The sequence below is a fragment of the Onychomys torridus genome, chromosome 4 (assembly GCF_903995425.1).
Source record: "Onychomys torridus chromosome 4, mOncTor1.1, whole genome shotgun sequence".
Classification (NCBI taxonomy): Eukaryota; Metazoa; Chordata; class Mammalia; order Rodentia; family Cricetidae; genus Onychomys; species Onychomys torridus.
Genome location: NC_050446.1, coordinates 125,335,727 through 125,441,930, shown reverse-complemented (window position 1 = coordinate 125,441,930; position 106,204 = coordinate 125,335,727). Strand labels below are relative to the sequence as shown.

At 48.2% G+C, this 106,204-nt stretch overlaps 4 protein-coding genes, 3 non-coding genes and 1 pseudogene across 10 annotated transcripts in view; 3 read left to right on the top strand and 5 right to left on the bottom strand.

Annotated features, from left to right (window-relative positions):
- Positions 1–12,342, top strand: part of Kcnb1 (potassium voltage-gated channel subfamily B member 1) — an 89,002-nt gene extending 76,660 nt beyond the window's left edge. Inside the window, exons 3-4 of one of the 2 annotated variants that reach the window (XR_004944790.1) lie at positions 4,178–8,882; positions 9,097–12,342. Coding sequence is in view for 1 of the 2 variants with exons in the window: in XM_036185796.1 (XP_036041689.1) it covers positions 4,178–6,184 (2,007 nt within the window). In the remaining variant the exon portion in view is untranslated. Of the gene's footprint in view, positions 1–4,177; positions 8,952–9,096 lie in introns of those variants that run through there. The other variant, XM_036185796.1, reaches the window with a different exon arrangement.
- Positions 12,343–24,234: 11,892 nt separating this feature from the next.
- On the top strand, positions 24,235–24,496 carry LOC118581933 (annotated as a pseudogene).
- Positions 24,497–45,507: 21,011 nt separating this feature from the next.
- Positions 45,508–49,199, bottom strand: LOC118581413 (translation initiation factor IF-2-like). Of its 2 annotated transcripts, none has more exons than XR_004944687.1 (5): positions 48,091–48,370; positions 47,668–47,759; positions 46,378–46,431; positions 46,065–46,129; positions 45,508–45,742 (listed from the first exon to the last, which is right to left on the bottom strand). XR_004944687.1 is itself a non-coding variant. In XM_036183510.1 (5 exons), the coding sequence occupies exons 1-2, from the start codon at positions 48,836–48,838 to the stop codon at positions 47,700–47,702; spliced, it is 522 nt and encodes a 173-aa protein (XP_036039403.1). In that variant the 5' UTR covers positions 48,839–49,199; the 3' UTR covers positions 45,508–45,742; positions 46,065–46,129; positions 46,378–46,431; positions 47,668–47,699. The 2 variants fall into 2 exon arrangements, 1 of the variants encoding a protein (XP_036039403.1); XM_036183510.1 differs by lacking the exon at positions 48,091–48,370 and adding an exon at positions 48,377–49,199.
- LOC118583305 lies at positions 46,205–46,294 on the bottom strand. Its single transcript, XR_004944889.1, has one exon. It is a non-coding gene; the product is annotated as a small nucleolar SNORD12/SNORD106 (small nucleolar RNA).
- On the bottom strand, positions 46,500–46,588 carry LOC118583307. Its single transcript, XR_004944891.1, has one exon. It is a non-coding gene; the product is annotated as a small nucleolar SNORD12/SNORD106 (small nucleolar RNA).
- On the bottom strand, positions 47,827–47,918 carry LOC118583306. Its single transcript, XR_004944890.1, has one exon. It is a non-coding gene; the product is annotated as a small nucleolar SNORD12/SNORD106 (small nucleolar RNA).
- Znfx1 (zinc finger NFX1-type containing 1) lies at positions 48,316–84,744 on the top strand. Of its 2 annotated transcripts, none has more exons than XM_036183509.1 (14): positions 48,316–48,818; positions 51,439–51,544; positions 54,714–56,519; positions 64,457–64,588; positions 66,247–66,395; positions 67,165–67,314; positions 69,538–69,652; positions 75,319–75,566; positions 76,870–77,009; positions 77,552–77,706; positions 78,181–78,326; positions 79,673–79,783; positions 80,058–80,153; positions 81,360–84,744. In XM_036183509.1, the coding sequence occupies exons 2-14, from the start codon at positions 51,484–51,486 to the stop codon at positions 83,799–83,801; spliced, it is 5,751 nt and encodes a 1,916-aa protein (XP_036039402.1). In that variant the 5' UTR covers positions 48,316–48,818; positions 51,439–51,483; the 3' UTR covers positions 83,802–84,744. The 2 variants fall into 2 exon arrangements, with proteins under 2 accessions (XP_036039402.1, XP_036039400.1); XM_036183507.1 differs by having other exon boundaries at positions 51,433–51,544.
- A 1,481-nt stretch (positions 84,745–86,225) lies between these two features.
- Ddx27 (DEAD-box helicase 27) lies at positions 86,226–105,917 on the bottom strand. Its single transcript, XM_036186368.1, has 21 exons — positions 105,767–105,917; positions 103,430–103,576; positions 101,403–101,462; positions 101,052–101,211; positions 99,428–99,471; positions 99,235–99,321; positions 98,160–98,265; positions 96,188–96,361; positions 94,610–94,760; positions 93,236–93,335; positions 92,992–93,133; positions 92,568–92,721; positions 91,044–91,125; positions 90,787–90,964; positions 89,593–89,699; positions 89,383–89,485; positions 87,428–87,522; positions 87,229–87,352; positions 86,974–87,061; positions 86,480–86,551; positions 86,226–86,359 (listed from the first exon to the last, which is right to left on the bottom strand). The coding sequence occupies exons 1-21, from the start codon at positions 105,857–105,859 to the stop codon at positions 86,341–86,343; spliced, it is 2,286 nt and encodes a 761-aa protein (XP_036042261.1). The 5' UTR covers positions 105,860–105,917; the 3' UTR covers positions 86,226–86,340.
- Positions 105,918–106,204: the final 287 nt, after the last annotated feature.

The following is a 106,204-nucleotide window of genomic DNA, read 5'->3' as shown; positions in this document are numbered from 1 at the left end:
GTCCCTCTCTCTTCCCCAAGATCTGGCACTAGGGCTCAGAGGCCTTGTCTCTGGTGCACAGAGATACAGCCTTGGAGCAACAAACTATGGGTGCTCCACAGCCAGGCCTGTAAGTCACTCCTGTCACAGACTACTCTCTATGCAGGACTGCCCAGAGTTCTCTGGGGCTGGAAATGGGAGCAGGTTTCCCCTGCCAGCCTCGGAGAAAACAGAATCTCCCAGCTCTTAAAGGGACAGACCCCAATATCCGTTCCAGAGATGGGAGCCCATACCAGCAGGATTCAGCCTAAGGCCATGCCTGTACTACCTCAAGATCACTGTGTGCCCAGCCTAAGCTAACGATGACACAGGTCCCTGCTCCAGGGCCCAGAGTTTCACCATCTCAGCACTGTTGACTTTGGGGCCTGGATAATGATCTTTTTCTAGGGGCTGCCTGGTGCATTATGGGATGCTGGCCTTGGCTTCTGTCTGCCTGATGTCAGTTACACCTCTCTCATGGGCTGTAGCATCCAAATACTTCTGAGAAATTGCTAAAGTGTCTCCTAGGGCAAGACCGCTTAGGACATAGCTTCATTGTACAAACAAGGACACTGAGGCAGGGAAAGGGCCAGGGCTCAAGGCTAAGGGCAGCAGAGCTGGACACAACTGTTCTTGGACAGTGATGACATATTTATCTTGGCTGTCTAATGCATCTGTCACTAGGCAGGCATAACAGGCAGGTTTGCATGTCACTTCCTAGAAGGCGACTGAAGTAAAGTTGTTGCGTGTGGATTTTCCCAGAGAAGTGTAGGTAACGGGAACACACCCAGTTTGGTGTCAGGCTGACAGAAGCAGGCTTTGTTTGGGAGTCCTGATGTTTTGTGCTGACAGTTGCAGAAAAGCCAAGTCATGGGAAGAGGGTGACACCCCGTCTGTGTCCTGTCATTCAGGTTCACAGCGCAGCGGGAGGGGGTGGTGCCAGGGTGAGCTCTCGCTCCTCAGTGGGCCATTGTGTGCTGATCCTCTGCCAGTCACAGGCACTTGGCTTGTCGTGTTTGATGCCTTCCCTGAGCTGGAGCAGGGTACACAGAGAAGACTGGGCTCAGCTCTTCCTTGGCGCTTACAGATTATGGGCACCAATGGGCACATCTGCACATGTGTGTGTAGGCACACACACACATACACACATATACACACACATACACATATACCCACATATACACACACGTATATACACTCACACATACACATATACAAACACATACACACACATATATACACTCACACACACATACACATACATAAACTTACACACATACATGCACACACTTACACACACACATACACACACTCACACATGACTGGAATAAGATGTCAGTATCCCCGAGGTTCAGCAGTGCAATGCAGGGCTCTGAAGAGGGAGTGGCCTTCATATCTAGGGAAAAAGAGATGATGTCAGAGAAGAGGAGGGGCCACACAGGCCTGTTTTCTATTTGCTCTTTTGCTTCAGGAGAGTGAGGGGTTGGTTGGTAGGTTAGTTTCATTTACTGGGGTGTGTGTGGGGGGGAGTCTCACATAACCCAGGCTGACGTCAAATTCACTGTGTGGCCAAGGATGACCTTGAACTCCTGATCCTCCTGCCCCAGCCTCCAGTGTGCTGGGATTCCAGGTGTTCATCGCCACATCTGGTTCACTCAGTGCTGGAGCTGGAACCCACAGCCTCCCCCATGCTAGGCCAACACTCTGACAACTGAGTCCTGTCTGACCTTTTGTGGCCTCTCATCTACAGCTCGGGAGGCACCTGTCATGCTTGCAATTACCATGTGACCGTTTAGTTCCCACCCTCCCACAAGCCGTTTGCTTCCTGGATCCCTGAGCAGATTCTCCAGGATGAGTTGACTGAGCCTGAATTTCCTGTCCACCTCAAATCCAGTCAGCCACAGGAAAGAACGTGAGCCTGTGAGCCACCCCAGCCCCAGGCAGAAGGACAGCGGTCAACGAGGAGGTGCAGGCATTTTGACAGACAGGCGAAGGGTTTCAGTTTTGCGCTGAGAAGTCTGGGAAATGTATTAAGCAGAAACTAATGTCTCTGGACTTATATTTTACAGAAAGAGTACCAAAGCCGTTCATTATATCTACTCTCAGATGGATTCATTAATCACAACAAATATCTATCGAGCCCCTTCTCTTGGCCAATCCTCTTCTATAATCTGTGTGTGTGTGTGTGTGTGTGTGTGTGTGTGTGTGTGTGTGTGTGTGTGTGTGTGAAGGTCAGAGGATAACTTTACGGAGTCAGTTCTCTCCTTCTACCTTTATGTGGGTGCCAGGGATCAAACAGAGGTCACCAGACTTGCAGGACCTTTACCCACTGGGCCCTTTCACCAGCTCTCAAGCTCTCTTCTTGACCCGGGGGACTAGATGGTAAAGCAGAGACCCTTGGGCCCAAAAGTTCATATTCCCTTTCACTTAAGACCTATCCAGGACATCTGTGCCCATCATGGAAAAGTGACCTGCAAGATCTGGTACTGGGCTTTCTGTTGTTACCAAATATAAGGATCATGTTACCAAATGATCCTTAGCATTTCGTCTGACATTTGTATTTGTCATTTTTAGTCGTGTGTAGGTGAGTGTGTGTGTATGTGGGTATACATACACAATGAGGCCATTGCTAAGAGGTGTATTGTAGGGTATGTGCACATGAGGACATCATTGCTATCAGAAGGGTGTGTGTGTGTGTGTGTGTGTGTGTGTGTGTGTGTGTGTGTGTATGTGTACATGAACCCATTGCTATCAGAGGGTGGGTGGTATATGCACATGAAGCCATTGCTATAGAGGCCGTGGCATCGGATCTCCTGGAACTAGAGTTCCAGATGGTTAGGACTCTGGGGCGCAAACTCCGGTCCTCTGGGAAAACAGCAAGTATGCTAAACCACTAAGCTGCCCTCTTACCCCTCCATGTGACTGTTAACACACTTAAGATCTCATGCTGAGGAATCTGGGTCCAAATCCTGGCTCTGCTGTATCCTATTTTTTATAATTTTATTCATTTATTTTATGTGTTTAGGTGTGTTGTCTACATGTGTGTCCATGCACCACATATGTGCAGTATTCACAGAGCCCAGAAGAGGTTTCCCTGAAAAAGGAGTTACAGACAGTTATGAGCACTGGGAATTGAACCCAGGTCCTCTAGAAGAGCAGTCAATACTCTTAACCACTGAGCCATCTCTCCAGCCCCTCATGTGCTGAGTTTCACTGTTCAGCAGAGCTAATGATACTTCCTTTGGTGTATGGGGCTAGAAGGTGGTGTCTCATAAAGCCCAGGCTGGCCTTGAATTCCTGATCCTCCTGTCTCAGCTTGACAAGTGCTGGGTTTACAAGAGTGTGTCTCCACATCTGTCTTCAGTGGAGTGAATAACACTTAATAAGATTGACACAGCAGTGAGATATGGGCTGTGCTTGTTGGTATCACCCATCACCCCAGGACTTGGGTGGTAGAGACAGGAACGTTGGAAGGAAAAGGCCTCAGCCTGGGTAAGAAGTGAGTCCCTGTCTGCAAAAGTAAATGAGATAAGCCATAAAAAGTGCTTGGCTCACCATTCAGCCCTGGGCACCAGCACTGCACCCCAGAATTATGTCCACAGTCACTCTTGGCCCCTGACATTTTTGTAGGTAACACTTTATTGAGAGACAGCCAATGCATCCATTCTTGTTTTTCTCCAGGCTGCTACTACTGCAAAGTTGCATGGCTGCAACACAGTGCACCAGCCAATACTTTTCTCTCTGGGTTTTTGTAGAGAAAGTTTGCTTGCTGACAAGCTTGAAATTGTTCTCATTTTCTAGCCTTGATTTTCACATCTGTGTCATGAATGGGTTTGCAGAAATTATCTTTTCAAACTGTCGAGATGTGAAAATGCACTCAAATGCTGCAATGACCATGTATGAAGGTCATGCTTTTCTGGGTGCTGACTGAGCCCACTCTTCTCCTCACAGAGTTGCTGGGTGCTGACTGAGCCCTCTCCCCTCCTCACAGGGAGTTGCTGGGTGCTGACTGAGCCCTCTCCCCTCCTCACAGGGAGTTGCTGGGTGCTGACTGAGCCCTCTCCCCTCCTCACAGGGAGTTGCTGGGTGCTGACTGAGCCCTCTCCCCTCCTCACAGGGAGTTGCTGGGTGCTGACTGAGCCCTCTCTTCTCCCTGCAGATCCTGGCCATCATCTCCATCATGTTCATTGTCCTTTCTACCATCGCCCTGTCACTCAACACACTGCCTGAGCTGCAGAGCCTGGATGAGTTTGGCCAGAGCACGGACAACCCACAGCTGGCGCATGTGGAAGCAGTATGCATTGCGTGGTTCACCATGGAGTACTTGCTGAGGTTCCTGTCCTCGCCCAAGAAATGGAAGTTTTTTAAGGGCCCTCTCAATGCCATTGACTTACTGGCCATCCTGCCCTACTACGTCACCATCTTCCTCACAGAATCCAACAAGAGTGTGCTGCAGTTCCAGAATGTACGCCGTGTGGTCCAGATCTTCCGAATTATGCGCATCCTTCGCATCCTGAAGCTGGCTCGCCATTCCACTGGCCTGCAGTCCCTGGGTTTCACACTGCGCAGAAGCTACAACGAGCTGGGCTTGCTCATCCTCTTTCTCGCCATGGGCATCATGATCTTCTCCAGCTTGGTCTTCTTTGCCGAGAAGGATGAGGATGACACCAAGTTCAAAAGCATCCCTGCCTCTTTCTGGTGGGCCACCATCACCATGACAACTGTTGGGTATGGAGACATCTACCCTAAGACTCTCCTGGGGAAGATTGTGGGGGGCCTCTGCTGCATTGCTGGGGTCCTAGTGATTGCTCTTCCCATTCCCATTATCGTTAACAACTTCTCGGAGTTCTACAAGGAGCAGAAGCGGCAGGAGAAAGCCATCAAGCGGAGAGAAGCTCTGGAAAGAGCCAAGAGAAATGGCAGCATCGTGTCTATGAACATGAAGGATGCCTTCGCCCGGAGCATTGAGATGATGGACATCGTGGTAGAGAAAAATGGAGAGAACATGTCTAAGAAAGATAAAGTGCAAGATAACCACCTGTCTCCCAACAAGTGGAAATGGACCAAGAGGGCACTATCCGAGACCAGCTCAAGCAAGTCCTTTGAAACCAAGGAGCAGGGGTCCCCTGAGAAGGCCAGATCATCTTCCAGTCCTCAGCATCTGAATGTCCAGCAGTTGGAAGACATGTACAATAAGATGGCCAAGACACAGTCCCAACCCATCCTCAATACCAAGGAGATGGCACCACAGAGCAAGCCGACGGAAGAACTGGAGATGGGAAGCATGCCCAGCCCCGTGGCCCCTCTGCCCACACGCACAGAAGGCGTCATCGACATGCGAAGCATGTCCAGCATTGACAGCTTCATCAGCTGTGCCACAGACTTCCCTGAAGCTACCCGATTCTCCCACAGTCCTCTGGCATCCCTCTCCAGCAAGGCTGGGGGCAGCACAGCTCCAGAGGTAGGCTGGCGGGGGGCTCTGGGTGCCAGTGGTGGGAGACTCATTGAGGCCCACACCACTCCTGAAGCCAGCCGCTCTGGTTTCTTCGTTGAGAGCCCCAGGAGTTCCATGAAGACCAACAACCCCATGAAGCTCCGGGCACTCAAGGTCAACTTCATGGAGGGTGAGCCCAGCCCGCTACTTCCCTCTCTGGGCATGTACCACGATCCTCTTAGGAACAGAGGAGGTGCAGCAGCTGCGGTTGCAGGACTGGAGTGCGCCTCACTTTTAGACAAGCCTGTGCTGAGCCCAGAGTCCTCTATCTACACCACAGCAAGTGCCAGGACACCCCCTCGCTCCCCTGAGAAACACACAGCAATAGCATTCAACTTTGAGGCGGGCGTCCACCAGTACATAGACACGGACACAGATGATGAAGGTCAGCCGCTCTACAGCGTGGACTCCAGTCCTCCCAAGAGTCTCCATGGGAGCACTAGCCCCAAGTTCAGCATTGGAACTAGAACGGAGAAGAACCATTTTGAAAGCTCCCCCTTGCCCACCTCCCCTAAGTTCTTAAGGCCGAACTGTGTCTACTCCTCAGAAGGGTTGACTGGGAAAGGCCCCGGAGCTCAAGAGAAGTGTAAGCTGGAGAACCACACCTCTCCCGATGTGCACCTGCTGCCTGGGGGAGGAGCGCATGGGAGCACGCGGGATCAGAGCATCTGAGCTGCCCACGGCAGAGGGGAATTTACAGGAGAAATCAAGGAGCGGGGGGATGCTCGGATAACTGCTGCTGAGTTCTATCTGACCTCGGAGACACAAGGCCCCTGCAGAGCCCCAACAACAGGAAAGACCCTGAGAGCCATGACAGACCTGTGGACACGTAACCAGCCAAGCCACAGGGACCATACCTCCTAGCAGCACCTTCCTGAGATGATGTAAGCGGAGCTCACAGCCACTAAGACCTAGCCTCGGCCACCCACTCCCCTTGAGGTTCTCCCAGGCCCAGCGTGCGCCATCTCCATCTCTTGTGGCTTCAGCTGGAGGATGGCGTTGGAACCAGGGGCTGCCAGTGAAAGAATGGGCTGACTGTACTGACTGTCGCCCAGCCACCTCCAAGAACACTGCCCTCTGTGGCAAGGGACAGGGGACACTTTGATCCTGAGGGATTCTCCGCTCCATCAGCAGTGGTCCCAGCGCATCACCCTTAATGAAGCAAGGGGCTTGACTGATTCAGTGTTCTGTGGTGCCCAGGGCTTTATTCTGGGATGCTGTAAGGGTTAGCTGACAATTTGGACTCAATTCTTTCTGTCCTCCTGGCAATCAAGGAAGGGTTCAAGACAGTTGGGACACAGCCAGGGGATAAACCAGACCACCACTTATAGGGCTGTCACAGGAATGAGCGTTCGAAACAGCACTAGCCTGAACTCAGAAGATACGTGAGCGTCAAATATGCAAACAAGATGTATTATTCAAAGAGACTGTGTGACTGAAGAACAGCATTAAAAAATAATAAATATCATTTTCTACATGAAAAAAGGAAAAAAACAGCCCTCACTGAACTGCCCTGTGCAGGCTTCTGACTACTTTTTGTTGTGGGAGGACATGGGAACATATCGACTATGAGGGAAGTTCTTTTTTTTTTCCCTGTGGTATTCAAGCTAAAAAATAATAATAAGTTAATAAAAAGCACTTTATGTTTTTCTAATCTAGGCTCTACCAGGGACAGTGTCAAGATCTCACACTTTAAAACAAGCACTATTTCCCATGGGCCGTATGGTGGCCCTGCACTTGGGGTGTTACTTGTGCCCATTTCTGGCCACAGTGGGTCTCACTGTCACCACATAAGAATCTGGGGCTCCTCCATAGCCCCTCAGGATCACCCCTCATCCCTCATGGGTCAGGAGGGGTCCTTAGCCCTCGGGGCAGAGCTCTCTTAAAGTCCCGTGTGCAAGAGACACACATATCTCAGAAGGGCGCAGCAAGTGGGGGTCGGGAATCATACTGTTCTTTCTTGTCAACCAGCCATTGTGTGTCCTGTGTCACTGTCCTGAAAGCCCGATGCTCTTTCCTGCAGCCATCTAGGCAGACGGCACAGCCAAAAGCAATAAGTACCCATGTGTGTTCCTACAGGTTCTGATGTACTTCCTGGTGTCGGTCTTCCTGTCCTCACGTGTTGACCTGGCGTTGTCCTGCCTGCTTGTAACCCAGTGGCACAGTGTTGTTGGCCCTTCCTCAGTGACACCAGTCCGCACGATGCTATAGATAATGGCTTGTGTATCAGTAGAGATGGTGTTATTGGTCAGCCTGTCTGTAGTACAATGGGGCAATGTGGTTTTCTTACTATAGTGTTAGTGGATAATGTCCCAAATGCTGTAGTGTCCTCCCTGTCCTCAGAACAGTGACAGGCATGTGTCTTCCTGATGGAGCAATGACATGATATTGAACACCTGTCCTCAGTATAATTTATGGCTGGTCTGCCCAATAGTTCAATGGCATGATCCACCCATCAGCACACTTACATCACAATCTTTCTGCCTCCTGTTTCCATGGCTGAGGTCAGGCCACCTGTAGGTAGAATGCTAAAGGGTTATACACTAACCTTAAGCAAAGTGTTTTCTACAGTTCATGACACTTCTCAGCATTTCTGGGGACCAGGGTCCCCTCCCTCCAGAGGGTGCACCTTGGTATTGGCTGTGAATGAAGAAAACTGAGAAGTCAACTGTCTGACCAGCCTCAGAGCTTTCTCAAAACAGACACAGAGGGGCTGAGACAGTGGAGGTCACCCTGAACAGCAGCACCCTGGAGGCAGGAAGCAAGGGGGGGACTCCAGGGCCCCCGATGAGCTCAGCCTGGTGCTGGGGGGCTGTTGATGTGACTGTGGGACCGTTCTGCTGACCATCTTTTGTGTCTCTTTGTTTCTTCATCACCATAGATGTTACCCAGCAGCACAAACGTGAAACTTCAGGGAAAAAACAAACCAACGCTTTTTGATAAAAAGTCAATAGTTGTGATTTCCGATTCAGATATTTTTAGAGCTCTCTGTAAAAACTCCTACTGATAATATAGTCTATTTTACATATCAGGAAGTAAACATGTCCTAACATAGCCATATATAGCCAGAAGGAAGTTACTGTCCCCTTCTTCAAATCAAGGCATTTCATTTGTCGGTTAAGCCGATGGCCAGTGTACAGAGTAGAAGTGATTTCTTTCTTTTCTAAGAACCACTTGGTGCGACTCTCCTTGTAACCAAAGGCCCCTCTGCCTTGTGTCATGTAGGACCTGGCTGCCCCTTCCTCCTGTGTTTTGTGTGACCGTAAAGTAGCATTTTATAGAGTAAATGGAAGACGAATTCAGAATCCCCCTTCCTAACTGAAGAAACAGAGTCTGCAGAATTCTACAGAAACAACCATCAAAACTCAATGTAAAGTATGAGTAAAAGTTTTCCGTTTTATTTTGGGTTTTGCTGGTTTGTTGTTTTTGTTGTTGCTGTTGTTTTTGTTCCCCCTCCCCCACGTGTGTGTGTGTGTGTGTGTGTGTGTGTGTGTGTGTGTGTGTGTGTGTGTTTGTGTACTGTGGGAATATAGCTTTTCCTTCGTGTGTGACTCAAGTTAGAATACTGTAAATTTTCCTACCAGCCCTCCACCTGCTGACAAGGAACGCTGAGTTTCATTCCACACATACCTGTCCTGGGTTCCTGTGTTTACGTGCTCTGGGAAAGGTGGAGAAGAGTCACCAAGATGAAGCAGTGTCTGAAAGAAGGGTCTCAGTAGTGAAGAGGGAAGCCAGGGTGTGGAGGCAGAGGCTACCTGAGCTTGGTGGTCCATTTCCGCCTGTCCTAAACCAACCACAGCAAAAAGGAGTGAGGTTCCGTCAATAACACCAAGGTTATTGTCCAGTTATGAAATCAACAAGACCGTCAAGAACCCAGCAGAACTTGAGTTCCAGCATCCATCCCATCATCAGAAAAGCCAGGCATAGGGCGGTTGTGTGTGCCCATCACACTGGGAAAACCTGACCCATGGGAGAGGTGAGGACAGGTCAGTCTTCTCACCTTTTTATCATTGGATGTCCCCAAAACAGCAGGTCTGAGGCAGCAGACTTCTGTCTGGGATTCCATCTTAAGCACATTTAGAGGAGAAAGGAAAAAGAAGAGAGAACATTGGTCATCAAAGAGAGAGGAAATACCCAAATCATGAGGAAGCCATCGTTAACCCCCTCTGCTCACCCTCAACGGTTGCTTTTTCCAATGGAGTCCTTCTTGTCTACCTCCTCTGTGTTCCAGAACTGCAGCCTCGTCTTGGCCCCTTCTCCTGAGGAGATCCATGTTTCTAAGGAGAAGGAAAAAACAACAAGACGCAACAGCATCCTCTTCTATACAACTGTAATGTATTGTCGATATTTGTAATTATTATATATTTGTCTGACTCTGGTCATGGCTGGAATGTCTAGTCCATGAACAAGGGAATATTTAAAATTCATCACAGATAAGGGTCCCTAAAGCCAGGTCTCTCTATATAGAGAGATAGATATAGATATATAAATATCTCTCCTTTCCTTATTTCTCTGCCAACTTGTCTCAAGTAAAGTAACCACAGGCCACCCTGAATCAAAAGAGGACGTACAGAAAAGCTTCTAGAAAATGCTGCTTCAAAGATGTACTTGGCATGTGTGTAGCCGAGAAGTTGGCAGAAGAAAGAAGGGGCTCTCAGGTCTCCAGCAGGACAACAGAACACTCCAGCCCCAGGCATTTCCTAACCTAGTTATTGTTTGTAGAACAACACTCAAATGTTTTCATGTCACCAGGCCAGGGCCATCTAAACCAGCCCTGGCCACACCTGGAAATAAGAGTTACCTCTGCATTTTCTGTTGCCATTTCTTCTGGCTCTAGAAGCATCTATATCCTAGGACATCCACATATCTCAGAGTAGTCTATTTTTTTGTTCACATAAATATATATATATATGTATTTTTAGTATATTTATAATAGGACAACTTAGTCTAATTTCTTTTGTAACAATAATATCTCGGGGGTTTTACTGTTGCTCATTTGCATAGCTGGTCTTTTCTGCTCTTCATCATTCCTTCCCACTGTCCCTTGGGCTGTTTTTCTTTTTCTTTTCTTTTCTTCTGTTGGATTTTGGTTGTCTGGAGGTGAGGAAAGACGGGGGTTTGACATCTTGGAAGACTGTGTTCCTGGCCCCTCGGGGGCAGTGCAGTGAGGGGGGTGAGGATTCTGTGTCTTTCCTCATCATGTCTGTGATCAGGTCTGGCTATCACTCTTAAGAATCCAGGTGTGCAGAAACAAGCCAGGTGAAGCAGAGGTGTAGTTGGGACCTGGGCTGCCCGGAGCTTAGGCTTTACCCTCCCAGGATCTTAAAGGACCGAGCTTTCTGGTTCCTAAAAATACTGGAACCAAGACCCTCCTGCAAGCAAACTTGTCTCTGATCGCTAAGCTCAGGAACAGTCCTGAGTTCCTCTTGGCCAGACTGTCCCCATGTCCAGCATCCTGCTTCCCAGGGCCATCAACTGGATCCAGGGACCAGAGCATGTGCAGGCTCTGGCAAACTTCAGAGGAATGTGCTGCATCTCCGACCCCTTTCTCACAGTCTCACCAAAAACCAGTGGCCAGACAGCCTTTTAGCCAAAAGCTGAGGAGTCCAAGGCTGTGATCTTCCTGCCCAGTCCTTCTCAGCTGCGCCAAGAGTGAAATTTGGGGCAAGGGCAGCAGTATTTTTCCAGCTTCCACTTTTCCAAGCCTCCAGTCCTTGATCAGTCCTGAACATTCATCTGTGAGGCAATTTTGAGTCTAGGGGCAGGTGATGGACAGACATGGAGTGAAAGGGGTTCTCCATCAGTCACTTACACGGAACAGCAAAGAAAGCCAATCAGATTGCCTCTCATGCTCAACTGGTCACCTGCCTGCCTCAGCTCTGGGCTCTGAGCTCCATCAGCATCTGATATTCAGGTGGAGCCAGGACCATTTCCATCTCAGACAGGGATGATGTCCCCCACCGAAAGACCCCCAAGAGGATGCTAACCCAAATGCAAATTCATTATTCTGGTGGTTGGATTTCCTTTTCTTCCCTTTGGTTTTGTTCTGTTTTGTGGTGTTGGGAAATCTAGCTAGGGCCTTGGCTGTGTCAGACTAGTGCTTGACCCCTAAGCTACATCTCCAGCCCCTGAATGTGTTATTTTGGAATGTAATCCTTATCGGTTTCCCCAGCCCTAAAATTCCTGGTAATCTGGTTTGTTCCAAATAAAACAGGCAAGAGTGTGTGTGTGTGTGTGTGTGTGTGTGTGTGTGTGTGTGTGTGTAACTTTTGCATAGAACAAAATTTAAAAGTGCTGTCCTGATATTTCCCAGGTTTCCTACCCAGATAAGTAAACACTGGCTGTCTTCCCAAGAAAGAGGGGGTACGCTCTGACCCCTCTGCTTGCCTTAGAATTCCTCTCAAAATTTCCAAGTGGCAATTTGAACTAAATTTGGAAGGGGCTGTTAGTCAAGTGAGCCCTCTTCTTCACGTCTAGCCCTACCTCTTTCCCTGCCTCTTTCTCTCTCGGCCAAGATCCTGAAGAACTCTAAAAGCTTGTAGGAGAGCATGGGCAGGGAGCTGGCCCACAGACATAGGCACCTAATGTGAGTTGGTCAGTTCTGCTCAAAGCAAGTAAGCCCTTTCTCATCAGTTAGGTGATGTGCTCATGGAATGCCATGCCTGGTGGGTAAGGAGCTCCAGACTACCTGCTGTATTACAGGAATTCACAGGGAGGCTGGATAATGCACAAATGGGCCCTGGCATTACTACAAAATTAGACTGGAAACTCCAAGTAATTCTTTGTGTGAGTGTGTGTGTGTGTGTGTGCGCGTGCGCGTGTGCGTGTGCGTGCGCGTGCGCGTGCGCGTGTGTGTGTGTGTGTGTGTGTGTGTGTGTGTGTGTGTGTGTGTGTTCTGTCCATGGCCTTGTGTGCGCATGTGGGTATCTGCATGGGTGTCTTGAACATTCTGGGCCCAGGCTCAGGCCATGTAGACAAGGACTTGGAGCACAACTAAAAGGACCTCAGGTTATAGGGTAGGGCCGTCCTGGGAGGCACCAGAGCAAGAGGCTGCAGCAGGGGACTCAATTTTACAAACCTGCTGCTCCTTGAGGACTTTTCTGACCCTGCCTATCATTCACCCAACCCATTCCCAGTGGCCTAACAAGGACCACTTGGAGATGAGGTGCATGTTGCCCTTTCCCCGGCCAGCAAAGGGCCAACTCGCAAAGTCCCCCCTGTGGTTGGCCACCGCATGGTGCTTCAGCCCTTTCCCCTAGACCCTGTGCCCTCAAAGAGATGCAGTGATAGCCCACAAGCCAGCCACCCACTGCCCAGGCAGTCCCAAAAGGCGCCATTCCAAAAGGGCTCTTTTTTCCTGTTAAATAAAATGTGAACCTAGTCAAGATTTTTCGAAGGTCTCTGCCCAAGAAATAAATCCAGAAAAATAAAAAAGGCCGAGGTAGCTGTAATTCTGCTTTACGAGAAACAAAGCTCCATCTGTTTCTAAGAAGAGAGCCTGCTCCCCATATCCATTCCCAAAGGGTATGCCTCCTGCTGTCCACCTCCACTCTCCCTCACTGGGCATGATGGGTGTGGAGAAGGTGGCATGTGAACTTCTGAGTGAGCCCAAGTCCAGGTGGTCTCAGTGTTTTTGAAAGGCAGCATAGACCAGTAGGGCCAGGGTTGGCTGAACCATTTCTTCTAAAACTAAACTAAACAAACCACTTTTCAACCACAGAGGTGTTGCCCAAGACACTCAGCTGCAGTTACAGTGCAGCTGGGGAAAATGTGGGAGATCCCCAATTCTGCCTCATTTAGATGTGCTCCAAGCCACACACAGAGCTCAGGCATTTCCTGCCTCCCTAGGCAAAGCTCAGTCTGGACAAGCAGGGTTGCACGTTAGAGGTTCCAGCTTCTGGGCTTCCCCAAGGTTTGAGACATCCAAGGGTAGTGGGCATCCAAGAGCCAGATGTGGTTCCAGGTAGTGGAGGGCAGCTGGCCTCTTTCTCTCTAGGCCCTTTTGGCTTAGTGTAAGCTAGAGGGCAGGGAGCCCCCTTTTTCTACACCAGAAGCCCATGGCCATCTGCCAGTAAGCTGTTGGCACACAGTGATCATCCAGCCTGTGATTTGGGGAAAGTGAATGTGTGGATGGGTGTGTAGTGAAAAGGGAATAGCTGGGGATTTTGCCAACTGGGAAGGGAAGAGTGGGGGTCCCTTTCTCTCTGAACTGCCCCCACTAATACCATGTCTTCTATGATCATGTTTGGAGTCACAGTAATGCCCACATTTGATGTTGGTAGCCTCAAACTGTTAGGGGCCCTGGCCTACTCGGAGCCTCCTGCCCTGAGACTGGCCAGCACCTGCTTGTCTTCCTGCTTGTTCTACTTCAGTTCACAGGGAGGTCACACGGAGACCACAGTAGCTATTGAGTAGTTCAAGCCAAAGGTCCAAAGTAGAGGGGGGTTGGGACTTGACTAGGGCGAGAGCATGGGAGCCAGTGTCTGGAACTGGATCTGGTTTCCTGAGCTGTAAGAACCAATGGTCTCTCCTTTTAACTGAGCCCCAAAGGCCCCCTTACAATGACAAGCACGCCAATCCCATCAGCTCAGACCCTCTGCCCCTCCCAGGACCCCACAGCATAAGGTGGGTGTTCCCTGCCAGAAAGCCATTCCGATTGCCCCACACTTCAAGGGGGCCAAGCCAGTCATATTAGCCATAATCCACCAGGGTCCTCAGCCACTTTTTTTTAGGTTGTGTTTATGGGTCCTGTTCAACCTTCATCAGTGGAAGGCTCTAGTCCTTCCTGTACATGTGACAGTGCACATTGGTGTACATGTGCTCATACATGCACACGAGTATACACACAAGGAAACCAACCAAACCCCAGTGTTGTCTTCTGCATGTGATGAGATGGACTTGTGACCCTTGTGTGACCTCCGGCTGCTGTCCTGTCTTGTAAAAAACGTTCACATGTTTAAGAATTTCCAAGCAAATGGTCCCTTAATGAAGTCTGCAGCGTTCAATAAAAGATCCGGAGAAAACAAGCCTGGTAGTGTTTGACTTATTTCTGGGAGAAAGGGGGAGGCTTGGGTGTCTGTAAGAAAGGCTGAATTCTGAGAGTCTGAGGACCTGGAAGGTCCATGCTGGTAACTTCACTTTCCTTGGAAGAGTGAGTGCATGAAAATCACCCCCAATACGCAAGCCATCTGGGAGTGTGTCCATGACTCGAAACCCAGAGCTGGCCATGTGGCTCTCGTGTCCACTCTACCTAGGTACTCCTTTCCCATAAAAATGTTTCCCCGTAGATGAGGTGAAGTGGTACACCCTGTCACCCCAGCACTCCTGAGAGTGGAAGTAAGAGCATCAGAGCTCCCAGCAACTCAGTCTCCCACAGCCCAAAACAAAGCAAAAGCCAAAGAAGGTGGCACCTTTGACCCACAGGGCTGACAGATGTGCAAAGCAACCTGGATTCCAGGGATAAGGGAAGTGGTGGGCGTGGCCATCTGGAGGACACACCCACCATGCGCTGGCCTCCAGCTAGTTCTTATCTCCTAGGGGCCTAGGATAGCAATGCCACATCTTACAAGAACCAGAAATCCGGAGCTGGCCAACGGCTCAACAAGTGAATCGAGCACTAGGACCCACGCGGTGGAAGGTCCACAAGTGCTCTTCTGACCTCCACAGGCATACTGTAGCACACCCCTCCCTCTCCCTCCCCCTCCCTCTCTCACACATAGATAATTGTAAATAATAATGATGAAAAAGAATCAGAGCCGGGCGGTGGTGGCGCACGCCTGTAATCCCAGCACTCGGGAGGCAGAGGCAGGTGGATCTCTGTGAGTTCGAGACCAGCCTGGTCTACAGAGCTAGTCCAGTAAAGGCGCAAAGCTACAGAGAAACCCTGTCTCAAAAAAACCAAAAAAAAAAAGAATCAGAAATCTGTATATTTTACAAGATTTCTGCCAGCTTTTAAATGTTGGTGATGAATTCTAGTTCTTTTCCATGTACTGGCCAATGGAGGTACATGTGCAGGCCAATGACACCAAGGCTGACCACAGCCACAGAAGCCACAGGCCAACCCCAGCCACAGGCTGACCACAACCATAGGCCAGACACAGCTAAAGGCTGACCAGAACTATGGACCAGAAACAGCCACCAGTGTTGGCCTCTCTGCCCTGAGCACCAAGGTCAAGAATATCTATTTGTTTCTGACTGCTATGAGCCAGATTTCCCCAGTGCCTAGCAACTTGAAGCACCTGCTTTCCTGTGGTTGTTATGGTACTGAAAGTCGAGAGCAGCTGTACCTGGATGACTCTAAGGTCACAACACATCAACTGCAATAATCCACTCCACTGAGACTGGAAGTGGAGCTCAGAAGCCTCCACTCTTAGCTGGTGATGTGGGTCCATTGGTAGAGCACTTGCCTAGCATGTAGATTCTATTCTCCAACATTACATAGACTAGGCATGATGGTATACACGGTATTCCCAGCATTCAGGAGGGGAAGGCAGGAAGGTCAGGAGCTCCAGGTCATTCTCCACTATATCATAAACCCAAGGCCAGCCTGGGCTGAATATCACAGGCCAGGCCGTTTTCCATTTGGTTTGAAAAAGTGTAGGGCTGGAGAGATGGCTCAGTGGTTAAGAGCATCGACTGCTCTTCCAGAGGTCCTGAGTTCAATTCCCAGCAACCACATGGTGGCTCACAACCACTTGTAATGAGATCTTGTGCCCTCTTCTGGCCTGCAGAGACACATGCAGGCAGAATACTGTGTACATAATAAATAAATAAATTTAAAAAAGAAAGAAAGAAAGAAAGAAAGAAAGAAAGAAAGAAAGAAAGAAAGAAAGAAAGAAAGAAAAAGAAAAAGTGTGTAAGCCTGGCTAGTGGTTTATTTCCTAAGTCAAGATGTTGAAGACGTGAGCACTGTATACTATGGCCCATCACCGGTGCCTGTAGGACAAAGGATGTTTCAAACACTCAACATAGAGGCTATCTTAGAAATCAGACTCAACTAACCTTGATGTAGATCAGAGCATGGCAGCCACGGTCTCCCTCTCAGCGGATGTGGTCCTGAAGGCTGCAGGGTGCCTAACAACCCTCACCCCCACCCTGGAGGCTAGGAGCACCCTCCTGCAGTTTCCCCAGCTGTCCCTGGTGGGGGTGGGGTGAAGAATGGGAACGAAGGCAAAGTTACCCCCAGTTGAGGTCCACTAGAACAGGATGGAACATCAAGGTCAAAATCTCCCTCCTACCTCAGCCCTCCATTTCCGGAGGCAATCCTGTCTACAGCTCTGGTCCTTCTGGGAGAGGATCTTGATGTGTACATGTGCTTGTGCACACACAAACACGCTGGGTGTTTCATTTTGCCTTCCTATGATCAGCCCGCCCTGCCCCCACATCTCATCGGGTGCATCTAAGACCTCATCCCAGATGAGATTTACGAGGCCTTCAGTGAGGCTGCCTGCGGTGTCCTGTCTGTGGCAATGGCTAGTTTCTGGTTGCCCCACCTCCCCTATAACAAGCGGTACTGAAGTAAATGGCCAGTGGGCCCTGCCTCTGGGCTCAACTTTCCACAGAGCTGGGATCTGCCTTTCCACTCCAATGCCAGCTCTCCAGCCACCACTGCCCACCACTTGGTAATTGCCATAGCCCCCAGCCCGGCTCCTCAGTTCTGCCCTTCATCTCTTCCAAGCTCTCCTTAACACAGTAGCCAGGGGAGTCCTGTCAAGCTGTCAGTCTGGGCATGTCACTGTGTCCTCAGAAAGCTTCCCAGAGGCTCCCATCACATGCTGCACAAAGCCCAGTCCTCGGTGAGTGCTGCCAGACGCTCATCTTCTGCCCCTGTGCTCACTGAGAGCACTGTTCTGTCATAGTCTCCTTCCTGCTTCTCACACATGCCCACCTCACTCACCAAATGATGCCACCCTGTCCCCCCCCCCCCACAGGGCACCTCTGCCCTCTGTGTCTCCTGTCTTCTTCCTCATTCACCACCAAATACACTAGCCCTCTGTCAATTTTCTGGTACATGAAGCACATATCTAGCACAGGGTCTTTGCTCTGGTTGTCCCTTCTGCATGGAAGAATGTTTACAGGCTAGCCATATGGCTCCCTGCCTCACTCACCTCTTTCAGGTGTCAACTTGTCAATAACCCTTTGATCTACACACCCACCATGCCCTTCTCAGTATAGCAGCCATCACCTCCTAACACATTCAATTTTTCCCCAAGGATTTCTTTTATTTTGTAATTGCATGTGTATCTGTATGTGGGTATGTGCACATAAATCCGATCCTCTGGAGCTGACGTTTACAGATGTTTGTGGACTACCCTATGATGAACATGGGGCTGGGAACCAAATCAGGTCCTTGTCGCTGTCAGCCACTACAGTCCCTGATTACTCCTTTTTAAGAATGAAGTACAGTATAACATAAAGAATAAAACAGAATGGAATGGAGAGTAGTCAAAGTCAGCATACATTACTCAGAATTAGGGAGCGAGACTCATGAAATCCTCACTGATGTGCATATGTGTGTATGTTCGTGTGTGTGTGTGTGTGTGTGTGTGTGTGTGTGTGTGTGTGTGTCACAATTGTGGTGGAAACTATCCCTCTTCCTGCAACTCAAGGTCAAAAGTATCTGAGAAATGTAACCCTGCATGGTGACACACATCTTCAGTCCCAGCATTCGGGAGGCAGAGGTAGGTGGAAGAGGCAGGTGGGTCTCTGAGGCCAGCCTGGTCTACAGAGTGAGTTCCAGGACAACCAAGGCTACACAAAGAAACCCTGTCTCAGAAATAAAATAAAACAAAATCTAAGAAATGACAGTGTGGGACAAGGGACCCAGCTCAGCCCTAATCAGGCCACAGACATCTGGAAGCATCTCTGGTTCCCCACTAGGCTGGGTCTGGCCCCTGTGCCCCCTCCTGCATTTGCCCAAGTACACACTTAAGATCTGCTTAATAAAGGCCATGTCATGACTGCCTAGCCTCCCTACTCTGCCCAGGAGTGGGTTGCCCATGCCCACGGCCTAAACTCAGGGCCTGTTTAGAGACCTGGTTCTGCTGACAGCCACGTGGCCTCCAGCAGCTGACTGTTTGTGCAGTCACCTTACTGATTCTGGAGGTGCCTGGAGCTGATTAGGAGCCCCCAGTGAAACAGCAGAGGAAGCAGGTTCTGGCAGACATGCTGACACTCTGTGTGCACCTGCATGCCATTTTCTCATTCCAGGTCCAGCTGCTGACAGACTGGGGGAGAAACCCCAGGATGGCAAAAGGTAGGCTCCCCAGACTGTTCTCCTATTGCCCATGGGGGAAGACTTGGGCTATCTAGATGCGGGTGAAGGAACTAATGATCCCGTTCTCTGACTCTCGGGCAACGAGCCCTGTGCCAGGCAGCAAGGAGCTGTTGAAGGAGAAAGGTGGGCTTTGGGGAGATTGCCAGCCTCTGTTCAGATAATTGGGGGTTTGAAGCAACTGGATTCAAGTTCTACCTATACCACATCTTTTGTTTATTTGTTTGTTTGTTTGTTTTGTTTTGTTTTTTGAGACAGAGTTTCTCTGTGTAGCTTTAGAGCCTGTCTTGGATTTCTGTCTATAGACCAGGCTGGCCTCAAACTCACAAAGATCTGCCTGCCTCTGCCTCCTGAGTACTGGGACTGAAGGCATGTGCCACCACTGCCCAGCCCTATACTACATTTTTGCTGTGTCTTAGGGCTGAAATTTTCCCTGTCTGGACCTCTTTAGATTTCCAGTCTATCAAATGAGGAAATGACATTCACTATGTGGAATGCTGCTGGGGGCTTCAGTGAAAGGCTGTTTATCCCAAGAACAGGCATATAATAGGTGCTCAATCGTGGCAGACCTCATTTGTGTCGTCTTTGGGTTTTTGTTTGTTTTCTTTGTTGTTGGTGGTGGTGGTGTGTCTGTATGAGTATATGTATGTGTGTGAGTGTAGTACCCACAGAGGCCAGAAGAGGGCATTGGATCCCCTGGCGCTGGAATTACACATGGTTATGTGCCTCCTCATGTGGTTGCTAGGAGCCAAATTCCAGATTTTTTGAAACAACAGCACACAATCTTGATCACTGAGCCATTTCTCCAGCCTCTATCATAAATGTCATCTTTTCTTTCGTTGTTTATTGTTGCTGTTTTAATTTTGTTTGTTTGCTTGCTTTTAGGGTCTCTCTGTGCAGTCCTGGCTATCCTGGACTGTCCTATGTGGACCAGTCTGGCCTAGAAATCACAATGATCCACGTGCTTCTACCTCTCAAGCATTGAGACTAAAGCATGCGTCACAATGCCTGGTGTCTTAGTTAGGGTTTCTATTATTGTGAAGAGACACCATAACCACAGCAACTCTTATAAAGGAAAACATTTAACGGGGCTTAGTTTCAGAGGTTTAGTCCATTATCATCATGGTGGGACATGGCGGCATGCAGGCAGACATGGTGCTGGAGAAGGAGCTACATCTTCATCCCTCAGGCAACAGGAAGTGAAGTGAGACTGGACATGCCTTGAGCATATATGAAACCTCAAAGCCCACCTCCACAGTAATGCACTTCCTCCAACAAGGCCATACCTACCTCCTAATAGTGCCACTCCCTATGAACCTATGGGGACAACAACAACTACATTCAAATTACCAAACCTGGCTTTTTTTTTTTTTTTTTTTTAGACAGGGTTTCTCTGTATAAGTCTTAGCTGTCCTGGAACTCGATTTGTAGACCAAGCTGGCCTCAAATTCACAGAGATCTGCCTGCCTCTGCCTCCCAGGTGCTGGGATTAAAGGTGTGTGCCACCACCACCGGCCTGTTTTGTTTTTTAAGAAGGGGTTTCACCATCTGTTATTCTCACTGCAGCCTGTGTGTAGAATTGTTCCTTAGTGAGACTCTATGACCCAGGCCAAGCACTTCACAATGTCAGAAGTCACAGAAAATACAAAATCATTCCAGGAAGCATTTATTGAACATCTACCACATGCTAGGCACTGCTCCAAGTATGCCATACACACTTACTAATTCAGAGCAACAGCCCCATGAGATACCATAGAGGGATTCATCACGATCAACAACCCATGAAATCATCATCTTTCCTTCACAGATGAGCCACCGTGTCTGTCACTATAAAACAAGTGACTCTGGCCCTCAGCAGCTTGAACAATAGTAAACATTTACTATCTCACTGTTTCTGGAGATCCAAGATCTAGGAATGTCTTCATCGGTAGAGACATTCATCCAAAAAGGGTCTTGGTGATGTGCAGCCAAGGGGTGGCCAGGCCTGGAGTCACAGGAAGCTGGGAGAGCAGAGGTGCCCCTAAGATGATCCTCAGTCTGGGGACTGGAGACCTCAGAACCTCATCTAATTCTCTGCTGGGAGAGTGTCCCTGTAGCTGATGTTCCCCAGAGCGAATGAACCAAGGAGAGTTCTGGTGTCTTTCTCTAACCTTTCTATTATGGTGAAATAAATGTAGAATCAAATTTGTCATCCATAACCTCTTTCTTTTTTAAGAGAGGGTAGCCTTGTCTTTTAGCTCATGTAGCCCAGGCTGGACTCCAACTTCTGATCCTTCTGTCATCTTCTGTCACCCCCTTCTGAGTGGTGGAATGATAGGCATTAACCACCAGCCTGACCGTTTGAAGTGCACAGTGCCAGTCTGTCACCACCTTCCACCTCCCAAATTCTGGGTGGCCACCCTTGGGCTGGTGGTCCTGGGTGATATAAGAAAACAGACTGAGCAAGCCATGGGGAGCAAACCAGTAAGCAGCACCCCTCCATGCCCTCTGTATCATCAGCTCCTGCCTTCAGGTTCCTGCCCTGACTTCCCTCAGTGGTGGAGTGGAGTGTGATCTACAAGGTGAGGTGGGCCCTTCCCTCTCAAGCTGCTCTTGCTCATAGTGTTTATTGCAGTGCAGAAACCCATCTGGGACACACAGCTAGGGTGCCTCATTATCAGGAAGGCTTTTCTCATCTCTTTCTCCATCAAAGCCTGACTTCCTCTGGCCTCCTGCTACCTCTGATGCCTCTCCAGTCATGGCTCTTAGGCCACCAGATTCTAACCTCCGTCTCTCGCACAGCTGATTGTCCTGAGGAGGTGGGAGCCAGGTGCCTTGGACTCCAACCCCGGATGCTTTCTTTTCTAGCTGTGCGACCTCAGGTAAACGACTTCACTTCTCTATGCTTCGTGAACTGGTAGAAGTTACAGCTGGCTCCAGGGCCTGAGTTTGGGGTTAAATGTGTTGTCTTTTATAAAAACCCTTGTCACGCTCAGTTGATGTCAGTTGCCAGTTTCTCTCTTGCTCCCTCCAATCTGGTGCCCATCTTGTCTTGTTCCAAGAGCCCAACACAGAGCCTCACCTAGGACAGATGCTCAGAAGGGCTCTGTTGAGTGAATGATCCTCCATGAATGTGTGTGAGATGTGCTTTCTGAGCTAGGCCCAAGAGAGTCAAAGGATGCTCTTCCCTGGAGTTTGTATTCTCGTGAGGGAAGACGAGAGAACAGATTGCCCCTCGGCACAGCGGAGAAAGTGAGATGGATGGTGGGACACCCTATAACTGGAAATTGTGGCCCTAGAGGGACAAAGCTTCTTGGAGGTGGTGAAGGGGAGATGTGGCTCAGTTGCCACGAGGGAGCTTGTCACTAGATGAGCAGAGAGCACAGCAAACGCAAAGGACCTGGGCCAGGAATGCTCTGAGGAGCCTGTGTGGTTGGAGGGATGGATGGGGGAAAGGCTAAGAGCAGAAGACAGGAGAGGCCAGGGAACCCATCATGCCACCTCTAGACAAGGTGAAGTGCCTATAGCCCTGTCCAAACAGTCAGCAGCAATGGCTGGAATCTAGGCCAGGCAAGGAGTCCCTCCTCCTGAGTCACAGTCTCAAGCCAGAGGCGGTGCTCCCCTGCCAGCACGAGAATACCGCCTGGGTGGCTCAGAGGGCAATTGCCACCATCCATCCTTGTCTGGGCTCCCCTGGAGTCAGACTCTAGGCCCCATTAATATAAATGAGGGCCTTTGCTGACTCAATTCCGAACGAGTGCGGACTGTCAAGATCCCTATTCCAGGAAATGTGGAATTTACATAATGAAAATTAAAAGAGAAACTTGGGAGTGACTCTGTAAGTGCTGCCTGGGTAGGAGCGCCAGGGCCTGGCGTCTGCCGGAAGATGGATGAAGGTGCTGCCAAGGGCTGCTGGGAGCCCCAGACCCCCTCCTTCCCTCAAAAGCAGAGCCATGATAACACCTCACATTCATCAGCACTTGCCAGGCCTGTTCCGAACCTTACTTCTATCCATCACCTCATTTCACTGTGGCAGGCAGCACCATGTCCATCATTTATACGTGGGGAAACTGAGGCTTGTATTGGAGGAGCACCTGCTGAGGTCACAAGCAAGACCATGGAGACACACACACACACACACACACACACACACACACACACACACACACACAGATAGAAACAGCAGCTATCTCCCCCTGGAATGGCTATAAGGAAAACATGAAATAAGAGACGGGCAGAGTCCTGGCATGCGGCTAGCCTGGACCTTGTCTCTTTATTGCTCGTGGTACTAGAGCTGGAACACAGGGCTTCATGTGTGTTGGCAAGTGTGCTGCCCAGCCCTGGGATATGTTGCGTTTGGGTTGGTTTAGTTTGGGTTCCGATTTCTGGTTTTGTTTTGAGGCAGGGTCCCATGTGGTCCAGGCAGACCTCAAACTTATGATGTAGCTGGATTTGAATCTTGATCCTCCTGCCTCTACTTCCAAGTGTGATGATTCCAGGCAGGAGCAACAACACCTTTCTTGAAGTCTTGTCTTTGTGTGTGTGTGTGTGTGTGTGTGTGTGTGCGCGCTTTGTTGTTGTTTTTTGTTTAATTTTGTTTCTTGAAACATGATTTCTCTGTGTATCCCTGGCTATACTGGAACTAGTTTTATAGACTAGGCTGACCTCGAAATCACAAGGGTCTGCCTGCCTCTGCCTCCCAAGTGCTGGGATTAAAGGCATGCACCAACACTGCTGGGCAAAATCTTGTCTTAAAGCAACAAAGTGTGCTCAGACATGTTTGGATTCTGGTCACATGCTGATGAGCTAAGTCAGTGGAAGCAGCCAGGCCTCCCTCCCAGGACTCCGCCAGTGTGACAAGAGTGATGTGTCGTCCTCAGATTCATGCAACAAACACACCACAGACCCAGGGAATCCAGATCACTGATGCCAATGCTGCTTCCAGAATCATCAGTACTAGCACAAAGACCTCCGGGCACAAGATACCCACACCAACAGAGTGATGCTTGGTGTGCACGGAGCTCTGGCTTGTATCTCGTGCACGCCTGGAATCCCAGCACTGGGATGGTGCAAACAGGAAAATCAGAAGTTCGGAGTCATCCTCAGTTACATAGAAAGTTCAAGGCCAGCCTGGGCTACATAAGACCCTATCTTTGGAGCTGGAGAGATGGATCAGCAGTTCGAAACATTGATTGCTCTTCTAGAGGACCAGGGTTTGATTCTCAGCCCCCACATCAAGTGGCTTAAACCTGCTTGTAACTCCAGTTCCAGGGCATCTGATGCTCTCTGACTTGAGAGGGCACCTGCACACATGTGGAGCACATAAACTCATACAAGCACACAAGCACACACACACACACACACACACACACACACACACACACACACACAAATAAAAATGGATACTTTAAAGACCCTATTTTAAAAAAATTCATTTTACTCTCTGAGTTTGGGCATAGGTTCTGGTAACATGGCTAAAGGCACCAAGATGAGAATCATTGGGAAATATGGGACCCACTATGGTGCCTTCCTCTGGAAAATGGTGAAGAAAATTGAGATCAGTCAGCACACCAAGTACCCTTGCTCCTTCTGTAGCAAGACCGAGATGACGAGGTGAGCTGTTGGCATCTGGTGTTACGGTTCCTACATGAAAGCTGCCTGGTGGAGCCTGAACCTACAACATCACTTCTGCTGTCACAGTGAAGTCGGCCATCAGAAGGCTGAGGAACTGAAAAACCCGTAGAAGTGCTACCATTTGAGACTTGCCTGGCCTGCAATAAACGGGTTAATTAATATAAAATTTTTTTTTAATTTTTTGGTTTCTTGAGACAGGGTTTCTCTGTGTAATTTTGGTGCCTATCCTGGATCTCACTCTGTAGACCAGGCCTCGAACTCACAGAAATCTGCCTGCCTCTGCCTCCCAAGTGCTGGGATCAAAGGCATGTGCCACCACTGCCTGGCTTATTGTTTGTGCTTTTTTTGTTGATTTGTGACAGGGTCTCAAGTTGCCCAGGCTGGCTTCAGACTCAATAGGTAGCAAATAATGACCTTGAATTCCTAATCCCCCAGCCTCTGCCACTCAGATGATTAGACAACATGCTCCATGTTCAACAATTTAAATAATGATATCCGTATATGTGCATTTGCACATCAGTAACATCAAAAAGATCCTGAATACACATAAGTGGGGGGTCACAAGAGTGTCTGACTCGCAGATGCACTCAGGCCACTGTGTTGTCTGGATCCAGGAAGTCCCCTTGCATTGCAAACTGTGGGACACGCCTAAGTTACAAGTATAGACATATGCATTTTACCACCCATGTGTCAATAGCCACCATGTGCCGTATGATGTCACACATGCAGACAAAGAAATAGACCAGCTGAGAGATGGCTCAACAGTTAACAGTATATGCTGATTTTGTAAAGGATCCACATTGAATAAATCATGGTCACCTGTAACCCCAAGGCAACTTTATTAATATACAAATAAAATCACATTTCAGTACAAATAAAATATCACCATATTTCCCCTTTTCAATTTTAATAAAAAGAAAAATGGAAAAAAGTTATAACTAATATAAGAAAAACTATATAAAAAAGCCCTCCTCTGGTCTCTATGAGCACTGCACTCAGACACACATATATACATACAAATTAAAAATAAGATAAATCTTCTTTAAACTGGGCATGGTACTATTTGCCTTTAATCCCAGCATTCGGGAGTCAGAGGCAGCTAGATCTCTGTAAATTCAAGGCCAGCCTGGTCTACATAGCCAGTTCCAGGGCAGCCAGGACTACATAGAGAGTCTCTGCCTAAAAAAAAAGATAAATCTTCTTTATCTTTAAAGGGAAAAAAACAAGCCCGGCAGTGGTGGCACACACCTGTAATCCCAGCACCCGGGAGGCAGAGGCAGGTGGATCTCTGTGAGTTCGAAGCCAGCCTGGTCTACAAAGCGAATTCCAGGACAGCCTCCAAAGCTACAGAGAAACCCTGTCTCGAATAATAATAAAAAAAAATAAAGGAAAAAACACAGATTCAAGCTCACATTCCTGCCTCCAGCCCCTCACACTTACTGTTTCCTCCACCTGGAAGGAGGTGGGAACCTCTTGCCTCAAATAACCAGTAACTTCCTCCTCCACCTCCTGCAAACCGGGCTCAGTGTTCACTTGCTCAGTGAAACCTTCCCTCACACACTTGCATCCCTCCCACTGTCTAAAATCTCAGCACCCATCAGCACTCATCAGCACAGCTGTCAGCCCAGCCCGCCCCACCCCTCTTTCTTCACTGGTACTTAGTGCTGTTCAACACGCTCTAGTACCAATTCTCCCTTGGTCACTTTTCACGTCTGCCTCCCTGGGCAGGGGTGTCTGTCTACTCTACCCACTGTATGCCAGCCTCTCGGACCCTGCCAGGCACACAGTCGGTGTTCAGTGGATAATTTTTAAAAGAATGAGAGAAAACAGAAGAAGAGCACCCCACTGCCCCTAGCAGGAAGACAGCCTTAGGCCAAATGTGAGTCCATCTCAAGAAGTAAAGAACAAGGCTGGAGGAGATGTCTCAGCTAGGAAGCACCTGCTGCACAAGCGTGAAGACCCAAGTTTGAATCCCCAGCACCCACATCAGAAAGCCACATGTAAGTCCAATGCTAGGTAGGCAGAGAGGATCCCAAGGGAGCTGCAATGCCATCAGTGAGCCCAGTGAGAGGTCCTATCTCAAAAACTAAGGTGGAAGCCTGGAGAGATGGCTCTGTGGTTAAGAGCACTGGCTGCTCTTGCACACACATGGTGGCTCACAACCATCTGTAACTCATTTCATGGGATGATGCCCTCTTCTGGCCTCTGTGGGCACCAGGCATGTGGTGCACACATACATGTAGGCAAAAACATTCATAAAATAGATAAACCTAATTATATATATGCATACACACACACACACACACACACACACACACACACACACACGCCCACCCCTACACAAAGAACTGAAGAGTCAAACATGGTGAAACACACCTGCAACATCAGCACTCCAGAGGCTGAGAGCAGGGGGTGGAGAATTTGAGGCCAGCCGGAGTTGCTTAGTGAAATTCTGTCTCCAGAAATAAAAATAAAATAAATACAGGAGACACAATGCAAGCTACATTCCAGTGCCATGGTGTCCCTACATGAGCCCTAGGGTGCCATTACTGGCCATCCCTGCCTTATATGGAATGGAACTAAGGCACAGAGAAGTTAAGCCACCTGCTCAACATGTCAGAGCACAGGAGTAGCCAATCAAGCACCCAAGCTTCACATAGACCTCACACACCAAAGTAGACACCCAAGCACCCTGGCTTCACATACACCTCACACACACACACACACACACACACACACACACACACACACACCCCGTGTGGCAACACCAGGCTCTTCTAGCTCTAGGGTGACTCTGAAGAATGAGAATATCTTGCATCACAATGGGTGTTTGGGGTCCCCTCCCTCATGCCAGCACCCCACCTGGCTACTGTAGTCACGTCCCAGTCTTGCAGCAAACCTGAGTCCTTGGTGACGCAGGAAGCTGTGGGCTGGCTGGTTGTCATGGCGATGGCCAGCAGCCCCTGTAAACAGTCTCGCTCCCTGACTGCCTGCCTAGCTCATTTTGTGACCCTCTAAAGTTGACCCTTTCTGGGTGGCCTGTGGGCTGGCAGCCCTCTTGTCTACTCTGTTGCTACCTGTGGGGGTATAGGGGCACGGGAGGTGTAGAAACAGAAAATCTGGGTTCCTCCCTCCCTTCTTCCCTTCCTGTCCCCTTTTTGGCTGGTGATCTTCCCTTCTCCAGGTATCTATCCTTGCTTCACAGAATGGCCATAGGAGCTTAAAAAGCTCCCTCCCTCCTTCCTTCTCTCCCTCCCTCCTTCCCTCTCTCCCTCCCTCCTTCCCTCCCCTTCAGCATGTGCCAGGCAATGGTCTAGATTCTGCAGACATAGCAGTGGCCAGGATAGACCAGCCCTCTAAAATAAGACAACAGCATCTGGGAAGAATGTGTACGCAGGCTGGGGTCGCCCTTCCTGGGAGGCCTCCCTCAGCAATTCAAGCTGGATCAGAATGAGAAGGTCAAGATGCATGAAAAAAAGCAGTGGTCTAAAAAGCAAGCGTGACGTGCAAAGGCCCTGAGGCAGGCATGACTTGGCCTAGACAGAAGGGCTTTCCTTCAGAATCAAGTATTTAACTCTCAGTGTGAATCCTGCCATAGCAGATAAAGGGATAGAGAGCAGAGACGTGGGGGCATTGCTTGAGACGGCAGGAGATACCTCACCACCACCTGCTGCAGGCACAGCTTCCTGCCTCTGGCATGGCCGTCCTCAGCCTCAGTGTCTGATCTGCTGTGCCAAGAGACAGTCAAGGAACAAGCAGAGCAAGAGCAGACTCCAGTGTGACCTCATGACCCTAAGAAACAGGAAGAGCCTTATTAAAGGGCCGACAAGATGGCTCAGGAGGTAAAGGGGCTTGCTGCCAACCCTCACAGTCTGAGTTTGGTCCCCAGGACTCACATGGGAGAAGAAAAGAACAACTTCTGAATGGTGCTTTCTGCCCATAATACTTGCACCACAACACATGCACGTGCTCTCGCTCTCTCTCTCTCTCTCTCTCTCTCTCTCTCTCTCTCTTTCTCTCTCTCTCTCTCTCATGTGTGTGTGTGTCTGACTGTCTCTCTATCACACACACACAAAAAAAATTTTTTATGTAATTTTAGAATATTTTAAAGGAAGAAGGGCCTTTGTCCGAAGTCACATGACTTTGCCTGGCCTGAATTCATCCTTTGGCCCCAGCCACCAGGTGAGATGCTTTGATGGCAGAGAAACTTGGCCCAGACCCCCGGGAATGGGGACAGTGGTGGGTTGGGTCCCTCCTTATGGGCTGTGTGAAAATGCAAACTGGCCACAGCAAGGTGTTTAGATTTTTCAGAACAAGCCACACCTTTTCCACGAACTGATTTTAAAATAGTGACCCAGCCAGGTATGATCCCAGCACCCAGGAGGTGAGGCAGGTGAATTGCCATGAGGGGATTACCAGCCTAGGCTACAGTGAGTTCCAGGCTGGCTTGGGCTACAGAGCAAGACTTTGCACACACACACACACAAATAAATAAATAAACAGATAAATAAACATAATAAATAAGTTCAACTAGTTAGTTAAAATGTTTATTCTAGGGTCATTTGGCTCTGTGGCAGTCAAATAGGGAAGGCATTAGACCGTCTGAGCTGGGCTCTACAAACACAGGGAGGGCCTGTGCACACAGCCAGCTCTGCTCTTACTGGGGTCACTTCCTCAGTACTTGTTGAGTCTGGTAGAAGGAGAGGAAAATGAACGTAAGCCTGGTACCCACAGCTTTATAAAACAGCTAGCCCAGCCGGGCGGTGGTGGCACACGCCTTTAATCCCAGCACTCAGGAGGCAGAGCCAGGCAGATCTCTGTGAGTTCCAGGCCAGCCTGGTCTACAGAGCGAGATCCAGGAAAGGCGCAAAGCTACACAGAGAAACCCTGTCTTGAAAAACCAAATAATAATAATAATAATAATAATAATAATAATAATAATAATAATAAATTGATAAATAAATAAATAAATGACTAAATAAATGACTAAATAAATGACTAAATAAATAAATAAAACAGCTAGCCCTTGTCACTTACTCATCATAGGCCTGGGAGCCAGGCCTCTAAAATCTCACCCATCACCCTCAGGCATCGCTCTGAGGAATCTTGTGTTCCAGGAGCTGGATGACCCTTACTGTTAGCTGGAGAAACCAAGGCCCCGTTCTCCCTTGCTCATTTAGAAAACATCTAGGCCGGTGGTCCGGGTCATGGAAATCGGAACTAGTGGATCAAGGTCAGTTGGTTGTTGCCAATACTGGAGAGAGCAACCAGGGATGTACCTAGAGAAGAACAGGAGAAAATGGAGACAAAGACTGCCTGGAATCTGGGGAGGCCACACCCCAGAGAGAAGCCTGTGGCATCTTTGAATCATGGTGCCAAATGCCCGGGCCTGGCTCCTCTCCGGCGATCCAATTACTAAATGCAGCAGCGTTCTTGAAAAAATGTCTTTCCTCTTATGTAACGTGGCCATGACAAACGCTTGGCAGATGGTGCTGGGACAGGCTTCCCGCAAGCCCAGCTTCCCAAATTAATGTATGGGCATTTAAATGAGCCCAGGGATCCAGAAGGGACGGCCACTTGAGGGGCTGGCCAGGCTTCCACCTCAACATTTGGAGGATGTTAATGGCCGGCGTTGGGTTGAGTTCACTGTAAGCATTGGTCAGGACAGACCTGGTTTGGACCTCCTGGGGAGACGCTATGGGCTTCCCTAAAGCTAGAAAAGGAGGCACCTCTTCTACCCTTTACGTCAACATTTCCCCCAAACTTTTACATCGTCTTTGAAAACGTGGACATGTCTCTCCCTGCCTCCCAGGGGGAAGTGGTTTAGTCACAAACTGTGTCAGCTGCTGGCAGCCAGCTCGTCCACCCCCCACCCCACCCCCCAGCCTTCCTTGCTCAGGGATGAGATCATGCCATTTGGAGGCGATCATAGCTGAAGAATGCTAGGGATGTGGGAAGCCCTCCTCAGAGACCTCCTTCCTCATCACAGGCTGTCCCTGTGGGACGGGCAGGGGCTGGAGGCCAGGTGCAGGCCCTATAGGCTCATCCCCATGGTCCCATGGTCCCCTAAAAGCCACATGTTCCCAGCCCCCAGCTCAGATCTGACACAGTGGGATTCTGGACTGCTGGATGGCACGGTAAGCTGGTCTTACCTTGTTTAGAGCTGGAGAGCTCTGACTTGTCTCTGTTCTGATGGAGAAACTGAGGCTCAAAGAAAGGAAGCTGTCTGCTCAGGCTCATATGAATCCATGTGCTAGGGCAGGATGGGTGGCAGCCCCTCTGCTGTCCATGAAGACACTACTGCCTGGAACCTGTCCACCCATCCACCATCCCCTCCATTTCTGGTCTTGAGTCCCTTTTGGGAACCAAACTTTCTCCACCCTCAGATCATGTGGTTCAAATAAAACTGCCCCCTCCTGCACATCCAAGGGCACACACATGGCTCTATCCTAACCAGTCAGAGCAGTGCATCCCTCCCTCCTACCCCACTGATTCAGATGGCTGGAGCGCGGGGATAGTCAAACCAGGTTGGTCAGTGATAACCCCACTTTCACTTTCCACTTAAATGAAGTGATTAGAATGAGGCCCTATTCCTGTGCTCTCAGCTGGAACAAGACCTGGGGCTGCTGGTAGCCACCTCTGCCACATCAGGATGTGACCACCTAAGAACAGAAGCCATGGCCAAAGGAAGGTGATACAGCAGACTTTGACTCATGAATCCCTGGAGTCAGCCGCACCTGAAAGCAGATTCACCTAGGGATGCTTAACGACGCGGGTTAGTGCATCCCTTCTGCTAAAGTTGGCTGAGTTCTGTCACTCATCCACTAAAAGGTTTCAGCTATGGAGCAAGGCTCCAAAACAGGGTGCTGAGTGACCCTCTCACTGTCCCCAGAAACCCCCAACTCCCTTGTCACACACAACACAGCTGAGGCTGTACCCGTGGGGATGGCTCCCAACTGATGGCCCATGACCATTCTGTGTGCCCCACAGTCTCTGCCTCCTGCTTGGTCAGGAGTAAGCACAAGTCATTTTCAAACCCCAGCTCCACCCAGCATTCCCTGCCCCAAGGCCTCAACACACCCTGTCGGTTTCCTGGGCCTGGCTTGCTTGTTTACTTGCTTTTTTTCCCTCCCTCCTTCCCTCCCTCCCTCCCTCCCTCTTTCCCTCCTTCCTTCCTTTTTTTTAATACTTACTTTATTTTATTTTTTATGTTATTTATTTATTTATTTTTGATTTTTCAAGACAAGATTTCTCTGTGTAGCCCTTGCTGTCCTGGAACTCGCTCTGTAGACCAGGCTGGCCTCAAACTCACAGAGACCCACCTGCCTCTGCCTCCTGAGTGCTGGGATTAAAGGGGTGCACCACCGCCTGTCTCTCTCTCTCTCTCTCTCTCTCTCTCTCTCTCTCTCTCTCATTCTTTCTCTCTTTTCTTCTTTCTTGTTTGTACTGTGATTTTCTTTTCTTTAAACAATCAATTCTTTTTTTTAATTTTATTTATTTTTATTTTATGTGCATTGGTGTTTTGCCTGTATGTATGTCTGTGTGAGGGTGTCAGATCTTGGAGTTACAGACAGTTGTGAGCTGTCATGTGGGTGCTGGGAATTGAACCTGAGTCCTATGCAAGAGCAATCAATGCTCTTAACCACTGAGCCATCTCTTCAGCCCCTGTACTGTGATTTTCTTTTCCTTTGTGGCATAACTCCATATAGCCAAGGTTAACCTTGAACTCGTGATTCTCCAGCCGCCAGTGGAGATCACAGACATGCCCCACTACTCCTTGCTTCATGTCTCTACAGTCACATAGGGGAAAGATCACCTATCCTGCAGGCTGCTTAAAGGAACTGAATAGGGCCGCCACTGCTAGGACCACAGTGGCCCTTAGCAAGTGCTCTGGGGGACTCTGCATGCTCAGAGCCTGGGCCCCAGCCAGGCACTTAGAGTCCACTTGAGAAAACAGAACCTTCACGGAAACTTCAACGACCAATGGAGACAGGGTGAGTGGGACAATCCCCTGCTGGCCCCTGGTGGTGCATCCCTCTGTCCCTCCACCCCAGCCCCTGACCCCAGACTGGCACACAGGTGCACAGGAGATGCCCATCCGGTGACTCACTGCCAGAGTGGGAACAGCCATGAGTTCTGACTCAGACAGGAGAATCAGGTAACAGCAGCTCAAGCCACTTCCTGACCAGGCCAAGGACAGCTGGGTGTGCCCCTCACTAGCATCTCAGGCTTCCTGACCGAACCCTGACCCCCTCACCCCACGACCGCCAGAGCCCCTGAACCGGGACTGTGAAAGGGTTCAACAGAGGCCCAGGACTGGGTATTCAGTAGGTGACCCCCAGAGTTCAGTAGGTGACCCCCAGAGTGGACCTGACAAACATCTCACCAAGTCATAGAAGGCCACATATCATAGGGTTCCATTCATTTGTTGGGTTTCTTTGATTGTTTATTTCTTGAGACAAGATTTCTCTGTGCAACTCTGGCTGTTCTAGAACTCACAGAGATTTGCCTGCCTCTGCCTCCCGAATGGTAGGATTAAAGGTGTGCACCACCACCACCAGCATATGGTTCCACTTCCACAAAATGGCAAGACTTGGCAAATCTGTCATTTAGGGATGACGGGGTCAGAGGACTGAGGGAAAGGTGACCCCAACAGGGAGCAAAGCTGCTGTTCCAAAATTATGTTCTTGTGGTTTGAATAAGATGCTCCCCAAAGAGCCCACAATGGTGGCACACCCATTTAATCCCAGCACTTGGAGACAAAGGCAGGTCGATCTCTGAGTTTGAGGCCAGCAGGTCTACAGAGCGAGTTTCAGGATAGCTAGAGCTACATGGAGAAACCCTGTCTTAACAAAAAAGAAACAAACAAACAAAACAAACAAACAAAAACCCCAAAGATTCATATAATTGAATGTTTGGTTCTTAGTTGGTGAACGTGTTTAGGAAGGATTAGGAGGTATGTCCTTGTTGGGGAAGGTGTGTCACTGGGGGTCAGCTTTGAGATTTCAAAAGCCCATGCAGAGCCGTGTGTGTGTGTGTGTGTGTGTGTGTGTGTGTGTGTGTGTGTGTCCATCCTCCTCTCTCTCTCCCCCCTCTTTTCTGCCTAAACATAATATGTAAGCTTTCAATTATTGCTCCATTGCTGCCCTGCTCCCTGCCTTGGTGGGCATGGACTCACCCTCTGAAACTGTAAGCAAGCCTCCATTCAATGCTTTCTTTTATAATTGCCCTGGGCACGGTGTCTCCTCACAGCAACAGTGACTAAGGTAGTTCTAGTGATGGTTACAGAGTTGGTTGGTATGGAGGGCCGGGAGGTGCTGGTTCATGCCACGGGTGAGCAGTGTGGTGCATGCCTGCGTGGGATCTCCATGAGGCTGACACAGAGCAGCTGACTCCCCAAGAACAGAGCTGTCTCACTGCCAGCAGCCTCTTATGGCTTTGCAGTCCTCTGGGGGCAAAGCCTCCCCAGTGTTTGGTGGATCCTGGTCATCTAACACTCGCTAGCTTTCTGCTAGACCAAGAAAAGGCTTCATACTCAGCATCTTGAGAAGACAAAATGTCTGGCTGTACTTGTATGGAATTTTTGTTTTGTCTTGTTTGGAGGCGGGGTCTCAGGTAACCCAAACTGACCTCGGATTTGCTGAGGATAACCTTTGTGAAAAATCTCAATTGTCAACTTGATGATACCTACAGTCACCAGGGAGATGGGCCTCTGGGCATGCCTGGGAAAAGCTGTCTTGATTAGGTTGATGGGTTAATTGAGCAGGAAAGATCTGCTCGCTGTGGGCGGTAGGTACCATGCCCTGAGCTGGGAGACTGGACTGAATAAAAAAGTGACCTAAGCAGCAATATTCACTCATTCTTTCATTACCGTCTGCTTCCTGGACGCGAATGCCACATGATCAACTGCCGCAGGCTCCTCCGCTCTGCAGTCCCGCCGTGGCGGCCTGCACCTTGACCTGGGAGCTGGAACAAACCCTCCTCCCTTCAGTTGCTCTTGTCTGAGTATGTTCTCACAGCAGCAGCAGAAGTGAAACAACCTGGAACTCCCGACACCGACCCCCACAGTCTGAGTGCTAGGGTCGGCGTGGGACACCACACCTGGCCGCTCCTGGCCTTTTATGGATTTCTTGTTGTTGAGACGGGCTGGCCTCAACCTTGCTCTGGAGTTAAGGACGACCTTGAATTTCTGATCCTCCTGAGTGCTAGGATTCTAGGTGTGGGCCACCATACCCGGTTTGTCTGATGGGACCCCTACTTCCTGCACTCTAGGCAAGCACTCTACAACTGAGTCACGTCCTGGACTATGTTTATTGTCATTTATACCTTGAACAAACATTTCCTCTTGACAGGGCTGAAGAGTTTTCTCTTATATGGAGTCCTTTCTTAGTTTCTGTCACCAAACCCTTATGAATAAGACTTCATATAGTTAGGGCAATGTCTCATTGACTTGTTTTTGTTTTGTTTTTCAAGACAGGTCTCTGTAACAGTTCTGGCTGTCCGAGGACTCCCTTTGTAAACCAAGCTGGCATCGAACTCACAGAGACCCACTGGCCTCTGTCTCCCAAATGCTGGGATTAAAAGCGTGTGCCACCACCATCTGTGGAGGACAATGTCTTACCCTTGTACAAACCAGGAACAAGATCCTAAAACAATGTCCATGGTTCTAGGCCAATGTGGTCGTCAACTTCTGTTCCATGCCAACTCTGCACAAAAAACTGAGAGACTTTTTCCAAAGTTGACTCACAGCTAACATTTCTAAAAATCCATACTATTACACAGGCATCTATATTTCCATTTATATAAAAAAGCCAATAATCAAAGTATGTCAGGCAGCCAGTAGCAAACAGCCTTTCTAGGCTCTGCAGTCATTTGGATAAAGTATACAGTCCGTCATGAAATGTAAGTTTCCTTCTAAAAGAAATGGATGTGGGGCTGACAAGGTGGTTCAGCAAGTAAAGGACTTGCAGCTCAAGTCTGATGATCTGGGTTTGATCCCCGGAAGTCACAGGGGAAGGAGCAAACTGACTCCTGAAAATTGTCTTCTGACCTCCAGGTGTGCACACCTGTGCATGCACGTGTACACTAGCACAGGCAAAAGCATGCACATGCAGATGCTAACACACACACACACACACACACGCACACGCACGCACGCACGCACGCACGCACGCACGCACGCCTGGCCAACTTCATGGAAGCAAAAGGAACAGTATGCCCAAGGACACATTCTGCTTTATCTGTTTTATCAAACAACAAAGTCCCCGAGTTTAGGAACTGATGAAGGAGGCTGAGCCATAGACCAAGGAAGGCAGACTGACCTCTGTGTAGAGGGGGAGATGGCAAGACCACTTAGGGCTGGCCAGGCTCCGATCTCCAGGGGGGCTAAGTACTCAGGTGTGTCTCCTTCGCAAACACTTGCTCACTTACATTTTGGCCAATATCCTATGAATACCACCCACATCTTCAGAGGTAAGATGGGCATGGAATCCTAGCACTGGGAAGGTGGAAACAGGAGGATCAAGAATTCGACTAGACTGGGCTACATAGTAAGACTGTGTCTCAAAAAACAAAAGCCTGTCTGGCATGGTAGCACAAGCCTTTAATCTTAGCACTTGGAAAGCAGAGGTCTGCATAGTCTGGTGTATATATTGAGTTCTAGGCCAGCCATGTCTACATAGTCCCTATTTCAAAAAAAGCGGGGCGGGGAGCTGGAGAGATTGCCCAGTGGTTACGAGTACTCACTGCTCTTGCAAATGAACTGGGTTAAAATCCCAGCACCTACAAGGCCGTTCACAACAATCTCTAACCAGCTCCAGGAGGTCCAACATCCTTTTCTAGCCTCCAAGGGCACCAGGCACACACATGGTACATAGACATACATGCAAGTAAAACACCCATATAATGAAAATGAAAAAAACTTTAAATATGAGCATGGGGGCACACACCTATGATCCCAGGACTCAGGAGATAGAGACACGAGGATCAGGTCAAGAGTTCAAGGTCATACTCAGTTACATAGCCAGTTAGGAGCCCGCCTGGGTTCCATGAGACACTGTCTTAAATAATAAAAATGTAATGAGTAGCTCTGGTCTCACAAGGCCTGAGTGGGGAGGGCTGTGACATACCTACTAGGCACCAGCACGCACTATGAGTGGCTTGGGCAGATGCCTTTTCTGTTTGTCCCAAACTCAAGTGCCCCTGCTGGCACAGCAAGCAAGCACTTGACCAACACAGCCATTCCCCAGCCTCTGTTTCTTAGCTTCTGTCTTCAACCCTCAGACAGCACCTGACTCTGTAAGATTTACTGAATAAATCATCTCATCAGATGGGGTGGGGAAAGCCTGCATGGCAGGTGTCGTCCCAGCCTACAGGAAACCAAGAAGCCAGTCACACTGCTTCTAAAAGTGGGGCCCACTGTAGACCCAGATGGAAAAGGGAGGTTGGAAAGCTCGTGCTCGCCATTGCATTTTGCAGAGGATACTAATTTACAGAAAAGAAGTGCCACAACCATCATTAAAGGCGAATCTCCCAATGCTTGCCCAGCATGCATGACGCAGAGGCAGGAGGATCCTAAGTTCAAAGCCAAGCTTGCCCAGCTGGTGAATTGAAACTAGCCTTGGCTAGGTGAGACCCTGTCTCAAAAAGAAAATTTCCAAAAATAAATAAATAAATAAAAATAATAATAATAAAAAATAAAAATAAAAAAAAAGGGTTGGGGATTTAGCTCAGTGGTAGAGCGCTTGCCTAGCAAGCGCAAGGCTCTGGGTTCAATCCTCAGCTCAAAAAAATAAAATAAAAATAAAATAAAATAAAATAAATAGAAAATTTCAGGCCGGGCGGTGGTGGCGCAGGCCTTTAATCCCAGCAGTCGGAAGGCAGAGTCGGGCGGATCTCTGTGAGTTCGAGGCCAGTCTGAGCTACCAAATGAGTTCCAGGAAAGGTGCAAAGCTACACAGAGAAACCCTGTCTCAAAAAAAAAAAAAAAAAAAAAAAGAATAAGAGAAAAGAAAAGAAAATTTCAAAGCCTTAGAAGAAGTTCCTCATTCCAAGGTATTCGAAATAAGACCCTACCTGCTCCTCATCTCACTTCTCCCTCCCCCAAATCTGTCCCAGAGAACAAGGCGATGAGCAGTGCCCTCTGCTGGAGAGCCTCTTGCTTGCGGAGACAGCGGTGACCACAAGGGGATGCTGCCCCCTGGTGGCCGCACCGCTCGACAGCCCGAAAGCGCAGATAGGCTTCTTCCAGAGATGGCTCAAAGCTGGCTGGCCCCCCCTACTCTGCCCCTCCGCTCCTGCTAGCAGCCCGCGTTGCTGGAAGAATTGTCTTCTGAGGGCTCCGCCTATTAGAGATGATTAGGAGGAGACTCCAGGTTCTTGCCTGAAGCCTCAAAGGCAAACCGCCAAAGGTGCCTGGTCCAGTAGCCACGCCCATCGCCAGAGCGGACCAATCAGGGCTCCCTGTCTTCCTGGCCTCGGTGATTGGCTTAGGGATGAATCTACGCTCCCAGCAAGGGCTCCCTAGAAATTATTCTCAGGGACTGGAGAAAAGGATCTGTAGGATGTGTGCGTGTGCGTGTGTGTCTGTCGAAAAGGATTTGTGAGATGGTGTGTGTGTGTGTGTACGTGTGTGTGTATACATCCCGAGAAAAGGATTTGTGGGATGTGTGTGTGTGCGCGCGCGCGCGCGCGCGCGCACGCGTGTGTGTGTGTGTGTGTGTGTGTGTGTGTGTGTGTGTACGTCCCTAAGGCGTTCCCATTAAGGGCATTCTGGCTACTTCAAGGATAGCTGCTTAGGATAAGGCCAAAAACAGACTCGAGAGCAGAGAGGCACATCTCCCAACAACCTGGTAGGGTTCTCATTTTCAAACATCTATCACAGCAGTGTATTAGTGACGTGTATCTTTGTTGTGAAAAGAACTGAAGCGTTTCTTTTGGCCCACGGCTCGAGGGTGCAGCCCACCACGGCCAGAGAAGTCTTAGCAGCAAGGCTGTGATGCAGCTGGTCCTTACCGCATCTCAAGTCAGGAAACAAAGAGCATGTTCAGCTACCTTTGTCCTTTTTACCCAGTCGGCAACCCCTCCCCATGGGACGGGTCTTCCTATCAGGTCAGCTTAATCTAGACAAGTCCTCACAGGCATGCAGGAGGCTTGCCTCCTTGGAGAATCTAGATCCTGTCAACTTGACAATAATAGCTGTCACAGCCAATAGCCCCTTCAGTGATGTAGTGCTCTCAAGGTGCCCATGTTTCCTCCTGTGAACAGACCTAGTGAAACGCATTTGGGTCATGCCTAAAAGACACACAAGTAGAAGACAGACTAGTTTAGATGAGGAGAAGGGTTAGTGGGAGAGGGGCAAGAGGGGGTAACAGGTGGGGAGAGTGAATGTGATCTAAATACACTATAGGCACATTAGGTTGTGTGCAACTGTTATGCCCAGATTGCAGGGACCCCCAAAAGACCACCATGGAGACTGGAGACTGAATCCCATATGTAAAAGCAAAGAGCCTTTATTTTCAAGCTCTGAGCTTTGTCTCTCCGTCTGTCAGACGCAGCAGCGAGAGCAGAGGGCCCTGAGCCCAGGCAGGGTGGAGCTTTTATCATAGCAGTGGTTGGGGTGAGGGGTTTTCCAGAGCTCAGGACCCTGATTAGCTGACATTTGTCTAGGGGTATCTGTAAAACAAAGTAAGTGTGTGCTAGACTCAGGGACATCTGGCTACCTTATCTAATGGTTGGAATGTTTGGAGTGTCAGGTACTTCCCCTTAGATGTAGGTCCTCCCTGAGTGGGGTCAGCTTATGGCTTTTCCTGGGTCTGGGTGCTGCCTGCCAGTAAGCCTGTCACAGCAGCTGTGTCTGGGCCTCTAAGCCTGTCATGGCAGCTGTGTGGTCAAGCTGTTTTGGGGCCCCTCTACACAACAAACTATTTTTTTCCTACGATTAAATTTCATTATTTATTTGAAGTGATGCCACTGCACACATGTGGATAACTTATGGAGATTGATGTCTCCTTGCATCATGTGGATCCTGAGGATTGAACTCAGGTTGTCAGGCTTAGCCGAGCGCAGCCCTTAACCACTGAACTGTCTGATGTGCCTAAGAAGCACGTTTTACTTAGTGTTTATACAGTTTCTGTCCCCAGGCTTCAGTCTGAGGAATCCTGTCACATCAGCAACCTGACCAGGTCATTCTGTCAAGCAAAATCCCCTCCTGGACTGAAGCCAATGGTCTCCAGAAGTGGCTTTTCATCTTGACATAATGGCAAATGTACTCCCTTGGAACAAGGGCCTCTGGATACCTTGTGTCTGTACTCCAGGCCAGCCTGGATGCTTGCCGAGAAGGGAATTGAGCTGTTGATCTCTGCCCGAGCAGGGCTCTCCCCTGTCAGCTTCCATCTGGGTAATTAACCTGCTGGCAGCTGAGGGTCTGTCTCTATCCATGTCCGTGGGTGGAGTATAGCCATCTCTGGATGCATGCCTGGCTGCTCTGAGAGGTGGCTCCTCGGTGACTTCAGGACAAGCCAACTGAGGTCCTGCTCCGACACAGGAGGTTCAAAGCTCAGGTAAACAGTCCTCTCAAGTATGTCATGGAGCTGGGGACAGATGGAGCTTCTGTTGTGTGTTGGCCACCTGTGCCCTTCTGTTTTTACTGTGTCCGAAATCTCAGTTCTCTGAATGTGATGGAGCTACCTACTTCAGTCAGTCCCCCATGACTATTTCCTCCATCCTCACTAACAGCACCAAGAACTTTCAAGGGTAACCTGGTTTGGCCATTATTATGCAGACAGCATCACACCCACCCCAGAGTGTTAGAAATATAGCATCAAGGTGAGGGTGAGGTTCAATTGGTAGAGTACTTGCTTAGTATGCAGGAAGTCCTGGGTTCTCTAGCACCACATAAGCCAGGTGTGTTGACACAGGCCTTGGGAGGTAGAAGCAGAAAAAAAAAAAAAAAATCATAAGTTCAAGGTCATCCTCAGCACTACGTAGTGATCTGGAGGTCAGCCTGGGCTATGTGAGACCTTATCTCCAAAACAACAGCAATAACAACCAAAAAAAAAAAAAAAAAAAACCCAAACAAACAACCAAAACAACAAGAAGAAACCTTTGTCTAACTCAGTGTCCCCATGACTTTGAGTGCCTGGCACAAGGGACATTTCCTCAGCTGTTTGGGCTGACTATACAACCCAGAATGCATATGGTGCCTTGGACACACTGGCAATTCCTGCCACATGTCTGGCTGACTCAACCAGCACCAGTGAATGGTGAAGTTCAGCAAGAAGCCTGGTGTTTCACTTTCTCTGCGGACGCCAACATTCCAGCTCAGCACCCCTCCCTGAGAGAATGAAGATGGGTGGGTCAGTGCCCTGTAAGGTAGACGTGAGAAAAGTTCTCAAACCAATGAAACATGCTGAATATCTGTTAAAAATGTCTTGGGCGGCCAGGCGGTGGTGGCGCATGCCTGTAATCCCAGCACTCGGGAGGCAGAGCCAGGTGGATCTCTGAGTTCCAGGCCAGCCTGGTCTACAGAGCGAGTTCCAGGCCAGGCTCCAAAGCTACAGAGAAACCCTGTCTCAAAAAAACCAAAAAAAAAAAAAAAACCAAAAAGTCTTGGGCTTGGAGCTGGGGAGAAGGCTCAGTGGTTAAGAGCACTGGCTGCTCTTCCTAAAGGACCCTCACTCAATTCCCAGCACTCACATGGCAGTTCATAACTGTAACTCCAGTTTCAGATCTGACACCTTCTTACAGACATGCATGCAGGCAAAACATGAATGCACATGAAATAAAAATAAATTACTTTTTTAAATGTCTTGAGCCTGGTGTGGTGATGTATGCATTCAATCACGGCACTGTAACATGAATATCAAAGAGTCTTATTAATAAAATCAAACCTGAGGCCAGTTATTGGGGTGAATGCTGGAAGATCAGAGAAGCAGAACAAGCCGCAGCTAGCTACCTCACCTCACCATTTCCTCAGCTGATCCTGTTCCTCAGACTGGATGCCTCTGAGTCCTCATCCAGAATGGATCTCAGCTGAACTGTAGTGCTCCAAAACCAAAAAGCTTAACCAGCCAAATGCTTCTAGTTTCTGGTCCTCACGCCTTATATATCTTTCTACTTTCTGCCATTACTCCCTGGGATTAAAGGCTGGATTTCTGGGACTAAAGGCGTGTGTCACCGTGCCTGGCTGTTTCTAATGTGGCCTTGAACTCAGAGATCCAGAGGTATTTCTGTCTCTGAAATGCCAGGATTAAAGGCGTGTGCTACCAGTGCCAATCCTCATGTTTAATATTGTGGCCGTCCTGTTCTCTGACCCCAGATAAGTTTATTAGCCTGCACAATATTTTTGGGAACACGATACCACACGGCACTCAAGAGGCAGAGGCAGGTGGATCTCTGTGAGTTTGAGGCCAGCCTCATCTACAGAGTGAGTTCCAGGTCAACTTGGGCTACACAGAAACCCTGTCTCAAAAAAATGAAAGAAGCATAAAAACAAGGTACTACTACCCAAATTAAAGATTAGCTGGAGATGGGTAAATGCACCAAGTTTTCCTCAGATATCAGCAGACGGATGACAAGATTTGAATAAAGGACACTGGAGAGATGGCTCAGTGGTTAAGAGCACCATCTGTTCTTGCAGGGGACCCAGGTTTGGTTCCCAGCACCCACATGCAGCTCTAAACTGTAACTCCAGTTCTCAAAAAGCAAGAGTAGACAAGAACGCTACAGAACTGTCTCCAATCTGAAGGGCTGTTAGATGCAGTGAGGCCACTGTTAAGCTGCTAGCACTCTCTCTTCCATGGGCATTAGGTTTGGTGCCTCTGGCTCCAATGAATGCTTTGCCCACGGGCTTGTGCTCTAACTACTCAAGTGAGACCTAGTGGAGCAGCACTGCCCAGAAGCTGGCTGACACCAGCAGCACTTGCCGGCTTTTCTTGTCAGTCGTGTTGGGCTCTATCCTAGGTCCCTACAACACCCATCTTCCAGATCCTGGCCATCCAGGCAATGTTGGGCATGGGCTTCCTGTGTCTTTGGACCTAGTTACACTAGTCATTGGTTGGCCATCCCCACAAGCTCCGAGCCATTACCCCAGCACTTATTGTAGGAAGGACAGGTTGTGGATAGGTTTTATGGCTGGGTTGGTGTCCCAGGCCCACCACTAGGAGCCTTGCTTACAGATGGCCAGTTTAAGCTCCACAACTCCATTGCTAGGAGTCCTCACTATGGGCACGTGACCCTCCTAGGTTCCAGAAGTTTCCATTGTACTGTTTGTGGAAACCTAAGTGTACATTTTCTAAGGTCTGTGGCCAGGCAAGCATAGGAAATGAATTTGGCAACACTCACTGCACTGTGGGAAAACAATGGAAATCAGGAGCAGGATGGAGACAGTGAGCAAGCAGAAGCAACCAACCAGCAAGCTGCCTCAGGAGGTGGCTGGCAGAGGCTGGGATTCAAATCTTAGGCCTTTATACTATACAGTGAATGGCTCAGGCAATTGCAGAATGACACAACTCAGGGCTAGCACAAAGCTTGGAACTGGAAAAGCAAGGGACTCCTGTATCTGCAGGGCCACACAGGGAGCCATAAATAAGCGGAGCCCACTAATCAGATGCAGGGGCCATGAAGATAGCTCAGTGGTTAAGACCATGCACTCAAGCTGGACAGTGGTGGTACATGCCTTAAATCCCCAAACTCAGTGAGGCCGAGGCAGGTGGATCTGAGTTCAAGGCCAGCCACAGCTATACATAGAAACCAAACACTATCTTAAAAAAGAGAGCATGCGCTCTGGCAGAAGACTCAAGTTCTGTTCCCAGCATCCACATTAGACATTACAACCACCTGTTACTCCAGTTCCAGGGGTCCAACAGCAACTGTGGGCATCTGCATTCACACGAGCATACCTATATACACACAGGCATACTCATTCAAAACACTGTCAGGTGTGACGGAGCACGCCTTTAATTCCAGCACTCTGGAGACAGAGGCAGGCAGATCAGATCAGAGTTCCAAGACAGCCTGGTCTACAGAGAAACTATGTCTTGGAACACAGCACGACCCCCACCTCCCCACAAACGAGGAAAACACACACCCCAAAAAAGGGAAAGAAAAGCCAGCTGTGGTAGCACATGCCTTTAACCCCAGGAGGCAGAGGCAGGATCCAGAGTTCAAGGCTAGCCTAGTCTACAGAGATCCTACACAAAAGGATAAATCTGTGGGTGTCTGTAGAGCAGCTCTGGATGAAGAGCAGCCTGAGGCTGTTGGATCTCAGCCTTGTACCTGAACCCTCTCCCACTCCCTCTGAAGCCCTAGTTGGGAACCCCTCCCCCAAAAAAAGCCATGTTATTTTCCTGGGAGCACCCAACCAAGAGGACCAGGGAGAAAGAAGGGGTCTGCCCAAGACACGGCAGAGCCATGCTGCCTGTAAAACTGGAGTGAGGAGACAGTCTCCCTGCCACAGCTGAGGCAGGGCCTACATCGTATAACAGATGCTAGGCACTGGCATGGAGCCTGGCATGTAACTCTTAAAAAGCACAGTGGTTATTCTTAGAATAAGTGGGGGGAAACTGGGCTGAGGCAGCCAGGAACCCTGGAATAACCACATTCAAAGGGCGACTTGCCTGAGTCAACATGACTTCCAACTCCAGACTGCCTTGACTATACTTTAGAATTCATACAAAAAAAAAAAAAAAAAAATCACACCCAACCCTTCCCACCAACAGAGCAGCTTTCAGATGTATTGTCACACAACACCATTTGCTTAAAGCACACTGAGGATCGATCCATTTTTTTTTTAAAAATAAGCCAGTTAAAAATTCAGCCCAGGGCTGGAGGGATGGCTCAGAGGTTAAGAACACTGGCTATTCTTCCAGAGGTCCTGAGTTCAATTCCCAGCACCCACATGGTGGCTCACAACCATCGGTAATGAGACCTGGCTCCCTCTTCTGGCCTGCAGGGATAGATACATGCAAACAGAACACTGTATATGTAATAAATATTAAAAAAAAATCACCCATGGGGCCAGTCATGACTCAGGCAGCAGGTGGATCTAGCTCTGTAGGTTTGAGACTAATCTAAGCACCAGGCAATGCCAATCGGTACATATACACACATGCAAAACATCCGCACTCAGATAAATGTAAAAAAACTGAGAATGTGCTCAGCCAGCAAAAAGGATAAGCCACCACACAAGCCCAAGTGTGGTCCTGACCCCTGGACCCCATTAACAGAACTCAGCATCAACTAGGGTTGTCTTCTGACCTTTAGATGCATGTCATCAATGTCAGCCTGGGCTACATAGGTTACCTAGCTTGTTTAGACCCTGGATGTGGTACCCTGAATGCAACTGTCCTGTAGATCCCAAAGCCAATCTTAATTAGACAATTTGAGGGCTGTTAAGGTTATTGTGGTTTTCCTTACTGAACAACTAAGCATCAAGGACGACCCTAGAACCACAGGGGAGGTGCTCCTGTGCCAAATAACAAAAGTAACTTATAAGAGTTTACTTCAGATCACTTTAGCTGGTCAGTGCAGCCAAAGGTCTCTTTCCCTCTTGGGGCCCAGCCTATAAACTGCCCTCCAGTGAAGCATATTATGACAAACCCAGACCAACCCACCCTAGAGACAGTGGTTCCCTCAGCCTGCTTTGTGGGTCTATCAGACCAGGGCTGAGATAGCACTGCTCTGAGCCATTTTCCTAATTAATACCTGTCCCAAGTGGAGATGCCAGCATGCTCTACTTCTATGAGCTAGTAGCAAGGGCTCAACACCGCCCTGCCTTTAATTCAAGATGTTTGATCCTAGGTAGAAATGAAAATGGGCCAAGTGAAAAACTCTGAAAGTTATATACCACCAGCCTTCAAGGCAAGCAAACTAAAGAGAAATCAATCACTAATCTGGTACTAGGCATGGATCCAGCCCACTCCAGGCAATTGCCTTCCAGTTCCAGAAGCCAGGAATAGCATGAAAGGTTAGCCACAACCAGGCTGACCTGGCAACTATTGGACCCAACTTCATGGGACCACTTTAGACAGCTAGTCACAACCTGGGAAGCATTGTGGAATGTTCAGCAGCTGCTGATCCCACCCAGGAACAGCAAATAAATGCAAACAGATACCTGATCAGACTTTTATTTCTACAGATTAAGAGGCCAAATGTTTCTGCTATTCAGTATTTCCAGTAGCAGTGCACACCACACCACACCCCAGTCTTTAAAAAAAAAAAAAAAAAAGAACAAAAAAACCTCCTGAAAAGATCATGCAAAGTCCTTGGGCCAAATATATAAAAGCCTTGTGGGATGGGGCCAGCAGGAGACAGTGCTGATCTGTGGTCTGTGTCCAGAGAAGTGCCTAAAAAGAAAAACCAAAAGGTTGATAGTCTTGTCTGATACAAATTGCATCTGGTTGAAATTCATTCTTATTTAACAGATACCAGGACAGAATTCCCAGAAACTGATTGTACACCCCACTTCAATCTCATTTACTTGAGAGCACGGTGAATTTCAGTGTCTCCAACAACTGACTGAATGCATCTTAAATGAGAATTCAAAAGGCCAAAGGAGAACTCCACTGGGAACCTTAGCAGCATGCAGAACAGCAAGATGTCCTAAGAACTGTCCACACTAGTACTAACACCTTCACAACTGGGTCAAAACCAACAACAGAATCTCACCCGTTTCAGGACACTGGAATCTCTTCAAGAGATCAGACACACTGGCATCCATGGCTCCCTCAGGCCTGTGCAAAGTAAACAGATGAAACCATTATCATAAACTAAACAGACCAAGGCCAAAACAATGAATTATTCCTGGGGCCAATGCATCAGACAAAACTGGCTATTAGTTATGAGATCAACAGGGTCGATCTGATGGGGAAAAAAGTCACGTCATCAGCTGCATCAGCCAAATAGCAACAATTCTATCTGAAAGATAAGAGCTTAGGGGCTCTATGTCCAGCAAAGGGACACATACATGGGAACCACTTACCAATCCTTTCTTACTCCGGAATTTACCCTCCATTTAATTCGGTTGTCAGCAAACCTGAGACAAAATGCAGAAAAGCATCAGCTACCTGGACCAACGTACAGAGCAGCAGCTTGTGCTGGCAAGCAGGCATGTCAGACAAACTGGCTTAGTAGAGTTGAGCTCAACATGGCCGATCTGATGGGGAAAAAATTCTGTCATCATACATGCCTGGACACTGCTGAGCCCAGTCCTAGTAGGCAGTGCTAGATCCCTCCTTTATAAAAGCCAAGTTTGTGATCGCTTTGTCCAGGAAACTTCCACCTACATAAGAATGTCCCTCAGGAAAACTGACTGTTCCCAACCCCAGCGTGAAATACTCAAGATGGTCAAGGCCCACTGACTGCCACAATAAACCCTACTCTAAGTGAACTAACTGGACTGTTTGCATGCAAGTGTTGTCCCAGACACATAGCAGTCCTGAGTGGCCTCAAATTGGTCATCTGCCTGGGCCTACCTCCTGAATGCTGTGACTCGAGGCATGTGCCACTACACTTGGCCCAGAGCAAATTCCATCTGAACAGGTTAGTTGAGAATCGTCATGGCCACAACACTTTCAAAGTGCTAGGCTGCAAATATTTGAGAAATGCTTAATAGTGCTTTAACTCTCCAATGCTAACCACAAAGATGTATACTCAAGTTATAGCGTTCTTAGAAAATGTCCTGCATATACAAAAGTCCCGATAACTTGAGACACAGGGCTCAGACATTACCTACTCACAATGGGCTGAGCCCTCCCATAGCAATCGCTAATAAAATGATCTACAGGCTTGCTTATAGGTCAATCTCATGGGAACATTCCTCCAATCTAGTTTCCTTTTCTCAGGTAACTAGCTTGACTCAAGTTGCCAAAAAACAAAACCAACCAGGACAGGAATTTAAATGCATAAGCTAAGTTTAGAACAGAGCACTGCATCCCCTGGAACTGGAGGTGCAGATATGATGGAATGGAAATGAGGCATTATAAAAGCAATCTGCTTGTTTCTCTTGAAACTGTCCATTCATGGGCTGGAGAGATACTCAGAGGTTAAGAGCACTGGCTGCTCTTCCAGAGGTCCCAGCAACCACATGGTGGCTCACAACTATCCAGAACACTACATAAAATAAATCTTTTTAAAAAGAACTGTAGATTCAGTAGTTCCCACTAATAGTAAAAGTACAGAGGCAAGACATCAAATCTTTCACTTGAATTCCTAATCAGTTAGATGCAAGGCTCTTCAAAACACGCGTTTCCTCCATTAAGCCAAATCGCACCTTAAGAGATGTTAAGACCGTAGACGTTATTCTCATCTTCCTGGAGACTCAAAGTTGACGTCTCCTCTCCCGTATTGCTTGATCATGCCAACCTGCAAAACAAAGACATCAATCGCCACCTTCCCTCGACTAGAACAAAGCAGACCACGGCCTTTGTGGGCTGGTGTATCAGAATTAACTGGCAAAGTATTTTCAGAGATCAGCATTGTCGATATGACGGGGAAAAAAGTGAAGTCATCATTTACACCAGCCAAGAGCGTTCCAGGCCCAACCAGAAGGCGTCTTTTCCAACTAAATCAACTCCCCGAAGGTCAACCCAGGGCTGGTGCTGGACAAGCCACGCCGTGAGGCTATGACCGGTTACAGCGACGACAGCATAAACTTGGTAAAAGGTGATCAGAAAATTGTGCCGTGGTAACTCACCATCTGCAAATAACTCCCGCACGGACGAGACATAACGCGTGAACAAGACATACTGCATGCACAAGACATAACGCACAAAGCGCGTCTCAGGAACGAAAGGACGAGGGAGATGGCGGACCTTCCTTATATATAAAACCAAGGGGACGCGTGCGCCTGCGCACTGGGCCGCAGGCGCGCCGCTTCCGGCCGCGGCCGCTACGCCCCCTGGGAAATAGAGTCCCCGAGCCGCCCGGCCCCAGCTCGCTTATGGTTGTCCAGCCCGCGTCTAGCCCCTCCCCGTGCTCACTGGGCCTCCGGGGCTGCTCAGCCTCCGCGCCATGTCGCGCTTGGCACGCACGAGCCGCCCGCCGCGTCCCCCCTGCTCCGGGGCCGGCCGAGACCTGCGGCCGCCCGGGCCGCAGTCAGCCCGCCCCCCGCCGCGCCCTCCCCTCAGCCGCGCCCGCGGGAGCCGCCAGTCCAGCCGCCGCCGCGGGGGCTGAGGCGACGCCGCCCTTCCGCCCGCCCCGAGGGCGGGGGCGCAGGCGAGCTCGGCCCGGCCTCTCGCTAGCGCCCGCGGCACCGCCTCCTCGTCCTGCGCGGCCTCCTCCTCCTCCGGGCCGCCCACCCGGCTCCTCGCCCCGCCCAGGGGCTGCGGGGACTGGAAACCGAAAGTGCGCGGCGCCGGGCGGGGCCGCGACCTGCCAGGGCCGAAGCTGAGCGCTATCCCGGCCGAGGACGCGCCCGAATCGGTGAGTGGCTTCTGCCCCATCCCGCACCTGCTCCTGCGGCGCCGGGATCGCCGGCGCCCCGCTCTGCCTTCGGCCAGGTGTCAGGTTAGCCCTGGAGTCCCTGTCTGCCCTGCTCAGCGCCCCTGGAGTCCCCAGAGTCCCTGTCCTCTTCCCTCAGTTCTCCTATAGCCCTCGGAGTCTCTGTCCCCTTCTGTCAGATCTCCTGTAGCCCTCGGAGTCTCTGCCTCCTTCCCTAAGTTCCTTTATAGTCCCCAGAGCCCCTGTTCCCTTCCCTCAGTTTCCCTATAGTCCCCGGGGTCTCTGCCTTCTTCCCTAAGTTCTCCTATAGCCCCCGGAGTCCCTGTCTGCTCCTTCAGCGCCCCCATCATCCCCGGAGTCCCTGTCTGCTCCCTCAGTTCTTCTATAGCCCCAGCATCCCTGTCCCCTTCCTTCAGCGGCCCCAATCACCCCCGAAGTCCCTGTCTGCTCCCTCAGCTCTCCATCATCCCCCGAGTCCCTGTCCTTTCTCCTCAGTGCACCATCAGCTCCCATCACCGCTGGAGTTGTTTTCCTCTGTCCTTACCAGCCCCAGAGCCCTCCCCCTCCTTAGCTCCACCATCACCCTCAGTCCTCAGTATTGTTATCAGCAGCCCCATCACCCCTGAATCCCTGCTCCTTCCCATCAGCTCCTCACCATCAGTCGCCAGAGTTCCTGTCTCTCTCTTCCCCCCAGCACCCAGCACCTCTTGAGCGCCTAGCACTGCCATTGCCCCCTCCCCCTCTCTGTCACCACCCTGATCACCCACACACACAGTGCCCCTTCATCTCAGCACCCTGTCAGCCCTAGGAGCCTTCTTCAGCATCCCCTCCACTCATCATCAGTGGTCTCCACTGCATCCCCACAGTCCCCATCCTGCCTGTGATCCCAGCCTCTGGAGCCTCACCACCTCCATTCCTCATCCCTATCTCTGCCCCCACTTGTGCCACAAACACCCCTGGCCTCTGGCTTCATTCCTTTGGCCTCATTCATCCAGCATCTGCAGAACACCCTGGGCTCTCCATCCCTAAGCTCTACCCCACTTCTAGAAGCCCCCAGATCTCTCCAGCTTGCTCTAAGGGATGAGTGTGTGGTGACTTCTCTGAGGACTGGAAACAGCCCAGCTGCCACCTCTTGCTCCACCTCTTTGATTGCACCCCGTAATTACCTCTCTCTAATTTTTATCCCGGCAACAGCTTAACCATTGCTGATCTCCTTCCCGCCCTCCCTGCCTCGATTCCCTCGGAAGGCTAAACAAAGCCCCCTCCTGTGTAAGGCTCCCTTTCTCGCACTTTTTTCTTCCTTTTTTTACACTCCCAAACTGCTGGCATTCTATTTTAGTGGTTTTCAAAATGAAGAAGAAGGAATTTTCTTCTCAGAAAAATTAAAAACGAACACTAACCATTGAGCCTGCAGTGTGAGAACAGGGTTTGGTAAGATGAGAAGAAAAGACACCACAGAAATATTCCCAGCGGGAAGAAAAGGGACTCTTTTTTCTGATAAGAATAAAAGCTACCTCTCATACAATGCCAAATCTATTCACAGTTTCCAACTATGAATATTTTAAAACTGTGAGGACAGTCTCAAAAATCCTTTTGCTGAGAACTGAGTCACCGCCACCCCACCCCCCTGCACCCACATGATATGCATGAGTTATATTGAGAAGTTCCCTGAAGGGGCTTCCTCTTCACGCAGCATCAGAAATTATCAAGATGGAAGAAAGGCGAGAACTGCTGACTTGTAGCTGGTCCCGAGGAAATGGCACTAATAGCTCACTTACTTTCAAGCTGTAGGGAGCAGGACCCTATAGACAGCTGGCTGTGTCATAAGAATGCCAGGTAGGAAGCCGAGTGTGGTGGTGCACGCCTTTAATGCCAGCACAAAGAGGCAGAGGCATGTGGATCTCTGTGAGTTCAAGGCCAACCTTGTCTAAAGAGGGAGTTACAGGATAGCCAAGGCTACACAGAAAAACCCTGTCTCGGGAAAAAAAAGAAAGAAAGGATGCCAGGTAGGGTGGTGGGGTACTGGGTAGTTTGTTGACACAGTGTCTCACATAATATAGTCCACATGTGCCTCAGTGGAGGAGGCTGCTTTTGAATTCCTGATCTTCCTGCTTCTAATTCTCAAGTGCTCTTAAATTCCTGCTGTACCTGCCTCCACCTCCCAGGAGCTGAGCTGAGATGGTGGGCAATCTTACTGTGGCTAGCTAGTATGTAGCTGTGAATTGACACACGTATACTCTTTTTTCCCTAACAATCATTTTGTAAGAAAGGAAACGAAACCTAAGCAATGGATTAAGTAACTTGGCTGAAAGCAAACCAAACAGTAGTTTGGGAGTTAATGACAGTCTATCCCCAAGCAGGTACAGGAGTCCAGGAATGGGCAGTTGGATCTCTTGGAATTGCCTAAATTGTGAACTTAGTTTATATCATCGTTGGAAATCCACGAGGTTGAGTGCTTGTGCCCTTGATTAAAATCTGCATTTACTATCTTACTCTTAGTTAATAAATCACTAATCTGTAAAGGCAGAAAGGCTGGCTTACAGTGTTTGGGTGTTTGCTGTGTTTGAGGGGCACTGGTAACTCTCAGCCTATGCAGTTACAGATAACCTAAGTCAGGTGAATGTGAAAGAATTCCTGGATCTCAGACATGGAAGACAGAAGACCCCATCTGGAGGCCAGGCCCAGGAATCCCCCTACCAACCACAGAGGTAAGCAGGGTTTCTACCCACTGAAAAGGAGATGCCCACCTGGAGATGGCTTATGTTTTTCAATTAAGAAGGATCTCCTTTCCAGGCAGTGGTGGCGCATACCTTTAATCTTAGCACTCAGGAGACAGAGACAGGCTGATCTCTGAGTTCAAGGCCAGCCTGGTCTACAGAGTGAATTCTAGGACAGGCAGGGCTACACAGAGAAACCCTGTCTTCAAAAACCAAAAAAACAGAAAAAGACCTTAGCTGCAGCATGAATGACATGAAAAACAGCCTACATAGGAGAGCTGGGAATGGGAACTGATGGGAGGAGGCCTGTCATTCCTGCAGATGGAGGCAAAATGATTGAGAATTTGAGGCCAGCTGAACAGTGACATAAAGGCCACCGGGAGTCCCATAGTGCAACTTTTTCTCAGAAACCAGGATTGAGGAGTGTAGCTCATGGTGGAGTGCTTGCCTTAACTCCTACTGTGCAGAGTGCACTTGTTTGGTCCCTGGCACTGTGAGGATGAGAAAAGTGACTGGATGGGAAAATCAAAATGATTCCTGGTTTGCAGCAGGGCTATCCAATAGAAACTTGGGACAGCTAAAAACTACCTTGTAATAGCATCATTAAGGAATTTAAAAGATAACCAGTAACATTTATTTTTATGACATTTATTTGTGTGTGTGTGTGTGTGTGTGTGTGTGTGTGCACGCCCCTATGGAAATCAGAAGATATCTCAAGAGTTAAGTTTTTTTCCTTCTACTGTGTGGGTCTTGAGGACTAAACTCAGATTTTCAGGGTTGGTAGCAAGTGCCCTTATCTAAGGAGCCATCTCACTGACCTTGAAAAATTTTTTTAATTTAATGCTAACTTAATAAAATGTAGTGCTCTAATTCATCAAATCCACAATATTAACATTTTATGATATACATGAGCCAAAACATTCATATACATAAAATAATAATGTATTTTTAAAAATTTAGAGGTCAGCTTGGGGTACAGGGTTAGACCCTGTCTCAAGAAGAAAAAGAAAAACAAGGATCTGGCCAGATGTGGTGGCATACCTCTTTAATCTCAGGAGCAGGGAGATAGAGGCAGCAAATTGTGTGAGTTTTAAGCCAGTCTTGTCTATATAGTGAATTCCAGGCCAGGCAGGATTACACAGTGAGACCCTGTATCAAAACAACACAACACAACAACAACAACAAAATACCTAAGTGTATTTGCATCTGATGTGAGGTGGTCCATCTTCTTAAGTAGTACGTGTATTTGTACCTTTCCTAGCTTATTGTCAAATTGTGCAGAGCCAATGTTTTGTAAATCTCTACACCACTCTGCTAAGGTCAATCAGAACTGGAGTCAGTCTTAGAGGGAAGGAAAGTGGCTGTAAGTGTGCCTAGTTAGGGCAGCCCACTGCACAGGGTGCTGGCTCCCAGGGTGCTGTGGGGCACCATTCTCCCCTCAGGCTTCCTCTGTGAGGAGGGCAACAGATGGGGTGGGGGGGCTGTGGCTGATAGCACATGGCTGGAGTTTCTCTTTCCAGTTTCCCAAATCAAAGTTTAAGTTTCCTTTTCCTTGTGAGGAAACTGGATATTGCATGCTTCATTTTCTCCACAATCTGTCAGTTAGCCACAAAAATAAGACTAAAAACATGTTGGAAGAGGAAGTGCTGCCTTCCTCTGTCCCATTCAAGTTGCATTTCCTGTTGCTGGGCAAAGGTCAGGTAGTATTTCCTTCACAGTTTTATTCCACTTGTTCAGAGTGACCGCAGAAATCACAGGATAGTCCTAAGAATAGCACCAAGCATTTTATAATTTTTAATTGTGTTAAAATAAATTCCCCATGTTTATGTCTACATGAAACATGGAGGTACACATTGGCAATATTCACCTGACATTTTAAAATTACTTTTATTTATTTTTAGATATATTTATTTTTATGTACATTGGTGTTTTGCCTGCATGTATGTCTATGTGACGGTGCCAGATCCTCTAGAACTGGAGTTACAGACAGTTCTGAGCTGCCATATGGGTGCTGGGAATTGAACTGAGGTCCTCAGGAAGAGCAGCCAGTACTCTTAACCACTGAGCCATCATTCCAGACCTTACCTGACATTGTATAAACACATTATCTATAGCAGCCAGATGCTGAGAACCCAAGAAATTACACAAGGTTCTACAGTGAGGAAGTGGTCAAGCTCTGACTGTTGTGTTCTGACTTGTTTTGTACTGGCCGGAGACTAGAACCCTCTGAAAGTTAGGCCTCATCTGAGGCACAAAATAAGATACTTCAGGTGTTCACTCTCTAACAGGTACCAGGCACTTGGCAGGGCTCTTTCAGTTTCTCTTGTTTCTTTCAAGAAAATAGTATTCTCATAATCTATACAGCAATAGCAATCATCTTTTCTTGTAGCATTAGGATAGAACTCAGGGCTTCATGCATTTAAGGCAAGTGCACTACCATTGCCTGTATTCCACAGCCCCCACCAGAGTCTTGCTGTGTAGCTCAAACTAGCTTCTAAGAAACAATGTTGTCCAAGTTGACCTTGAACTCATGATCCTCCTGCCTTAGTCTCTGGAAATAACAGATATGAGCCACCACACCTGTAGCTCTGTAGTTCTTTTATTTATTACACAATTTGACAAGAAACTTAAAAGAAAAAAGATTAAGCTGGGTGTAGTGGTGCACAACTTTAATGCCAGGACTTGGGAGGCAAGAGTCAGGTGGATCTTTGTGAGTTTGAGGCCAGCCTGGTCTGTATAGTGAATTCCAGAACAGCCAGGGCTACATAGTGAGTTCCTGTCTCAGAAAATAACAGCAAAGACTTTTAATATTTTTTAATTCTATACACACAGAGTCTGTCCATCTCTCTGTCTGACTATATTATGTGTAGCTATCTGCAGGTGCTTTCAGAAGCCAGAGGCATTGAATTCCCCTGGAGCTGGAGTTACAGCAGTTTTGTACCTCATTGTGGGTGCTGGGAACTGAACTTGGGAAGAACAATGTGTGCTCTTAACCACTGAACCATCCCTCTATCAGCCCTTGCCAAGAAACTTTCTAAATCTCTCCAAGCAAAATCTGAACTGCTTGTTTGTTTTGGAGGATGAAAGTATGTTCTTACTGTCTTACTGGACTTCCTCACTCCTTGACTTTGTGCTTACCCAATATCTCCATTGTGTTTAGGTCCTGTAGATGGAGAAGTACCACCAAGAGCTAGAAATCAAACTGGTAACCCAGCAGCCAGTGCACTCCGAGGTGGAACCAACTATGCTGGAAGGCATCCTAGGGCCAGCAACCATCCTGTTCCTTTCCGGCAGAGGGAAGAGAGATTTAGGGCTATGGGCAGGAACCCACATCAGGGAAGAAGAAACCAGGAGGGGTATACCAGTGATGAAGCTAGAGACCAGAGACAAAGCCAGAGTGATACCAGGAGGAGAAATGACAACCAGGAGGGTAGGAGCCACAGACCACCGTGGTCCAGCGACAACTTCCAGCAGTGGCGGGCCCCACACCAGAAGCCAGCAGAGCAGCCACAGCAGACGAAGAGACTGGGCTACAAGTTTCTGGAGAGTCTCCTGCAGAAAGAGCCCTCTGAGGTGGCCATCACACTTGCCACAAGTGTAGGGCTCAGGGAGCTGCTCTCTCATTCTTCCATGAAACCCAGCTTCCTTCAGCTGATCTGCCAAGTTCTCCGGAAGGCCTGCAGCTCCAGAATAGACCGTCAGAGCATCCTGCATGTGTTGGGCATCTTGAACAACTCTAAGTTCCTCAGAGTCTGCCTGCCGGCTTATGTGGTGGGAATGATTACTGAGCCCGTCCCTGACATTCGAAACCAGTATCCAGAACACATAAGCAATATCATCTCCCTCCTCCAGGACCTTGTCAGCGTATTCCCTGCCAGCTCTGTGCACGAAACTTCCATGCTCATCTCTCTCCTGCCAGCTTCTCTTAATGCTTTGAGGGCCTCTGGGGTTGACATAGAAGAGGAGACAGAGAAGAATCTGGAAAAGGTACAGACCATCATTGAACATCTGCAGGAAAAGAGGCGAGAGGGCACTTTGAGAGTAGACACCTATACTCTAGTGCACTCTGAGGCAGAAGGCCAGGTGGAGAACTACCGGGCCATACCCATATACCCCACCTACAATGAGGTGCACTTGGATGAGAGACCCTTCCTTCGCCCCAACATCATTTCCGGGAAATACGAGAGCACTGCTGTCTACCTAGACACTCACTTCCGCCTCCTTCGAGAGGACTTTGTCAGGCCCCTTCGAGAAGGCATTTTGGAGCTTCTACAAAGCTTTGAGGACCAGTGTCTGAGGAAGAGGAAGTTTGATGACATCCGGATCTACTTTGATGCCAGGATTATTACCCCCATGTGCTCAGCATCAGGCATTGTGTATAAAGTGCAGTTTGACACAAAACCACTGAAGTTTGTTCGTTGGCAGAATTCCAAGCGGCTGCTGTATGGGTCATTGGTATGCATGTCTAAAGACAACTTTGAGACGTTTCTTTTTGCCACTGTTTCAAACCGGGAGCACGAAGATCTCTGCCGAGGGATTGTCCAGCTGTGTTTCAATGAGCAGAGCCAGCAGCTTCTTGCAGATGTCCAGCCCTCGGACTCTTTCCTCATGGTGGAGACAACAGCCTACTTTGAGGCTTACAGACACGTCCTAGAAGGACTTCAGGAGATCCAGGAGGAAGATGTCCCCTTCCAGAGGAACATTGTGGAGTGTGACTCCCATGTAAAGGAACCAAGGTACTTACTAATGGGTGGCCGATATGATTTAACCCCCCTAATAGAGAACCGTTCAGCCATTGGAAAGTGTCTGAGGGGTGCCGAGGTCTTGCGGCGTTCTAGAATTAACGTCTTGGACTTCAGCCAGTGGCCCTCAAAAGAGTCCTTGAAGCTTGATGACTCCCAGATGGAAGCCTTACAGTTTGCTCTCACAAGGGAGTTGGCCATCATTCAAGGACCTCCTGGAACAGGTAAGACTCTCAGTTCGGGCAAGGGAGATTTTGCTCTAGGTTTCTAGAATGCCTCATTTAGAAATTTTCCCTGAAGTACAATGACTATGGTCCATGATGTAGCCACTCACAGTGGTTCCCAGTAGAGACCACAGGCAAGTACAGTGATGGGTCAAACTCTGCAGATCACAGGAAGGCTGCTGGGGGCAAAGAGAGGTGCATCTTCTCTTCCAAAGGTTTGTCGGCTTTATGCTGTTTTAAATTAAGTACTTTTGAATAGGTAATCATAACATGATGTGCCAAGCATCATTTGAGCTGCTTTACATATGTTAGCTCATTGTATCATCACCACAGCCTTATTGGGTAAGTAAAATCAACTCACAAATGGAAAAACTAAGTCAAACAAAGGTTAAACTACCTTTAACTTAAGAGGTAGGGTGTTTTGAAGCTCACACAGGTGAGCAGACCTGGAACTGGGACTTGAACTTGGGCAGCCTGCATGGAGAGTCCTCTCTCTGGTGCACTCACATATGACTCCCCACATGCATTCTCTTTTAAACTTATTTTTTCTCGTGCATTGGTTTGCACATATGTCGGGTTGTAGTTGAGGGTTGTAGTTGGAGATCTTCTCTCCAGGTGCCACCAAGCCCCCGTGGTCCCACAACCCACGTATAAAATAATCACTCAGACGCTTATATTACTTATAAACTGTATGGCCGTGGCAGGCTTCTTGTTATCTGCTTCTTTTTCTTAAATTAGCCCATTTCTGTTAGTCTATAAGTTGCCATGTGGCTCGTGGCTTACCAGTACCTTACATCTTTTTTGTCATGGTGGTGGCTGGCAGTGCCCCAGCCTTCACTTCCCAGCATTCTCCTCCCCCTTGTCCTGCCTACCCCTATCCTGCCTGCCTGGCCACTGGCCAGTCAGCACTTTATTTATTTTAACCCATCAGAGCAACGCATTTGACATACAGACCATCCCACAGCAGAGGGTGTTGGATACACTGGAACTAGAGTTACAGAGAGCTGTGAGCCGTCATGTGGACGCTGGGGCTTGAACCCAGGTCCTCTGGAAGAGCAGTCAGTGTACTTAACCACTGAGCCATCCCCCCAGCTCTCCTACATGCACTCTCATTCTGCTCTGGTGTAGTAGCTGTGGTTAGCCGTGCATTTGACCTGTATCTGCAGTCCTGTGTTTACGTGTACATTTTTATCTAACAACAAACATAAGACCATGCTTGTAAGGGCTGGGGATTTAGCTCAGTGGTAGAGCGCTTGCCTTGCAAGCACAAGGCCCTGGGTTCGATCCTTAGCTCCAAAAAAAAAAAAAAAAAAAAAAAAAAGACCATGCTTGTGTACATTGACTTACATATAACATTCTTTGAGCATATTTATGCTACTGGTTATGCAAAGACTGCTAAATTGACATCCCAAAAACATGTGCAAAACTAGCCAAGGAAGCAGAAACAGGTTTTTAAAGTAGTAATGAAGAAAGGACAATTCATGATTTAAAAAAAAATGAGGCCAGGCATGATAGCTCACAACTTTAATCCCAGCACTCAGAAGGCAGAAACAGGTGATCTCTGCGAGTTCAATCTCTGTGAACCTGTTCTACATAGTGAGTTCCCGGACAGCCAGGGCTATTTCCAAAATAAAACAAAACAAACAAACAAAAAGTTCATGAAGTGAGCCTTGTACTCCCAGCATTTGGGAGGTAAAAGCAAGAGAGAGGATCAGGATTTTATGGTTTTTCTGTCACTACAAGTTTCAAGGCCAGCTGGAGCTACATCCCCGCCCCCAAAACAGAAAATTCATGAAGCAGAATAGAAGGTTGTTTGTTTGTTTGTCTCTTTCTTTCTTTTTTGGTTTTTCAAGACAGGGTTTCTCTGTGTAGCCCTGGCTGTCCTGCAGGCTGGCCTCAAACTCAGACATCCACCTGCCTCTGCCTCCTGAGTGCTGGGATTAAGGCCCAGCAGAAAGTTGTTTTTCTAATAAGAAATGCTGCTATGATGAAAGCATGTGCAGAAGGAAGAGGCGGGCAGGGGAGGTGTTCTTCTTTGAGCACTTCCTTTCCGGTGTGGGTTCTGGGTGGTGTCAGTCTTTTCAGGCCAAGCTACATGATACCAAGTTTTGTTCATCTGAGATGTTAAGTTTTTGGCTCATTAATTTTACTTTTAAGAAATAACAGTTCACATTTTTAAAAGTCCCTGCCTCACACCACCCCAGTCCCTTCCTTAAGCAAGTTTTCCTATGTACCCTTCCAGGGACTATCCTAGGAGTCTTCCCACACAGCCTTGCACTTGGGGGTAGCTCTCCTGCTATACCACTATTCAGCAATCACTTTGTTCCTGTTATCAGGAGATGTTTCCCTATTACTGTATGAGTTGCATCAGCAGATCGTGATCTGTTTGACAAGTTCCCACTCTGTGTCCAGAAAAGACATCTATAGCTGTATCAAGAATAATACCCATTTGTAATCTTATTTATTTTTTTGTTGTTCTTTGGTTTTTGTCATTTAAGACAGAAATTCATTATATTGCCTTGATTGGCTTGGAACTCACAATGTAGACCAAGCTGGCCTCAGACTCACAGAGATCCACCTGCTTCTGCTTTCAGGGTGTTGGAATTAAAAGCATGTGCCACCATGCCTGGCTAAGAATTTTATAAATGTGTTTGAGTGTTTTGCTTGCATTTAAATGTATCATATGCCTACAGAGGCCAAAAGAGGGCATTAGATCCTTTGAAACTGGAGTTACAGATGGTGGTGCCTGGCCTCTGAGGTCAACTGCACATTCATATAATGCCTGTACACAGACACATAAATAAATATAAACCTTTAGAAATGAATAAAAGGGCTAGAGAGATGGCTCAGTGGTTAAGTTAAGGTTAACTGCTCTTCCAGAGGTCCTGAGTTCAATTCCCAGCAACCACATGGTGGCTTACACCCACTTGTAATGAGATCTGGTGCCCTCTTCTGGCCTGCAGAGACACATGCAGGCAGAATACTGTATACATAATAAATAAATTTTTTGTTTGTTTTGTTTTTTGTTTTTCGAGGCAGGGTTTCTCTGTAGCTTTTGGAGCCTGTCCTGGACTAGCTCTGTAGACCAAGCTGGCCTTGAACTCACAGAGATCCACCTGCCTCTGCCTCCCAAGTGCTGGGATTACAGGGGTGCACCACCACCGTCCAGCCATAAATAAATAAATCTTTAAAACAAAAAAAAATGAGCTCTGGATGTTGCCAACAAAATTGGGATCATCTAAACTGAGTCCAGCTGGCTAATTCTAAATATACTTTTTCACCAAAAAATAAAAAAATAAAAAATAAATAAAATAAAAGATCTGGGCAGTGGTTGTATGTGCCTTTAATCACTACACTCGGGAGGCAGAGGCAGATGGATCTCTGTGAGTTCTAGGCCAGCCTGGTCTACAAAGCAAATTCCAGGACAGCTAGAACTGTTACACAGAAACCCTGTCTTGGGGAGGGGGGGATGAATAAAATAATTTTTTTTAAGAAAAGCTAAGCATGGTGGCACATGCTTTTAATCCCAGCACTTGGAAAACAAAGGCAGGTAACTCCCTTTGAGTTCAAGGCCAGTTAAGACTATATAATGAGACTCTGTCTCAAAAAGGGCTGTGGGGGAAGAGAAATAAGTCATAACAGAAGTAGTGACTTACAGCTGTAAATCTTAGCACTCAGGAAGCTGAGGTAAAAGATGCCTAGAGCTTGAGGTGAGCCTGGCTATGTGATGAACTCTCATCCTGCTTAGGCTATTGAGCAAAACCCTGTCTTAAAAAACAAAAAGATGGGGGCTGGAGAGATGTCTCAGAGGTTAAGAGCACTGACTGCTCTTCCAGAGGTCCTGAGTTCAATTCCCAGCAACCACATGGTGGTTCACAACCATCTGTAATGAGATCTGGTGCCCTCTTCTGGCCTGCAGGCATACATGCAAATAGAACACTGTAAACATAATAAATAAATAAATCTTAAAAAAAAAAAAAAAAAGATGGAGAGGCAGAAGCAGGAGGATTGCTACAAGTCTAAAGCCAGCCTTCTTTACAGTGAGTCCAGGCCAGGCAGGGCTACACACCACGACCCATCTCAACTGCAAGCCCCCACAGGAAGAAAAACAGAACTAAAATTGGCCCAGGAAGCCCATGCTGGGGAAAGTGATGGAATGGTGGTAGTGATGCACACCTTTGAGTACTTGAGAAGCAGAGGCTGGAGGATCTCTGTGAGTCCAAGGCCAGCCTGGTCATCGTCACTGAGTGAGACCACTTGAGCTCCACTTTAGTAATCGTTTCAGACCTCGAGAACATACCAACTCGCCTCAGACACACAGAGGGAGCTGTTTGGGAGTGCAAAATCCCCAAAAGTATCTCCTGTGAAAGGAAGGAAGGAAGCATGGAGGGAAGTGTTAAATACTGAATTTCCAAGAGCCTCCCTCCTGCTGATGTCTCCCTATCTGTCACAAGCCTGCAGAGAGCCAGGACTTAACTTGTCTGCCCAGCCTCAGCAACACCATTCCCTACTTCAAGTCCTTTTCTGCCTCACACATCTCTGCTGTCCACTTATCTAAGCTCTCCTGCTGGGAGGAAGACGCTAGAGTTCATTCACTGATAAGATTGGGCGGCCTGCCTGCCCACACAGGCACCTGTTTCTCTGTCTGTCTTCCCTAGAAAGGGCTACCCCGCCTCATTGTGAGTCCAGAATCCACCATGGTTTTCTGGTTTCTCCTTGGCCACACTTAGGATTTTACAGTGGTTTATGTGGTCATTATCTTTTTCCTCCATTAATTAGCGTGGAAGGCCAAGGAAGATAGGAGTCCTGTTTCTCTCCCTTGATGTCATGTCTCTTGGGTCCCATGTCTGCAAAGTACCGTGTACATACTAGTTAAAGAAAACAAAAGAAGACTCGGGGTGGGAGAGATGGCTCAGAGGTTAAGAGCACTGGCTGTTCTTCAGAGGTACTAAGTTCAATTCCCAGTAACCTCATGGTGGCTCACAACCATCTACAATCTACTTCAGCCTGACACAGTGTAGAACTTTAGACGTAATTTATGGCCAATTGCTAATAACTTTATTGGGTCAAATGAAGTATTTGGGGTTTTCCCCTTTTCACAGACCCAGTGTACCACAGTCTACAAAAAGCATATGTAAAGAATTTGCCACAGGGGCTAGAGAGATGGCTTGGTGGTTAAGAGCACTGACTGCTCTTCCAGAGGACCCTGGTTTGATTCCCAGCACCACATGGCAGCTCACAATTGTCTGTAACTCCAGTCCCAGGGGATCTGACACCTTCATACAGAAATATATACAGGCAAAACATCAATGTGCGCGCGCGCACGCGCGCACACACACACACACACACACACACACACACACACACACACACACAAAAGCAGAAGTTGCCACATAATAGCCAAGCATAGTGACACACATCTGTATCCCAGTAGGGCCAGGAGCAGATAGATCTCTGAGTTTAAGCCAGCCTGGTCTACATAGTAAGTTCCAAGCCAGTGAGGGCTATATGGTGAGATCCTGACACATACAATTGGGAACAATATGGATGCCATCAGTCAGTAGGTGCCTGGGTTGGCAGTATATTCCTCTGATCTCTGTACTTAGGGCCCAGTGGCAGGAAGATCAGTTCAGAGCCAGCCTCAGCCATATAGTAAGCCACGAGACTGTGTCTGTAAAAAAAGAAAGTAAGGGGCTGGAGAGATGGCTCAGAGGTTAAGAGCACTGACTGCTCTTCCAGAGGTCCTGAGTTCAATTCCCAGCAACCACATGGTGGCTCACAACCATCTGTAATGAGATCTGGTGCCCTCTTCTGGCCTGCAGGGACACATGCAGACAGAACATTGTATACATAATAAATAAATAAATCTTAAAAAATAGAAAAGGAAAAGGAAAAAAGGGAGCTGGCTAACAATTCTTAAAAGGCAGGTGGTATATGTCTCTACTTATTATTGACAGGAAACTATCTCCAAGACACATTAATGAAAAAAGTAAACACTGAAAAGAGTTTGTTGCTATTTGTATCTTTTTTAAAAAGGAAAAAAAGGGGCTGGAGAGAGAGCTCAATGGTTAAGAGCACTGATTGTTCTTCCAGTGGACCTGAGTTCAATTCCCAGTACCCACATGGTGGCTCAGAACCATCTATAATGGGACATGATGCCCTCTTCTGTCATACAGATGTATAGGAAGACAGAGCACTCATATACATACATAAATAAATCTTAAGAAAAAAAAGAAGAAAGAGAAAGGGAAAAAAAAGAGGCCCCTGGAGAGGAGCACTGTCTGTATATGGGCTTAAGGACACTGTCTGGATAGTCACACAGGAATCTTAACATGAATTTCTCCAATAAGACCATGTGGCTCCAATACTCTCCCGAGTGCTGGGATTAAAGGCATGTGCCACCACCGCCCGGCTAACAAATGGATTTTTAAAAATATTTTTTATGAGCCAGTATATACCTACTGTAGTTCAGCTACTTGGGAGACTGAGACAGAAAAGCTTTTGAGACTGGCATTCTGTGATGACAGGGAGGCAGTCTGGTCCAGCTAAAGCAGGAAGATGAGGTGGCAGCTGTTATCTATACAGCCCCATCTTGTAAGTCAGTGAAGTGTGCAGCACACACCAAGACTGCTGTGAGGAGAGGCCGTGGGAGGGGAAGACCTGGTCTGGAGTCAGTGTGGAGACAAACAAACCAGGGCTTCTTGGAGCATGAGTGGCCCTGAGTGTCCTGTATGTTGTCTAACTGAAATATAGCCACTTGTGCCTTCTGTCTCCATTATCAGAGTTCAAAGTGAAAGAAATCCCCATCAGAATTTTTCATCTAGGCTGGGCGTGGAATTAATTCAGGTAGGTTGCATGCATGGCTGGCATGCAAGAAGCCAGCACCAAATGACCAAGAGGTAGTGGTTTGGATCTGTAATCCTAGCTCTTGAAGGGTAGAGGCAGAAGGACCAGAGATTCAAGGTCATCTTCTGTTACTTAGTGAGTTCCAGGCTAGCCTGGGCTACGTGAGGCCTGTCTCAAAAAAACAAAAACAGCAAAAAAACAAAACAACAACAACAACCAAAAAAAAAACACCACACAAGGGGGCTGGAGAAATGGCTCAAAGGTTAAGAGCACTGGCTGCTCTTTTAGAGGACCTAAGTTCAATTCCCAGCAACCACATGGTGGCTCACAACCATCTATAATGAGATCTGGTGCCCTCTTCTGGCCTGCAGGCAGAATACTGTATAATAAATAAATAAATAAATAAATAAATAAATAAATAAATAAATAAATAAACAAACAAACAAACCTTAAAAAAAAAACCCACAAGTTTTTGTTTTTCTTTTTTTCATCTAGCTTTTATGCATTATAAAAGTCTCTTTTTGTCTTCCAGTTCATTCTTGTGAAAGAAGGAGGAATAATTTTTTTTATAAGACAGTCTCACTATGTAATCCAGGCTGACATTGAATTCACAGCAATCTTCCTGCCTCTACCTTCCAAGTGTTGGGATTATAGGTCTGTGCCAACACATATGGCTAGTGAGAATATTTTTAAGCAGATAGGGGACTGTTATTTGAAATTCTGTGTCTGTCTTTTCTCCATGTAAGCAAATTTCAGATGATGATGATGATGATGATGATGATGATGATATTTATTTATTTATTTATTTATTTGTTTGTTTATTTTGGTTTTTCGAGACAGGGTTTCCCTGTGTAGCTTTGGTGCCTTTCCTGGAACTCACTCTGTATCCCAGACCTGCCTCAAACTCACAGAGATCCTCCTGCCTCTGCCTCCTGAGTACTGGGATTAAAGGCGTGTGCCACTACCGCCCAGCAGATGAATATGTTTAATAAAGATTTGAAATACACAGTTGTTCACCTTTTAAGTTAATTAATAAAAATATTAAACTGAAAAAATCTACATTTGTAATTTGTCTTTTCCTTATTTTCTAGGCAAAACTTACGTGGGTCTAAAAATTGTTCAAGCCCTTCTGACCAACGAGCCTGTTTGGCAAATTAGTGCTCAGAAGTTCCCCATCTTGGTCGTATGTTATACTAATCATGCTTTGGACCAGTTTCTAGAAGGTAATAAATGTCTCCCGGCAAAATTGTTTTCTACTGGGGCTAGAGATATAGACCAGAGGTACATCACAAGGCCCTGGCCTCCATCTTCAGCACCACAAATACACAGATAGGCGCGTGCACGCACACACAAAATGTCAACAACTTCAGTGGCTTTCTTGTCTTTGTCCACAGTCCTTACTTACCCTGGCACGTAAAGCTGACTATCTTCCCCACTCTTCCGTGAGCTCTCTTTCTGCTTCCCAACGCTAGGGGCACCAGTCACCTTCAGTCCTTTAGTTCCTCTCCCTTGGCTATCCCCTTTGCCCTCCCCACCTCAGCTCAGTACTTGTAGCCCAGCTTGCACCAACTCACCTGTCAAGCCTTGCATGTCTTTGCCCCATTGCCCCCAAGTTGTACCCCTTTCTCCGTTTTCTTTTCCTTTCCTTTTTAAATTTTGACTTTTTAGAGATTAGTTTATTATTTTTATGTATGTGTTTGGGTGTTTGGCTGCATGTATGTCTGTGCACCACATACATGTCTAGTGCTGTCAGGGACTGAAGAGGGTGTCCAGTACCCTGACACTGGAGCTACAGCTGGTTGTGAGCTGCTGTGCTGGTGCTGAAAATCAAAGCAGGTCCGGAGCAACTAATGATCCTAACTGATGAGACATCTTTTTTTGTCTGTGCTATGGGCTATGAACATTAAAGGATGGAAAGATTCTTACTGTATTTACACAACATATTAATCACTCAAAAAATACTCATTAGGGGCTGGAGAAATGGCAGAGTGGTTAAGAGTACCTGGTGCTCTTCTGAAGGACCTGAGTTCAGTTCCCAGCACCCACATTGAACACCTTTTAGTCTACCTGTGACACCAACTCCAGGGAATTAGACACCCTCTTTTGTCCTCCATGGGCCCCTGGCAACACAGTCATATATACTAAAATAAGTCTTCTTAGTGCTGTTGACCCCAATGAATAAGTAAGTGTGCACTCTTCCTTTTGTGGAAACACTACTGTGTTTTTTCCACCTACATAAGCCCCTGGAGACTGCCCAGCAGTCAGCCCAGGTCCTCTCTATGTACTTACAGCAGCAGGTCCTGTTAGAGCTATGGATGTTGGAGTAAGTGGGTTAATGAGCCAGGATGTAAGACAGGAAAGTCGATCTAAAGCTGAGTCTCCATCGTATAAGCAGCCATCCCATGGGTGGATGGGCCCCATGTCTTGGCTTTTTGCTTCTGCTGGGATGTGCTAGGAGCTGCAGAGATGGGCTTTTACTTATCCAGACTGTAACCACACAGGGGCATTGCTACTGTCTCTAGTTCTTACACAGACCAGCCACCAGTTCAGTGCCTTGCTGTCTGCTTGGGCTCTACAGCATTAAGTGTTGAGCCAAGAGCTCTCCCTCTCTTTTCTTAAGTCCACAGCCTTTCTCTGTTGCTCTGTTGTTTGTTGTTTGTTTGTTCGAGCCTTGGCCTTGCTCTTAAGCACTACGCTTTTCTTCTTGGCAGCCTACATTTTATTTGTAGCCTTCTCACACAAAATGGGGTCAACATCGTACAAGCACAACTTTGTTCCCTAAGGGAGCAATTGAGATAAGATCCTCCACACACATTACTCTCGTCTGAACAAAATCAACCTCGCTCTTCTCAGCCCTGCAATACCGCATGTTGCTTCACAGGCATTTACAGGTGTCAGAAGCCCAGCATTGTGCGAGTGGGCGGAAGGAGCAGCAGTGAGGTCCTGAAGCAGTTCACCCTGAGGGAGCTGAGGAACAAGCGGGAGTTCCGCCGCACCCTCCCCATGCACCTGCGAAGGGCCTACATGAGTGTAAGTCCCAGCACTGGGGTAGGTGAGGGCCTCAAGCGACCCACCTGACATAGCGGCCTCTGTCTGGCAGACTTCTCAACCCTCTGAAGGACCCGGAGGGTGGAAAAGCCCCTCTCTTACCCCGCCAGGCCTTCAGTTTGCTTCCCCAGACCACCCCCACTATAGCCTCCTGTGAAGTGTCTATTTGTCAGGACAGGCTTTCTCCATGTAGTCCTGGCTGTCCTGGAACTCACTGTGGACCAGGCTGTCCTCAAATGCAGAGATCCACCTGTCTCTGCCTCCAGAATGCTGGGATTAAAGGCCTGTGCCATCATGCCCAGCTTGGGAAGTGTCTTTTTATCTGAGCAGGGTGCCCAATCAAAATCATAACTGGGTACAGTAGCACAGACATTTATTCCCAGCTATTAGGGAAACTGAGGCAAATCAGAAGTTTCTGACCAGCCTGGGCAATGTAGCAAAAACCTGTCTGTTAAACAAGTGCAGAAAAAAAATCCCAGGTCCTGTTATCAAGGAGGCTTGAGGTCTGAGCCAGAGCACCTCAGACCTGTTTTCCACTGTGTCCTCTGCTTGCCTTCCTTACTGCCTCGTCAGCCATTGAACATTAGTCCATGGGTTTCAGGACCACATGATGTACGTGAGAAACTGGTTTGTTGACTGGTGTTTATTTATTACTTATTCCTGCTTTTCCTTTCTTGACTTTCTCTCAGGGGAGAGGCTAGCTTTGGTAGAGAATGTCTCTTCATTGCCTCTTTCTTTCTGTTCTTGGCAGATTGTGACAGAGATGAAGGAGTCAGAGCAAGAAGTTCAGGTAGGGGCCAAGACCCTGGAGTGCACTATGCGTGGTGTCCTTCGGGAACAACACCTGGAGAAGTATATCTCACCACATCACTGGGACAGCCTCGTGAATGGACCTGTGCAGGTAGGGCTGCTAGGAGGATGCCCAGCACATGGAGGCAGCTCCCACAGAAGCCATAGCTGAGAGCCTTTTTTAGCTGTAGGTCTGATGCTGCTGGTGTAGAGTTTCTTATGATGTGAAGCCACCCAACATAGTGAGTGCTGAGGATGCACCTTAAAATGCTGGCTTCAGCCGGGCACTCACGCCTGTAATCCCAGCACTCAGGAGGCAGAGCCAGGCGGATCTCTGTGAGTTTGAGGCCAGCCTGGTCTACAGAGTGAGATCCAGGAAGGCACAAAGCTACACAGCAAAACCCTGTCTTGAAAGAAAAGGAGAAAAACAAACAAACAAAAAAACTGTCTCCCAAAACAACAGAAATGAAAGTTTTTTACTGATCAACTTTATTGTTAGAGGATTACTATTTGGACAAACAAGTTAATATATGTAAACCTCAGAACTCAAGTGTTTGTGGAGTTTCTGTTTGAGACTGTTTTGTTTGTTTGAGATAGGGTCTCAATCTGTAGACCAGGCTGATCTCAAACTCACAGAGATCCAACTACCTCTGTGTCTCAAGTTCTGTGGTTAAAGGCATGCTTTGTTTTTGTTTAATTTAATTTTGTGTGTGTGTGTGTTTTACCTGCATATATGTCTATGCACCATTTTTGTGCCTGGTGCCCTCAGAGACAAGAAGGCGGCACTATCCCCTAGAACTGGAGTTAGAAACAGTTGTGGGCACCATGTGGATGTTGGCAATTGAACTCAGGTCCCCTGGAAAATCTACCAGTGCTCTTAACTGCTGAGCTGTCTCTCCAGCCCATTTGCTTGTTTTTTGAGACAGTCTCATATATCCCAGGTTGTGTTATTTATTAAGTGGTGCTGTTTACCATGCGAGAAAAGCCATGATGTAAAACAAAACCCACTATAGGAGTTTATGAAGGGAAGGGAATAGAAGGGGTGTGCATAGGCCTATGGAATGACCATGCAGGAAGAGGGGGGAGGAGTAGGTGGAACCCACATTTATAGGTTCTTCCCCATACATGCACATATGGGCTTATATAGCTATACCATGTGTGCGCATAGATTACTTGATCACACTGCAAGCAAATTACATGATCACACAGCGCACAGATTATGTAGGACGTAAGGCCCTAGGTTGATTAAGCATCTGGCCTGGCTATGGGACAGCACACTCTCACTCATGTAACTGGGGGAGTGGTAGGATTTCTAACAGGTTGGCCTTGCATTTATTATGTAATCTATGACCATGAGGACCTGGAGCTCCTAATCCTCCTGTCCTCATCTCCCAGAGGCTGGAATTATAGGCTTATGACATGGTGCCCAGTTATAAGTGTCATAAGGAAGAAAATCATAACCAGAAGTATCATGCATCTCACAGACTTGGTAGTTGACAGGAGTGGGGCATATACTGAATGTGGGGTTTATGCCAATGTGATCCCAAGTAAGCCAATGTGTAATTACACTGCCAGCCTTCCAAAGACCCTGCAAGGAGTCCTGAAGACTGTCTCAGCAAGGTGGCTGGCCTTGTCTCACTGGGCTTGATGGGAAACAGAAGAAGAGAGAAGCCTGTGGCCACCTGCATGGTACAGCTCAGCTCTAGCTGCCCACTGCCATTTGGTACAAAGGCTTGTTGCCAAGGTTCTCTTGACTTGTCAGGACAGGCTAGATATTTGGATTTTAACATCTGTGTAAATGGTATTAAACAGTCCAGATTTGTAGCCTCCACATTTCATTTTATTATTTTTTTTCTTTTAAGTCAAGGACACAAGTAGCCCATGTTGGTCTCAAAGTCACTATATAGCTGAGGCTGGCCTTTATTGCCTCTGATCCCTCTGCCTCAGTCTCCCAGGTGCTAGGATCACAGATATGTATCAGCAACCTAGAAGCCTCTGTACCTTAAGGTTCGGGTTTAGATTTTTCTATGCTTGGATTAGAACCCAGGACTTCATACAAACCAAGCAAGAACCTGTTCTTGAGATTTGTTTGCCCTCAGGAATTTTTTTTTTTCCTGAGATGGGGTTTCTCTGTGTAGTTCTGGCTGTCCTGGAACTCACTCCGTAGACCAGGCTGGCCTCTAACTCAGAGATCTGCCTCTGCATCCCAAGTGCTAGGGATTAAAGGTGTGCACCACCACTGCCTGGCAGGAAAGAATTTTAAATCCTTTGAGGAGACACTGTCTTCATACTGGTTGTCACAGAATTCTCATGACTGACAATTCTTCCTTCACAGGATGCTGACTGGGTCTGTGTCCAGCCCTCGAAGCATTCCATGATGCTTGAATGGCTGGGACTTGGTGTGGGTTCTTTCACTCAGAGTGCTCCTCCAGGAGGACCTGAGAACACAGGTAAGTCGTTCATATGACCCAACACACCTTCAGCTGGTAACAGAAACTACTGGGGTCCAGCCTCTTCAGTTTTCTTTCCAGGGGTCCAGAAGAGACGCTACTAACAGTGTGAATAATCTGAGGGAAAAGAATCTAAGTATACCGAGCTCTTGGGCCCATCCACTTTATTCCTCTGCCACCCAAATCCAGCCAGTCCTCTAGGGGAACCAGTCTACAACCTCACCAACAGTCACTCTTTTACAATACAATACAAGACTTTCAAGGGCCTCACCAGAGCTGTCTTGGTCAGCTTCATTTGCAAGCCAAAACGGGGGTGAGTAGAAGAGGTGGGGCCAGATAAGGGTTGGAATAAATCAGAAAGGGAATTTATGTGCTCAAAATATATTCTTATAAGTGGTTAGGTGAAATGTTACAAGTCTATCATAAATGTGCTCAAACTACAATGTTACAGGTGGTTAGGTAAAAAAAGTCTCTAAGTCACTAAAATAAAACTGCCTCTATTTTCCTATGCCACTGTTTTCTGACAGGGTGGGGGAGGAGTCAATTTGTAATCATAGCCTGAAGTACCAGGTATGAAGAAAACCTTTTTGTTCTAAGAAATTGCTCTAGAGATTTGAAAGGAGGGGAGATCTGAGCTTGATTTGCACAAGAAGCAAAACTATACACCTAGGAGACAGGCTCTTGGCCTAGGAGACAGGCTATGTCTTCATAAGGGTGTTTACCTTAATTCAGGGGATTCAGGCACGTAGCAGGTGGTCTGACCAGCTATTCTATCTGTCAGCTTGTCTTTGGATGCTTTATTTGGAGCTGGCCCTATCTTTGGATGCTAGCTAAAGGGGATATTTGTAGAAGGCAGATATTCAATTCAAATTCTAAAAAGGGAGCAGGAAGCCAGGAGGCAGAATGCCTTGTCTATGTGACCTTATCCAAGTACTTTAAATATATATGCCCAAGGAATGATCCATTCACACTGTTACAAGTTCTTGAAGAAATTATGAGAGCACACAAATTCATAGCAGGAAACAACTGATATATTAAAAGCTGAATAACACCAAATACTCCCTGAGATTTGACTTTTTTCTCTGGAAGAATTCCTTGATTTTTCCAGGTATAGCTTTATCATCTACAGCTGAATCTCTATTTCATCTTCCTGCAGCTCATAGCAAGCTGGAGTGCTGTGAAAGCCAGAACCACATGACGCACATGCAGTACCCATACTTAACAAGTCTGAGCCAGTCAGCAAAAGACTTCACAGGAAAGTCTTACACTGAACAGGAGCACTACAAATTAAAGAATACTGTTGTTCAGTTCGTACATGGAAGTGCTTGTTAGAAACTGGGGAATTAAAACAGGAGCTGTAGCTCAGTAGATTGCTTTTCTAGCATGCAAAAGCTGTAGGTTCCATCCTCAGCACCCCTGAAATTGGACATGGTGGCACATACCTGTAATCCTAGGACTCAGGAGGTAGAGGAAGAGGATCAGAAGTTCAAGATCATCCTTAACTATATAACAACTTTAAGTCAGGCATAGTGACACACGCCTTTAATCCCAGCTCTAGGTAGGCAAAGGCAGACAGATCCTTGTGAGTTCAAAGTTAGCCTGGCCTACATATTGAGATCTAGGATAAGCATGGCTGTTGAGAAATGTTTTTTAAAAAAACCCAACTGTATAACAACGTCAAGGCCAGCTTGGTCTGTGTGAGAACTTTTCTCAACACACACACACACACACACACACACACACACACACACACAGAGAGAATAATAAAAATCAATTTAAAAAAGCAGAGGACTTAACATATGGTTATGCACAATTATGATCCCAGCCCTCAGGAATTAGAGGGCAGCCTAGGCTGTATAACAAGACTATCTCAAAGAAGAAACAAAAATTGCAGAGTGAGAGGCTGGAGAGGGCTCAGCAGTTCAGATCATTGGTTGCTTTTGCAGAGGGTTCAGTTCATCTAGCCGTGTAGGATTTAATAGCAACATCAGACACACGGTATACAAACATACATGCAGGCAAAAAATCCATACACATTAAAAATAAATAATTTTCACACTTACATTTTATTTGTACTTATCCTCATTTGTATATTTGATAGAGTAAAACCTTTTTTTTCGAGACAGACTTTCCCTGTGTGGCTTTGCGCCTCTCCTGGTAGGTAGCCCAGGCTGGCCTCAAACTCACAAAGATCCACGTGCCTCTGCCTCCCGAGTGCTGGGAATAAAGGCGTGAGCCACCACTGCCCAGCTCGGTTTTTTTTTTTTTTTTTCTGTTTTTTTTTTTTTGAGCTGAGGATTGAACTCAGGGCCTTGTGCTTGCTAGGCAAGCACTCTACCACTGAGCTAAATCCCCAACCCTAATTTTTTTTTTAAAGATTTATTTATTTATTATTGTAGTTAGAGTTTTTCTGCCTGGCCCACAGTCAGGACAAATCTCTCTCACCCGCCAGGCCCATAGACGCTCAGAACCAACCAAGTAAACACACAGAAACTTACATTGTTTAGAAACTGTATGGCTGTGGCAGGCTTCTTGTTATCTACTTTTTCTATCTTAAATTAATCCATTTCTATTTATCTATACTTTGCCACATGGCTCGTGGCTTACCAGTACCTTACATCTTGTTATGGTGGCGGCTGGTGGTGTCTTTCTCCAGTCTTCTACTTCCCAGAATTCTCTTCTCTCTTGTCCTGCCTGGCCACTGGCCAATCAGAACTTTATTTACACAGAGCAATATCCACAGCACTTCCCCTTTTCTTTTTTTTTTTTTTTTTTAAAGGAAGGTTTTAACTTTTACATAGTACAATTACATATAACAAAACAATTATCAAGCAAGAATTACAGTTACAATATTAAAGAAGATATCCTATCTATCTTATATTTGTGAGTCTAAGGTTTTATATCTAACTTATCTTTTATCATAACTGAAGAAATTATAACTATCTAGTCTTCAACCACATCAAAGACCTCAGAAGGATATAATATTACCTGAGAACCGGGAGAAGGATGTAAGCATTTTTCAGGAGTCTTGCAAGAGTAGACAGAGACAGCTGGCAGCCTGGACAGTCACCTAATGATCCTTTGTAAAGTTGGGGCATTTGTCTTCAGCACACAGGGCTAGAGTCTCTCGGTCATTTCTCTCAGTGTCCTGTAGAATGTCTGGCAGTTTCCTCTGAGAAGCAGGAACCTGAAGGACCATTTTGTCAAGCAAAGTTCAGTGGTCACCTTTCTATAGGTCCTGCATGTCCAGTTGATCGAGCAGTCCAGGCAAGAACAGTTTCGTGCCCAAATGGCTATTTTTGTCAAGGTAAAGATAAACTCCATATGAAGTGTCTTTAATGTTCATCCTCCTCTCTGAAGTAAATTGGTGCTGCCAGGAGCAGACATGTCTCACTGTCCAGAAAGTCTAAATTTTAAAAATATTTTAAATGCCATATTCTGTAGACCTTTGAAGTGTTTGAGGATTACCTGTCTATCTGAAATATCTCTCTGTATATCTAGAAGACTTAACTAACATGGCTATGAGTATGATTATCATAGATGACTAATTATTAATTTATTTTAATTATCCATTTCAATTTAAAATGAGCTGTACAAACACAATACCTTAAACAAGAGTGGAAATATACATACATTATAACAAAATTAACTTTACGTTTGTATCAATAGACTAAAATCTATACCAATGTAAAACATTTTAAATGAGTTGTTGCTCTTTAGAAGTAAGTTCATTAATCTACCCTTTCATCCTATCATATCTATATCATATCCCCTTTTTATCTTTAGAAAGAGATTGCATTTATAATCAACCTGTTTTAAATAAAATAATGGTTTTTTTCTGTCCCACACCAGAGGGCTCTTCTGATTTGGGACACAAGAATCTCTTAACCTTTTCTTTTAGCAATATGTTTGGGTTTAGAGAAGGAGTGAGCCAATTCCATCTCCAAAGCCAGCTGGGAATTTGGGCGTAGTTTCTCTTACTACTTTCTGCTGGAGGGGGGCGCTGTATCTTATGGGGACATAAAGAAAATTTTAGGATTATGAAGTAGTCCATGAGGGTAAACCTCTGAGCCAGTTGCCTTGAAACCATTCTGGATGTTGGATCATCTTGGCAATGGTGTCATCTGAGACCTTTCAGGTGGTCTTGGCTGATCAAACCTGATGTATCTTAATCTGGAACAAATCCATAGCCTCTGGCTTTCTGTAGAAACAAAAGCAGAGACTCTTTTCCAAAGCAACATCTCCTTATATCCAAATTTTGAAGTCAAGGTACCTTTAAAATTTACATATTTGTTTAACTCAACAGCTTTTACGATCAAATCTTTTTCTGTAGTTAAAAATTCCAAAGACAACATAAACCAGATTCTCTGGGTAATATTCATCTTTGTAAGACTGAAACGCAGATGTGGCTGCTGGCTCCACCCACCTCAGCTTTCCAACATGGCGGTGATAGTTTACCGCCAGCTCTGGGTCTGGAGCCATGTGTACCATCAACTATCAGAAGCAGTTCTATCAAAGCAGCGCATAGCCCAGAAACTTTTTTTTTTTTTTCAACTACCAAAGGCTAAATCCACCACGCAGCAGAGTAAAGTGCTGCTTGTAGATTACTCATTCCCGCTGCACTGCAGGTCAGACGCACACGCCAGGAACCCGCCATAGTAGCTCAAACCGGCAGGCTGCCGCTAACTTGAGAGAGACAACTAGGAAGCTGTTTTTAGCTCCGTTTTAGAATCTTTTTTGTCAGGTTTTAGGTAGAAACTCTTGCCAACACGTTGGGTACCATTGTAGTTAGAGTTTTCCTGCTAGGCCCACAGTCAGGACAAATCTCTCTCACCAGCCAGGCCCATAGATGCTCAGAACCAACCAAGTAAGCACACAGAAACTTACATTGTTTAGAAACTGTATGGCTGTGGCAGGCTTCTTGTTATCTACTTCTTCTATCTTAAATTAAACCATTTCTATTTATCTATACTTTGCCACATGGCTCATGGCTTACCAGTACCTTACATCTTGTTATGGTGGTGGCTGGTGGTGTCTTTCTCCAGTCTTCTACTTCCCAGAATTCTCTTCTCTCTTGTCCCGCCTATACTTCCTGCCTGGCCACTGGCCAATCAGAACTTTATTTACACAGAGCAATATCCACAGCATATTATGTATACAGTGCTCTGCCTGCATGTGTACCTTCACACCAGATCTCATTACAGATGGTTGTGAACCACCGTGTGGTTGCTGGGCATTGAACTCAGGACCTCTGGAAGAGCAGTCGGGCCTCTTAACCTCTGAGCCATCTCTCCAGCCCCACAGAACCTTTCTTAAAAGGCATTTTTGGCTGGGCCTGGTGGTACACACCTTTAATTCCGGCACTTAGGAGGCAGAGGCAGGTGGATCTCTGACAGCTCAAGGCCAGCCTGGTTTTCATAGCAAGTTCTAGAGAACTACACAGTGAAACTCTGTCTCTGTGAAAAAAAAGAAAAAAGAAAAGAAAAAGAAAGGCTTTTATATTATTTTTAAACAGTCATAAAGTGTAACAAACAAACATACAGAAAATGTTAAGTCTCTGTTCCTGGCACCCCTCTCACTTCCCTTCCCAGGGCTGCTTATTGCCATGAAACTGTCTTGTGTGTGAGCTCTTATAGGTGCCCTGTCCCCCCTGCTTCCTTTCTTAGCCCAGGCAGAAGGGGAAGAGGAGGAGGAAGGGGAAGAGGAGGGTTCCCTGATCGAGATTGCAGAAGAAGCCGACTTGATTCAAGCAGACCGAGTGATTGAAGAGGAAGAGGTGGTGAGACCCAGGCGAAGAAAGAAGGAAGAGAACGGGGCGGACCAGGAGTTGGCTAAACTGCTTTTGGCCATGAGACTAGACCAGCATGGACCTGGAACCACAGCTGGACAAGAGCAAGATAGAGAAGAGTGGGAGGTAAACTCCCTTCCTTCCCTAAGGCCCAGAATGGGAAGAGGACTCAGGTTTACCAAGAAGACTTAGGTCAGGTCCTGCTGCTGAGACAGGCACTGGAGGGCTGGACCACTAACTACTCTTAGGACTGTTACTTCACTTCATCCTCCCAGATGGCGGATGTACCGTCTCACACCTAACCTGAGGGAGAGAAGCTATGATCAGTCAGAGGGGCCCCACAAGAACTAATAACTTAGACAGGAAGCAGGTGGCACGCGGTGTCACACCTCATAGCGTCAGTACTTCATTCTTCCATGTACCTTCTCAGCCACGTTGTCTGAGCAGCCAGTGCAGATGCAGAGGATGAAAGTAAACCAGGAGAGCAGGCGTCATCTTTCAGTCACCCTGGAATCTGGCACTTACCTTAGAGCAGGGGTGTGAGTGCGAGTCCTGTGTCAGCTTTCCCCACGGTTAAACATTTATTATGTGCTGCAGCAGGGGACTGGCTACTCCAAACACCAGTTTGAACCCTTACTGAGAGTGAAGGTCTCTGAAGGACAGTTTGGATGCAGTGGTTTTCATCTGATGCTCTGTGCCTTATTGAGTGGAGGGGGCGGGGGTGCAGAGGCCTGAGCCCAGTTCTCAGGACTATGTATTAGGGTTTTTTTCTCTCTTGAATCACTTTGGGATGGGGGCTTTAATGTGGCGACATCTGTTTCACACACCAGTCTTCATAAAATCTTGTAACCTCATTCAGTGACAGAGCCAGAAGGGAGTGCTTTCTCTTAAGATACTGTGAGTGCATTGGACCATTGTAGCCGACCTATGGCAGACCCAGTATTAAGCACCTGCTTTTAGGCAACATTCACCAAAAGCCCAATAACCTCTGCTGTGATGACACACACCCATTTTAGAAAGAGAAATAGATAGTAAGTAATCAAAGTGAGTTCAGACAGGAGTAGCAGGGGAAGAGTAGGACTGGGGTATGGCACAAACACATCTGCTAGAAAATGTTGTGATGGTATCTGAGACATTGTGATTTTAAAAAGGTGAAACATAAGTAAAGATGGGCAGTGACGGCCATTGCTGGCCAGTGGAGGTCCTTCCCAGAGTTCCTCACATTGCCAAATTGGCAGCCAGAACCCTAGGTCACACTCCCTAAGAAAAAAGAAGATAGGTTTGTGGGTCAGGCAGGTTCTAGAGTCTTTGTTCAGCTTCTCATGATGGAGTAACTGTTGAGAGAATTAGACAAAGTTCGCTAGGGGTGGTAACTCCTTTGCGTCTGTGCTGGGGACCTCTGCTCACAGCCTGACACTGATGTCTACAGACCCAGCGTAACCAGAAAAAGAAAATGAAGAGGAGAGTGAGAGTTGAGCTTCGCAAACTGAACACCATGACTGAGGCTGAGGCCGATGTGATCCAAGACATCTGGCAGCTGGACCTGAATACTCGCTGGCAGCTTTATAGGTATGGGTACAGTGCCCAAGCTTGGTAGTCTGTATCATTTCCCACAGAATTTCTTTCTGTTCCTAAAATAGGGAATGGGTCAGATTGGGCAGGACCTCATACAGCTCAGGTAAGAAGTAGAAAGCCACTGGGAAGCTTTGCCAGCAAAGCTGTGTCTCCGTGCCCTGTGCTTGTACTTATTACTTCCTACCTCCTGATGACTCTGAGCATCTTTTATGGGGCATCTTAGACACTTCTTGGTTTTTGTTTTTGTTTGTTTGGGTTTTTTGAGACAGAGTTTCACTGTGTAGCCTTAGCTGCCCTGGAACTCACAGAGATCCGCCTGCCTCAGCCTCTGCCTCCCAAGTGCTGGGATTAAAGGCGTGTTCCACTACCGCCCAGCCATTTTAGACTCTTGTTTTCTATAATTCTGCGTCTCTCATTCTCCTTGCCTGGCCTGTTGACTCTGTAGGGTTTTAGGATTCACTTCAGGACATGGCACATCGTTACTCAAAGACACTTAGAAAAGCAAGGCTTCCTTTTCCTGCTTCTTCCTTCTCCAGGCTATGGCTGCAGATGTACCAAGCTGACACTCGCCGGAGGATCCTCAGCTATGAACGCCAGTACCGCACCTCAGCAGAAAGAATGGCCGAACTAAGAGTCCAGGAGGACCTGCATATCCTTAAAGATGCCCAGGTTGTGGGCATGACAACCACAGGTAGGAAGGGGGGGTTGACCTTGGTCAAGTTCACCTTGGTGTGATATCCCATCAGATGAAGAAAAGTATGGTGCGAGGGTTGCAAGCCACCCTTATCTTGGGAACTCCTGGTGATGTTTTCCTGTGTGTTGCTGCAGAGCATAAAACTCAAAACAATAACAAACAAGCATAAAGCTCAGGACCACTCAGTACCCTTAGCGCCCACCCTCTCCCTCAATGTCCACCCTCCCTCAGTGCCCACCCTCCCTCAGTGCCCATCCTCCCTCAGTGCCCACCCTCTTCCTCAATGTCCACCCTCCCTCAGTGCCCACCCTCTCCCTCAGTGCCCACCCTCTTCCTCAGTAGCCACTCTAGCCCCAGATGAGCAGGAGGGCTTAGTTGTCTATCAGCCCAGAAAGGTAAAAAAGAGGTAGTAGCCCTTTGGGTTTTGTGCCTCTACCTCAAAGGAGCCTCTCTCATCTTTCCTGATTTGAGGTGCTGCCAAGTACCGCCAGATCCTTCAGCAGGTGGAGCCTCGGATCGTCATTGTAGAAGAGGCTGCTGAGGTTCTTGAGGCCCACACCATTGCCACGCTAAGCAAAGCTTGCCAGCATCTCATTCTCATTGGGGACCACCAGCAGGTAAAGCAAGAATTCCTAGAAGATGGGGCGTGCTCTGGAAGATAGAAAAGAGAAGACCCTGGCCTCTCTGTTTAACAGTCCTCAAGCTGATTGGTGACTTTTGTGCTTAGCCTCTTCCTTGAATCCCATGTTATGTTCCTCTCCAAGGCCACCGCTGGAGATTGCACCCAGGGCCACACATGCTAGGCAGGCCTTTTACCCTGGGAGCCATACAGACTAGGTTGGCCTCAAACTTGTAATCCTCCTGCCTCAGACTGCTGGGATTATAGAACTGTACACCTTGTTTAGTTCAAGATCATCATGCCTTTAAAAAAAAAGTTGTTGTTTTTTTTTTTAATTTAAACACTGTTTTTAGTGTGTGTGGTGGATGTTTTATGTTTTGCCTGCATGTATGTCAGTGTACCACATACCTGCAGTGCCTATGGAGGCCAGAAGAGGGTGTAGACTGGAGTTACAGTTAGTTGTGAGCTCCTGCATGGGTGCTTGGAATTGAATTTGGATCCTCTGTAAGAGCAGCCAGTGTTCTAACCACAGAGCCATCTCTCCAGCCCTCACCATGGACAATTGCTTAGAAAGTTCTTTAGTCTTTTTCTTCCATTTTTGCTACCTGCTGGTCTGTCCCCTGAAAAGGAACCAAAGTGAATTAAAAAAACAAAACAAAACAAAACAAAACAAAAAAGTAAATTAGCCAGGCATGGCCAGCTTATGCTACATACTGACACATCTGCCTCAGAAAAACCAAAACCTCAAAATCCCAGGCAATGAGAGCATGGTACTCTTAAAGTCCTCCAGGGGCTTCCCACTGCTCTTGATGTCAAAAAACAAGCTGCTTTGGTTTTGAGATGGTCTCATGTAGCTCAGGCTAGCCTTGAATTTGATTTGTAGCTGAGAATGGCTTTCTTCTCCTGACCCTTGCCTCCAACTTCCAAGTGTGGGATTATAGGAACATGCACAACTATAGCTGACCTAGAAGTTGCTACATAGCAAGACCATCTCAAAAACAAGAGTGGGCTCTGGTTCTGGCTCACCCCATTCTCTCAGGGCTCCCATTCACTGTCCTTCATGTCCCCTTTCATGGCTTGCTTTTCAAATGAATGAATGACTGGCGGCTTCCTCCATGCTGTTGTCAACTCAGATGTCACTGTTCAGAGGCCTAGCTGAAGAATTCCCACCTGTGGGTTCCCCATTACATCATCTTGGGGTCTTCACAATCCTCTCACTATTAATCCTTAACCTGTCAGCACTTAGACTTGTACCCACCTTTCGACAGCAGGTGCTTGAAAGGCACGCTGCAGGGTGATCAATGTGTTCCAGCAAAGAACTCTTAGCCATGTTTCTCTCCCCAGCTGCGCCCCAGTGCTAACGTGTATGATCTGGCCAAGAACTTCAACCTTGAGGTGTCCCTGTTTGAGCGGCTGGTAAAAGTGAACATCCCCTTTGTCCGTCTGAATCACCAGGTGAGCTAAGGGGTTTGTGTTACTACAGACATCTAGAAGGTTCCTGGGTGTGTGCCGCCTGCCAGCAGTTAGAGCTGGCTTACCTGAAATAGCCCATCAGAAGTACTGTTTCAGCCACGGCAAGGTCCCGATTTGGGGACCTAGCCACTTGCTTCATCCTTTCTCCCAGTTGCTCGCTCTTCAGTGGCTGCTCTGTAGGTACCTGCTGGTACTGCACCTCCAGAGAAACGGCCCTTTGTCTTGCTCTTGTTGCTAATGACACCTGTTGTTTCAGCACCGCATGCGTCCTGAAATTGCCCGACTTTTGACCCCCCACATTTACCAGGATCTGGAGAACCATCCCTCTGTTCTCAAGTATGAGCAGATTAAGGTCAGTCTGTCCTACCTAGTGTCAGCAGCTTAGGAGGTTTCCTTTCCTTGGGAAGAAAAAAAGGCTTTTGAAAGTAGTAGCAGGGCCGGAGAGATCGCTCAGTGCTTAGAGTGTGGACTGAAGCCAGCTGGCATGGTGGTGCTCACCTTTAATCCTAGCACTTGGGAGACAGAGGCAGGTAGATCTCTGTGACTTTGAGGCCAGCCTTGTCTACATAGTGAGTTCCAGGACAGCAAGAGCTATCTATATAATAGAGACTTTGTGTAATTAAAAAGAAAAAAAAAAAATGTACTGCTTTTGCAGAGGACCCAAGTTCAGTTCCCAGCACCCACACTGGGGACCTCACAACTGCCTCTAACTCCAGTTCCAGGGGCTCTAACATTGGTCATCTCTGGGCCTCTCTGTATCTTCTAGTCTTCATGGGCACCCACAGTCAGGTACACCATACCCACATATGGACACACACACACACACACACACACACACACACACACACACACACACACACACACACACACACACATAAATAAATAATTATAAAATTAGAATCTGAGTTGGGCAGTGGTGGTGCATGTCTTTAATCCCAGCACTCAGGAGGCAGAGGCAGGCCTCTCTTGAGTTTAAGGCCAGCCTGGTCTACTGTCTAATAACCATCTAATCTGTAAAAAGAAGGAGAAGCAGAGCCAGTTAAGGACTGCTGAGCCCTAGGGAGGAATAGGGCAGAAACGGGATCTTGACCTGTGTAAACCAGTTTTGACACTTGGTAGCTATGTGAACTTGGGCAGGTGAGGCAAGAGATGCAGGTGTCAAGGTGTTCTGTGCAGTAAGAATGGAGACTCCTGCCTGTCTCCAGCTGGCAGTCAGCCCATCAGCTGCTCTTCGTCACAGCTACTGTCTGTTGCCTCGGCCATGGCAGGTGATTAGATACTTAGAAAAGTAAAATAGGCTTCATTATTCTCCAGCTCCGTGCCATGGCCTAGATAAAGCACATGTGACCAACTTCAGAAGGTTGTGAGGTGGAGGGTACAAAAAGCACAGGGGCAGTGGTCAGTGTCCATTAAGACAAGAGGAAATGCCAAGAGCTTGGTGTAGCTCAGAGCTACAGTACCTGCTGAGTATCTGTGGGGCTCTGGGTTCGGTCCCAGTGCTGAAGGAAAGGGGAAGTGTGCCACAAGGGCGTCTCTGACATGTTGCCTTGCTTTTCAGGGGGTCTCCTCCAACCTTTTCTTTGTGGAGCACAACTTTCCCGAACAGGAGATTCAAGAAGGCAAAAGCCACCAGAACCAGCATGAGGCACACTTTGTGGTGGAGCTGTGCCAGTACTTCCTGTGCCAGGAGTACCTGCCCTCCCAGATCACCATCCTCACCACTTACACTGGGCAGCTTTTCTGCTTACGAAAGCTCATGCCTGTCAAGACATTTGCTGGCATCAAGGTCCATGTGGTGGACAAGTACCAAGGGGAAGAGAACGACATCATCCTCCTCTCTCTAGTGCGGAGCAACCAAGAGGGCAAGGTGGGCTTCCTCCAGATCCCCAACCGAATCTGTGTAGCCTTGTCCCGGGCCAAAAAAGGGATGTACTGCATTGGGAACATGCAGATGCTTGCCAAGGTGCCCTTGTGGAGCAAGATCATTCATACCCTTCGAGAGAACAACCAAATAGGCCCAGCCCTCCGCCTCTGCTGCCAGAACCACCCTGAAACCCACACCCTTGTATCCAAAGCTTCTGACTTCCAGCAAGTGCCAGAAGGAGGCTGCAGCCTGCCCTGTGAGTTCCGGTTAGCCTGTGGGCATGTGTGCACACGTGCCTGCCACCCGTATGACTCCTCCCACAAGGAGTTCCAGTGCATGAAGCCATGCCAGAAAGTCATCTGCCCAGATGGGCACCGGTGCCCACTTGTTTGCTTCCAGGAGTGTCAGTCTTGTCAGGTGAAAGTGCCCAAAATCATTCTTCGGTGTGGTCACAGACAGATGGTCCCTTGTTCAATGCCAGAGTCAGATTTTTGCTGCCAGGAGCCTTGCCCCAAGGTACTAAGATGTGGCCACAGATGCAGCTACCTGTGTGGTGAAGATTGTGTGCGACTGTGTCCAGAAAAGGTCACTGTAAAACTGAAGTGCGGGCACAGTCAACAGGTGAAGTGTGGCCATGTGGAAGATCTAAAATATGGTCTGACAGTCAAGTGCAGCACCAAGTGTGGCACCATCCTAGACTGTGGCCATCCTTGCCCAGGCTCCTGTTACAGTTGCTTTGAAGGGCGCTTCCATGAGCGCTGTCAACAGCCCTGCAAGCGCCTGCTTATCTGCTCACACAAGTGCCAGGAGCCCTGCATTGGTGAGTGCCCACCCTGCCAGCGGACATGTCAGAACCGCTGTGTCCACAGCCAGTGCAAGAAGAAGTGTGGGGAGCTGTGCAGCCCCTGTGTGGAGCCCTGTGTCTGGCGCTGCCAGCACTACCAGTGCACCAAACTCTGCTCAGAGCCCTGCAACCGGCCCCCATGCTACGTGCCTTGTACTAAGCTGCTAGCTTGCGGCCACCCTTGCATTGGTCTGTGTGGGGAGCCATGTCCCAGGAAGTGCCGTGTCTGCCAACTGGATGAGGTCACCCAAATCTTTTTTGGCTTTGAAGATGAGCCTGATGCCCGCTTTGTGCAGCTGGAAGACTGCAGTCACATCTTCGAGGTGCAAGCCTTGGACCGCTACATGAATGAGCAGAAGGATGATGAAGTTGCCATCAGGTTGAAGGTCTGCCCCATCTGCCAGGTACCCATCCGAAAAAACCTAAGGTATGGAACCAGCATCAAACAGCGACTAGAAGAAATAGAAATCGTCAAGGAAAAGATCCAGGGCTCTGCAGGAGAGATTGCAGCCAGCCAGGAACAACTTAAGGCCCTGCTGGAGAGCAAGACTCTCTTCCACCAGCTGCGTCCTGAAGAATCCCTGATGCTCACAGAGAAGCTGGCCCAGAAAAACCTATCAGTGAAGGATCTGGGCCTTGTGGAAAATTCCATCACCTTCTACGACCACTTGGCCAACCTGGAGGGGTCCCTGGAAAAGGTGCATTACTTAGAACGCCAGAAAGTGAGGACTCGACTCGACCAGGTCCATGAGTGGCTGGCCAGGAAGCGCCTGAGCTTCAGTAGCCAGGAACTGAGCGACCTCCAGAGTGAAATCCAGAGGCTCACCTATCTGGTGACCCTCCTGATGCGCTGCAAGATGGCAGAGGAGAAAGTGAAAGGCCGTATAGCAGAAGAGGTCTCCAGCATCCGGAATATTCTTGAAAAAACATGTAAGTTCACGCAGGAAGATGAACAGCTGGTCCAGAAAAAGATGGATGCTCTGAAAACCACCCTTCCCTGCTCTGGCCTGGGCATCTCAGAGGAGGAACGGGTACAGATTGTCACAGCCTTGGGTGTCCCTCGTGGCCATTGGTTCAAGTGCCCCAACGGCCACATCTATGTGATCACTGAGTGTGGGGGAGCCATGCAGAGGGGCACCTGTCCTGAGTGCCAGGAGGTGATTGGCGGTGAGAATCATACTCTGGAGAGGAGCAACCAGTTAGCCCCGGAGATGGATGGAGCCCAGCACCCTGCCTGGTCAGACACAGCCAACAACCTGATGAACTTCGAGGAGATCCGCAGGATGATGTAGAAGATAGCATCCCAAGGCCTTTTGCCCTGCAACCTCAGAGCCAGGGTTGGCTCCCTAGGGAGGAAGCAGTTTGTTTGTGTCCTTTAGTCTTCACACTTGTTTAAGGATCCACTTTTAGGGCTTGCCCACGTGATTCTAGATGTACCCCTGCGCTAGAGTAAGCACTTTACCTCCAGCACTGAGCAGAGCCCACACTTCTCACCTCCTCTCCTGTATCAAGTGGGACTCCTGGGAGCATCTGGCCTTCACCCGAGGCTATTAGGGTAACTGGATCCTGGCATGGTCAGCACTTCTGCATGCTCCCAGGGTGCACTGCTTCTCATGGTCAGGCCTTAACTTGCAAATTAACTTCCATTGTAATAACAGCGGCCCAGAGCTTTAGGAACCACTTACCCAAGGAGCACAGAATCCTGGCACCCTAATCCTCGGGCTCCCGCCCTCCTGGAAATGGAGGCCTATGACAGACACTTCACCAACTTTTGACCCAGTTACATAGTCACCATCCCCAGTGGGGTGGGGGTGGGGCTTCCACAGCAGGCTCAGGCTGAGTGACCCCTGCACTTCTGAAACTTGCACTCAAATAGCAGGGGTGGAGGTTGGAGGGGGGGAGTGTGTCTCAACCTCTGTAGGGGAGGTTCAGTGGTGGTGCTGTCTGCACATTCAGTGTCTATAGCACCTCCTGTAAGTCTTCATCCGGACACCCTCCCTCTCAGCCTTTGCCTGGGCAGGGTTAGCATCCCAGCAGCTTCTGCAGGCCCTGGCCCCAGGCCCATGGCCTGCATCTGCATCTCTGTCCAGTGTTCCTTAGAACAGACTTAGGCATCTCAGGTCCTTTCTAATGTTGGCCAGAAAAGCCCTTTCTTATGTATGCATTTCCTTTTTTTGTCTTTACTATGCACTTTAGCCTATAAAGCCAATTAATAAAAACACTGATTGAAAAAACCTTTGGGCTGTATCTGTGCTTTTTTTTACAGACAGTATTGGTAACTGATGAACCTAGGGCTTCAGTTAGGTTCCACTACTACCTCAGTGGCTTGTCTGTCTTCCTAACTTTCAGTAGCAACTTAGGTGGCCAGAGAATTGTGGGTAAGGTACTGTCTATGGTGAGGCATGCATCATTTTTTGTAGTGGGGATCATTTAGCTGATGAGCCAAATCTGACCCATGGTAAGACATTGATCTGCAGACAGCAAATATCTCATGAGTTCCCTGAGAAAATCTACATATCCATGCATATTGCTAATAGAAGTCTGCACTTGGCTCTTTTTTTTTTTTTTTTTTTTTTTTAAACAGTATTGTCTGCACATATCCCTGCCGGTCAGAAGAGGCAGAAGAGGGCACCAGATCTCATTACAGATGGTTGTGAGCCACCATGTGGTCGCTGGGAATTGAACTCAGGACCTCTGGAAGAACAGCTGGTGCTCTTAACCACTGAGCCATCTCTCCAGCCCTGCACTTGTCTCTTTAGAACACATTTATGTATGGCTTGTGGTTGGGTGCATGTGTGGAAGTCGGGGGACAACTGGAAGGAGTTGGCTTTCTACTGTGTGGGTCCCCAGGATGGAGCTCAGGTCACCAGCCTTGCCTTTACTGGCTGAGCCTTCTCACTTGTCCCCTGCACCTGGCATTTAACATGGGGATCTTTCTGCCAAAGGCATAGTCTCGTCTGAACCACAGCCCAGCACCAGATGAGCCTTGATTTTCTAAACAGAACCCTATGTTGGCAAGTGTGAGTGAGCTCAGTGGTTCTGAACAGACTTTAAGTCCTGAGTATGTGTGGCCAGAGAAGTGTTCATTTTTAAACTGAGGGGAGGGAACCAAACTCAAAACGGACTTCCTGTGTTTGATATGTCATAAGAACGCTCATCCAGAGCCTGCCTCCCACTCAGTTCTCTCTTTGCTGCCTCTCTCCCAAGCAGAGGCAGCCACCCTCCTGTGATTTCCCAATAAATCTTTAGTGGGGGGAAAAAAAAAAAGAATGCTTATCAGGAAGGGAGCCACATCCAGGTAGGGCAGCATATACAATCTAGGGAGCTACAAGTGTGAGGTCTAAATAGTAGGTTCTAAGCTAACCTGGGCTACAGTGAGATACTTGCTCAAATTTTTAAAAAGGAGCCATGGATGAGACACTAAGAAACAGCTTCTAGATAGAAACTCACCCAGGGTCTGAAGAGATGGCTCAGAGGTTAAGAGCACCGACTGCTCTTCCAAAGGTCCTGAGTTCAATTCCCAACAACCACATGGTGGCTTACAATCATCAGTAATGAGATCTGGTGCCCTCTTCTGACCGGCAGGGATATGTGCAGACAATATTGTATACATAATAAATAAGTAAGTCTTTTTTTAAAAAACAAAAAAAAGAAACTCACCCAACAGCTTTAAAAAAAAAAAAAACACAAATAGCAGGCTTATTCAGAAGATTTTTGTTGTTGTTGTTATAGTTATTGTTTTACAAATGGAAAAAAACAGACCAAGACAGGGTAACTTCCCACAGGGAAGGGATATAAAATTGGCCCATTCAACTTCTTCACGCCACTGGGTTATTTCTTTCTCTTATACCTATTAAGAAAATCAACAAAATTAAAGCCAGAAAGAAGGAGCAAAGCTGCCTTCCAAGACAGCTTGCTTCTCCAGCCCCACGGGCACTACCTCTGCCCTCCAAAGCACAGCATCAATCACCTGGACTTCGATTTGAAGTTCCCTCTTCTCTGGCGGGACAGACCTAACTGTTTCCTCTCTTCAAAGGAAGGGCTGTAAGAGATGAAATGTGAGATGGGCAGGCTGTGGGGCATGTGAGTGATGCCACTCCATCTCAGCTTCACAGAAAGGGTAGCAGTGGTGGGATGGTGCAGCCATGTGAGTCTCAGTGCCTGGGATTCAGGCTCCCATGGGCTTCTACAAAACAGGACATATTTCTGGAAGCCAGCCACCAGCTTTACAGATCAGCAGGAAGAGACCTTTTCCACCAGCCTAGACTGAGATGTCTAGATCAGGGGGGGACTTAACACAAGGAACAAAGATACCTCTCTTGTTTTTGCACATCAGGACTGGGGGCAGAGAAGCACCCTGAGTCACAGCATTGGAAGCTCTAGGTAAGAGAGCTGGGCGTGGGCAAGGATGTAGACACCTCACTTTGTAGCACACCAAGGGCTGGGGAGCACTTAGAAACCTACCCAGCTCGATACTGTTTCAGGGCCTTCTTGCTCGTGTTGGTGAGTTCTTCATCAAACACAGACTTTTTCTGCTGCTTTTGCTTCTTGGCTGCACAGAGGAAAATGAGTCGGAGGTTGCTGAGGTCCCTTGAGGATCCAAAGCCAATGGAAGGCCATATATACTGGTACCTCCCACTTCCTCAAAAGTTGGCCACTGCCATCCCCATCAACTCCTCCTGCATGGTGCAGATACTGAGTGGACTCCCCACCTCTTACCAGGGCCTGCTGCAGGCTCATCCTCGGGCATTGCCCGTGCTCGCTTGGTTCTGCGGTTCCTCTTGGCCAGCCGCTCTGCAAACATCTGAGCCTTGAGGATTTCAAACTGGGACCTCTCCTCTGCCTGGGGGCAGAGTGAGGGATAAGCACAGAACAGACCAGTGCTCCACAGACCTCACTCCAGAGGGAGGCCACTCACCGTCATCTCCCCTTTTTTCTTGGCATCCTTCATAAACTTCTTTCTTTTCTTCTTTCCTCTTAAGGCCAAGTCAAACTCCTGTAGAGCCTTGGCAACTGGAGTGAGAACAGAGCATGGGGTTCAGGGGCTGTTTCATTCTGTCTTTAAAACTTAAGATGAAAAGTACCTGGAGGACTGACGGCTCACTTAGAAAAGTGCTTGTCAGACAAGAATGAGGGGCTAGGAAGAGGGGAGACACATTTCTTAGTGGTGCAGCTGCTGGCAAGCTGCCCCTGCCCAAGGGAATAGTTCTACCCATGCTCTTGCCAGTGACCCAATTAAATGTAGCAGCCATGAAAAGCATACTTCAAAGCAGGAAGGGACTTGCTGGAGAGGCTCAGTGTGGACGGGAGGGGACAGCAGAGGAGGATGTGATCCAAATATACACAATGAAACTAACAGAATAAAAACACACATTTTTAAGAGAGTAAGGACCTGAATTCGATACCTAGAACCAACTTTTTTTTTAAACTGGCTTTTTGACACAGGGTCTATGTAGCCATAACTTGCCTGGAACTCACTGTGTAAAGTAGGCTGGCTTCAAACTCACAGAGATCCATCTACAAGTGCTGAGATTAAAGATAAATTCAAGCACCTAGAACCCATTTAAGAAGAAAGACCGATAAAAAAGTGGGTGTATACACCGGGTGGTGGCAGCGGCGGCGGTGCACGCCTGTAATCCCAGCACTCGGGAGGCAGAGGCAAGTGGATCTCTGTGACTTTGAGGCCAGCCTGGTCTACAAAGCTAGTCCAGGACAGGCTCTAAAGCTACAGAGGAACCCTATCTTGAAAAACCAATTAAAAAAAAAAAAAAGTGGGTGTACTGGTAATCCATTTATAATCCCAGCATTGGGATGGCAGAGACTAGGGTTTACTGGCTAGCCAGACTAGCCTATTTGCTGAGTTCCAGGCCAGTGAGAGACCCTGTCTCAAAAAATAAACCAAGTGGATGACACATGACACTTGGACAGCTAAGGTTCTCTCCTCAACACACTGCTGATCACCTGCACTTCACCAAGGCCCAGCTGCTCACTGCAGTGAAGGTGCTCACCGTCTCTTGACTCTTGCTACAAAGGATGAAGACAGGTTTAACCCAGTCCTCAACACCTTCCACTGGTCATCCCAGCCCCACTGTACCATAGAAGTCTAGCACACTCACCCTTCCTGCCTGTCCCATCAAATAGTGGCAGGATTTCTGAAATTGCTGGCACGTTCTATATGGGAAATAACTTTGAAATCACCACTAGAATTAGAAATGTGCAGCCCGGCGGTGGTGGTGCACACCTTTAATCCCAGCACTCGGGAGGCAGAGCCAGACGGATCTTTGTGAGTTCAAGGCCAGGCTGGGCTACCAAGTGAGTTCCAGGAAAGGTGCAAAGCTACACAGGGAAACCCTGTCTTGAAAAACCAGAGGAAAAAAAAAAAAAGAAAGAAAAGAAATGTGCGTTATTTCTTCTCCACCTTCAGGAGTTTATCCTACAAAGCAAAATGCTTACTTAAATTAGAGGCACATGTTCAAAGTTTCTCATGACATCCCCATGGCAAAACTGGAAAAATTTTTACTATCCCTTAATAGGGAGAAGTTAATTATAATTACTCACATGACTAAGAAGCATGCTGCCACTTTAATTTTTCTTTTCTTTTTTTTCTTTTTTTTTTTTTTTTTTTTGGTTTTTCGAGACAGGGTTTCTCTGTGTAGCTTTGCGCCTTTCCTGGAACTCACTCTGTAGACCAGGCTGGCCTCGAATTCACAGACATCCATCTGGCTCTGCCTCCCAAGACAGGAGCTGGGATTAAAGGCGTGGCCACCACTGCACGGCCATTTTAATTTTTCAAGCTGTGAGGCAGGGTCTAGAGACTCAGACTCAGGTCCTCAGTCTGCATGGCAAGCATTCCCACTAAGGCCCAGGACTCACTCTTCTCCTTCTTCCTCTCCTCTTTGGTCTGGAACCAGCTCCTCTCAGGCTCCTGGTCTGCCGTCTCCTTCCCCTTCCCCAAGAGCCGCTTGGCCGTGTCTATCTGTGTGGGTGACAAGAACACTGTGGTGGAGCCGCAGCAGCCCCTGCCAGGTGAGTAGGCAGCTGTCCCTGGGCAGCAGGGGTGGGGAGATGGCCATATGGCCTCACCTGGGCTTCTGACTGCTGCATCTCCTTTTCCTCTGCCTCCAGCTGCAGCACTGCATACACATCTTTCTCCATTTTCTCAATCTTGTCCCGGAATTTGAGGATAACATCTTATAGGAAACGAATAAAGAATAAAACTGAGGGTGATGACTAGGCGGCTAATGAAAGTGATATAGACGCCTACTTACTGACAGAACTTCCCTGTTGATTACCTCCCACTAAGAACAGGGCCTGGGATGCTGGCCTATAGCCCTGCTTACTCAGGAGTCAGAGACCTGCTTGGGCCCAGGAGTCTGGGGCCAGCCTGACTACAAGAGAGCCAGAACTCATCTCAAAATCGAACAAACAAGGGCTGGGGAGATGCCTCACAAGGACGAAGACACAAGTTCAGATCTCCAGAACCCACATGTGTTACCTGGACATTCATGCAGACGGACCACCCATACACATAAAAGATAAATAGAACCTCAAAACAAATGAAAAAGGAACCAGAAAAAAAGGGCATCTGCAAATAGAAGATGCTGAAGGCTATGTCCCAATATGGACAGTGATGAGCCCTTTGATTACAGAGCTCATTTTATTATTACTGATTCCAACGAGCAGCTTGCAACATTAAACAGATAAGGTAGTGCACACCTTTAATCCTAGCACCCAGGAGGCAGAGACAGGTGGACCTCTGTGAGTTTGAGGCCAATCTGGTTTAAACAGAGAGATAAGTCTCAGAAAAAGAAAAAGGAAATTGGTAAATAAATAAGGCTAACTTGATCAACAAAACCAGTTCAAGACCAGCCTGAACAACTGAAGAGACCTGGTCTCAAAATAAAACAAGGTCTGGGAATAAAGCTCAGTGGTAGAGCACTTGCTTAGCATGTACCAGGCCCTGGGTTCCATCTCTAGTATTGGGGTTAAAATAAAGGAGGAAGGAAGGAAGGCCCGTACTGACAGAACAAAAGGAAGGAGCCAAAAGAATGAATGCCAGCCTCCCCTTCTTGCCCACCAATCGGAGGGGTGATGAGACAGAGGCCTCCCTTCACTTCTAAGAAGTTCTGATGAGCTGGACCCCACATTCACCATTCTATCGTCATCCTTTGTTACACAGCCTGACACCCAGGAAGGGGAGGCCTTGTCCAGGGTACTCAGGAGGCAGCAGGGCTCTTGGCATCATCCTGCCTGAGCCCAGCACCCAGTGCTGCTCACCTGGGGGGATGATCCGCGCCTTCACGGGAGCCTTGGCAGCCTTTACAATCTCCTTCAGCATCTTCCGCTCCTCTTCTCCCACCAGAGAGACCGAGCGCCCAGCTCTGCCAGCACGTGCAGTCCGCCCCACCCGGTGCACATAGTGTTTGACAGTGTTGGGCATGGTGAAGTTGATCACCTGGAGGGAAGGACAGTGAGGTACAGTGGGCAGGCACAGGGAGGCACAAGGACTCCCCCACAGCATAAGATTCACTCACCGTTTTTACTCCTTCGATGTCAAGCCCACGGGCTGCCACATCTGTGGCCACCAGGATGTCAATCTGTTCATCCTTAAAGCGCCTAGAAAGAGCCACAGAGATGTTCAATAAGCTACCTCAACCCAACACCATGAAATGGCTCAGCAGGTAAAGGTACGTGGTACTAAACCTGAGGAAGTAAGTTCAATCCCTAGGACCCACGTGGTGGAAGGAGAGAACTGATTCCTACAAGCTGTCCTCTGACCTCCACATTTGCACCATAGCACATTTACAAGCACAAATAAATAAAAAGAAACAGAATAAAAACAAAAGTTGGATGGGCAGTGACGGCAACACACTTATAACCCAGCACTCAGGAGGCAGAGGCAAGAGGATCTCTGTGAGTTCAAGGCCAGCCTGGTCTACAGAGTGAGTTCCAGGACAGCCAGGACTGTCACACAGAGAAACCTTGTCTCGAAAAGCCAAAACCAAAAATAAATAAATAAAGTTGGCAGGGGAGTGGTGTACACCTTTAATCCTAGCACTCGGCAGGCAGAGGCAGGAGGATCTCTGAGTTCAAGGAGTTCAAGGCCAGCCTGATCTGCAGAGCGACAGCCAAAACTACACAGAGAAACCCTGTTTCCAAAAACCCAAAAATAAACAAACACATAAATTTGCTGTGAATCCTTCTCAGAGTCCAAGCACAGGTGTGGCTCATCACACTGGGTTCACATTTTAATTCATGGGGTAGCTGAAACAAGGGGAAGAAGCTGGGTATGTAACACTGGGACTTGTGCAAGCCTTCTACCAGAGGCACACCCCAGCGTACGGGCACAAAGTTAAATGCCAGTCACCCTCCACTCAGCCTTAAACCAGCATTACCTGAGCACATCAAATCAGGTGTCTACTGTCTCAGGCAGCAGCAATTCCTGTGACATTCAAGTTCGGGAACAGTCTATCTAGACTACAGCACAAAGCAGAGGCCACAGCCTCAGTGGGTGGAGCTTCCTTGCTTCACACTCATCTCCCAGCCTGTGACGAATGGGCAGGCGTGAGGGCGTTCTAAAGGGCCCATTCCTGCAGTGCTGCTCTGCTCTGTGAGGACTAAATGACAAACCCCCCCCCCCCCCCGGAAAGGCTGCAGCACAGACGCTCAGGTAGGGACTGCTGCCCGAGTGTGGGTTGGAATCAAGTGATGTGTGAGCTGCTCTGGGAAAGCCACACACAGACCATGATTCCTGCTGCCAATCCACAAGGAAGCAGTCTGCGACCTGCTCAGAGGTCAGGTAAGTTCTAACTACATGCAACCTTACATGCACAGGTTAAAACTAAATGTTTTCTGAGACATCAGTGATTCCCCACCTCAGTCTCCAAGAAGCTGGGACCACAGGAGTTGCAGACACTGGTTTCGGTCAAGTGTTTAAAGTGGGGCACTGTACTGTTCTGTGTTCCCTGCCATTGCTCTAACACAAGCTCTGGGGTCCTAGTTCCCTTCACCAGGAGCCCCCCTCGGCCTGCCCAGGAGGGTAGCACCCTGAGTATTACCGGAGGGCCTCCAGCCGCTGTGTCTGTGACAAGTTGCCGTGGAGCTCGCCCACCTGCAGCCCCAGCAGCCCCAGCAGAATGTGCATGCGGTGGGCCTGCTTCTTGGTCTGGGTGAACAGCATCACATGGTCGGTGAAGGTTCTCATCAGCAGAGCTGAAGGGAGAAAAGTGAGCCAGCATGGGGCAAATTGGGCCTCACAAGCCAAGGCAATGATGGAGAAGCCAACCCCCTAGTGTGGTCAACATCATGGAGTGGGGAAGGGGAGGCAGCAGGATAGCTGGCCTCCAGAAGAGGTGACGTGGGTTGGGTGATAAGCAATGCCACTGTTTGAGCTAAAGGAGAATGGATGGAGGTGGCCAGGGATCAAAAGCAAGAGCTTGAGTGCAGATGCCCACCCTGTCCAGTCCAGCCCTGGGCCTTCACCTGCCACAATGGCTTCTCGGTCCCCTTCCCTGTTAGGCCGGATCCGTATGAACTCTTGCCGAAGGAAGGGAGCTACATCTGTGTTGCTGTTCACAAATATCCGCACAGGGTTCTTTAAGGAGACTGAAGCCAGATCTTTGACCTGCCAAGTACAGGGTCAGAGCTGCTCAGCTCAGAGAGTTGGAAAACAAGGAAAGAGGGCTTTCCCAGCTGGGATCCTCTGCATACCACTAGACACACCCACCTCATCTGTCATGGTGGCTGAAAAGAGCATGGTCTGGCGGTGGTGGGAACACATTCTGATAATCTCCTTCATCTGCTCCTCAAAATATTCATCCAGCATTCTGGAAGAAGGGGAGAAACATGCTGAAGGAGAGCTCTTCTGGCAAGAGTGAGGGTCATGGGATCACACGGGCCAAGGTTGTATTGCCACTCCTGTTTACCCTGTGACCACTGCTATCTCACCCTAAATTATCTGAGCCTCAAGGACTCCACCCTTACATTCTGCAAGGCGCTGAGATCATGACAGCTTATCCCCAGTGTCCTAGCATATACTCTTGATGGACGATAGCCTGCTCCTACATAACCACAGTGTCAAGCATTTGAGTGCATGGACAAGACCAGACCTCCACTGTTTTCCCAAATGCTTCTGTGTTGCAGCTGGTGGTCACACGTCTTTAGACTCCATCTAGACTATCCCCTCAGCCTTGCTCTCTCTGCATCTGTTGAGTCCTGGTGACTGGACTGATAAGCCATCCCTGGGACAAGGCTGCTGGATAAGGGCTCAGAGAAACTTGAAGCAGGTTAAGGAGATGGTGCTGTGCTGAGAAAGCCCCACGGTAGATGCTACCAGGGTTTACCAATAGGCGCACACAGACATGAAACACAGAGATGAACAACTGTGGGCCTGGACTGCCATTAGCTGAGCTGAGGAGAGGCACATGTGAGATGCTGCTCAGTTCTTCCAGGATCCAGTGAGGGTGAACCATCCTTCCAACTGACCTCCAGAGGTCCAACTGGGACGTGTATGAGACAGCAAGCATGTGGAGGGAGGGTGGAAGGGTGGAAGTATGGGGGGCAGAAGGATGGAGGGAGCAGTCCTGGAAATGGTCTGGCCTGCATTGCTCTCTGGAAAGTCATGCAGGAGATGGACACCTGTCTTACTCCCAGGTACAGACAAGGAAAAGACTTGCTCTGAGGATCTCAGCCACGTTCTCAAACTTCGGGAAAATGGTATGCCTCACATTATTTGACCTTCTTTTGAGACAAGGTCTCACTCTGTATCCAGGCTGGTCTGGAACTTGCTATGTATGCTGAGCTTGGCTCAAACTCTTGGAAATCTTCCTGCCTCAGTTTCCCAGCCTTCCAAGTGCTGGGATTACAGGCAGGTAGCACTATTCCTGAATGACCTCTCCTACCTCTTAAGCAGCTCTCTCCAGAGAGGGAAGAAAGAGGAAGGAGGAAATAGCACACGTGTATACCCAGGGAAATCCGACCTAAATCTAGACAGAGATCCAGTGTGAACTGTGAACTGGTGTTACACGCCAGTGACCAAGAGCTTTAGAGAGTACCACAGGGTAACAGTGCAGGATCCCCAGGCCCTGCACCTCAGGCCTACCTGTCAGCCTCATCCAGGATGAGCACTTCAATGCTGCTCAGATGGAAGGAAGGGCAGTTGTGGAGGTGGTCGATGAGCCGGCCAGGTGTGGCAATAAGGACATCTGGTGCTGCCCGAAGAGCAGCTTCCTGAGATTTCACGTCCAGGCCACCTGCAGGGAGCAGACCCCAGTGGATGGCCTGATCAGTCACTTATCAGTGCTACCTGCCTGCGACTCAGGCCAAATGTAGAACACACACAGGGAACAAGACAGTCTGAGGCCTTGGCAATATGATTTCTCAATGAGCTTCAAAACAGATGCATTCATTACATTCGGGCTGAGGACAGACACCAAAACAGGACTTCAGAATTGAATGACTAAAGCTATTCAAGGTCTGAGAACCAACTGTACAAAGTGATGATGTCTCTGTACACGAAGACTGAGATCATCCCTGACTTCCAACTACATACAGAGTGTAAAAGAGACTAGACGGCACTGGACCCTCACCAGGGGACATCCGCCCCAAACACTGTTATTCACAATAAGCAGAAATTCTACCCTGAACTGATTCTGATTCTTTTTGTAGTTTGAGACAGGGTTTCACTCTGTTGCCTAGGCTGGCAAGGACCCCACCTCATCCTCCCAAGTACTAGGAGTACCCAAATTTTATGGAAAATACTGTTTGCATGTTACTAGGAATAGGACCCAGAGACTGGCAGAAAACAAACCCTTTACCATGGAACTCCATCCCCAACCCTGAATTTTCTTTCTTAAGGTTAAGTCTTCTTTGGGTTTGTGGACAGAGTGCCATTGTGCAGTTCTGGCTATCCTGGAACTCCCTCTGCAAATCAGGCTAGCTTCCAACTCACAGAGATCTGCCTGCCTCTGCCTCCTGAGTGTTGGGATTAAAGGCGTGCATCACACATCAGAGGCTTTTTGTTCAAGGTCTGTTTCATCTTATTATGTGCATGAATCTTTTGCCTGCATGTGTTATGTACACCATGTGCATGCCTGGTGCTGATGCCCTCAGAGATCAGAAGAAAATGTCAGATCCCTTGGAACTTAAAGTTACAGATAGTCGTGAGTTACCATGTGGATGTTCGGAACTGAAACCCGGGTCCTTTTTTTAGAACAGCAAGTATTTTGAACCACTAGCTCAGCTTTCCAGCCAAGATTAAGTTTTCTGAGTAGGAGTGCAGTTCAGGGATACATTATCATTCAAAAGACCCTAGATTCAATCCCCAGCACCACAAATTAAAGAGGTTAAGTCCTGCCGAATGTGGTGGCTCACACCTGTAACCTCACTTAGTAGCAAGAAGGTGAGGCAGAAGGATTGCTGTGTTTGAGGCCAACCTAAGCTACACAGTTCTAAGCCAACCTGGGCTACCGAGTGAAAAATATAAAACAAAACAAAAAAGAGTTAAGTCTTAGTGAAATGTCTTCCCCTGCCTCTATATCCACTATGAAAATATGTCACCTGATTTTTAGATAGATCCAATCAACAGGAAGGTCTTTTCCTGACACCTGGGGGTGGGTGAAGCCCATCCCATCCTCTGTCCATCACATTCTATTTCCCAAAGGCCATGGGCCTCACTTACCCACAGCCAGGCAGGTAGTGATGCTGCAGAACTGGGCCAGCTGCTTGGTGACGGAGTGCACCTGGATGCCCAGCTCTCTGGTAGGGACCAGCACCAGCACTCGAGTGACGGCAGCCTGGCGGGGCTTGTAGATCAGACGCTCCAAGACAGGCAATGCAAAGGCCGCCGTCTTGCCTGGAGGGAGGAAAGCAGGAGAGCAGAGAGCAGATTCGGACCTTCCATGCTTGGGCTCCAACAGAATCTAGGAACCCAGACCTCTGCCTATGGAAACATGCACCTTACACACAGAAGTGTTTTCCTGCTGTCACACAATGTCAAACGAAGGGATTTACTAATAACTGGGCTGGAGAGCCAGTCCAGCAGTCACCAGGCTGGGTGCTCTCCAGAGGACCAAGTCATCCAACCCCCAATCCAACACCAGTGGATGCCAGAAACAAAGCTCAACATTCTTAGAGCCTTGGTTATTTATTATTTTCAGAGATTTATTTGTTTACTTACAAGTATGTGTATGTCTGTGATGCTACATGTGTGTGCCCACAGAGACCAAACAGGGGCATTGTTTGGTCCTCTGGAACTGGAGTTAGAGACAGTTATGAACTGGCATGTGGGGGCTGAGAATTGAACCCAGGTCCCCTGGAAGAACAGCCAGTGCTCTTAACTACTAAGCTCTCTCGCCAGCACCAAGACTTACTTATGTTTATATTTTAAATGTGTATGAGTATTTTACCTGTGTGTGTGTGCCTGGTGCCCATGGAGGCCAATAGAGATCGGGCGTCTGACCCTCTGGAACTGCAGTCAGATGGCTATTAAGCTGCCAAGTGGGTGCTGGGAACCAAACTTAGGTCCTCTCTACAAAAGTAGCCAGTGCTCTTCACTTCTGAGCCATCTCCCCAGTTCCCAAGTTCAGCGTTCTATAGTGAGTCTGTGACGACGAACTGGCATCCCCACAGCTTTAGAGTCTGTTAAAATCACCAGTTCAGGAGCTGGGCTCAGGGTTAAAAGTGAGCGCTGCATTCTAGGAGAAGTGTGGTTCCCAGCACCCATGCCAGGCAGCTCTCAACTGCCTGGAGAACTCTAGCTTCAGGGGGCCTGTCATCCTCTTCTGGACTCTGTGGGCACCTGCACCCACGTGTATATATACCCAAACAGACATACACACATATACATAATTAAAAATAAAATCTCTCTCTCTCCTGTTTTTTGTTTTTTTTTTTTTTTTCCCCTTGGCTTTTTGAGACTGGGTTTCTCTGTGTAACAACTCTGGCTGTCCTGGAACTCGCTTTGTAGACCAGGCTGGACTCCAAATCACAGAGATCCACTTGCCTCTGCCTTCCCAGTGCTGGGATTAAAGGCATGCACCACCACCACGCAGCTAAAAATACAATTATTTTAAAACAACAAAAATCAATGGCAATGGTGGTGTACATCTTTAATACCAGCACTTGGGAGGCAGAGGCAGGAGGATTCCTGAGTTTGAGGTCAGCCTGATCTACAGAGCAAGTTCTAGGACAGGCAGAGCAACTGAATACAGATTTCTACAGACTTTATTCTGGTTTTTTGTTTTTGTTTTTTTTTTTTTTTGAGATAGGCTTTCTGTCTCAATTCTGGAATTAGAGGAATACACCACCATATCTGGCTTTATAAACCTTCTCTATAGTTCCAAAAGGCAAGTAGAGGGAGAGACTGCAGAGAGGGCTCGGTAATTAAGAGAACTTGCTGCTCCTGCAGAGGACCTGGGTTGGGTTCCCAGCACCCATGTGGCACCCACATAGCAGTTTATAGTCTATAACTCCAGTTACAGGGTACACAACACCCTCTTCTGGCCTCCACATGCCTGCACACACAGTATATGTAAATACATGCAAGCAAAACACTCATGCACATAAAATAAAATAAACCTTTAAAAAGCCAAGTGTATTTAGCAACCTAGAGCCCCAGTGAGCCCTGGCTTCTGTCCCGCCTACCCTTTCACCTGTCCCAGTGGCTGCACAGGCACAGATGTCTTTTCCCAGCAGGCCCACAGGGATGCATGCCTTCTGGATCGGGGTGGGCTGCTTGAAGCCCATGGCTGCAATGGCCTGAGGAGAGAGGTCATGGTCAGACAGGGAGATGGACAGGGAGGGAGCCACAGCAAACAACCAGGTAACTACACCACACCTTCCAGTGACACACAACTTCTTGAGTGCCTTCCCTCCAGAGCCTAAGGCACCAGCTGCACCCAGGACAATAGAAGACAAAAAGCAAAGCCTTGCTTTGGGAACCGGCAGAAAGAAACAGACCAAAAGACAAATGCCCATTCTATAGAGATAAATAAATGCAGCCAAATAGGAGCTGGAGACAAGCATGAGGGAGGTGCAAGTCACAACAGGGACTCACTGAACCTGATGGAGTGAAGGAACACCCCAACAGCCTTCTGGGAGAAGAATCTTTAAAGCAGAGGAAACAGAAATGCAAAGGAGAAAACTGTCCTCAAAAGGAGCAGAGGAGAAAGAAGCCTAAAAGTCAATGTAAGGACTTTGGCTTTTATCCCAAGGGAAAGTGGGAGCATTGAGAGCTGGTAGGATCTGCTCAAGAGGGCTCTCTGGCAGCTGAGCAGACAACAGCACGCTGAGGGGGTCAAGGGGGAGGGCAAGGAGCCTAGATGGGGGACTACTGCAAGAATCAACCCTTGTCAGCTGGAGTACAGCTGCACACCTGCATCCCAGCCCTTGGGAGACAAAGGCAGAAAGGTCAGGGGTTCAAGATCTACCTCGGCTACACAGCAAGTTCATAGCAATGCCAGACGATGAGACCCTGTATGAAATGAATGGGCTGGAGAGGTGGCTGGACACTTAAGAGCACTTGCTGCCCTTGCCAAAGACCAGAATTTGGCTCCTAGCACCCACGGCAGCTCACATCACCTCTAACTCCAGCTCCAGGGATTCCAATGCCCTCTTGTTGCTTCCACAGGCACCAGCACACGAACATGCACGTTTCACATGAGCACATGGCCACATAGAGAATTAAATCAATCAAAAAGAACCAACTCCCATTGCCAAAGCTACTACCTTCAGGAGGGGCCGGGACAGATTCATGTCCTGGAAAGAGAGGCTTTTGTCATACTCAGATGCATCTTCAAAGAATCCTCCTGTTTCCTGCACCAGATTAGACAACAGAGAGAATTCAGCAAAGCAACCCAAGCCTACGTGACCTTTCAGGCTGTGAAAGTGAGGTACCCAGTGACTGCACACCCAGGCTCACCTGGCCCTTCTTCTTCTTCTTCTTCTCCTTCACTTTGAGTGTGTCTATGGGAAAAACAGAGCAGTGAGCACACCCTTCTCACCCAGCACCTGCCTCTGCTTCCCATGTCCTCAGTGCTGTCCACAAGTGTCCAAAAAAGTCTCCCTCTTTCACAGATAAGGACATTGGATGGTCATGTAGCAAAACTACTCCTTTGGGCAGGCGGATCTCTGTGAGTTCGAGGTCAGCCTGGGCTACCAAGTGAGTTCCAGGAAAGGCGCAAACCTACACAGGGAAACCCTGTCTCGGAAAAAAAAAGAAAAAACAAAAAAACAAAACAAAACAAAAAACAAAAACAACCCACTACTCCTTTGAATACAGACAGGACCCCAGCCTGGTAAGTATAATGTAGACAGTAGGCTCTCAACACAACACCAAACACGTTAGTGAATTCTATTAAAATCCTCACTGAACCCCCCCACTACATGGGTGAACCCAATGCAACTCAGTCACCCCAAATAGGTGAGCTGTAGAGGAACTGACACTGCATGGAGCTGGGGATGAGGAAAGCGGCAGCTACCTGCAGAGAATAAGCACCCGTCATGGTGGGAAGTAAAGAGAACAACAGGTAGGGCAGCCAGCACTGCAGGAGCCAGCCAGCACTGCAGGAGCCAGCCAGCACTGCAGGAGCCAGCCAGCACTGCAGGAGCCAGCCAACACTGCAGGAGCCAGCCAGCACTGCAGGAGACAGCCAGCACTGCAGGAGACAGCCAGCACTGCAGGAGACAGCCAGCACTGCAGGAGACAGCCAGCACTGCAGGAGACAGCCAGCACTGCAGGAGCCAGACAGCACTGCAGGAGCCAGACAGCACTGCAGGAGCCAGCCAACACTGCAGGAGACAGACAGCACTGCAGGAGACAGCCAGCACTGCAGGAGACAGACAGCACTGCAGGAGCCAGACAACACTGCAGGAGACAGACAGCACTGCAGGAGCCAGACAGCACTGCAGGAGCCAGACAGCACTGCAGGAGCCAGCCAACACTGCAGGAGACAGACAGCACTGCAGGAGACAGCCAGCACTGCAGGAGACAGACAGCACTGCAGGAGCCAGACAACACTGCAGGAGACAGACAGCACTGCAGGGGATATCACTGCAGGAGCCAGCCAACACTGCAGGAGACAGACAGCACTGCAGGAGACAGACAGCACTGCAGGAGACAGACAGCACTGCAGGGGATATCACTGCAGGAGCCAGCCAGTGCTGCAGGAGCCAGCCAGTGCTGCAGGAGCCAGCCAGCGCTGCAGGAGACAGACAGCGCTGCAGGAGACAGACAGCACTGCAGGAGCCAGACAGCACTGCAGGAGCCAGACAGCACTGCAGGAGCCAGACAGCACTGCAGGAGCCAGACAGCACTGCAGGAGACAGCCAGCGCTGCAGGAGACAGACAGCACCGCAGGAGACAGACAGCACTGCAGGAGACAGACAGCACTGCAGGAGATAGCACTGCAGGAGCCAGCACTGCAGGAGCCAGCCAACACTGCAGGAGCCAGACAGCACTGCAGGAGACATCACAGCTCCTACACAGCCAAGGTGTATGCATCCCATCCGTTTCCTGTTGCTTCCAAAGTTTAGCACCGGCCTACCTGCTTTGGTGAGGACCTCCTCATCCCCAGAGGAGTAGTCAGTTTCAGAGTCTTCGTCCTTGGAATCTGCCTCATTCCCTCCCAAATCCTCCTGTCCCTTCAGATCACAGCTTGCCCTGTCTTCTTTCTCCTCCACCTTCCCAGACTTGACTTCCTTATCCTAGGAAAAATAAAGTAGGGTGACTACAAACACCAGGAGATTCAGAACCCAGGAGAAGCCATACTCAGCTCAGCTCAACAGCCAGAAGAGGCTGTGTGGCTGCCAGGCAGCCAGAAGTAATGAACACCCAGACAGTGAGGCCAAAAGACACAGCCCAGATCTACAACTCCACAGCTGGGCTCCCTTCTCACCTCTGCTTTCCTTCTCCTCCGCACTTTCTCAATCTTCTCATCCAGGGTAGTGGCTGCCCTCTGCAGAGAAAATCCAGATAGGAAAAGAAAAGTAGAAGGCACACCAGACAGGCATGTCACGGAGTCAGGCCTCAAACGTTAGCAAGGAAAAGGCTTGTCTGAGCTAGGCATGGTGGCTCACACCTATAACCTAGCGTTTGGGAGACTGAGGCAAAAGGTCATGAAGTCAAAGCCAGCCCTGGCTACACAGTGAGTTCCAGGCAAACCTGGAATGTAGTGTCACCCTACCTAAGACTGTCAAGGCTATTAGACAACCCTACTTTAGGCTTATCTAATTTTGGAAAATTTAATCAATCTGCATACTATTGACAACCAAAAGAGGATTTAATCTAAACACATTACATGCATATATGAACATTAAAAAAAAAAAAAAAAGGCTGGGCGGCGGCGGTGGTGCACTCCTTTAATCCCAGCACTCGGGAGGCAGAGGCAGGCGGATCTCTGAGTTCGAGGCCAGCCTGGTCTATGGAGCAAAATCCAGGACAGGCACCAAACCTACACAGAGAAACCCTATCTTGAAAAACCAAAAGAAAAGAAGGTATCAAATAGTTTGTTAAAAATAAATAAATAAAAGGATAGTCAAGGCTATACAAAGAAACCCTGTCTCCAAAAACCAAAGCAAATAATTAATTAAAAAAAAGAAAGAAAACTAGATTACTAAAAATCAATGCGAAAACTTTTTTTTTTTTTTTTTTTTTTTTTTCGAGACAGGGTTTCTCTGTGTAGCTTTGCGCCTTTCCTGGAACTTACTTGGTAGCCCAGGCCGGCCTCGAACTCACAGAGATCCGCCTGCCTCTGCATCCCGAGTGCTGGGATTAAAGGTGTGCACCACCATCGCCCGGCAAACTTTTTTTTTTTTTAAAGACTCTGTTTTAGAGGCTGGAGTGATGGCTCAGCAGTTAAGATCATTTGCTGCTCAAATTATAGGGCCTGAGTTTCATTCATTTCCAACAACGAAACTGGGCCGCCCACACACATCTTTAACTCCAGTTCCAAAGGATACAGCTCCGTATTCTTTTTTTTTTTTTTCTTTTTTCTTTTTGGTTTCTCTGTGCAACAGCCGTGGCTGTCCTGGAACTCACTCTGTAGAACAGGCTGGCCTCAAACTCACAGAGATCCACCTGCCTCTGCCTCCTGAGTGCTGAGATTAAAGTCGTGAGCCACCACCACCGCCCCGGCCCAGCTCCCTATTCTAACCTCTGTGGGAACCTGTACACACCTGGCAGATAGTACACACACAAAAATAATAAAATAAAGCATGATGTTAGAGAGAGATAGTTCAGCTCAGTTAAGAATACAGCTGCCCTTCTGGAGGACCTGGGTTCTATTCCCGGCACCCTCAGGGCAGCTCATAAACATCTCTATCTCCAGTTTTAGGGGATCTGACACTCTCTTCTAGACTCTATGGGCACTGCATGCATGTAGTGCATTTACATACATACGTCAACCTCTGTTGTGCTAGCTAGTGTTACAGCATGTGCCACTATGCCTAGGTATGGGTATTTAACAAATAAAGAAAAAAATACATTCACTTTATTTATTGAAACAGGTATGGCAGATAAGAGCCACAGAGAGCATGTAGAGATCGGAGGACAACCAGTGGGACCCAGTTCTCCCCTTCTGCCATGTAGGTTCCAGGGATCAGGGTTAGGTCATCAGGTTACAAGTGCCCTTACCACCTCACCAACTGGAATACTATATCTCTGACATTCTAAATGTCATCTGTAGACAAATTAATGTATTTCTCATTATTGTCTACGATAAGACCATTTTACAATGCTTTCCAAAACTGGTAATTCATGGGGTACTTGTAGCCTCCTCTCCCTACCCCATCAGACCTACATAACCCATTTTCAAAGGGTCCCGAAAGCTGCCGAGTATAAAATAAAGGTAAAGGGCCATGAGATAAGGGTTTGTCCTAATACCCACTTACTCTCCAACCTGAACTGTGTCCCCATCAGCCTCACCTTCTTCTTGAGCTGGCTCATGACATCAGCCAGGGCCCAGCTGCCATCATACATGCCCTCCTTCTCCGTGAAGACGAAGTCAGGATTGAAATCAGCACTGCGGTTCTTCTGTAGATCCTTCTGTTTCCGTCCCAGCACAATGGGTCCCTGCGAGGAGGAGAGGTGAAAGAGACAGGCTGAGATGGAGGGACAGCAGAGCAGGAAGAGGGAGGGAGGAGGCCTAGCGGGAAACCCACAGCTGGAAGCATGGACCAGTGGGCAGAGCCTGCCTAGCGTGTAAGAGGCCCTGGGTTCAAATCAGCACACAGAATACAAAAGAAACACATAAGGCAAATATGGACAGACAATATGTTTTAACACACCTGTCAGTGGAAAGTCAGTTGTCTACAAAGGCCAAAAGTGAGTAAGTCCATAGAAAATCTGATCAAACACCTAACAAGCTTCATTCCAAAAAGTCTGTCCAACAATTAATGATTGATCTGGGTGGGTCCAGCCCACCATGGGAGGTGCCACCCCTGGGCAGGTGGTCCTGATTTCTGCAAGGAAGCAGGCTGAGCAAGCCAGTAAGCATTCCTCCATAGCTTCTGCTTCAGTGCCTGTTTCCAGGTTCCTGCCTTGAGTTCCTGCCCTAACTTCCTATGACAATGGACTGTGATGTGGAACTATTAGCTGAAATAAACCATTTCCTTCCCAAATTGCTTTTGGTTATGGTGTTTTATCACAGCAACAGAAACCTAATTAAGATACATGAGCTGGGGACTGTAGTTCAGTGATAGAGCACTTGCCTAGCATGAGTGAGGCCTCAAGTTCAATTCCCAGTACTGCCAGAAGGAAAAACAAAAAATGACTAACTTCATAACACATATATGAGGCTGGGCATGGTGGCAACCACTTTTAATCCCAGCACTCAGTGGCAGAGGCAGGTGGATCTGTGAGTTTGAAGCCAGCCTGGTCTACATAATGGACAGGCAGGGCTGTGCAGGGAGACCCCATCTCAATAATATTAATATTAGTAGATAACAATAACAATATATACATACCAAATCATCACATTGTATACCTTAATTATTACCTTAATTATACTTAATTTTGTAGTAATACAAAATTACATTAATATACCTCACTAAAGCCGAGAAAAAAGGTATAACTATTGAGTACTTAATATACACAAGGCTCCACACTAGGCGCTAAAGATATAGAGCCATCATCTGGCCTGGCAGTGGTGGTGCACACATTTAATCCCAGCAGAGGCAGGCGGATCTCTGAGTTTAAGGCCAGTTTGGTCTCTGGCTACAAAAAGAAACCATGTCTCCAAAACCTCTGGGAAGGCAGAAACACACAGATCTCCAGGAGTTGACTGGCCAACCTAGCCTAGCCTAGCCAGCGTGCTAGGTTCTGGTAAGAGAACTGTCTCCAGAAATACGGTGGACAGCTCCTGAGGAATGACACTTGGTGTTCATGAACCTTTGGCCTGCCAGCAGTATACTACCCACACACATACACTGCACCTTCAAGCATGGACACCACACGGGGGGGGGGGGGGGGGGGGGGGGGAGGCACGCACAGTGGACAGTCAATGAATAGCAAGGGCTGTGAGAGTCAAATGGTGTAAAAGACACCCACTCTGAAAGCCACAGGAAAGCGGCTGCAGGGTTGGGAGCAAGGAGCACTTCAACGGGACTGCATCATGACAAGAAGACCACTCTGCTGCTAGGGGACGGAACAAAACTGAAAACGAAGTATGTGAGGGTTGCCGGTGTCCAGGTGTGACTCGGCAGTGGGAGGAACAAAGAATAGCGTGGATGGTCGGAGGGCAGAAGCCTTGACAGACTCCTAAGCTGGCCTGCAGACCACCAGATGGCGGAGGACCACCTGTCCAAAACAACCTCACCGCTCCATCCTGAGACGCAAAGACTGGAGCCTTAGAGTTTAGCTTTCTCGGAATTCGACTGCAGAGGCCGTGGGCGATTCGAAGGGCCATGTCAGGCAGGTGGATGCCAGTGTGAGGCACACGGTTCTTGGTTGTTTGTTTGTTTGTTTGTTTGTTCTCGCCACTCGCCCTACAACCACTTGCTCGAGGCTACATCCCCACGGCCCAACGCCGCGGCCACCGCCTGGGAGGCTTGATGGATAGAAGGAGCTTCATGGATAGAAGGGAGCATGGTGTTCCCGACTGGGCAGGAAGCAAGACTGACTTCGCCTGCAGAGGTCGACTCTGCACAGCCTGGGTGAAACGGCCTGCTTGGGGACACCTCTGCACGCTGAGGAGGGCCAGGGGCCCGCAGCACGTTCCCGCCCACGACTCCTTCCCCGCCGCTCCCGTCCGCCGGCTCCCACCTCCTCTTCGTCGTCTCCGGAGTCCGACTCGGGCTCCACCGGCACCTCGTCATCTTCGCCGATGGTCCCGATGAAACCCAGCTCGGCCAGCATGCTTAGGAAGCTGCCACTTCCGGAAGAGAGTGCGGCGCGCCGACCCAATCGGTCTCTTCCGGGCTCGCCTTCCAGTCATGCGCATGTGCTTACGTCACGTCCGCTCTAGGAAAGCTTTAAGAGAAAGACGGCGGCGTTTGGGGGCGTGGCTTCGAATGATGACATTAAATAGGTGGGACATTAGAAAACTACGTACTCAGTTTTCAGGAACAAATGAAGTCTCAGTGTGTGCAAGGGCGAGGAGAAAATTAAAAGTATGTGTACATTTGGGAACAAAATAACAACAAAAAATGGTAGCAAGGGCTTCTGAGATGCCTCAGAGTTGTAAAGGCGTTTGCCACACTA

Coding starts and splice junctions, on each gene's coding strand:
- LOC118581413 (XM_036183510.1), bottom strand. CDS start 48,838: ATGGGGCAGAAGCCACTCACCGATTCGGGCGCGTCCTCGGCCGGGATA. Junction 47,760..48,376: donor TGAGCAGCCCCGGAGGCCCA/GTGAGCACGGGG, acceptor TTTGTTTTGCAG/GTTGGCATGATCAAGCAATA.
- Znfx1 (XM_036183509.1), top strand. CDS start 51,484: ATGGAAGACAGAAGACCCCATCTGGAGGCCAGGCCCAGGAATCCCCCT. Junction 51,545..54,713: donor TCCCCCTACCAACCACAGAG/GTAAGCAGGGTT, acceptor CATTGTGTTTAG/GTCCTGTAGATGGAGAAGTA. Junction 66,396..67,164: donor TGCGAAGGGCCTACATGAGT/GTAAGTCCCAGC, acceptor TGTTCTTGGCAG/ATTGTGACAGAGATGAAGGA.
- Ddx27 (XM_036186368.1), bottom strand. CDS start 105,859: ATGCTGGCCGAGCTGGGTTTCATCGGGACCATCGGCGAAGATGACGAG. Junction 90,965..91,043: donor ACATCGAAGGAGTAAAAACG/GTGAGTGAATCT, acceptor CCTTCCCTCCAG/GTGATCAACTTCACCATGCC. Junction 87,062..87,228: donor TGAGCCTGCAGCAGGCCCTG/GTAAGAGGTGGG, acceptor TCCTCTGTGCAG/CCAAGAAGCAAAAGCAGCAG.